At 39.3% G+C, this 144179-nt stretch overlaps 3 protein-coding genes across 4 annotated transcripts; 1 reads left to right on the top strand and 2 right to left on the bottom strand.

Annotated features, from left to right (window-relative positions):
* Positions 1 to 8397: 8397 nt before the first annotated feature.
* Positions 8398 to 35418, top strand: F9 (coagulation factor IX). The gene is made up of 8 exons (XM_057718419.1): positions 8398 to 8485; positions 13458 to 13621; positions 13826 to 13850; positions 18155 to 18268; positions 24035 to 24163; positions 26365 to 26582; positions 33563 to 33677; positions 34415 to 35418. The coding sequence occupies exons 1-8, from the start codon at positions 8398 to 8400 to the stop codon at positions 34960 to 34962; spliced, it is 1401 nt and encodes a 466-aa protein (XP_057574402.1). The 3' UTR covers positions 34963 to 35418.
* Positions 35419 to 60742: 25324 nt separating this feature from the next.
* On the bottom strand, positions 60743 to 135119 carry MCF2 (MCF.2 cell line derived transforming sequence). Of its 2 annotated transcripts, XM_057718020.1 has the most exons (28): positions 135095 to 135119; positions 131450 to 131564; positions 130247 to 130337; positions 115705 to 115824; positions 114789 to 114905; positions 113180 to 113329; positions 101636 to 101769; positions 101215 to 101329; positions 96616 to 96735; positions 94772 to 94963; positions 93287 to 93478; positions 91775 to 91946; positions 90223 to 90270; positions 87327 to 87364; positions 84118 to 84206; positions 82902 to 82968; positions 82106 to 82221; positions 81920 to 81989; positions 80033 to 80125; positions 76222 to 76314; positions 75345 to 75470; positions 74470 to 74691; positions 69264 to 69356; positions 67146 to 67224; positions 66519 to 66582; positions 64546 to 64655; positions 62831 to 62943; positions 60743 to 60775 (listed from the first exon to the last, which is right to left on the bottom strand). In XM_057718020.1, the coding sequence occupies exons 1-28, from the start codon at positions 135117 to 135119 to the stop codon at positions 60743 to 60745; spliced, it is 2997 nt and encodes a 998-aa protein (XP_057574003.1). The 2 variants fall into 2 exon arrangements, with proteins under 2 accessions (XP_057574003.1, XP_057574004.1); XM_057718021.1 differs by lacking the exon at positions 90223 to 90270.
* On the bottom strand, positions 97144 to 98681 carry LOC130841712 (tubulin alpha-1C chain-like). Its single transcript, XM_057718022.1, has one exon. The coding sequence runs from the start codon at positions 98585 to 98587 to the stop codon at positions 97238 to 97240; it is 1350 nt and encodes a 449-aa protein (XP_057574005.1). The 5' UTR covers positions 98588 to 98681; the 3' UTR covers positions 97144 to 97237.
* Positions 135120 to 144179: the final 9060 nt, after the last annotated feature.

Here is a 144179-nt window from a genome sequence, read left to right as displayed (position 1 = left end):
AGAGGGTCCCAGGAGACCCTCTGTCCTTACATCCCCAAGGAAATGAACTTTGACAACCACCTGAGTGAGCTTAGAAGCAGACTGTTCCCCAGTTAAGTCTCCAAATGGCTACACAGTCTGGCTGGAACCTTGACTGTAATCTGGTAAGACCCTAAGCACAGGATTCAGCTTCTGACCCACAAAAACTGCGAGATAATAAATGTGTGTTGTTTTAAGCCATTAAGTCTGTGGTAATTTGTGGTGCAGAAAAAGGTACTCAATATAGAAAGATAGACTTGTTTTAAAATGTGTGCCAAAAGCAGTTCATTTCTTAATTATAAAACAGTTAAATGGTGGGGACCACTTGCCAAAGATAAAACCTTTGGTTTTAGAATAAAATACAGAATATCTTTCTGGCTATAAATAGATAGCAGGGCTAGTTGATGATTCAAGTCTCTCCTGGTTTCTGCCAATACAACCATTTCATCCTCACTGGCTGTGTCCTTGTTGTGTGCAAAGCACTGTTACTTACTGGGCTCTGGGAGAGCAAGAACAGGAAGAAAAGCCAAGATCTTGTGCGGGGCGGGGCGGACAGACGGGGACGGGGACACTCACAAGCTGCTCCAGGACACCAAACATATACAAATGAAACAGCTTGCAAACAAATGCAAAACAACAGGTCACCTGCACTACTGCAAATTAACAAAGATGTAGGAAATTCAGACAAATAATAGGCATTGTTAAATGTATTTCCACTCAGCTTTAGGTGTTTGGGGTTCTTAAATTTGATCAGGGTTATGCCTGCTGTTCTGAGAGTTCAACTAAAAACAAACAGAAGCATCACCACACTTTGCCCTTACTCCCCACTTCTCCCCCTCCCTCCACTCTGGACAAAGAGCAGGCTCATTCTTTCCTATCAATGATGCAAGCTCTGCCTTCCCTCATACTCGTCCTGGAACAGAGGAGACAGATATTCAGGGGAAAGGCTGAAGTTTGATGGACTTTTTGCCTTCCTCAATACCACTGTACCTGAGTACATAAGTGTTAGCAGTTTTCTTAATTTAAGAAAATTACATGCTCATTACCAAAAGAAAAAAGAAAAGAAAGAAATTATAAGCAAGGAAAAAAGGAAAATAAAAATCTGTAACGAAACCCCAGGAAAAAAACACTGAAAATTTGGGGGTAATCTACAGTGACTATAAGTGTGCGTGCATGTGCTAACATCATTTACACACACACGAACACACACATTCAACTACAAGCACACTAACATGCTGCTGTTTCCTCCTCATGTAACAATTGAGAACATCTGTCCATGTCAAACACACTTCCCCATCATTGCTTTTTAAACCCAAGGCTTTGTTTATTTTAAGCTTTGGTGAAAATAAAACAAATATACCAGTCTAAAATCACTGTAAACCATATTTTTTACATCTATTTCACTTATTTTTAGAAGTTGACTGAGACATAATTCACACGGCATACTAGTCACTAATTTAAAGGGTACAATTTAAGTTTTTAGTGTATTCACAGAGTTGTGGAACCATCACTACAATTTTTTTTGAACATTTTTATCACTACAATTTTAAGACATTTTGATCACCTCAAAAAGAAACTCTGTACCTATTAGCAGTAACTCCCCACTTTCCCTTTACCAAAGCCCTCAGCAACCTGGATTTACCTATTCTCATTTCATATAAATAGCATCATATAATATGTGGCCTTTTTTTCCTTTTTGGCCCCACCATACGGCATGTGGAACTTCGCTGACCATGGACTGAACCTGTGCCCCCTGCAGTGGAAGCACAGTTTTAACCACTGGACCACCAGGGAAGTCCTAATATGTGGCCTTTTATGACAGGCTTCTGTCAGCATAATGTTTTCAAGGTTTATCCATATTGCAGCATGTATGGATGCTATATTCATTCCTTTTTATGGCTGAATAATATTCCATCGTATGGATATAACACATTTTGCTTAAGCATTCATCTGCTGATGGCACTTTCTGGCTATTATAAATAATGCTATTAACATTCATATAGTGATATAAGGAAAGGGCTATGAGCCAGAAATTCAGGTAGTATCTAGAAGCTGAAAAAGACAGGGAAATGGACCATTTTCTCTGAACTTCCAGAAATAACCGGCCCTGACAACACCTTGACTTTAGCCCAGTGAGACTGATTTTGAACTTCTGACCTCTTCAGAAGCATAAGATAATTTTATTTTAAGCCACCAAATTTGTAGCAACTTGTTACAGCAGTAATAGGAAATCAATTCAATCTGTCTAACCATGTGCCACTACTACATTTTCTTGATTACTGTAGCTTTGTGGCAATTTTATTTATTATTATTATAGGCATAATGATGTACAGCAGGACTCTAGAACTTATTTTTCATTCATAACTGAAACTTTATACCCACTGAACAACAATTTCCCACTGTTTTGGCTATTCTGCCAAGCTATACCATGTTATAGTTCAATATACCATTATTTAATAGTTACCATAATTCTTATTGTTGGATATTTGGGTTATTTTCAGTATTTCACTATTATAATAACTGCAAAAACTATAGTTTGAGGTAAACTTTTTGTTCATTTATAATTATCAACTTAATTTCCACGTCAAAAGAATGAATTTTTGAGGCTTTTGATAAGACCTAAATGACCTCCAGAACTCTATACACCCACCAACAGTAAATGCAAGTACTCTTTCCCCACACTCTCATCAACCTTGTTATCAAATTTTAGATTAAATATTAGACTATAAATTTAGATGTGAAAGATAAAGCTATAAAGTTAATACAAAAATATAAGAGAATATATTTTTGACCTGGGGTAGGGAAATATTTCTCAGGCAAAACTTTAAAAACACAGATTATAAAAGCAAAAACTGATTAATTTAATAAATTCAAATTGAGGACATCTATTCAACAAAGTATAAGAAAATCACAAAGTTAGTTCACATATGACAGAATGGGAAACATTAATTACTTATAATGCCTAAAACTGATAATGGATTAATATCTAGAATATTCAAGGAAGTCTTCAAATTAACCACCCCAGAAGAAAAATGGGCAATGGTCATAAGCAGGCAATTTACAAAAGGGGAAGTTCAGAAATCTGAAAAGTATACAGAGCCATGTTCTAATTCATGATAACTAGGCAAACATCAATTAAAACAAGATAGCACTTAGGTCTTTTAAATTATCAAAAATTATAAAGGGATAATTCCAAGAACTGGCATGAATGTGCAGTATAGAAATCTTTATGCACTGCTGGTGGGAGTGTAGATTGGTGCAGCCAATCTGGAGAACAGTCTGGCAGTGCTTAGACAAATCAGGAATAGGAATACCGTAAGACCCAGACATTCTGCTCCTGAATATATATCCTAAGTAAATTACCATATTATTCCATTAGGGTACTCAAAAGAAGGTGTCCACTCTGGCAATAGCTGTGGAAGCAGGGCGTTTTATGCAATCTAGATGTCAATCACTGGGAGAAAAGCTAGGAAAAAATGTGGTATATATACATCAGGCAGCAGTTAGAAGCATTAGACTAGATGTGTGCATAGCAATAAAAATGGATCTTAAAATGATGGGTTTGAATTTAAAAATTAAAGAAACAAAATATATAATATACTTCTATTCATATAAATTAAAACATATGCAAACTGAACAGAATAGAGAGTTCAGCAATAAACTCTGAATAAAATGTTCAGAGCCAACTGATTTCTGACAAAGGTAGCAAGGTAATATGAGGGGGAAAGAACAGTCTTATCAATCCATAGTGCTGGAGACATCCATATTCATAAAGAACAAAAAAATTAAACTCAAATATTAACCTCACTTCATATACAAGACTTATTCAAGGTATATCACAGACTAAAACATAAAAGCTAAAACTATAAAGCTTTTATAATCTCAAATTAATGTTCTCAAGATGGTATTTGTTTACCCTCCCAGAGGTACCAACAGTTCAAAAAGAACTTCAGGAAGAAAGCAATATTTAGCACAAACGAAAACACTAACGATGGAGTGTTAGTTTTCTATTATTACATAACAAATTGCCACAAACACACAGCCTAAAACAATACCCATTTATTATGTCACAGTTTGGTAAACAGAAGAGCAAGTGATTTCAAGTGAGATCTCAGCTTAGGGTCTCCCAAGGCTGAAGTCAAGATGTCAGTCAACTAGGCTCCTATCTAGAGGCTCCAGGGAATAACCCATTCTCATATTCATTAAGGTTGTTGACAGAATTAAATTCCATTTGGCTATAGGTCTGAAATTCCTGATTTCTTGCTGGCTCTCAGCTTCCAGAGACCACTCTTTGGTCCTTCCACAAGCCCCACCACCTCCCATGCAACTTCAAAGCCACCAATGCTTCATCAAATCTGTCACGTACTTTGAACATCTCTGACTTCTCCTTTTGCTATAGATTGGAGAAAACTCCCTGTTTTTTAAAGGATATGCCTCCACATAGTCTCCATATCATAATATTAACTGACTTGGAACTTTAATTACCAAAATAATCCCACAAAGGATCTAAAACTTAAATTGGAATTGGAATCACAGCCCAGAAAAATAGGCCAGGACCTGTATGATAGGTCTAACAGAGTGACTGCCTGCTAAATAGGACCCAGAGTCTACTAACATGATAGACAAGATGTCCAGAATACAACTGAAAACCACTCGTCATGCTAAGAACCAGGAAAATCACAATTTGAATGAGAAAATATGGTCAAGTGACACTAATACTGAAATGAATTGGATGTTGGAATTATCTGAGAGGGATACTAAAGCTGGCATCATAAAAATGTTTCAACAATCAATCACAGGTTATCTTAGAAAAAAATTTAAAAAGTACAAAACCTAAGTAAGCAAAACTATAAAGGCTATTTTTTAAAAAAGAAGAAAATGGAAAATATAAAGCTGAAAAAAATAACTTTGAAAAAAAAAACCTCTCTGGAGAGGCTCAATAGTAGAGTGAAGATGACAGAAGATCAACTCAGTAAACTTAAAAGAGAGCTCAACAGAAATCACCAAACAACAGTGAATTCACAGAATGTACTTAATAAGAGAGAAAATATAGACTAATATAAATGAAAAGAGACTCAGAGACCTGTGCGATAACAAAATACATGCAACACTGGTGTCATTAGAATCCCAGATGGAAAGGAAAAAGACAGTGGGGCCAAAGATATAATAGCTGAAAATTTCCCGATTTTGGCAAAAAACACAAATTTAGAGATTCAAGAAGCTGAGTGAACCCCAAAGAGTATAATGCCAAAGGAATCCATGCCAAAGCACATCAGAACTAACTTGTGAAAACTAAAGACAAAGAAAAAAAAAACTTGATAGATACCAGAGAAATATGACACAATACCTGCAGAGAAGGACCAATCTGAATGACAGTAGATTTCTCATCTGAAAACATGGAGGCCAGAAGGAAGTGATACATTTTTCAAGTACTGGGGAAAAAAAAACAGTCCAACACAAATTCTATATCCAGTAAAACTATCCTTCAAGCATGAATGGGAAATAGAGGCATTTTCAGACCTTATTTTATTTTATTTTATTTTTATTTTTATTTTTTTTCAGCTACATTGGGTCTTCACTGCTGCACACAGGCATTCTCTAACTGCTGTGGGTGGGGGCTACTCCTCCTTGCAGTGCGAAGGCTTCTCATTGTGGTGGCTTCTCTTGTTGTGGAGCACAGGCTCTAGGCACATGGGCTTCAGTAGTTCCAGCACATGGGCCCAGTAGTTGTGGCTCACAGGCTCTAGAGCGCAGGCTCAGTAGTTGTGGCACATGGGCTTAGTTGCTCTGTGGCATGTGGGATCTTCCCGGACCACGGATCGAACCTGTGTTCCCTGCATTGGCAGGAAGATTCTTAACCACTGTGCCACCAGGGAAGTCCCCAGACCTATCTTAAAAGAATGGCTAACAGACATTGTTCAACAAGAAGCAAATGATAAAAGGACTGGATAGAAAGATCTAGCAGTGAAAAGAGAAGAGGTATATGGATATATTCATTAGACTGTCCTTCTCCTCATGAGCTTTATAAATGATATTTGATAATTAAAACAAAAAATAGCACTATCTGGTTATCACAACAATGATATTTAAATGTGGAGAAGATTAATGGACCAAAATCAAAGTAAGGCTTCATACTTCACTTGAAATGTTAAAACACTGATACCAGTAGACTGTGACAAGCCACACGTGTATACTGTAAAACCCAGAGCAAAAGCTACGATAATTGTACAATAAGATACACTTTTAAGAAAAACCTATAAATAAATCAAGATGGAATTCTAAGAATTTTTTCCAGTAACCCACCAAAAGGCATGTAAAGAGAATAGAGGAATGAGAACAAGAGGGGGGAAAAGAAACAAATAATAAAAGACTTAACCACTAACATATTAATAGTTATCGTCAATATAAGCAGTCTATCAGAATGCCTAAAACAAAAAACAGTGATAAAACCAAATGCTTGCAAGGATGCAGAGAACTGGATCACTCATCCATCGCAGGTTGGAATATGGTACAGCCATCTTGGAATATAATTTGGCAGTTTATTTAAAAACCAAACATTCAACTCTCACATGACCCAGAAACTGCATTCCTGTGCATTTATCCCAGAGAAATTAAAAAGTTACGTCCACATAGAAACCTGTACATGAAAGTTGAAAGCACATTATTGCAATAGCAAAAAATTGGAAACAAGCAAAATGTCCCTCAGTAAATGAATAGTTAAACAAACTGGCATACCCATACTCCTCAGCAATAAAAAAGCAACTACTAAAACATGCAGCCATCTAGATGGATCTCAAAGACATTGTGCTGAATGAAAAGAGCCAATCTCAAAAGGTCACATATTCTGTGATTCCATTTATACAACATTCTCACTATAGAGACGGAAAACTGATTAGCAGCGCCAGGGGTTAGGAATAATTGGAAGGGGGGGAGGGGTGTGATTATAAAATAGTAGCACGAGGGAGACCTTTGTGGTGGCAGAATTGTTCTGTATATTGATTGCAGTGTTGGTCACATAAATCTACACATGTGATAAAATCACTTAGAATTATACACATACAACAGACCAATCAATGTCCACTACCTGGTTTTGATATTATACTACCATGTTTATATAAGATATAAACATTGGGAAAGGCATATGGGACCTCTCTGTATTGTTTTTGCAACTTCCTATAACTGTAATTATTTTAAAACAAAATTTTGAAAAATAAGGTCCAAGAATTTTCCTAATTTTAATGCCCCAGATCCAAGAATCTCAATGAACCCCAACGGCTGAAAATAAATGATAAGAATATTCACTTCCTTCTCATCAGAAACAGTGCATGCCAGATGGCAATAGGATGACTTCTGTAATGTGCTGAAAGAAAAAAAATTGTCAATCTAGAATTGCATATGCAGCCAAATTACTTATTTTAAATGAAGGTAAAAAAGGAGACATTTTCAAATAAAAGTTAAGAAAATTCATCATAAGATGATCCACGCTATCAAAAATATTAAAGAAAATTCTTCACAATGATGAAAAAATATAACAGACTGAAACTTGGGTCTACACAAAGAAATGAAGAATATCATAATGGTAAATATTGACTAAATATATTTTTCCTCATTTTCAAATTTCTTTGAAAGACTGTTGACTGCTTGAGGCAGAATAAGGTAATATAGAGTTTAGAACATTTAGAAATAAAATGTATCAGAACAACAGCACAAAGAATGGTAGGTAAATGTTGGTATACTATTGTGTTTTTTATATTACATGTGAAGTGGTATATCAATATGAACTATTACATAATAATATTTATACATTTATTTTCTATACCTAAGTATATATGCATATACATACACTCATACATACATGTGTTCTGAGATAGGGCCCATATGTTTCACCATATGGGTACAGAGCACAACAAAGTTTACAAACTCCTCATTATGAGGAGGATCATAAAAGATCCACCAGGTGACTCAAGAGCTATAAGCAGTGGAGATATTTTAAGGTGGGTGACAAAATGACTTCATTCTTTCCATCTCTTTACCTTTCAACTATATGACTCACGTGCTCCCTGACAAGGATAAGATGGATCCTATGATGAATTCTGCTGACACAGCAACTGCAGCCATTACACCTCCTCATATTCTAATGATGGGTCACTTCCTGCTTCAGCCTCAGATCAGCCACAGTGACAGAAGCCCACAGAATCAGAGGTCAAGTTTAACAATGGCCACTGCTTCCTCTCTTCATTTAACCCAAGAGGCCATTGGAAACAGCCCAAAGACCCACTGAGGGAGATGGACATTGTTTCCCAGAAGTAAATACAGCTCAGCTTGTACTTTGGAACAATTGGTCAACCTTGCTACTTGCATAATCTACCAGCAAAGGTTATGCGGTGCCTGAACAGGATCATGGCAGAATCACCGGGCCTCATCACCATCTGCCTTTTAGGATATCTACTCAGCGCTCAATGTACAGGTTTGTTTCCTTTATAAAGATACGTTGAATGTGCTTGTCTTTTAGATACAGAAATATCTGGGGCTGTCTTCTTCATTAAACAATGATTATAGGATTTGACTGCAATGTTTAAGATTCTGGTAGTTAGCATGTGGGTTGATAAGTACTGGTTCTTCCACATTTTTAAAACTAAATAGATTTACAACGTTTACAGTACATTTTTTTAATGGACACTGTTGGGCTTATGATTTGACAATGTAATTCCTTAGAAAACAGTTGTCTCCTTGCTTAAAAAAAAATAAAAGGGGGAAAATGTTTTAACAAGGAAACAGCAGAATATGGAGAAAAAATTAACTGTCATTTTGTGGGGTTTTAACTCACTACTTTGAAATCACAATGGGAAACATTAAAACAAAAACAATGGTTTTATTTACACAAAAAGTTTGATTTTAAGACATATGACGTGATTCAAAATTTTAGAACTACTTAATGAGTCATGCCTCTGATTTTTAAACTACAAAATTATATACCTTTAATTGAAAGTTTTAGTTAGAATACAAACTTTTCATTAGTAAGTTGTTATTTATCACTAAAGTTTTCCATGGGTTAGGAAGAAATTATTTTGTCTGATTCTAAACATCTCGGGAGTTAATACAGGGGGAAATTCAATATTCACTTGAGCTCTTAGAACAGCAAAGCAAGTCCAAGAATTGACATCAAGAGTAGGAACTTAGTTAATGTAATTTACATCACTTGGGTTTTTTCCCACAATTTCAGTGACTTTATGCATTCCCCAAATGCAGGCACACAGGGAAGAAATTACCCCATTTAGACAAACAGCATGTTCTCACAGGAAGCATTTATCACACTTACTTGTCAACCTACTATAATCAAATCTAGTAGTTGACAGTGCCAGGATCAGGTGTGGCAACCCTAAGCGTCCCCAGAAAGCAGACTGGCCCCGTGGTTCCCACTCCAGACATGATGTCACACTGAAATGCAGAAATAATGATACGAGAATGCAGAGGTTAAATCACACCAGCAAACTGGGTAGAGTCAAGCAATAAAAAAATGTAGCTGGAACACTCACAAAGTAGGACAGAAAGCTAGGTCTTTACACACATCTCATCAGTGCGAGACCTAGGAGGACAAAGGATCCGAGCCCTTCCTTCAAGAAAAGTGCTGAAATGATAGAGGTTTTAAGAGGACTGCTGCCCCCTTGAAGACCTCAGATGTAAGAAAAAGGATAGATTCAGAGAAAAAAAAAGGACTAGGATTTCAGATTTTGGGAAATAATAACCAGACGAGATAAGCCCAAAGGGAGGTTAAATATATGACCCTCAGACAATGGTGAGGAGAAAGGCAGTGTGATTCTGGAGTCACGGTAGTCAGAAATAATAGGTCCTTGAGCAGAGCGCCAGGGGGCTTTCCCTAAGGATGGACAGTATTGAGGCAGTGCTCTCCTGTGCTGTTGAACTGTCACTAGCTTCTAAAAGCAGTTTCTATGAATGATTTTCTGAGATGTTGCATTTTCATGGCTCCTGCACTTAGGTATTACTGCATCAATTTAGAACTTTGAAATCAAAACTGTTCCTTGAAACCAATTTCGTTTTGTAAAGTGTATGGACCCAGGCTGTCTTTCATTCAGAATGAATGAATGAAGTAAATGAAAGACAGCTTGGGTCCATACACTTCACAAAACTTTACAAACTAGGTGACAACTATGGTGCCAGGTACTGCGGCAAGGTACCTGGAGATAAACCAGATTCCCTCTTTGACCTAAAGCACCATGAGGCCAGGTAAGAGATTTCAATATAACATGATAAGATGTATACCAGGTGCTAAAGGGGCAGAAAGAAAGGAACACATTAACTGGGGAGACACTAACAGAGAGACAATATTTTGAGCTGGGTCTTAAAAAATAACTAGGTTCACTCTCCTTAAATGCCTGATCTAGGGCATTCTATGCAGAGAGGGTCACTCACGTGCAGAGACCCAGATGCACAAAGAATGTGAGGTCTTTCGGGAACTCAGTATGTTTCCCATATTGAATATGACAGGTGAGGCTGGGGCAGGTCATTAGACAAGGAACTAAGGAGTCTGGACAACAGAACGCAATGTGGAGTCATCAGAAGTGTAAACGTGAATACCACCGATGGCTGACTCAGGCTACTTGGCCTGAGCAACACTCTAATGAACTGTGAGAGGAAGGGGTGGCCAGACGAGGGGAGATCAGTCTTGAGGCCACAGCAATCATCCAGGGAAGGCACGAGGGCCTGGACTTGGACATTAGCTGTACAGACAGAGAAGAGGGAAGGGAACTGAGGTGACATTAAGGAAGCAGAAATGATATGACTTAACCACCTGGGTATGGAAGGGGAACGGGTTTAGAGGAATTGGAAAGAGCACGTCTTGAGCGTTTACGATACAGCTACGTGCCTAAGAGCACAGACTGTGCAATCTGACTGCCAATATCTAAATTCTGGCTCTGACACTTTAATATGTTACCTGGGGCAAATCACTTAACCTTTCTGAACCTACATTTTTTGGATTTACAAAAATGAGACGACAGCACCTCTCTCATGGGACTGCCGTGAGGAGGGAATGAAATAATGGATGCAGAGCGCCAAGCACATTCCAGCACATTAGAAGCATTAAATAAACATCAGCTCTCATCAGCCACATGACGATGCACAGTTACAGAGTGGGAAACACAATCTGGAGTTCCGAAGATATACCTGACTAGAGATGGACATTCGGAACTCACTGTCGTATGAACAGTAGTTATACACCACGTGTGTGTGAGGATCCAGGGAGTCAACGTGGATCTTGTGGCACCTGGTACAGTGCCTGGCAGTAGTGAGCGCTCAGAAAATTGTGTTGAGTCAGGGCTGGACGAGGGTGAGGCAAGCAGGGCATGTAGGGCATAAACATACTTGCATACACTGAGAGAGAGTGCCTCCTTGGACTCTGTGCTCTAGAAGCCTTGTTTACCTCACCCCAGTCCCAGCCCTGGCAAGGATGTATGGAGTGAAGAGGACCAAGGCTGGAGGCTGAAGCCTGCGAGAACATATAAGGGGCGGGCCGAAGAAGGGGAAGAATAGATGCAATTAGTGGATGAATAACAAGAGTCTGAGCAAAGAGAACCAGGAGAGCATGATTTCATGGAAAGGGCACCCTAAAAAGGGAGAGATCAACAACTAGAAATGTTTCAGAGCAGGCAGGAAACACAGAAGCTCAAAATTATCCTTCAGGAGGTCATTGCTGGTCCTGACAGTGTCATTTCATTATATGCATGGGGGTAAAGAAGAGAAAGAGCCACAGACAGAAAAGTGCGTTAAATAAAAAGGGAATTGAGAAAATTAGGAAGGCAGACCAGACAGAGGCATGGAAAGGAAGAGAGAAAACCAACATACACCAGCCTGCACACGTTATCTCACAGATCCTGTGACCAACACTGAAGGTAGACAGTCTGATGATACTACTGTTCTACCCATTTACACTTGACAAAGTTAAACTGCAGAGATTATGTGACTTGTCTGAGGTCTCATTGCCAATAGCTGCTGGACATGTGATTCAAACCCAGGTGTGTCTGCTCTGACTCCAAACCCCTATTTTTCCACTAGACCGCACTGTAAATGGATACAGACACAGATGCTACTGTAGGAGCACCCAGGGCCAAGTACATGAACTGGCGAGCAGAGAAGAGGGCCTGGTGGAGGCTGGGAGGTGTCGAGATGCCACGGCGCCCATCTGCAGCTTGTGGCTTTCTCCCAGGGCACCCGGCTGCCTGGGAAGGGAAGGAAGAAGCAGCTGGTGGCACTCACCTAGTGGTTGGGATGGCGGGTATTGCAGAACTGAAGAAGGGGTGAAGGGAACTGAGAAAGTTGGCAAGGGAAGAGTTGAAGAGAAAAAAATGTAAGCTAAATTCAGGGAAAAAGTAAAGCCCAAGGGGACCTGAAGAGCAAGAGAAAAGTGAGAGGCTGTCAAGGGACTAGAAGGCTCCATAAATGAACAGCTGCAATGGAAATAAGGGACTTTGTTTCTTTTCCTTTCCTTTTTTTTTTTTTTTTTTTTTTGGTGCTAATGAGAAAACCGTCCCAAAATGCCCTGGAAAGTTCATGTTATAAACATCTGGTCCTGTTGAGATGGTATCAGTCTTTTGACAAAAGGAATAACTCCAGGCAACTTTTTGAGTTCCTATTATTAATTATAGATACAGATACTATATCTATATCTCTCTATATCTAGAGAGAGAGACACACACAGAGACGGAGCGTGAAACAGAAAGAAGAGACTGAGACTGGAAAGTGGCGGGGGGCGGGGGTGTGTGGAAGAATTAGGTTAGAGACCGCAATCCTCCAGAGTTCAGGAGTATTCCTACATGCTAGGCAGTCAGAGCTAAAATAAACCACATCCGTGAATTCCAGAGAAAGACTTATGTCACTGGAATTCCTAGAACACGTGCCAACTTAAGGTGCTGTGAGTCTGAAGATTAAAACGAACGTGAATGCAGTGGTTTTTCTTTAATATCCAGTGAGAGACACCAGAGTTGCATTTAGGCTTCTGCTCTTCCAAGGGAAATGTGTTGCAAAGTCATTTGGGCAACTGCATCCTGTAAACACAGCCCAGCCACTGTGATGGATCACCTTGCAAGGACCTGCAATTAGCTATTTTCAAATGATGATAAAGTGTGAAGTTAACTGGTTATTTGAGAACTTTCTTTTTCATCCAGAGTAAATTCAATACGATTGAAAATCTGACCTTTTATTATCAGAGCTCTCTTGACTAAAAGTAAAATTGAATTTTAATTCCTAAATCTCCATGTGTACACACTACCATGAGAACATCATAGATTTTGGCTCCATGCCCCAAAGATAAATTGGCTTTGGGATTACTTGGATTAAAAAGAAAGCCTTTCTTAAGAGATGTATTTAATTTTCATTATGTTTTCTTTTTTCTAAAGCTAAAGAGTAATTCTTTTAAATTTCAGTTTTTCTTGATCGTGAAAATGCCACCAAAATTCTGAATCGGCCAAAGAGGTATAATTCAGGTAAATTGGAAGAGTTTGTTCGAGGGAACCTTGAGAGAGAATGTATAGAAGAAAAGTGTAGTTTTGAAGAGGCACGAGAAGTTTTTGAGAACACTGAGAAAACTGTGAGTATTTCCACGTAACATCCTTCAGATGTGGAGCAAAGGATAGAAAACCTTTTAAAAAAAGGGGGGGGGGGGGACCAAACTTCTCTTTGGAATTTTAAGATAGCTATACATACATGTGTATTATAAATGTTATAACAGAGAAGGAATCAAATTGAAAACATTTTAAATAGTACCATTAACTTGTCCTCTTTTTCTTTATAGACTGAATTTTGGAAGCAATATGTTGGTAAGCAATTCATTTTATCCTCTAACTAGTATATGAGACATTCAAGAATTACGTGTTTTTTTCCTCTGTGTAAACAGATAATATATTAAATTCTGTAAAAGGGCTCAGAAAAATAAGTCCAACTCTTTTTACCCAAAATTGAATGGTGAGAGACTCCAGGTTATGCCAGCGTGGGAGATATCCGCTGGCAGATAAGCTTACCCCTTCCTAGGGCTTCAAAAGGAACATCGCTCCACCCCAGGAATCTGGAAGGAAGAAACCAAAGAGAACTGCATCTGGGACTGAATGAGAGTTTACAGTCCTCAGCAGAGAATCAGAGAATGCTGAGTGACTTAAATGTACACTGCTTAAAAGTCCTCCTCCTTCCGGTGGCCTACATGGCCCTCCTGACTGCCCTGCCCCTCTGACCATCTTTCCTCCTCACTCTCTGGGCTCCAGCCATCCTGGCGCTGCTGCTGCTCCTTGCACACTCCAGGAATGCTTCTACTTTAAAGTCTTGGATCTGACTGTCCCTTCAACGTGGAAGGTTCTTTTGCCAGGTTCCCCTAGGCTCACTCACTCACCTCCTTCTTTACCCAAAGGTCACCCTGTCAATGAAGCCTGCCTTGATCACCTATTAATACTTCAACCTGCCCCCCATAACCCCATCACTTTAGACACGGTATTCTGCTCTATTATTTTTCATAGCACTTTTTCACCATTGAGGTATCATATACTGGTCCTTCTTACACTATTTATTTTTCCCACCTCACTAGAATGCAAGCTTCATTTTGGCAGGGATATTCAACTATTTTGTTTATTGATGTAGTGCTAGTACCTTGAACAGTATCTGGTACAGAAGCAGTGAGTAAATATTTGTTGAATGAATTGACCAAAAGGAGGAAAAGTAAAAACTTTAATGACAACTAAGTTTTAAAACTAATTTAAAACCCAGCAGCAGGATTTTGAGGCAGTGTAAGTTTCCCAGCTTGACTTACCTAAGACCATTTGCATGGACAGCCAATTCGGTGAATTCCATCAGTTCTATTTTCCCAGATTATATTCTATAGACACTAATGGACCTATTCGTACTCTTGTAACTCATAATTTCTCCACTTGGTTTTTAAATCATGAGGGAAGAAGAGGTCCATTCCATTAAATATACTTTATCTGTCTTTTCTTGCTCTTAGTAATGAATGCTACCATGCCAACTCTCTATTGAGGTATTCCCCTACAGTTAGTCCAAACAAATCTTTTTATTCTCTATCGCTAATCTATCTAAAACTTTGAATCTTGTATTTTTTTTAAAGCAAATCAATTTCTACATTTCCTCCCAAAATATTCCAGGCTGCATTTAAACTCTCATGGTCCCTTCACTGCCCACCTGCCCACCCAGTTGGCCCCAGAGTAGGGGTTCATTGATACCTCTTAAACACCATATTTTGAAGTTGGCTCCCTGCCTTCTAGGTCACAGGCTGTGTTATTTACTGTAATTCAGGTAAAGATACCTGGAAAACAGCAAGGGCATGTCGACCTGAAACAAACAGACTCCAGCAAAGATGGGTTTATTCAGGATCAGCAGAAAATTGCAGTTCAGGGTCTACAACCACAGTGAGCCACATGCAAGTCCCTGCATGGCCGGGGGCAGAGAACTCCTGTAGAGAGGGGAAAAGGAAGTGGGGAGGGCTACAGTAAACAAAGAGTCCCTGGCTTTTCATTGGCTGAGTCCTTGCCAAGAAAGAAGAGAAGTCTGTCTTCTTCCTGTTGGGCACTGCTACCGTCACAGGGCGTAAGAGCTCTCCCATCTGGTCTCTTGACTCTATTTAACTGAGGTTTCTGTTTATTAATTTTTTACACTGTCACTACCGCTTTGTCTACTAAAAATAAAACAAAAACAAGAAAAAAGAAAAAGGAAACCCAACTCCATGCTTCTTTTCACTTTGCAGTCGAGATTCCCAACCACCCCAAAACAGCCTATGCTGTTTCTCCCTGTATGGGCTTTCTCACATGGCAGGCGCAGGCCCCTCACTCCTGCCCTATTCTCTACCATCAATTCACCATGTAAAGAGCCTGGCTGAAGAAGAAAAATCGCCCAACCACATTAACCAGCGTCTGCCCAGAACTTTACAGAGTGCCTGTCACGTTTAATCCTCACACCAACTCTGTGAGCAAAGCACTATGAACCTCATTTTACAGAAGAAACTGAGGTTTAGGGAGGTTAACTGACTTGTCAAAGGTCACCAAGTTGGGGTGTCACGGAGCTCAGAAGAGCAGCCAAATTCTCTACTGCCCACCTCCCACTTTCTCTGTTACCCCTCCCGGCCTTCAAATCTAAATGCAGTTATTCATTAAACCACTGCCTAGTAGCGTTAAACAGGAAGCTCTCATTTGGCAAGGTCTTGTCCCTTGTTGTCTTTGACCCCTACTGTCTGTGGCTTTGCCTCAGCCCAAAGTACACACAGACAGGCACCCAAAGGAGGACTAAATGTGGGATAAAATGACACTCATTTTAAAGATATGTCTCAGCAAATGAGTTGCTGTGTAGCTGGCTGCAAGCCCAGAGCCTTTCAGTGAAACATCCTAAATAATTCAGCTCCGTTGGTCTGTAATATAAAGTGCAAATGTGGCTCATTTTTTTAGACCAGTTCTGAACATCAAAAATAATAAACCAGAGATAACGTATTTTGTTTTCACAGAATTGGAACAAACTGAAGTATCTGTGCAAAAGCACATTAGATCAAGGGGCAGAGGGAACAAGCTCTAATTTTCACAACAAGTAGATTTTCCAGAGAGGGACTGTTCCTGAGAAAGGGCTATTAGCCCTCAGCCAGTGGGACCTGGATACATGCTCCTGACAGCAAGCACGACAGACACACTGCTGCTGTCCCTAGAGCAGGCAGGGGTCCACACACCAGATGTCAGGGAGCTTGGCTCTAAAATACGACTGACCATTAGAAATCTCTTGAATTGCCCCTCTCTCACTGTTTTCTTCTTACGTCATCTCTACCGCTTACTCCTTTGTTACTCGTACATTAAGCCTTGCTGATCTTGCTCCCAGTCTTCTTCAGGGCTCTCTCTCTGCTCAGAGTGTGCACCAGCCTCCCTTCTGCTTCTATTCATCCCTTCCTCCTGAAGCTTCCTTAGAAGTACAGATTAAGGCAGAGGTCTAAGAAACCAGACTTAAAGGTTCCTTTCTAATCCTGACCCTTCACCTCTTAGCTATTCCTTCCTCCTGTTTTCTGATGACCAGTGTCTTCAAAGGCTCTCCCAAACTCTGTAAATGTAGAAACTTCAGGAAAGGTAGGAAGGAAACATAGCCAATCTATATATAAATAAAGCACGTTTTTGGAACCTTTTCTTTTTTTTTTTTTTTTTTTGGCTCTTTATTGGAATATAATTGCTTTACACTCTTGTACCAGTTTTTGAGGTACACCAAAGTGAATCAGCTGTATTTATACATATAGCCCCATATTCCCTCCCTCCCGCGACTCCCCCCCACCCTCCCCGTCCCAGCCCTCTAAGGCATCATCTATCATCGAGTTGATTTCCCTTTGTTATACAGCAACTTCCCACTGGCTATCTATTTTACAGTTGGTAGTATATATATGTCTATGCTACTCTCTCACTTCGTCCCAGTTTCCCCTTCACCCCCCGCCCCCCCAACCAGAACCTTTTCTTTTTTAATTCTTTGTATTGAAAGTTGTCTCTCACTTTACCAAACCATCTGGGACCTACTCACAGACAGTAGAATATCTTTCAGGAGTAAAGCATCTTTTGTACTGTTTGGAACCATCACTGCATACTCGACTGAAAAGTGAAGTGATAAGATGAGGAAGTAGATGCATATGCGCCATGCCTAGGCTGCCAGTTCCCTGAGTGGAGTCGCTACCTGTTACCTAGCTCAGCTTGCTCTACAAGACCCACGACAGAGCAAGCGACACACAGATGACTGTTGAAGCAATGTGATTTGATTTAGAATTAACTCCATCATCATTTGATAAGGAAGGAATGAAAATTCTTCTCACCCTCTGCTCATAGAGTACATCTCTGTACTCACGTTCTTCCCCTTCTTCCTCCTCCCTTCAGTTACATAAACAATCTGCATGCCTTCCTGGGGGCCATTTCCTAGGACAGTGTTAACCTAAGCACATTTATGTGAGTTGTTTTTAGAAACTTAGGAAGACAGGAGCATCCCATGAGCAGCTGGTTTCCAGGTCAGCAGTCCTGCTCTGACCCTAAAATCCCCTCTCCATGAGTCTGTGCAGGGAAGACTAAGCATTCTAAGCAATGGATCTGCTAATTCGACTTCTTAATCTATCTCGAAGATGGAGATCAGTGTGAGTCCAATCCATGTTTAAATGGTGGCCTGTGCAAGGATGACATTAATTCCTATGAATGTTGGTGTCAAGTTGGATTTGAAGGAAAGAACTGTGAATTAGGTAAGTAACTATCTTTGAATTACTCGTGGTTCAGAATTTCCCTTTGAAGCCAGGTGCAACTGGAAAATGCAGTATGTATGTATGATAACTTTCTCTTAAATTATGGTAAAAAAAAAAAACCCTTTACATGAGATCAACACAACAAATTTCGAAGTGTACAATACAGTACTGCTAACTGTAGGCACAATGCTGTACAGCAGATGTCTAGAACTCATTCACCTTGCTTAACTGAAACTTGATACCTGCTGAACAGCAACTCCCCACTTTCCCCTGCAACCCACCCCCCAGCCACAAGCACAACTGTATTCTCTGCTTCTATGTGTTGGACTATTTTTAGACACCTCGTAGAAGTGGAATCATGCCGTATTTGTCCTTCTGTGACTGGCTTGTTTCATTTACCATAATGTTTGCTAGGCTTATCCATGTTGTTTCTTATGACAGAATTTCCTTCTTTTTGAAGGCTGAATGATATTCCATCGCATAAAACATACTTTCAAAGCTTATAAACATTCATTTTATCTGTAATCATAGCTTCCAGGATGAGTTCAAGAAACTAGAAGAAGAGCAACAGTAAGATTTGGTAGCTAGTAGGAAGTGGTAATGATGTTCCACTAGCATATTCATCCTCAACACAACCACATGCCGTCAGTACCATTATTAACCCTGTTCTACGCAGACGAGAAAAGTGTAGCTCAGACAGCTCAACAACCACAGAAGCAGTAAACCGTTGAGCCAGGACTTGAACTTCAGTTGGTCTGACCAAAACCCATGCTTCTAACTGATCCACAAAATGCAAAGAAAACTGACCCATAAAAAACTGTTTGAACTCATGACTAAATTGCTATCAACAAAAGCAGTGGAAGTCAACTAAGTATAGAATTGGGGTATGGGAAGGCCAATTCTCCCTTATAGTAGGCACTTCTCCACCCATACAAACCACTTCATATATGAAATCTGTTGACAAAAATAAAACTCATTCCTGAATCTGACTATATTGATCACACTGAGTTACATAGAAAATCTAGGATCACACAGCCTAGAATTTTTTTTTCTGAGATTTTGGCAATTGAAACAGTAAACCCCAAAGTCCTTTACCTACTTGTTTATTACCTCTGGATGAAGGATTACTGGTATTGTGATTGTGAAAAGCACACAGTGCTAATGACGGATTCTCTTTCTAATCTGAAACTCTGGAAGAATAGAGATGCAGTCTTAGGGAAAGAATTTAACAGCAAAGGCTACATGACTAAGGGCAAAGAGCAGAAAATTAGCAGGACTCTATTAAGGCGTTATGGCAATCCACCTGACACACAGATGAAAAGGGCATAAAACTAAATGAAATGCAGCAGCTGCACTTGTCCTATTGAGAAGGGAAAAAGTCATCTCTAATGCTGTTCAGAAATCCTTTCAGTGCTAAAGAGAAATCCATTGATCATCTTCCTTTGAGATCCAAAAGATAAAAAGGAATAGAAGATAGGAAAAAGAAAAGGCGGCAGGGCAAAAATATTTTTAAAAAAAGAAAAAGGGAGATGCAGGTGGATGAACTGCTACACTAGGCTTGGACTCCCACTTCCTCAGGCTTCCCAGTGTGGGGACAAACCGATGCCTGGGTTCCCCTTCCTAAGGGTGTGTTCACTGGTTCAACATCTCTGAAGTGCTACTTTCATCTGAAAGGTTATAATTTCAAACTCAGATTGACCTAGATAAATCTGACCCTGCTATTATGGAAACCTACGGAAACTGATGGAGTAACAGCTTAAATAACTATTGGAGCTGAGTGAATGAATGACTCAATTGGTCTCCGTTAAGAACGAAGGGCATGCTGCAGCAAAGCATAACTGAAAACAATGTTTAGTATTACATATTCCTAAATGTCTTTAGTTTAAATATAAAGACACTTTAATACAGGCAAAGAGCCCTGAGGAATGTAGCTATAAGCACAAAACTGCTATAACAGGCTTTGCTACGTGTGTGAGGCTACAGCCTACACAGCAAAAATGCTAAGTCTACAACAGGCACTGTCTCAGGCCTCCCAGGTTCCCCATGTTTGGGTTTGGTCAGGGCCCTGCAGTGACACTGCAGCCACCACCATACCTGGCCTCTAGGGTGTCTTCTGCTCCCCCAGCCCATCTGATCAAGGTCTAGAGAAATCCTCCCAGTTTGCTTAGTTCAGAAACAAAGGGGCAATTCTCTCAAAAAGCTCTCTATCTCAGACACTAGAGGAAAGCAAAAGCGTATACAAACTCCCATTTAAGCTGTTGTTTCAAACTGAACTAAGGACTAATCTCAAAAGCTGCTAGAAAAATAGCACAGTTTATGGAGTATCTGGGCCCCAAGTCCCTTGCCTCACCCTGTCTCGGAAAGGGAAGGAAATTTCCACTAAGACCTTGTTGTTTTCCTCTTCTCTTGTTCATCAGGCTCCTCTCCAGGGGAGAAAGGTGCAAACATTCAGGGCGCGCTTTCTAGTTAGAACAATGAATTGGCTATTGTGTCCCTTTGGTTGGAATGAAGACCACTGTATGTCTCCAGCTACACATCACATCTGAGTCCTTTTCAGTTAAATCAAACTCTATAAGAACTTGGTCATTTCTGTCCCTTCTAAAGAGTACAAGAGGCATTTCCCCACAGTAAGAGAGGATGGAAAGGAAAACAAGCACATAAACACTTTTTTTTCACTTTGCTAACATGTCACAGACACTACTAATTTACTGCGTATCTCTGTGGAGTAGAAAAAAGAAAATAGCTTGAGTTTAGCTGAATAACAGCATACTCTGTGATACACTTGTTAAATAGAACATCTTTTGTCCAAGCTTTGGTTTTCCCAACCATGACTATATCAGGGAAGATGAAGGCAGAGTAAAATAAAGCAGAACATGATAACTTTTGTAGTAGGCATGAGGGGAATTAGAAAGAGGTGTTTGTGCTAACATGGAGGGAGAAGAACAGATGCTTTGAGATGTCCTTCCACAGATATTCTAGGCACTGAGACCAGCCCCAGGACCAGGGAGAACTCACACCCAACACAGTGCCTGATGTCCAAGTGCTCAAGAAACAACTGATGAATGAGGCCCACAGTGACTGTCCCTGAGGTCCAGGACTACAGATCTCTCCACTGGAACTCCTTGTGCTGTTATTCTCTTTCCAGACTCTTGAGTTCTTTATCTGAGGTCAAAAGACTGCTGGTCAGACAGCAATATTTCCCATTGCGTGCACAAACCAAGCCAGAGGACAGCAGCAGCAGCAACACACTGGGCCACAAAGAGCAATGACAAATGAGGAAAATGATGGAGAGGTCTAGGTACTCAGCCAAAGACGCAGGGTCAGAATCGGGGAAAAGCACCCTGACTTTACCCATTCCCCTTGTGCATGGCCTGGACCAAACTCGTCAGCACCTACCACCTCCCTCTGTGAACTTAGCACAATCTCATATTGACTGAACACTCCCTACAGGTGGTATTTAATTTGGCTGAACACTCTAGTATTGATTTGTAGCAACAAAATGATTGCTAGTAACATGAAAAGAGACAGGGATGTAGTGGCTCCTCACCATTAGTGAGGAGAAAGTTCTTTTAAAAACAAATAAATAAGTAAAAAGGACCAAGTGCCATCTTTTTGGATCATGCACTTAGTGGATTATTGGGTAGCGAAGGTTTAAGCTCAGGCTGGTTTCTTTCTAGTAACAGTCGATTTGCCTCCCCTTATTTCCTAAAGTACCAGTAAGGAACTGGCCTCAGGAGAGTCAGTCTCGGAGGGGAGAAGAGGTGAAAGAATCAGTCCATCAGCATCCATCTCCCTACAGTCCACAGTTCAGCCTGTGGGGCATTAACCACCCCGCATCAATAGGTTGTACACACGGGGGCCAGAGAGGTCACATGGCATCCTAGGCCTCAGCATCAACCCGGGAGCGCCAAGCTAAGAGGCGAGAGGCACACAGTGTAGATCTGAGTCTAGGCCATTCAAGGCTGCACTGGACGAGGCCTGCAGATGTCCATGCAGAGCTAATCACCTGGGTGCTAGTGACGGATGCAGGTGAGGCTGGGGGGACTAAGGTGGTGCACAAGAGGCGGCTAACACAGTCGCTTATGTTCCAACTCTCCATGTTCTAACGGCATTGACAAGTGAGCATTTCTCTTGAAAGCTGTACTGCTGTTGAGCCTGTAGGTAAGGGGGAAGATGTCTTCCATTCATTGAGTTTCTGCACTGCTCTAGAGACAGAAATAGGCCCAAGGGCAGACAGAGCCTGTTTCTCTTAACTCAGCAGGTCTCAGCTAGCGAGCCCTGAACCCTGCTACTTCCTGTTATTGAGATCGCATCGGAGAAGCAAAGGGAAAGTGCAGGAATTAGAAAATACAAAATAAGATGGCAGGAACAAGCCAAATGTATCAGGATTCACAATTAATGTGAACTGGGGTTAATGATAATTTTCAGTCTGGAGTTAAAAATCTAACTGTATGCTGTTGATAAAAGAGATACCTAAAACTATACCAGGAGGCTAAAATAAAGGAATGTAAAAACATTTGCCAGGTAAATGCTAACAAAAAGAAACTGGCAAAGCCATCTTAGTATCAGAATCCCGACAAAAAAGATTACAAGAGACAAAGAAAGATATTTTATGTTAATAAGAGAGATTGTGTGGAGAGGAAAGAAAACATGAGCCACGAGAATGCTTATCATTGCCAACACAGTGTTTTTGACATTTAGCGCCCTTAAAGGACCCTATTTCATTCTCTTGTGTTGATACATACCCACCTCAGCCAGCTTCAAGTTTGCTTTGAAAAACTGGATTATATTAAAACTAGGCACTTCTATTCAGCAAAATATACTATTCAGGGTGAAAAGGTAAGTAACAGAGTGGGAGAAGATATCTACAATACATAGACCCAGTAACTGGACCTCTCATACACTGATAGTGGGAATCCAAATTTGTACAATTATCTTAGAAAACTACTTGGCACGATATACTAAACCCGAACACATGGCCCAATCATTGCACTCACGAGTATATATCCAGTAAATATGCAGGCATATGTTACCAAAAGATACGTACGAGAATGTTCACTACAGCATTATACCTAAGAGCCAAAAACTGGAAATTCATCTGAAATATTTATCCACAGTAAACTGGATGAACGAGGGCAGTGATACCCATACAATGGAATATACTACACAGCATGCAGGTGAACTACAGCTACACAAAACAACATGGATGAGGCTCACAGACAAAATGTTAACTGAAAGACACAGGAGAGTGCACGTTGGGAGCTTCTCCTTATATAAAGTTCATAAAGAGGCAAAACTAATTCCCCATTAGAAGTCAGGGTATTGGTAACCTTGGGAAGACGGAAGTAGTGACCAGAAAGGGGAATCAGGAGAGCTTTTGGGGCGTTGGTAATGTCCTATGTACTGATCTGTTTCCTGTTTAAACAAGTGCAGTCACCTTGTGAAAACTCATACCAAAGTTCTGGGTATATTTCAAAATATGTTACACTTTAATAAACAGCTTTTTCCATTGCAGTCTATGATTTTGTGAAAGTAGTATATCTACACCTTCAGTTTTATGCCAAATCACATATGTTGGTGCCACCATTTTTATGCCTTATTAAGAATTTTATCTTTTTTTCTCCTACTTTTAGCTCAAGGCTCACAAATTTCTCTCCATGAATGCCCCCAGCTTATATCTGACCTGTACAAGAGTCAGTAGTTTCATGTACTTTTTAGAAATGCATGTTAAATGATGCTATTGCTGTTGATTTTGCCTTCTTTCAGATGCGACATGCAGCATTAAGAATGGCAGATGCAAGCAGTTTTGTAAAAAGGGCACTGATAACAAGGTGGTTTGCTCCTGTACTGCCGGATACCGACTTGCAGAAGACCAAAAGTCCTGCGAACCAGCAGGTCAAAATCTAAATAACTTTTTTTTTTAAGTTCAGCAGATGCTTTCTCCAAATCCATATGTGAACTTTTAGCATTCTAACTAATCTACATAATTTTATTCCCTACTTGTTTCTACTTCCTTTTGAAATCACAGAAAAGACTAGTAGCTTGGACAAATTAATTTTCCAAATTGCATCATTCTTTTAAGTAGAAATTCTATTGTTGTCTTCAGCCTGAATTCTTTCCTGTGTCCAGTTTTCTTCTCTGAACTTTATATAATGAAGCAATCGATTTCTGTGATTTCTGTATGCATATTTGTAATTCGTCAAGTCAAATTAATGTAGTAATCCTATAACGTAAAAGATACATACATGATTGACTGACAGGCTTCTAGTACAAGGATGGTAAATTTTAAGCATGATCTATCCGGGTGTGGCTGGTTTACTCTGAGAAAGTTATTTCTATCCTTGGGTCTCAGGCCGAGTTTACACGCTTGGCACCAGAACAGTTCTGACAACCATCTGTTTTAAGTTGTGTCAGGCTGATCAGCACAGTCAATCTATATAGCAGTGGGCAAAGCAATGTTTCCCAGTCATGTCAACCACGCCACCACGTTGACAGCTGACTGGTGTGTTCAGAGCATCTCCACTCCAAACTCATACCGCTCTTCTCTGAAAAAGGCAGTACAAACTTGGATTTTTAAAAAAGTAGGCTCCTCAGGATAAATTATACTTGATAAATGAGGGGCCTTTTTGAAGCAAACTAGATATAATTTCTTTTGCATTTCTAAAGCCTGATATCTTATTAAATTGGTACATTAAATCACGCACCATCCCTCTGTAACTGGGGTTCGATACCTATCTCAGCAATGCACCCAGCAAAGGAAATTAAAGAACCAGAAGCCAAGAGTATACATGCTGCACTAAAATGAAGAGTCTCTAATGCTTCAGGGACCTGCCTGCCTCCCATCCTTCGACCTGGTTCTTAACATACACTGCTTCAAACTAGCCTACCTAAGGAGGAGTGTATATGTCTGTTTGAACCTTCGAAACCTAACGTCCAGTGTAGACAGACAGCATAGTAGCTAAGCCTTTATAAGCCCTTCTCTGTTATGAGAGGAAAAAAAAATGGAGAACCACCTCCAACTATTAAGTGTTATATTTGAATATAGCTTTAGCTTTACCAGAATAAATAGGCCAAACCTAAAATAAGCTTTCCTGCCTTTCAGTAGTAATGGTCCCTTTTCTCTAGCCATTGTTGATGGTTTATATTTATATATAAGTATTTTGAACTAATTTCCTGTTTTCCCAACCACATGCTGTCTTGATGATACTCTTCCGCAGCTGGTTGCTATAGAAATGCCTGTTATAAGGAACGTGGATAGAAGGAAAGTGAGAAATGAAATGTGAGGTGACTTTGCTTGACTACGAATTTCCATTCTGTTTGTACCCAATGTATCAGTAGATGATTTCTTTTCTTTAGGAAATAAACCAACCCAAGGTAAAATGTGGCCAGTGCCCAGGTAGATGTGGCTGTAATAATATTTGGTTAGTACTCGACAGCCAGGTAATTAAATCACAATGCTCCCTCCCCAAAGGATACCTGAAGTCCACTTTGGAATCTAGAAGGCATTCTGGTCTACAAAAGAAATCCTGGGAATTCCCTGGCAGTCCAATGGTTAGGACCCTGTGCTCTCACTGCCAAGGACCCAGGTTCAATCCCTGGTCGGGAAACTAAGATCCCATAAGCTGTGCAGTGCAGCCAAAAAAACAAAAAGAAAAAAAGAAATCCTGTTAACAATAAGTAGCAGACATCCCATTTACCTAATTCTAAAATCAAAGTTACATGGCAGCAATCCCCAGGCTTCCATTCAAGGACATTACTCGGGAGTAAGACTTTTTAGTAAAGAAACTAAACAGAAAGTCATTAGACTTTATAAAAGTCTTGCAAAATTCGATTCTGGAACACCTCTTCTGTTTCCATAAAGATGATGGATTCCTGAGCCAAATGTCCTTTTCATGAAGGGTTTGAAAATTTTCCATAAAAATAATGCAATTAACCTTTTAGTTTGAGACTATATTCATTGATTCGATTTTTTAAAAATATCGATGGGCCTGCTTCTCAGAAGTGACAAGGATGGGCCGCATTCTCGATTTTTGTAATACATATTCTGCTTGCCAGTAAGAAATACCAGAATACTAATTTTTTTTCCATTTGTCTAGTGCCATTTCCCTGTGGAAGAGTTTCTGTCTCAAACACTCGTATGAAGCTCACCCGTGCTGAGACTATTTTTTCCAATATGGACTATGAAAATTCTACTGAAGCTGAAATAACTTTCGATAGCATCACTCAAAACATCACTCAAAGCAACCAACCATTCAATGACGTCACTCGCATTGTTGGTGGAGAAGATGCCGTAAGAGGTCAATTCCCTTGGCAGGTACTCTGTATTCATGGTGTGTCAAAACTGGAGCCCAGTGGGCAAGGGATAGGCCAGGTGGGAGGCTGAGGCTAGGACACCAGACAGACTTATTGGGATGAGGGAAGTATTTAGGCGAGTTTCAGCACTAAGCAGGATGAGGAAGCCCCCCACAGATGAGGAGCTGGTGAGACAGAAGTCCAGGGACAGCTACCATACAAAGTCAAGGAGAGTTTGGCATCAAGGAAATAGCATAGCAGGATTTTAGGCAAGCAATAGGGAGGTCTGGAATCAAGGTCACCGCTACTGGAGTTCTGGGTACTGCTTCAGCCCCTGGGAGAACTGGTGAGAGTCAGAAAGTCTCTAGGTCCAGAGAAACTGGATTATTTCAAAGTCATTTTTCAAAGGACTCAGGAAGGATTAAGGCAAGAACTGGGTTACTGGAACCAGGGCATATGAGACAGGGGCTTGGTCCAAAGTTCTTAAAGTGTGGTAGCATCAGATTCACCTGGGAACTTGTTAGGAATGCAAATTTTCATGCTGTGCCCCAGATCTACTGAATCAGCATCTCTGGGGGTGGAGCCCAGCAAGCTGTGCACTAACAAGCCCTTCAGGTGATTCTGACACACTCTACAATTTGAAACCCACTGGTCCAAAGGAAACAAACTTGCTATAGAAGCTGGGGTCCAAAACACCAAATAGTGGACTCGTGGTACCTAGTGCCACATTTTTCCTGGTGTGATGTGCAGACAACCCACATGAGAATCACCTGTGCACATTTCTGAGGTAACAACCAAGGGATAGATGTGATACCCATCATTTCAAATCTTTTCATGTTCCCCTCGCTGCACACTTAGTTAGTTTACCTGTTGTCTCCTTCCTACGGAGCCTAGCTAAGATCATTTGGAATGTTCACGATCACTCATCCACACGTGTGCACACACACGTTCACTCGCTATTTCACCCATATGAAGTAAGATTACTGACTGTAGAGGTACCAAGCGCTAGGTTTTAGTCTTTTCCAAAAGTGAAGAGCTGTGCTACTTTCTAGGATACTTGAGAAAGACCCTGTCATATTTTCACACCGATTCCTTCCCTCCCAGAGAACTGTCTCTCCACACCCACCTCCAGCCAGTTTCTCACAAAAGGTTACTGGGTTTCAAAATAGGAGATAAAGTGACTATACAGAAGTCACTTTTAGACAAAGACAAAACAGGAAATAAAACCAACCAGAATCTCTCCCCAAGTATGGATGAGCCAGTTCGACCGTATCACGGTTAACCTGCAAGGTGGAAATACTTGATTTGATTGCAGACAAGACTACAACACGCCTGCTGCAGCCCAGGCATCAAGAGAAAGCGAGCAACAGCTGGGGTTTCAATGGCCACACTAGATCTGTGGCTCTGGCACAGGAAATACTGTTTAGCAATGTCACCTAGAAAAGAGTGACTCAAAATGCTGCTGCGCCAATAAAGGGGATGGGGAATAACGCGACCACGTGGTGAAGCAATCCCACAAAGAAGCACATATGGCGTTCATTTTCCTCTGGAGTGACCAACAGTTTGAACGGACTGGAAACGTCTAGTCTGTTCAAGAAAAGGTTTAGGTGAGCTGTTTGCGAGAGCTAAAGGGCCACAAGAGAAAGGGGACGACGACTTTTTCTTTGCAGACTTACGGGTGAAAGTTCCAGGCAGGCAGGTCGATCCTGGCCCCGGTTAAGGCAGCCCTTTCCAACAATTGGTTGGTCATATGGGCTGGGCAGCTTGGGGAGGAGATCTGGTTGAACAGATGTTCGTGGAATTGTTGAGCTGCTCTGTCACGGGGACAGCGGGGGCGGGACAACCCCATCCCAGAGAGCGTCGAGGGCTCGGGCTCACCTAGTGGGAGATGAGACAGGGCAGGCCTAGGGACCGCGGCCATCCCGTCCAGCTCTGAGAGCCTAAGCAGAGAGCTTTACCTTCCGCGCAGCTAGCCCATGGCCGCGTGCATTTCTTACCTTATTCTAGGGCTTTCGGCTCAGCTTCCTTCCATGCTACAGGAAAAGCCGCCACAACCACGCCGGGTCCGCCACAGACGCTTCCCAGAACCCCCTGCGCTTCCCGCCGCCCCTACCCCCGACCCCCAAGGCCAAACGCGCAGGCGGGTTTGCCTGACCTCTGACCCCGCATCACAGTGACAGAAGGCCAGAGAGGAACGGAGGGAGGTGTGGAGCCAGTTTCCTTCATTTTCCCTCCAGATGCCCAGCACTGGCCTCAGAGCCACTGGAGAACTCAGAGACGGGAAGCAGGGACTCTGCAGGGCCACTTAGCGGAGAGAAGCTGGAGGGTTTACTCTTATATAAGAATAGAAAGGTTATTTCCTTAGAGTCGGTATATCCTTAGAGAAGTGGGAAACTAAAACAGAACTCGAATTTCATACAGCTACAAAGGAAGCAATGAAAAACGTGAACGTTAGAGAAAAAAGGGAAATCGCAATGCCTATACCATGAGACCACCTTCGTCAACATCTTAAAAGTGAGAGATTTGAGGAAGCAGCACCCTCTTTTGGCTTTCTAAAGCTTTAATTGGGTTTTGGTCCCATGCGCTTGACCCTGCCAGCCCATAGTTCTGAGCATGCTCAAGCCTGCCTCCAAGCGCTCTGCCCTCCTCTTCTGCTTTGAGTTAGGATTTGTCTGGTCCTGTATGTGAGGTACCTGGACTTTCTCTTTTGTTTTATCATGGGCCTCAGGTTCTGTATTAGCCGTAATTATTGTACATTTAAAAATTTGAAGATCATTCTACGAGATTGAAAATACAATGGAAACCAAATGGTTAAGTTTTCCTTAATCCTTTATGTTAGGTTGTATCATATGTAATTGTCAATGTTTAACCATGTTAACCAACAAAATATATCATGAGAGGCAGTCTGTCTATTCCTTATTCTGTTCTTGGCCTAAACAATCTTTAAAATGTCTCAGCATTTTCCCCAGTCTTGGCTTTCCCCAGTTTTGGCCTGAAGCTATCCTTTAAGGTACCTGAGCTCTTGACCAATCCTTTCCATTTGATTAGGACACACCCCCATGGCAGACAACATGCAGTTACCATCTGTATGAACCAGAAAGTCCTCTTTCTTTGGGAGGGTGGGGAGGGAGCGGATTGGGAGGAATATGTTACACGAAAGTCCTAAGACTATAGGTATATCTTCGCTTGGAAAGGTAATCCTCTATTTTTCCTAGCTGAGATGATACAGCTCCAATTAGCAGAAATGAAAACATGACATATGTAATCTCACCTGGCCCACAAAACTATTTTGGACAGAACATTTAGACAATTATTCTCTAGGATAGTTTGATGAAGTTTATTTCAATGACTAGTCTACTTAACCATTAAAAGCCAAAAGTGAGCATCCCCTCTGTGCCCAGAAAAATGAAGTAGGGCCAAGGGCTGGGTGAATCACACCTGTGGGCATAGTAAGCTGTACATCATGTAGAAATGGTTTTGCTCTTTATGTGAAAGAGAACAAGTGTGCAAAGAAAAAACATTATTGTAAAGCTGGAGGTGGCTAGGTAGGGAGAGTAAGGGTTTACTGAAATCACAGGGAAAGGCCAAGTTTGAGTTAAAAGGTTGGAAGGGAACAACAGGGCAGCAGCTATTACTCTAGGCTGGCATTGTCATTGAAGAACATCAAAACAGATATGTGAATGTGTGTGTGTGTTTGGTTGGTGTGTATCTGTGTGTGTGTGTGTGTGAAAGAGAAAACAGGCTCCTGTTAGGATATGACAAATATGAAAATGTTTGACAGATCAGAACTCTGACACCTTCCTTAGAACATACGCTTTCCCATCATTCTCCAAAGTGATATCATACAAGAACTTGTCCTTGGCCAAGCAGACAGCTCATCCCCAAATAGCTAATATTTAGATAGCTGTGATCCTGAGGTAGCTAAGCAAACATTCCAAAATCAAGTCGCTTGTAATATCTTTAAATGCAAATGTATTTTACAGCTTTTTCTTGGCAAAGATGTTTGCTAAAATTTCTAATACCAATCAGGAATGGGCAAAAAAACATTCTTCAGGCTTAAAAGAACACAAATGTATTTCTCAGCCATCCACCAGAACAGTGCAGAAGCTCTAGGCAGCAAGTCTTTGGCAGGAGTCAGACTAGCTACATCACAGTCTCTGTGCCCAGGGGCTATGGCTATCATTCACTCTGGCCTAACTAGCCCATTCAGCTGAGAGATGTCCAATTCACCTCTCATATAGATGAGAAGCACCATTATATCATTGCATGTGAATGCTTAATTCTGGGTACCTGAGCAAATGTATTCAGTTGTAATCATTAGGCCCAGTAAAGAACAGTGTTGCGAAAATTTGCTTAGTGATGAAACTCACCTGAGGTCTGGGCCAGCTTCATGAGCTGGTGACGAGTGCACTTGCACAGGGCCCTGTCTTCAAAAGGTTCCCGTACTCGTAGTTCAATGCTTTGCATTTGCGTTTTGTAACTCAAGTTCAATGAGACAATGCAGCATGTGTGCGCTGGGGACCTGGAACCTCAAGTCACCGCACTCTCACCCCTCAGCACTGCCCAGGGATGGATTTTTAACCTCCCTCTCCCCTGTCCCCTGGTGCCTTGGCTCACTCTGTCTCCACTTGCCACCACTGCCACCCCCAACCCTTAGCACACTGGCATATGCCCCTTCCTCACCCCCAACACCTACCATTGTCCTCCTCCTCTGGCACAGGCACAAGGGAGGCTTGAGGCTGGGTGCACAGACTCTATGCCATTTGGGGAGGGGGCTTGGCCACATGGCATCTCAGGACCAGAAATGCATCATAACTCATTTGCAGGGTGAATGGCGGGGTAAACCTCTTGCTCACCTTCATTCCAAGACCTGAGCATATCCCGGCAGGGACATTGAAATCCCTTGGGAGTCACTGTTCGCTGTTGATTGCTACAGTGGACCAGTGGGAAAGATTGACTTACCCGTCCCCCTGCCGGGGCACGGGAGGGGAGACCTGGCAGCTGACGGCTGCGTTTGTGCTTGTGTGCTCATTTGCAGGCTGTAGCCCCTAAGCACCTGTGAGTATCTGCACTCACCCAGTGAATATCCCCCACACCTGAGAAAGCACAGCTTTAAATAGTAAATTCAAAACACCATGATAGGTTGTGAGAGACCGCAGAAGAAAAGGTTTTGTGTTTTAGTATCTTCCATGATACTTTTTCCTGGCTTTTGAACAAGGGGCCCTGCATTTTCATTTTGCAACAAGCCCCACAAATTAGGTAGGCAGCTCTGCCTGGAGTGAGCACTTTTAAAACATAAAGGTCATGAAGCCCTGGAAATTTTGAACCAGAATTTCTCAAATTTAATTATGCATGAGGATATTCTGGAGATCTTCATTTTCTCCCATCCCACCCACCAAATATTCTAAGTCTGGGTGGGCTCCCAAAGCTGCATTTTACAAGCATTCCAGATGATTCTACTCCAGTTGGTCCACCAAGCACACTTGGAGAAATACTGGGTGCTTAGAAGCCTAGATTCTGAAGCCAGGCAGACTAGGGTTTGTACCCCAGCCTCAGCACTGACTAACCTTAACTAACTCACTGCATATCTAAACCTCAGTTTGCTCATTTATACATGGATGTGTTACTATCACTCCACAAAGCGCTGTGAGAATTAAATGTACATAAAACACTTAGGACAATGATTAGTCCATAGTTAGCAATCAATACAGGTTCAAAAAAAAAGTTAAGGTTGTTAAGTCTGGGCGGTAGGTACACTGGTGTTTATTATATTGTGTGACGTCTTCCTATATTTTTACCTTTCAGTATAAAAAGCGACAGCTAGAATGAGAGGGCAACCTGAGGATAGAACTGAGGATCAGAGGCTTGCAGTGAGTCAGTCCCATAGGTCTGCAGGTAGGAGGCTAGTGCTTTAGTGTCTAGGATTTAGCAAGTGTTCAGTAAATTGAATTCAGGACAAAAAAAATCTTCACTAGAATATGCCCCCAAGGACCTTCTCAGACTCACTCTTGAAAGGACTGACCACTCCCTTTCCCTAGTTTATTATGAATGGGTTTATGCCTGAGGTTATGTGTGCTTTAGTGAAAGGGCAGCGGTTCACAAGGGCTAGTCAGTGCCCACAAAGGGTTTACCAAATGTTAGTGTGCCCTCTAGTGTTCACACTTCTCAGGTGGATCAAGGCTCTTGCACACACAGGACATGAAATTCTCCTAGCTGATCGACACTGAGGTGCTAAAAATATTCATGGTCCACTCTGGTTATACAATGAATGTACAGATGGAAGAATGGATTGGCTTCTTATCTAATAATTCCCAGGCTCAGAGCAGCACCCAAACACCTTTGTCCACTTTGTCCCCAAATCAGTTTAGTAGACCTTTTAGGACAGAGGCAGCTTCCGGATCCAGTCAGGGGAGGAGAATACTGTGAGGGGAGTCCTGCCTGGAGGGCCATAGCACAGCCCTTAGGGAGGCCGTAGGTCTCATTTCAATGTCATTCTAGTTTAGAAAGGGCTTGAAAAGACCTCCTGGAAGAATTTGTAGTTTTTCTCTTTCAAATGATTTTGTAGCAAGGAGATTCCCTGGTTCAGGGACAGGAGACTCAGTAATAACTATTGATCTCTAGGAGTCAAATCAGTGCCTTTCTGAAAGTACCTGCCATATTCCCATGAAGCAATTTGTGCTATCAGAGAACCTGTCTCACCTGAAAAAGGAATCCAAGGGCCCCAAATCATCAAACGAAGCCATTTCCGCATAGTTGCCTCACCTAGCGCTCCGCCTGCCTATCACTGCTCATTCTCTCCAAGACAGTTTCAGAAATGGCTTTTTTGATTGTGCTCCAGAAACACTAATTCATCTTCAAAGCTGACACTTTCCAGAAACATTCCACTTCTGTCAGCACCTAGAACCCAACTTTTGTCCACTCCTCTAAAGAGCACAAATTGTTGTTGTTGTTGTTCTGGATCAAATATATTACGTAGTAAGATTCATAATTTTGTTTCCACAGGTCCTTTTGAGTGACGGAAGTGAAGGGTTCTGTGGAGGTTCCATCGTTAATGAAAAATGGGTTGTAACTGCAGCCCACTGTATCAAACCTGGTGTTAAAATTATTGTTGTCGCAGGTAAATAAACAGAATGATACTCGTCGGCAACATCCCTAGATCTTCTGTATGACTGCTAGATCATATTTTACTAAGGTCTAATGAGACCAATGCTAAAGAAGTTAAACTAGTGGTAGAGGGGCCATCTTTTCAGAATCCAACGTGTTCCATCCTCCAAGTCCCCCACTGGACTTTTCGCAGACCTTTGCTAGCACTCATCTCAGTACGGTACGATGATCTATTGATGCGTCCGTTTCCCCACCAGACTGAGCCTTCCCGAAAGCCATGTCATATCACTGATCCTTGTATCCTTGCACCTGCCACAAGCTGTAACCTGCCCTCAGTTAACATCTGAATGAATGACCAAATGAATGTATTATCTGTGCTCAAAAAAGGGGTCAAATCTTTGAAATTGGGAACATCTAGGATAACTCATAACAAGCTGATTCATTGTCGCCTGTGAACAATGTCAGGCTTGTAACAGCTTGGGTGAACAGATCCATCTATCTGATGGTCCTGAGTGGCTTTTTGGTCTGAAAAGTATGCATTGGCCCTCATTACATTTTACCCAAATCATAACAATATAAGAATAAGATCTTTGACACGACTGCCAGGTAATTCTGTGATGCCGAGTGGACACTTGGAGAATGTTTATGTGAAAGAAAATTTGTGACTAAGGAAGTGATGCTAGGTGGACACTCAGAAAACATTTCCTTGTGGGAAAGACTGTGACTGAAAAAGAAATTTCCTTTCAATAGGTGAGCATAACACCGAGGAGACAGAACCTACAGAGCAAAAGCGAAATGTGATCCGTGCTATTCCTTACCACGGCTACAACGCATCTATTAATAAGTACAGCCATGACATTGCCCTTCTGGAACTGGATGAACCCTTAACGCTAAATAGCTACGTAACCCCTATTTGCATTGCTGACAAGGAATACACGAACATCTTCCTCAAATTTGGATATGGTTATGTGAGTGGCTGGGGGAGAATCTTCAACAGAGGGAGATCGGCTTCAATTCTTCAGTACCTGAAAGTTCCACTTGTTGACCGAGCTACATGCCTTCGATCCACAAGGTTCACCATCTATAATCACATGTTCTGTGCCGGCTTCCATGAGGGAGGTAAAGATTCATGCCAAGGAGATAGTGGGGGCCCCCATGTTACTGAAGTAGAAGGTACCAATTTCTTAACTGGAATTATTAGCTGGGGCGAAGAGTGTGCGATGAAAGGAAAATATGGAATATATACCAAGGTATCCCGGTATGTCAACTGGATTAAGGAAAAAACAAAGCTCACTTAAAGAAAAATGTATTTCCAAGGCTGACATATTTGGGATTGAATACAGACAAGGTCCTTTACTAACTAATCACTTTCCTGTCTCTTTAGATTTGAATATATACATTCTATAAATATTGCTTTTTCTCTTTACCAGGAGAGGTCTAGCTAGAATTCATATTTTACTAGAATAAGTAGATTAGAAAATGTGACCACTAGAGAAATATACTGTAGCGGGAAATTGTGCCAATCCTCCAGTCCAGTCCTTGACAAAATTGTGAAGCTCTTCATCCAGCCCATCAGGCATTATGTTCCTCCACTGGGGCAACTCCCTGCTTCTCCATCCTTAGCAGCATTCCATGTGCCAGATCTTTCTGACCTCACCCATCAAAATGTTAAAATTTATTAGATCCGTATCCAGGATATTTGGTTTAGTCCATCACAAGGCCAGCACCACACTCATACAGGAAGAGCACAGGAGCAGCCGACAGGTTAAAACTCATGGGAAATACTACTTCTTTTTCAGTACCCTTATTCCTGCATCCTTTCCAACTCCTAATCCCCAAATCAGTTTTTCTCTTTCTCTCTCCCTCTCTCCCCTTTTCCCTACATAGGCATTAAAGGAGGGGAGGGGAGCATCATGCTGTGAACAGTTTATACATCCCTAGCAAACCCAAACTTGCTCTCAGTTTGGTCTTGGACTTGCTCTCAGTTTGGTCTTGGACTTGCTCTCAGTTTGGTCTTGGACTTGCTCTCAGTTTGGTCTTGGACTTGCTTTTCATCGCATAGGGACGAAGTAAGGTGCCTGAACCTGGAGGAAAAGTTCCTCTCAAACAGTCATGTTATTAAAATACATACATAGTGGAAGGAATGACCCATCAGAATTGTTTCCTAAGAGCTTGTAATTGTGTTGTTATGGAGGTTTGACTAGACATGCTTCCATGAAGGCAAACTGGTGTGTCACTGTATCCAAGAACGCTGACACCAACCCAGGTGTGTTGTCTCCTGTCAGAACAGTCAGTTTGCAACTAGAGCTGAGAATTCAAGAACGAATTTATTGGTGTGTCTCCAGTGTTGTCCAGGGCTAAGGAAGAAGTTGCCCAGACCAGAGAACATGGGCATCGTGCTTCCTCAACTGGTATATCACCACAGTGAAGAGGGCTACACTCACACCAATGAGCCAATGAACTCCCTTTTTCTGGTTACATGCTTGCCAAGCCACTTTCTGATTCTAATTAGGCCTTTTATATTGTATTTTCTAGAGGGTTACTGACTAACAATCAATCACATCAATAATTTGATCTGTTAGGCTATTTACCTTTGTGAATTAAACTGGTGTTCTGATTCATACCTTGGCTTTTCATGAATTTGGTTGCTGTGAATCGTTTTTCCTGCATGTGATTACATGTGGAATTACTGACAACATCATGTTTTGGACCACTTTGACCCCACCAAGCTGCTGCTGCTCCTGCCCTCATCTCACCCTCGGCCAGGCCTCACACTTGCTGATTTCTTTCAAGTTACTCTAGTTAATCCCTTTTTCCTTTAGTCTTTCAAACATAAGTATCAATAAATGTAGTTTTCAATTTCTTAAAAAGCGTTTCTTGTTGAATCATTCACAGAGAGGGCTCCCAAACACTACATTTGGCAGGACACTCAGAAGAATGTGTCCAAGTGCTATATGACACAGCAGAGAGTTAATGCTCTGCTGTCACCCAGTTTTCATGGGAGGTGGCATGTGCTGTGTCCCGGTGAGGACAGTGGTCTGGATACACACAGGACAGGATGGAATGTAAACAGCTGTGAATATGGCCTTGGATAAGTCACTCCACATTTTGTGCCATGATTTCTCCATTGTGTAATGAGGGAGTTTGACAGGATGCTCTCCAAAGGCCCTTGTGATAGTCGGTGAGTTCCTGTTCTTCCATTCCTTTATTCAACAAATATTCAAGGAGTGATTACTGTATGCCAACCACCAATAGTGTTCATTACATTTGAGTTCACATTCATATATTTTGTTTTAACTAAAATAACGTATGTGAATTGCCTTGTCGGTGTCTACTACACTACCACGCAGTAGTTGCTCAGTAAACATTAGCTGAAACTGAATCCATGTTTATCCCACAATAGGAATTAGTCCTGTATTGAGTATCAGGAGAAGAGGCCATACTTAAATAAAAATAATGCCTGGGAATGAGGTTTCATGAACAAACAAAAGAAATCAGTCCGGCAATTGTTGGCTAAAGGAGAGAGAGAGGAAACACTGTAATTGTCCGCCTCAGGCTTAAGGAGGACACTGATTCATGTATGAAAACACATTACTTCAAATTTAAATGAGGAAAGGTCTGTAGCCCCAGCGCTCTGCAATTGGTAAAAGGGAGCTGGCCTTGTTGCCATGGAGACCACCCCTTAAAAGGCAGCGGTGAGGGCGTGGCCTTATACCTCTTGTGATTGGTCTTCCCTACGGCTGAGGGAGGAGCTCCTGGGCCCATCAGTCTCAAATCCACAGGCTTCTCCCCCATGACCTCGAAAATGACTGGATTCATTAGGAGCCACGTGCGGCATGTTGCCACCACTAAACACATGGGGCCTTTAAGCCCACCTAACAGCCAGCGGCTTTGGATCCAGGCTGTCGCTAGATTCTACACAGAGCGTTTGCCTTCTCCATATAAGAATCATTAATGCTTTCAAAAGCGCTGCAGCTACTTAACCTAAATGGGCTGAAATATGCTGCTGCAACAATATTGGAAGTGACAGATTAAAACAGAACTCTTGCTGAGTGAAGAGAAGTGTGTTAATATAATGCGGTCATTTCAACTTGCTATTTAAATATGATTGGTTTTGGTTCTTTTGAATATTTGTTGCTAAATGGTGACAGGAACAAAGTGTCCAATTTTCTCTGCCAAGGGAGAAAGAAAGGTTTTCTCCCCTACTTTCCTGAACCATGATAGACCAGTTCGCAAAATTGCTTAATTATAATTTCTAAACCACTTCCGAGGGCTTAGAGTCCAATCTAATAATGTCAGAGCTGCAAAAGCCCTTAGACACCATCCAAACTACTCTGCCCATTGAACAGATGAGGCAACTGAGGCCAAGATAATGCCAGGCCCAAAGTAACACCATGGCAAGAGCCAGGACTGGAACTCAGGTGTCCCATTCCACACCTTGAAAGTACAGTGCCTTCAGTTAGAGCCCTGTCTATATTTTTAGGCAGCTGGGGCGTTCTGTATTGGTGGCAATCCTTTCAGCAAACCTGGGACTGAAAAGTGCCTGAAATTCTTACCAGTGATGCGCTCATTGACAAACAGGTGATGAAATCAAGATCAACAGGGCTTCCCTAGTGGAGCAGTGGTTAAGAATCTGCCTGCCAATGCAAGGGACAGGGGTTCAATCCCTGGGCTGGGAAGATCCCACATGCCACGGAGCAACTAAGCCCAGGAGCCACAACAACTGAACCTGTGCTCTAGAGCCCGGGAGCCACAACTACTGAGTCCATGAGCCGCAACTACTGAAGCCTGTGCACCTAGAGCCTATGCTCCGCAACAAGAGAAGCCACAATGAGAAACCAGCACACTGCAACAAAGAGTAGCCCCCACTCTTCACAACTAGAGAAAGCACGCACGCAGCAACGAAGACCCAACACAGCCAAAAATAAGTAAATTAATCTTAAAAAAAAAAAAGATAACAGGTATCAAGGAAGGCAGAGTAGTGGTCAAATAACAAACTGGAACCACAGTGCTGGCCTCAGAGCAGCACATGTGGAAGGAACCTGTGGTGCTGGTGTCTGGCTTTTAGCCCAGCTGTGAGCACTGGGCCTTCCGGATGTGACATTTGACTTCTAGAGCAAGCTGATCCGTATCATCTGGCACACAGTCATCCCGGCAACATTTTGACTCGATTCATTGCAACTGCACGGGGTAAAACACAGGCAGCACGCGGACCCAGCAGGCTACTGCAGAAGCTGTTGCTTCAAAGGCCCACGGAAGCTGGGGTGCTAGCAATGCTGCGCAGCCCTGGGTGACAGGGAAACAGACTTCAGCCGCTGACAGGCCTGTCTGAGCGAAGCACTCAGGAATCAGGGCCCTTTTTGAATCTGAGGCTGATGCCAATTAGAAAGCTCAGGGTTTTTTTGGTTTTTTTTTAAAGAGAGAATGCTAGGATCAGCGGATTAATACAAAATAAAAACTTGGGGAAAAAAATCTCATGGTTCAAGCCACAAAAATCATGTTCGGGAAATTATGGAGACTGCTGGAGGGGTCACAGCAGGCAAAAGACTGTGGGATCCCTGCCTTTTCCAACCAATCCAGGTACACGGATTACTCATTTTCTCCAAGAATCCTTTCAAGGCTGACCTTTTCTACCCTGTCCGTGGGGTTATGGCTTGCCTTGAGACTTCCAGAGTCGATGTCAACCTTTAGTATGGATAAAGGTATCGGAAGGGCAGAACAGCAGGCAGACACTTTCTTTAGATAAAGAGACAACGACTTCTGGAACAGAGCCAAGAACCCCCTCACAGAATGAAAGTAGTATTTCGAACTCCTGGCCAGATCATTTCACCCTGGTGGGAGACTGACCGCTTTTTCTCCCCCCACCCCCACCCTACATCTTGATTGGAGAAGGATGGAAATTGGACCAGGGATACTTTTTTTTTTTTTTTGAACAGGGATATTCTTGATTCCAAAGACTTCTTTTCAAAAGGTTGCTTCTTTGCAATGTTAAATATGACATCCTAATCTATAAAAACTTGCTGACCTAGTAAATCTCCCAGATGTTGTCACTCTTATACTTTTAGAAATGCTACAGTAGATAGCTTTTCCAGATCAATAACTGTGTAGTGGTTTGGTGCTGACCTCATAAAGCTAAACGGGTCCCCTGATTTACACATGACATGCTTTAGTGAAGATCTAGCTATAAAAATCTATTTTCCTCTTGGAATATATTACAAAAATAAATGTGCATTTTCATGATATTAAAACTCAGCTCTGAAAGTAAGTAGCCAAATTAAGAATGCAATAGGTCTCTGAGAAACTCAGTGCATGCTTGTTAAATGAATGAACCAATGGGTGAGTGAAATGGAAGAAAAACTATTACTGACTACATCAGAGCGAAACAGTTACCTAGGGTAGGAATGAGATATTCACCCTGAACACATAGGGAATATGCCATAGAAACGGAGAAAAATACAGAGAGAATGCCTACATTCATGTCCCTCCAAGAAGTATGAGAAGCGTTATCACTAACTTCTAGCAAATGTAAAAAAGATTAGCCTCTAGGACCACAGTTATAGCCTTTTCCTCTCCTGCTGACATTTATTGCTTTTGTGTTTGTATTCTCCAGAAGTTGTATTTACCTCTCTTATCTGTGCTTTGTATCCTAATTTAGGTAGGTATTTTATTGTTGTACCTTCGTATTATAGTCAGCTCTTGGCTTTCATTTGGATTTCAAAGTTTTATATCTGAATCAAACTGTTGTTCTTCCCCACAGGGATTTAATTTCTCTCATTACGCCTCCCATATTTTTCATTGTTCACACTCTCTTCCATATGTTCTGTTTCTAGTTTTAGATGATTGTGCTGGAAATCACAATCTCTGCTTCTTTAGTTTAGAAAATGTAAATTTGGGTAATAGATACGGCTAAAAGTATAGCTACACATTACCTAATGGTGGGTTATAATACAGAACTCTTAGCACACTCTAATAAGGAATTTTACTGAACACTTACTATGGGCCTAGCACTGTGTCTGTTTCATAAGATAAAATCAGCCATGTGCTAGAACTGGCTTATACCAGCTCACAAGTGTGAATTTTATACATCTCTTTCCAACTGCCCAGCTCAGTGACTTCTTGTCAGTAGCTTGAAATCCACCATGATAGGGGTATTTACACAATAGATACTGACAAATGGTACAAATACATTTTTTTTTAAGAAAGCCAGAGTTCAACAGTCATCAACATACCAACTGACACAATCTAATTATTTGACTAAAAAAATTCATCATTTTTACAGTCCTGCTTCTCAATGATTGCTATGAGTGAGCACTAAATACACTGTGAATTAAAATATAAACATTGTTTAAGGAAACAGAATATTCATGAGCTAGAAATATTAAAAAATCAGACCTTTAAAGTTGTTCTCAGGTGGCAACAGACAGTTATTTCGTTGCAAAATAAAACATAACATTTTTTTTTCTTTTTCAACTTTTTTTTTTTTTTTGGCTGCCGTCACATGGCATGCAGGATCGTAGTTCCCCGACCAAGGATCGAACCCATGCCCCCTGCAGTGGAAGTGCAGTATTAATCACTGGACCGCCAGAGAAGTAACATAACATTTCTTAAGTGCAAATATTTTTCCATTTACAGTCTCACATGGTGAAGTCAATGAAGGTTTATTCTATGGTAGTTTTCTGCTGGTATGTTAGTTCATAGTAATTTTTAAACATATTTATAAAGACTACGGAAAAGAGTTCTTGACTGTTATTTTCAGCTAGTATGTAAGATTTTAGAAAAATCCCACAGGGATGTATGGAAGATAAGTTTGGTGCAGATTTTCACTATATTTCAATCATCAAGGTACAAGACATTTATAATCCACTTTTCCAGTACTGAATTAAAGTAAGCAGAATTTTTTACAGCATGAAATGTTTCAGACATATAAAAATATACAGAGGATAATATTCAATATAACGAACTCCCTCTGTCTCTGTCACTCCCCTTCCCCTTATCCCATCTTCGAGGTAGCTACCATCCTTAATTTAGTTTTCATCACTATCTAGCATATGCATAGTTTACTCTAAATTATCTATTAAAAGTATACAGTTTTGCACATTTTAAAACTTTATACAAGTGCTATCATCTTGCATCTATCTTGCAAGATTCATTGATTCATTATTAACTTCTAAATTGTATTTTATTGTATAATATTCCATAATCTAGTTATCTATTCTTCTGTTCATGGTCATTGATGTCGTCTCCAAATTTTTTACTCTTCCAAACAATGCTGTTACAAACATTCTGGCACATATGTCTCCTTGAGCACGTGTGTGAGTATTTCTCTGGGATAGGCACTTAGGAGTGGAATTGCTGAGCCATACACTATTCAGTATTCACTTCAACTTTATTTCGTATTAGCAAATTGTTCACCAAAGGATTGTACCAATTTATGTGCCAGTAGCATCGTGTAAGAGTTCTTGCTTCACATTCTTTCCAATCCTTGGTATTTTTAGAAATACAGGCAGATTTTAAAGCTACTACTACTCATGTACAATGGCTGTTTTGCATTGAATTCGGGTATTTTGAAGCTAGTTCTAAGCGTATAGGTATAGCTGTGTCTTCGCCAAGGTCAGTAAAGAGACCACTTTAGCTTCTAATATTAGATTCCAAAACGTCCACTAGGATTGCTCCCTTTTAAGTCATTTTTGCTATGGTTGCAAAGTTACAGTTCACTTAGTTACTAACATTCTATTTGTTCTCATGTAAAAGAGCACATTCACTATCTGAGATAAAAAAAAATATTGACTTGGATAATTCTCAGCACATCGAGTTCTTTTCATGCTTCAGATCTTTCTGACTTTCACTTCTGCCTTCCTCCTCTGCTCTATTATGATGTTTTAATTTATTCTCCAGCCTGGTTTTATTTTTTTTGGTTATTTTGGGAGTAATTGAGTTAGTGAGTCTATCTCACAAATACGTAGATGAAAAGTATATTTGAAATAGTTTACATTTTATTTGGGTTTGGGCTTAAGGAAAGTTTCATTTACCTTAAGGAATACATCTTCACAAAGTCCAGCTTCATTGGTTGTTCTCAATACACATTATTAGTCCTATTTGGTGCACATTTGCTGAAACTATCTCTTCAGAACTGAATACGCGAATTCATATATGTGAAAATGAGGTGATCAACAGATATTAGGTAGTCCCTCACCAAGTACAAGGGAAAACTTTAGACTTGAGTATGTCATGAGCTTTAATACAGAGAATACATTTTGAACTAAAAAGGAATTACGTTTGTTTTTTTTTTTAAAAAAGCCTGTTGTCACTTCTGTTAATTTCCTTTTGAACAATATAAAGGGTTTAGGTTTTGTCTGTAACACTGGTTTGTTTGTTTGCTTGCTGTCCTTGGGCAGGGCCCATAAGACCAACTACAAACTGACCATTACAACTCAACATCGGGGAGTGTACTGAAATGTGATGAAAATGACTCGTTTTGACAACTAATTGCTTGAGACTTGATTCACTGAGCAGTCTGGAGTCTATTGCTCCTAAGGGAAGCACGTCCCTGTGTTCTAATATCTACTAATAATAAGCATTTTTCTCAGAGAAAGTCTGTTAAGTGAAACTGGATTGATTTCTGACTAAACCTCAGACAAAATCACTGACCTAATTCCTCTTCAAGTGGAGCACTGTCATACTCCCTTACACTTTCAAAAATATACTCTGAAACTTTCTCTCTTCTTAAGAGAATACCGTAGCCTAGAAGTTGGGGAGGCTTTGATAACAACTACATACTCTATATTGTGAGATTCATACATAGTTTTGGAAATGTCAACAATAATACTCCTCAGCCAACACAGGAATAAAAACTTGAATACACATTTTCATTTTCAAGGCGTTCTTGAAGATGGATTAAATGTTTGATTAAGAAGTTCACCAATGGTGCATCCTCAAAAGAGCTCAAAATAAATTTAAAGGCAAAAAGGAACAGTTGATCCTGTCATGGGATGTTCATTAAGACATCTGAAACAGTCTGAGTTTTTGAGAAATGGAAGATTCAACCAAACCAATTTGATAGGTTTTGATTCCCCCTCTATATTAAGGCATAAGTTCCAGCTCCCTAATGGGCTGTGGAAGAGATTAAGTCTGGCAAACCCAACTAAGAGCCCTTTACAAAACCAAGCAACAGTTCAAACACAACTGCGGGTATCTAGATGCTTTCCAGCTTTCCTTGGGCTCCATCATATGGAGGCAGACTTTTTCAGTGTGTGGAAATATCCACTCATAAACATGGCTATCTAACCCCTGAAATTGCTATCCTACAAATTTGGATAAAAAACTTTTTGAGCAAAATATTTTACCCCACTTCTGGTCAGATCTCTCTGTCTCTCTGTGTCTCTCTGTCTCTCTCAGAGAAGCAAGGGTGAAAGTGAACATTTTTTTAAAATAATTTCCTAGCATCATTTATTAAACAGTCCCTCACTTCCCCACATGCAATGCTGCATCCATCAAAACAGCAAATTACATATATGTAAGACTCTGCGTTTTCTTTGTTCTACTGCATTTTGTCTATCATTGAGCTCATGCTCTTTGTTTAATTTATTACAACTTTATGACAAATCTGAAGGTAAGCATTTAACTCAAAATACTTATGGTGTCTTTAGTGTATCACTAATAAATGAAAGGAAAGGAGTTTTCCATCCTCTGACATAAATCATACCAGTGTTTTCTTAGGTCAGTCTCCCAAGGCAATAGAAATAAAAACAAAATAAACAAATGGGACCTAATCAAACCTACAAACTTTTGCAAAGCAAAGGAAACCATAAACAAAACGAAAAGACAACCTACAGAATGGAAGAAAATATTTGCAAATGATACAACAGACAAAGGCTTAATTCCCAACGTATATAAAGAGCTCATACAACTCAACAACAACAACAACAAAAAAAAACCCAATTCAAAAAAGTGCAGAAGACCTAAATAGACATCTCACCAAAGAAGAAATACAGATGGCCAATAGGCACATGAAAAGATGCTCAACATCGCTAATTATTAGACAAATGCAAATCAGAACTACAATGACAGAGAAAAGATGGCGGCGAAGTAGAGAGACGTGGAGGGCATCCCTCTCCACAGATGCACTGGGAATGCATGAAAGGATGCAGTAATTCCCACAGAGAACCAGCTGAACACCAGCAGACGGCCTCGGACACCAGAAAGGACTGCGGGGAGCCCGACATAGCCGGTAGGGAGGCATCTACACCGGCTCAAAGAGGGTGAAGCGGTGGAGCTGTGGCAGACGGGAGGGAGTGAGAAACATACGGAGGGTCCGCAGCGCAGCTCAGTGTTCCCGGACCGAGACATCGATCCGCGGCTGAACGGAGGGTCCAGGAGCGGGAGCGTGGGAACCGGAGAGCTGGTTCAGGGGGAGAAACATTGTTGCCGGTAGGGTGACGGACCGAGAGGACAGGAGGGAGGAGGTCTGCGGAGAGGAGTGCCCGTCCCTGAGAGCTGCCCGGCCATGATGGCGGCTGGAGGCAGCAGGCTCACGGGCGGGAGGGAGGAGCCACGCGCATAGCCTCTCTCTCTCTCTTTCGGCGCCTCTGCAACAGGCAGTGGAGAGACGCCCTGCGGGCCACCTAAGGCGCTCAGGGATAACAAGCACCCTCAGGCACTCGGGCGGGGCTAGATTAAAACCCCTTGCAACGCCAGCAGCAGGGAGGCTGCCGAGAGAAAAAAAAAAAAAAACAACAGCATCAAAAAGAAAAAAACCCCAAGAGAGGCCCAACTCTAAGACTTTCTGTTTACGCCTGGGCCACCAGCGCCCTCTGCAACAGGCACCTCCAAGCCCGACTGAAACAACAGTGAGCCACTGCTCACTCACTCCCAGGAGAAGGAGCAACTATTGTACCCTCTCCCTCCCCACACACCGACGCTTACAGATGAACAATAAAGGAACCTCTGCTGGTCACAGAATAACGGAAAAAAAAAAAAAAAACCCAAGGCAAGGAGAAGGACACTTACAGCTGAGACGCTAAGAAAACAGAAATAGTAGTATCAATACCTATTGAACTGGTCCATTCTGGGATCAGTTCTGGATTTTTTTTTTTCTTTTTCTTTTTCTCTCTCTCTTTTTTCTTTCTTTCTTTCTTTTTTTTTCTTTATTAAATACGATCTTAGCCCTAAGGGATCTACAAGTTTTATAACATAATTTTTTAATGATATTTTTTATTCTTTTTTTTTTTTTTTTTGCCTTTTTATATACTTCTATATCTAGCTAAGTTTTTGGTAGTATGGACAATATATCGCTCATACTTTCCTTTCATCCCTATCTTTTATACATTTCTATTCCTTTCTTTTCATTTGCATATTTCCAACCACATTACGCTCTTCTGTTCCCCTTTCTTCCAGCCTTTTTAAGTGTATTTTATCTTAACATACTTATAAGCAACACTATCGGCCTGCTCAGACTCCTTGCTCTATTCTCCAGATGATGCACTGCCTTGGTATTTAATATTAGGCTTTTGTCTTTATCTTAGTTCTTAGTACAGTTGTCTAATTACATTCTGAGAATCTCCATTCTCTCTGGTGGTACTCTGGCTCTTTTCTATATTTGATCCTAGCTTACAAAATCTCCCTGGATTAATGTTTGTATGTGTAGGGTGTTATTTCTTTGTTTGTTTGCTTTTGCTTTTGTCTCTGATCTTTTCTGTTTCAATTGTCAATTTCTGTTGGGTTTCTCTTTGAATATCTGAGAGCACACTGGTTCTGTCAGGTCTTTCTAGAGCCTTATGTCCTAATGGATTCAGTAATTGTGTGTCTTATCCATGTATGTGTTTCCTAGACTTAATATTCGTTTAATCCAATACTTGGACATTAGTCTGAGGCTTGGACAGTCTTGTATAAACACCTCTATCGCCAGGACAAGCAACCCCAAAAGTTTGGACAACCATGAGGAAATAAAGAAACACCATGCAGGCAAAGGAGCAGGAAAAAAACCCACAAGACCAAATAAATGAGGAGGAAATAGGAAAAATGCCTGAAAAAGAATTTAGAGTAATGATAGTAAAAATGATACAAAATCTCGATAACAAAATAGAGAAAGTACAAGAAACAGTTCATAAGAACTCAGAAAAACAAACAGCAATGGATAACAAAATAACTGAAATTAAAAATACTCTAGATGCTATAACCAGCAAAATGACTGCGGCAGAAGAACGAATAAGTGAGTTGGAAGATAGAGTGGGGGAAATAAATGCCACAGAGCAGGAAAAAGAAAAAAGAATAAAAAGACTAGAAGACAGTCTCAGAGACCTCAGTGATAACATTAAGCGTACCAACATTCGAATTATAGGCATCCCAGAAGAAGAAAACAAGAAAGGGTCTGAGAAAATATTTGAAGAGGTTATAGTGGAAAACTTCCCCAACATGGGAAAGGAAATAATGAACCAAGTCCAAGAAGCACAGAGAGTCCCATACAGAATAAACCCAAGGAGAAATACACCAAGGCACATATTAATCAAACTAACAACAATTCAACACAAAGAAAAAATATTAAAAGCAGCAAGAGAAAAGCAACAAACAATATATAAGGGAAAATCCATCAGGATAACAGCTGACCTTTCTACAGAAACTCTGCAGGCCAGAAGGGAATGGCAGGATATACTGAAAGTCCTGAAAGAGAGAAACCTACAGCCAAGAATACTCTACCCAGCAAGAATCTCATTCAGATTTGACAGAGAAATCAAAAGCTTTCCAGACAAGCAAAAGTGAAGAGAATTCAGCACCACCAAAACAGCCTTACAACAAGTGCTAAAGGAACTTCTCTAAGTAGGACACACAAGAAAAGGAAAACACCTACAAATACAAACCCAAAACAATTCAGAAAATGGTAATTGGAACACACATGTCAATAATCACTTTAAATGTAAATGGATTAAATGCTCCAACCAAAAGACACAGACTGGCTGAATGGATACAAAAACAAGACCCTTCTATATGCTGCCTACAAGAAACCCACTTCAGACCAAGGGATACATATAGACTGAAAGTCAAGGGATGGAAAAAGATATTCCATGCAAATGGAAGTCAAAAGAAAGCTGGAGTAGCAATACTCATATCAGACAAATTAGACTTGAAAGTAAAGACTATTACAAGAGACAAGGAAGGACACTACATAATGATCAAGGGATCCATTCAAGAAGAACATATCACAATGGTAAATATCTATGCCCCCAATATAGGAGCACCTCAATACATAAGGCAAATGCTAACAGCCATAAAAGGGGACATCGACAGGAACACAATAATAGTGGGAGACTTGAACACCCCACTTACATCAATGGACAGATCATCCAAACAGAAAATAAATAAAGACACACAAGCTTTAAATGACACATTAGACCATCTCGACTTCATTGATATTTATAGGACATTCCATCCAAAAACGACAGACTACACTTTCTTCTCAAGTGCACACGGAACATTTTCCAGGATAGATCACATCTTGGGTCACAAATCAAACCTTGGCAAATTCAAGAATATTGAAATCATATCAAGCATCTTCTCAGACCACAACGCCATGAGACTAGATATCAATTACAGGAAAAAAAACTGCAAAAAATACAAACACATGGAAGCTAAACAATTCACTATTAAACAGCCAAGGAATCACTAAAGAAATCAAAGAGGAAATCAAAAAATATCTAGAAACAAATGACAACGAAAACACAACAACCCAAAACCTAAGGGACGCAGCAAAAGCAGTTCTAAGAGGGAAGTTTATAGCAATACAGTCCTACCTTAAGAAACAAGAAAATGATCGAATAAACAACCTAACCTTACACCTCAAACAACTAGAGAAAGAAGAACAAAGAAACCCCAAAGTGAGCAGAAGGAAAGAAATCATAAAGATCAGAGCAGAAATAAATGAAAAAGAAAGGAAAGAAACCATAAGAAAAATAAATAAAACTAAAAGCTGGTTCTTTGAGAAGATTAACAAAATTGATAAACCATTAGCCAGACTCATCAAGAAAAAAAGGGAGAAGATGCAAATCAACAGAATTAGAAATGAAAAAGGAGAAGTCACAATGGACACCTCAGAAATACAAAACATCATGAGAGACTACTACAAGCAACTATATGCCAATCAATTGGATAACCTGGAAGAAATGGATACATTCTTAGAAAAATACAATCTTCCAAGACTGAACCAGGAAGAAATAGAAACCATGAACAGACCAATCACAAGTACGGAAATTGAGGCAGTGATTAAAAATCTCCCAACACACAAAAGCCCAGGACCAGATGGGTTCACGGGCGAATTCTATCAAACATTTCGAGAAGAGTTAACACCTATCCTTCTCAAACTCTTCCAAAATATTGCAGAAGGTGGAACAATCCCAAAGTCATTCTACGAGGCTACCATCACCCTGATACCAAAACCACGCAAAGATGTCACAAAAAAAAGAAAACTACAGACCAATATCACTGATGAATATAGATGCAAAAATCCTCAACAAAATACTAGCTAACAGACTGCAACAGCGCATTAAAAAAATCATCCACCATGATCAAGTGGGGTTTATCCCTGGGATGCAAGGATTCTTCAATAGACGCAAATCAATCAACGTGATACATCATATCAACAACTTGAAGGATAAAAACCATATGATCATCACAATAGATGCAGAAAAAGCTTTTGACAAAGTTCAACATCCATTTATGATAAAAGCTCTCCAGAAAATGGGCATAGAAGGAAATTACCTCAACATAATAAAAGCCATATATGAAAAACCAAAAGCCAACATCGTTCTCAACGGAGAAAAACTGGAAGAATTCCCTCTAAGAACAGGAACAAGACAAGGGTGTCCACTCTCACCACTATTATTCAACATAGTTTTGGAAGTTTTAGCCACAGCCATCAGAGAAGAAAAAGAAATAAAAGGAATCCAAATTGGAAAAGAAGAAGTAAATTTGTCACTCTTTGCAGATGACATGATATTATATATAGAAAACCCTAAAGACTCTACCAGAAAACTGCTAGCACTAATTGATGAGCTTAGTAAAGTAGCAGGATACAAAATTAACGCACAGAAATCTCTTGCATTCCTATACACTAACAATGGAAGAGCAGAAAGAGAAATTAAGGAAACTCTCCCATTCACCATTGCAACCAAAAGAATAAAATACCTAGGAATAAACCTGCCGAAGGAGGCAAAAGACCTGTATGCAGAAAACTTTAAGACATTGATGAAAGAAATCAAAGACGACACAAACAGATGGAGGGACATACCATGTTCCTGGATTGGAAGAATCAACATCGTGAAAATGTCTGTACTACCCAAAGCAATTTACAGATTCAATGCAATCCCAATCAAATTACCAATGGCATTTTTCACAGAACTAGAGCAAGAAATCTTACGATTTGTATGGAAACGCAAAAGACCCCGAATAGCCAAAGCAATCTTGAGGAGGAAAAATGGAGTTGGTGGAATCAGGCTTCCTGACTTCAACCTATACTACAAGGCCACAGTGATCAAGACAGTATGGTACTGGCACAAAAATAGAAAGGAAGATCAATGGAATAGAATAGAGAACTCAGAAGTAAGCCCAAACACATATGGGCACCTTATCTTTGACAAAGGAGGCATGAATATACAATGGAAAAAAGACTGCCTCTTCAATAAGTGGTGCTGGGAAAATTGGACAGCAACATGTAAAAGAATGACATTAGAACACTTCCTAACACCATACACAAAAATAAACTCAAAATGGATTAAAGACCTACATGTAAGGCCAGACACTATAAAACTCCTAGAGGAAAACACAGGCAGAACACTCTATGACATCCACCAAAGCAAGATCCTTTTGGACCCACCTCCTAGAATCATGGAAATAAAATCAAGAATAAACAAATGGGACCTCATGAAACTTAAAAGCTTTTGCACAGTGAAAGAAACCAGAAACAAGACTAGAAGGCAACCCTCAGAATGGGAAAAAATAATTGCCTATGAAACAATGGACAAAGGATTAACCTCCAAAATATACAAGCAGCTCATGCAGCTTAATACCAAAAAAGCAAATAACCCAATCCACAAATGGGCAGAAGACCTAAATAGACATTTCTCCAAAGAAGACATCCAGATGGCCAACAAACACATGAAAAGATGCTCAACATCACTCATCATCAGAGAAATGCAAGTCAAAGCCACAATGAGGGATCACCTCACACCAATCAGAATGGCCATCATCACAAAATCTGGAAACCACAAATGTTGGAGAGGGTGTGGAGAAAAGGGAACTCTCCTGCACTGTTGGTGGGACTGTATGTTGGTACAGCCACTATGGAAAACAATTTGGAGGTTCCTTAAAAAACTACAAATAGAACTACCATATGATCCAGTAATCCCACTCCTGGGCATATACCCAAAGAAAACCATAATCCCAAAAGAAACTTGTACCATCATGTTTATTGCAGCACTATTTACAATAGCCAGGACTTGGAAGCAACCTAAATGCCCATCAACAAATGAATGGATACAGAAGATGTGGCATATATATACAATGGAATATTACTCAGCTCTAAAAAGGGATGAGATGGAGCTATATGTAATGAGGTGGATAGAACTAAAATCTGTCATACAGAGTGAAGTAAGTCAGAAAGAGAAGGACAAATATTGTATGCTAACTCACATATACAGAATCTAAAAATGGTACTGATGAACTCAGTGACAAGAACAAGGACGCAGATACAGAGAATGGACTGGAGAACTCGAGGTATGGGAGGGGGCGGGGGGTGAAGGGGAAACTGAGACGAAGCGAGAGAGTAGCACAGACATATATATACTACCAACTGTAAAATAGTCAGTGGGAAGTTGTTGTATAACAAAGGGAGTCCAACTCGAGGATGGAAGATGCCTTAGAGGACTGGGGTGGGGAGGGTGGGGGGGACTCGAGGTGGGGGGAATCAAGGAAGGGAGGGAATATGGGGATATGTGTATAAAAACAGATGATTGAACCTGGTGTACCCCCCCCCCAAAAAAAAAAAAAAAAAGAACTACAATGAGGTAACACCTCACACCAATCAGAATGGCCATCACTAAAAAGTCTACAAATAACAAATACAGGAGAGGGTGTGGAGAAAAGTGAAGCCTCCTACACTGTTGGTGGGAATGTAAATTGGTACAGCCACTACGGAGAACAGTGTGGAGGTTCCTTAGAAAACTAAAAATAGAGTTACCATATGACCCAGCAATCCCATTCCTGGACGTATAGCCAGACAAAACTATAATTCAAAAAGATACATGCACCCTTATGTTCATAGCAGCATGGTTCACAGCAGGCAAAACATGGAAACAACCTAAATGCCCATGGACAGATGAATGGATAAAGAAGATGTGGTGTGTATACTATTGAGTCATAAAAAAGAATGAAATAATGCCATTTGCAGCAACATGGATGGACCCAAAGATTATCATACTAAGTGAAGTAAGTCAAAAAGAGAAAGACAATACCATATGATATCACTTATATGTGGAATCTAAAGTAGGACACAAATGAACCTATCTATGAAACAGAAACAGAAACAGAATCGCAGACATAGAAAACAGACTTGTGGTTGCTAGTAGGGAGAGGGGGGTAGGGGAGGGATGGAGTGGGAGGCTGGAGTCAGCAGATGTAAGCTTTTATATATAGAATGGATAGACAGCAAGGTCCTACTGTATAGCACAGAGAACTGTATTCAATATCCTATGATAAACCATAGTGGAAAAGAATATTATATATATAATAAAGAACATATATATATGTATAACTGAATCACTTTGCTGTACAGCAGTAATTAACACAACATTGTAAATCAACTATACTTCAACAAAAAAAAGAAAGGAAAGGAGTTTTCAATGATACTATACTAACCGAAAAAAAAATATATAAGTGAGTTTAAGGTTGGATATTTTTAATGTGGAATTAATGCAAGTACATTTACATTTTAAGTACATTTATAATGTAATTAAAATTTGAAGACTTAAAGGGAAATTGCTGCTATGTTTCATAGTACACACATTTATAAGCCTGATAAAATTAATACAGTGCAGTTACATATACAAATACATGTACAAATATAGCATTCATTGTACAGTGATTAAAACATTAAAAGACTATACTGTATGTTTGAATCTACAGAACTCAGTATTGTCTTAAATGATTAAAACCCCTAGTTTAATACCATGAAAATAAAATGTTTTGTGCAGAGGGACATCATTATTCAAAGATTTTATCTCCTAATTCTGTCTTCTAACCACAGAGTCAGCACACAAAATAAATGTATCTTAATATCATTCTGTTGTTGTTGTTATTGTTGCAGAAGCATTAACTGAAATATCAAACATATGGACATTTTCATGAGTTATAAATCAACCATCATAAATTCCAGCAACTGGACATTAGAAGATTTATAATTCACAGGTAACTTTGAATAAAATACAATTGGTTTGTCATACAAATGGTTACATCAAATGCTATCACTGAAATAAACTATGATTTGACATGATACACAAACTTACTTAAAAGATATTTTATGTATTACATAGTTATTGTGTTGGTTTTTGTAAAACCAATCATCAAAAACCATGCGCCTAATATGCCAACTTGATAGTAAAATTCACGATCCATGATTCAAAAGGCAGCAATTTCAAACCATTGTCTTCAGTGGCCCATAATACAAAATACTCCAAGCCCAAGTTCAACACTGCATGCAACAACTGGGCCTGTGCTTTAAAACAAGTGATCTCACTGTTTACATATTTAAAAGAGGGACATCTATACATATACTATCAAAGAAAAACCACAGGAAGAAATACAATATAACTTAAGAAAACCTGCACTAGAATAGATTTTTCTAGAAAATTCAAAAGCAAGTAAAGACACTGGAAAGCAGAGCTTGCTTATAGGAACACTTCTTGTGCAAATATGAATCTTTAACTCAAAGCTGTGATGTATCTAAATTTCAATGCATAAAGTGTAAACTTCGACACACCCTAACTGCAGGATTTTTAGCTTTGGGTCTTTTTAGAACCATTAAGACAGCTCTGACAACCCTAAATACCAGTCCAAGTGCAAAAGAGGTCCTTCAGAACGTATCCCTTTGGTATATTATAGTCACAGAGATAACAAAATTAAATAATAACATAAACTACCAATTACCAAAGGGGTTTAAAATCTCTGATTATCTCTCTTCTCTCTTTGGATTTTTATTTGGTTTGGTTTAGATGGAATCTGAATGCATGTCATGAAAAACCCTACTTGGAAACAAAATAACACTGCACTTTTCACCTGGGGGGATGGAAGGTGTGAAGATGGCTTCTTGCAAGAATAAGACAAACTGTGAATGACGAAGTCCACCTCAGTCCTGAGGAAATTCTGTGAATGTCATGGGCAGCATAGGATCATCCTGACTCTTGTGCTGTTTATCTGTAACACGTTTAAGAACTATAATCTTATTTTTAAAAGTTTACTCATTCTCCTTTAATTCAAGGGGAACTTAGTTTCCTTGTGTTACTCAGAGCAGCATCTACAAAATAATGAAGAATGATGTTAATACTCAAGTGACTTTTAAGGCCAAAAATGTTGTCTGTGCTGTGACTTCTAACACGAAATGTGAGGATTCAAAAGGTCCATCATAAATTCAAAGGTGATGTCTTTTGGTTGCTTATTTTAATATGAAAGTCGTTATTCTGTTACATAGTGATTTACTAAAGCATCTATTTTATGAATGGCATAACTCCACTAGAAGCAAAATAAACAGAATTCACAGCTCCTACAACCAGATTTCACGAATATTGTATGAATTATGCTGTGTGCATATAGATGAAACATGTTAAGCACATAGTTAACAGAGAGACCTTTCCATTCCATTTGCCAGATTTCAAATAAGATACTCTAATATATATTTTGAAACCTAAGTGCTGTTGACATTTGCATATGTGGTCAATTTTCATTTCCTAATCCATTAATTTACACACTAAATACAATATATTTTCGTAGGCCACATTATACTATTTTGCTCTATGCAGTGTAACATGAGGATACAGCTCAATCAAGACCACTTGATAGGGACTTCCCTGGTGGCACAGTGGTTAAGACTCTGGGCTCCCAATGCAAGGGCCTGGGTTTGATCCCTGGTCAGGGAACTAGATCCCACGTGCGTGCTGCAACTAAGAGTTTGAATGCTATAACTAAGTAGCCTGTGAGCTGCAGCTAAGACCTGGTGCAACCAAATAATTATTTTTTAAAAACTCCACTTGATATTATAGCATTCAACCAAAATCTACCAATAAGTATTAATTTGTCAATTCGACCTGTCATAAATGCATGTTACTTGAAAGTAATGTATATTTTTAAAACATCTGAAGTCAGAACTTTCTAGAGAACAGGGACCTATGGGACCTTGTCACCTTATCCAGTAGCATGTCACACCAAGAGAGTAATACATGCTTTAAATGCTGATGATATATCAATCCATTACATTTAACCCTCCCAATGACATTGCAAAAAAGGATATTGAAAAAGTATGCTGATGGTAGAAAATAAAAATGAAAAGAACAATGTGATTTTTTTCCAAATAAAGTGTATGTATGTTAACAAATGTATAGTAAGCCCTTTACTGCCTGAAAAATAAGCATAGGCCCAAAGTAGATTTAAGTTGTTTTGCCATGCACTTGTCAAAGAGTGGTAATATGCCCTAAATCTGCTGTGATTAGTTACAGTAATGGAATCATTTCAAATTAAAATTAATCCAATATGTAATTTTACATGTCCTGCATTACAGTTAGCTAAAATCGAATGTAATTGACTTTGTCCTGAATTAAGTATGAGGACATCTGGCTCTATATTTAAAATGATGAGGACAAAAGTTATGGAAAGTCTACTGAGTGCTCCTAATGTTGAATACAAATGCTGATATTATATGGAAGTTAGATGAATGTACTTGGTGTTTTCAATTTTGAGTTTTGGAGACCCGAGTACAAGAAAGGCCATTATTTTCCAGTATATACACTGCACTGTTATTTCATGGCTTTATTGGTTTTTAAAATATGCTTCATTAAAAAAATGATTTATATATGTTAATTTACACAGGTCTTCGAGCACGTATTTTAAGTGACGTGTTTCTTTCCTCTCACTGTCTCTCTCTCATTAACCACTTAAATAAGCATAAGGCAGTTGGCAGAAAGCTGGCCATATTTATTTTCAAACTTAACTCTTTAATGTGTAAGATGGAATCAGTTAACTTGGGAGAAAAATATGACTCATTACAACTATTTGGCTTTTGAAAGTGTTCAGTATATCACTATCTTAGATTTTACCTTATTCGAACACATATACATTTTTAAAGTGTAAAGTGCTCAATTCAGCATGTGCAATGTTTCTTTGTGTTTGTCTGATACTCTTCTTTTATGGTTAGTACTTTTTCTGCCCTGTATAATACAAGAAAGAAATGGTTAACTGCTCAAAGGCATGAAGATATTGTCCTGTGCTTTTAGAAGCTTTATGATTCTAGCTTTTATCTTTATGTCTATGATGCAACTCAAATTAATTTTTGTATATGGAGTGAGGTGTAGGGATGGAGGTTTTTTGTTTTTGCTTTTGTTTTTAATGTTGATATCCAGCTGCTCCTGCACCGTTTGCTAAAACAACCTGTCTTTCCCCATTCAGTTGACTTGACCCCTTGATTAAACATTAATCAGTTATATATGTGTGGGTCTATTTCTGAACTCTATGTTTCTATTCTTAAACCAACACCACACTGTATTCACTACTGTAGACTTTTAGTAGGTCGTGAAATCAGGTATGTAAATCCTCAAGATTTCTGAGATTCCTCTGTTCTAGGTGGCTTTTTTTTTTTTTTTTGCTTTCCATATACATTTTAGAATAAACTTGTCTTTATTTTTTTCTTTCCAAAAGGGCATGCTGAGATTTTGACTGCATTAACTGTCAATTTGGGGACAATGGATTTCTTAACAATGAGATTTCCAATCTTCGAACATTGTATATCTCTCCTTTTAGTAGGTCATCTTAAATATATCCCAGCAATTATTTGTGGTTGTCAGTATAGAAGCTTTAGACATCTGTTGTCAGATTTATTCCTGTTTATTTTATGTTTTATGTTACTAATGTAAATGACATTTTTTATTTCATTTTTTTCAATTCTTTGTTGCTAGGATATAGAATTATAATTTATTTTTGTATAATGATTTCATATACCATGGCCTTATAAAATTCACTTATTACTTCTAGTAGGGTCTTTTCGTGTGTAGATTCCCAATGGTTTTGTACATACACATGATCTGCTAAGCATGATAGCATTGTCTCTTTCTAATCTTTTTATTTCTTATCTCTCTATCTTGAATTATGGCGCGGCTAGGACTTTCAATATAATCTTCAATAGAAATGGTGAGAATGAATATCCTTGGCTTATTCCCAATCTTAAGGGGGAAAGCTTTCAATATTTCATCACTACGTATGAGGTTAACTGTGGTTTTTCACAGGCACACATTATTCCCTTTATTCCCAGCGTAGTGAGAGTTGTTATCATGAATGCGTATGGAGTTGTGTTAAGCGCCTTTCTGTATCTACTGAAATGATTACATAATTTTCCCCTTCATTATGTTAATATGGCAAATTACACTGACTTTTTAAGTGTGTAATACAAGTACTTAACTTAAAGCTATACAATTCCCTACATTTCCTTCCCTCTTAAGCTGCATCCCCAAATTTTGATGTTGCATTTCGTTTTCATCCAATTTTAAATAATTGTAATTGGTCTCATGATTTCCTCTTTGTCCCACATGTGTTTTAGATGTATATCATTTAATATTTATTAATATTTAGGGATTATCTATTTCTAATATAATATCTTTTGAGATTTTATATGGTTCCTATCTTCTGAAATTTATTGAATTTTCTTTTGTGATCCAACGTATGATCTATCTTGGTGAATGTTCCATTCATACTTAAAAATGATGGTGTATTCTGCAGTTGTTGGGTGTAGATTTTGAGTAAATGCCTATTGGGTCAGGCTGTTGGTCTATCAGACTCTTCTGATGACTAATTATCAATATCTAAATAATTCAGTAATTCAATAATTATCAACAAACCTTTGAAAGGTGGCCCAGGTTTAGAGAATCAAAAAACCCAAACAAGAAGTGATTCTATTTTGGGGAGTCCCATGTGACCCAGTATTTATATGGAGCCCTATCACCCTTAGATTTTGTTTCATGTCATAAATGAAATTTGGAAACAAATAAGTTACTCCTGGCCTATTAGATTCATTTAAACACAAGGTAACATCACCTAGAATTCAAATACAAGTCCAAAACTAGGGATTCCAAGAAAACGTGTACATATAATAATAATAATCTTGTTCACAAACAAATCTGATTTTTTTGTGCTGCCTTTTTACAGATAGCTCAGTATCAGGTGAAAAATTTATAAGAATACTGGTTTGTATACAGATATTTCATGTACTAATGGTTGGGTTAATAGAAAGGAACATTCTCATTACTTCATAATATCTTCACACATTAAGTCTTGGGCACAGACACAGGGTGTGTTTATGTGTGTGTGTGTGTGTGCACGCACGTGTGTGTGTGCACACGCGCACATGTGCACACACACACACACACGTGTAGCAGAATCCTACCATAAGGAAATAGCATGCTCTTAGAAATGAGTGAAAGCACACTGGTGAAGCACTCTGAGATGGTAAGGCTGGTTCCTTAAAACCATATCATCAGTATTTAGTTCTGAAGGATCTCTTACAAGACAGCACTGTATATGAAACTTTCTTTCAAACCTATCAACCTTGTAGAGAAAAGTTTAACATTTTAAAACATCTTTATTCATTCATTTAAAACTACTAAGGGAAAAAAAATAAATCTTAGCTAACATAATATGCTTGCAGCTTTATTTCTAAGTGCAGAGAGGTTCTTACCCTATGCCAATTACATACTTGGTGGAGCTTTAAAATTTTTAGTCTTTAAACAAAGAGCATACAGTCAAGTTCATATTATACCTGTAACTCTGGCATTCCGAAACCTATAGTCACCGATTAAAATCTGCAAACTGTTCCCTGGAATCAGACCTTCTTTTCTTCTGTTTAGATTTTTCACCAACCTAAATAATAAATGAATTAGTAGCCAATAGTGGTAATATAAGGCAATAAAATTAGCATATACATTGCATTGAAGCTCAAATTTTCACAAAACTATTGCAAGTATTGAAAGACCTTCATGACACTGTGCTTGAGTCCTTTGAGTAACCTACAAAGGACTCAGATCACTATCAAAAATGGTTATTACATTAATGATCCATCATTAATTTCGCCCTCATGTGTACACTCTTCCCCCTTTAGGGTCAGAGTACACAGTCAATGTAGCACTTCAGTTAAAGCTATTGACACAATGAAGGCAGAATTATTTCATATAAAATTTCCAAAAGCTTTATGCAAGTTTCATTCAGTCCTCTTCCAAACAATATTTCCTTCCTGCTTTGGGTTCTCTATAATTAAACAGTATATTTGGCAGAAGCATCTTTGCAATCAGTGCTGTATAAAGTCAAATGCATGAGGACAGAATGATAAGACTAAAAAGTCAGTATTTGAACTGTTAAAGCAAAGTCTGGCTACGTTCTAAAGTAGCGATCATGGTACCTGGCACATAGTGGGCATTCATTAAACATGTGATGAATTAATGAATGACTCAAAAGACCTAATGTAATGTGATCTGTAGCCATTACAAAGCCCGATGTATCAGCTGAAACATCTGAGCCAAAGGTAAACCACAAAAGAGCATGCAGACTCATAGCATCTCATTCTTTCAAAGCATTTTTCACTCACCAAAGGTTAACATTCCTTTCAGTGAGCTATATAGGCATGGCTGAAGCAATGAAAATGAAACACTGATAAGAAATGTGTTATTTCTGCTTCTTGAGACTGTATAACAAAGATACAAGTAAAGCAGAACTTTTGATTAGATATCCGTGTGCCCCAGGCGGAGGTCAACAGTCATGGAGAACGCACCTACCATTGACCCTCAGCATCCTCATGGAGAAGCTGAATGACATCTCCATTTCTAATCAGGAGGTCTTCTGAGCCTCTCTTCCTGCAATCTGCTAGGGCTTTATATCTGCCTGGAGACTGTAAGGTTGTTTTGGAAAATGACATTACAAATTTGAATGCAAAACGGCTTGCATAACTGCATGTTCTGTGACACAGACTTCACTCTTTACTTCAATGGTAAATGTGGTTAGCTGCAGCAGCTTTGCAGAAACAAACAAACATAGAGCAGTTTGTGATGGCGAAAAAAAAAAGCAGAACGTGTTTAACCTGAAGGATTCATTTTTATTTGGAAAAAGAGAATTACAGCATGAACTACACAGAAAATAACAGAGCACAACTGATTTAAGTTACATGAATAATAAACATAAATCCAGAAAAAAACAAAGCATGAAAATAATTTTTAAATACTGTTATTTGTAAACTACTCTCATAAAAAAAATTATCTCGCCACATAAAAAAGGCAATGGCCCTGAACAAAGATTTACGAACGTCCCCAAAAGGATTTCTGTGCTTTGTATTGTTTTGCACGGGGAAAAATATTGGGCCTAGTCCAATAAAAGCATATTAAGCCATAATGTTGTGCTTTACTTGGCCTTAATCTTTTTGCAGCTATAATTTTAACTGGATTCATTAATAAGCTAAATAACCCAAAGCACGCTGATTACATTTGGTTACAAGGTAAACAGAGAAGAAATAGTAATCTTCAAATCCAAACGTATTCTGGGATGAGAATTTTTCCAGCACAGTATCTTACACATTGAATGTATGATTTTAAAGAGTAAGAATACCATAATTAAAACTTTTTTTTAATAAAAGGAAAGAAAGAATTCTATGGTGTTGATTCTTTGCACGTCAAAAGGGATTAACCTGAAAACATTATCCGCGTCACTTGGGCTGAACATCTTTTGAGCAGTATTTTTAGCAAATGGGCCGAGGAGCAGGCAGGAAAGAGCTACTTGCCATTTTACAGAGTAGCTTCATTAAAATAGGACAGCCATCTCCGACACCGGCCTCTACAAGGGAAGCAGCACTCATTATTTCTTGGTTGTTGTTTTTTTTTTTTTTTAATTTTATTGAATTTCTTACAATATTGCTTCTGTTTTATGGTTTGGTTTTTGGGCACAAGGCATGTGGGATCGGAGCTCCCCGACCAGGGATCAAACCCGCACCCCTGCATTGGAAGGTAAAGTCTTAACCACTGCACTGCCAGGGAAGTTCCTATTTCTTGTTTTTGACTTGATAAAGCAAAGCTAAAAGATCAGCTCTTTCCAACCTGTTTTGCTTTTTAGGTTGGGGGTTATTTTATTGGCGGGGGTGGAATGCACTGTGTTGTCTTTTGAATGTTTTCCTTAGTAGTACAAGTCAGGGAATTCTTAGAAAGGAGAGCTAGTAGATTTTTCTACATTCCCATCCCCTATGATTAAAGCATTAATCAACTTTGCATATTTGCTTTATTTTCTGACACCATAGCTGAAAAAAAGCTTACTGAAGGCTTTCTTGGTTCTTGACAATCCCTTCATAGAGCATCATTTACAGCAAACACTGAAACCCCAACTGGCTTCCCCTGACTTATTGCTCATGTCTGAACAACGACCCCTCCCATCCTCAGATAATGTTACTTCAGGAAATGAAAGTTCTTTTTATTTATTTGTCTAAAGCAGCAATTCTCAAAGTTTGGGAGGCTGACCATTGGGGGTTCCAAGGGTCTGCAAGGGTCAAAGCTTTATCATTTGCCTTTTTCACTCTCATTCTCACACGAGTCTACAGAGGCCACTGAATGTATGATAGCACAACAGATTGAATGCAAATGTAGATATGAGAATCCAGTTGTCTTTTCTGAAGCCAGATGTTAGAGATTTGCAAAAATATTTCATTTATTATTATTATTTTTTTGGCCACACCACAGAGCTTGAGGGATCTTAGTTCCCCAACCAGGGATTAAATCTGTGCCCCCTGCATTGGGAGCATGGAGTCTTAACCACTGGACCACCAGGGAAGTCCCTTATTTTTTTATTTTTTATTTTTTTGGCTGCAAAAATATTTCAAATGCCACTCTTCTTACTAAATTCTTTTTGGTTTGAAAAATGTAAATTCATTAAAAAGTTTGAGCACTGCCAGTCTAGACAACGAACTCTGGACAAATCTCTCATCAGCTCTGAGCCTCGGTCTCCTCCTGTCAATTGGAGGGAATAAAGCCTCCCCTTTCTCTCTGTAAGACTATGAATATTCAATGTGAAGTCATTTTGCAAACGACCATACAGATATGAATTATGGTCACTTTATTATTAGTGGAAAGAATATTCCGTTGCTTTTTTAAAGAAAGCATTCCAGTGTCGATGCTATGCAGCTTTGGGATTATCCATACCCTTACTCCCTTACCCCAACGTTAGAACTGCCAAACTGAGTTTCTTCCTCTGAAAAGCACCAAGGAACAGTCCACCACAAAGCATCAATCCCACCCCCCACGCTGGTGACTTGAGAAAATTGGAGATTTATCCTGAACAGTCCTAACTGCCCTGTAATAATCCACTAGGATCCTAACAACACTGCACACTAGTTCTTCTATAAAACACTTACTTTTACCCTAAAGCCACCTTTACTATTATGGGGTGCCCTCTTGCTCTGATACGCTGAGATCTGTAGCATTAGCATGTTTTTTCACAGCCCACTAAAATATATTCCCCAGATGGTATTAAATAGTTTTTCATGTGTAACTGATTTCTAGGTATATCTGAACCTCCTTTGTGCTCTGATTTTTATCTCACATACCCACATTGAAAACAGAGTGGTGAAGCTCAAAGATAAAATTGGTCACGATATAGGACTTGGAATGATTGACTATCTCATCAGCTTCAGTAGGAGCTCCATGTATAGCTCAAACAAGTTCTTACAGAGACAAGTGCTTACTGAATATTCACAGAAAGACTTGTTTCAAATCTTTTGGCCAGGGAAATGACCTAATGACCTCAAGGATACTCACAAAAGATTGCCCCTACGTGCCTCACCTATTTCATCAATAAAACTGCTTGAAGAGTTTTTATTTATTATCTTAATATGTCATTACTAACCATTAGAGGCCTTTCTTCTTCTTCATTGTCACCATAAGAAGAGTAGAAATAGTTACTGAACCATTCCGCAGGCTTATCAGAGATTTCTGCAGGTGATGACATCTCGGTCCAAACTATAAGAAAAACATGGAGGGTGGCAGTTACTAGTCCACCACAAGGAGAGAAGTAAAACGAACTGTAATAATCAAGGCTATACCCTTCAATGGTCCAAGAATAATATCTTTTGTAATAAAACCTCCAATTAGGTTGTACTAGTTTAGAATTTCTGATATTTCAGAAAGGGCCTAGAATATCTACACTACTTTTACTTTTTAGGATGGTTTCATGTTGGGGTTGGTGGGAGTTATTGCAAATAATAATAAGTTAAATAACATTCTAGAGAATATTTACCCCTTTTTATAGAAAACCATCTCTTTCAAAAATTCTTTCTATAGTATTCTTTTTGGTCCCACTTAAATAGCATTTATAACATCCTACCTGGTAATAATGTTATTTATGACTTGTCTTATCTCTTTTATTAGGCGGGGACCATGTATTATACATTGTCACATAAGAACTTGCCTGTGAGAGATGCTTAATTAATAAAATGCATTAAACTAATATGGATGAAGCAATCTGACATAGGCAGAGAAGTAACAGAATTTCATCTTGGCCACACTAAACTATTCATGTAACCTTGGAAAAGTCATGTCAACTTTCTCTGACTTGGTTTCCTCATCTGTCAAATGAAGGCAGTGGTACTAGGCTCTCTCCTGACGGCGCAGGGGGCCACAGTATAGATGACCTGACGGAAGTGACCTGTAAGTGGAGAACTGAAGCTGAGAAAGGTTGTTGTTCCTTGTTTCTCTTCAGCTAGTAGAGAAGTCTTCCAGATTAAGGACCATCTTATTTAAGCACTGAGTATCAGGCACTCCGTTAGGCATTTCTTCAGGGAAGTCTAGGCTGTTGATCCCAGAGTTGTTGAGGTGACCCTAGCAGGTGTTTCTAAAGTGCCTTGTACTTCCCTGTTATCACACTATCAAATTGAATCTTCATTGCTTGTGGCATTATCTTTCTACTCTCCTAGCTTTGTGGGGACGGCAGCTGAGTGTATCTCAATTAGACTGTATGCCCAGAGTACTGCACAGTTCATGGCACACAGGCTGTTATGTTCATTGAATTAAGCAAATTGTTTTAAATCCCTTTAAATGACCTAATTTGCAAAAGAAAAAGAAATATTCCTGAGCTGAAAAAAAAAATATTCCTGAGCTATAAATGACTCTTCTCTATTCATTAAACCTATGGTGAGTCAAGTGTGCATCCCTTGAGGCAGGATGCGTTTTATTCACCTCTGTATCCTGTGTAGGAGGGGCTCCCAAACTTGAGCAGGGGCCAGAAAGAATCACATGGAGAACATGTTACATTACAGCTGGCTGGGTCTCACTTCCAGAGTTTCTAATTCAGAAGGTCCGGGATGGAGGCAGAGCATTTGCCTTCTTGACAAGCTCCCAGGTGATGCTGATGCTACTGGTCCAAGGACCACACTTTGACAACCTCTGCTCAGCAGTGTCCCCCAGAGTATCTTGCATATACACAAGACAGAAGAGCCTCCTAAAATGGTTTAACTTTGTTTTCTTCATATAAAGTGAATAGATGGGTAGATTTCCCAAATTAACAATGGGAGAAAACAATGTGCACAGCCACGAATCTTCCCTTCGTATGATCATTACACATACCTGTATTTGCCTCTGCCCGAACTGATGCGATGGCCTCACCGACTTCCACCATAGCGCTGGTGTGTTCCAAGTCAGTTTCCTCAGCACCTATGAAAGCTCTCAGGCGTCTTCTGAAATAGTAAATATGTAAAAACCGGTGAGCTTTTTTACAGTTAAGAGTAATAAAAAATTTTAAATGGTATTTCTTCCACTGATACCACATGTTAAGAACATAGTCTAAGAATCCATTCAAACAGAGCTGATTCTCCCCCTTATTGAAGTCTGTGTGATAATAGCTCATAATACACAGAAGCTTAAATCCTAGGATCCAAGCCAGCGTGGAAAAAACAACTCCCTTCTGGATCCAAGGCAAGTATATTGTTTAAAATCCCTGTTGCATATTATATTGTATACCCAAAATTTGCTAAGAGGGAAATCCTAAATATTCTTACCACAGACATAAAAAAGGATAACTATGTGAGGTGATGGATATATTAATTAGCTTGATCATGGTGATTATTTCACAGTATATGTATATCACATCATCAAATTGTACTCTTTACATGTATATAATTTTAATTGTCAACTATAACTCAATAAGTTGGAAAAAATATAAACAAAAAAAAATCCCTATCGTTCTATGAACTTTTAACTTCAATGAATTAGGTAAAGTGTACCTGAATGACGATGAAACCTTAATCTGATTAATACTGTTGAGTTGTATCAGTTACTACAGAGTGAAATACTGCATGAAATCTAAAGCCTTTACTTGAAGAATATGTGACAAAATATTGAGTATTGTGAACCCTGGAAAATAAAGACTTTCACTGTGATTTTTTAAGAACTTTTATTGAAATATAATTTCAACATACTTTGCACCTGATCTTAGCTACATGCGAAGGATGATGTGCAACAAAGAGTATAGTTGCTTTATAATGTTGTGTTCGTTTCTGCTGTACAGCACAGTGAATCGGTCATACATATACGTATATCCACTCTTTTTTAGACTCTTTTCCCATATAGGTTTTGCTAGCAGCCAACATGCATTACACAGTATTGAGTAGAGTTCCCTGTGCTATACAGTAGGTCCTTATTAGTTATCTATTTTATATATAGTAGTGTGTATATGTCAACCCCAATCTCCCAATTTATCCCTCCCCTGTTTCCTCGCCTGGTAAACATAAGATTGCTTTCTACATCTCTACCTCTATTTCTGTTTTGCAAATAAGTTCATTTGTACCATTGAAAAAGAGTACTTTTAATAAGTCTTTCAATGATCCCTACATCATGCAGATGCTGCATGGTGAATTTCTGTGCCAAGGCTTTGGAATCAGCGTGGGGATTCTTTCTGCATATATGCAAATGTTCTATGGAAACTTCACCTTTTAGGATTCCTAGAGGCAGAATACAAAGGCCACATCTCTAAACCAGCAGCAAAGCTATCATTTAGCACTGATACCTTCCTCAAAGACTTTGTGGTTGTGTCCAGGCACAGTCCCCGCCCGCCCCCCCCACCAGGATCCATACCTCCTCTCTAACTACACAGAGAGTCAAGTCACCAGCAAGCGGTATCTGTCAAGGGACCACAAAGCTGTGGGCCAGGATTAGCTGCCAGTACTTCATCATTCTTATACTTCTCTTTCTCCAATCAGATTGAAGGTGCCCAGAAATTTTTTGAAGAGAAAGGTTTTGCTAGCAGCCAACATGCAACTCCCCCCAGGGTGTACTGAGAACAAAGCATTTATAATCCCGTTTAAAAATTAGCTCAAACTATTGTATTCTTTTTAGTATCAGGGGAACAATGGGATAACTATTAAGGACTATCAGGCTCCAACTCCAAGGACAGAACTGAGAAAATGATGTGTTAATAGAATTTGATGACATTGCTAAAAGGGCGGGTAATTTTTGTCTGATAGTTTAATTACATCATTTCATGTTATATACAGAAAACAGAAGATTGGAGGAGTGATATCTCTTAAAGAACAATCACTTACTCAACATTCCGCTGAGAAGAAAGATTCTGTTCTGTTAACTGATTATGTTGTTCTCGTTTTTTAACTGTGAAATAAAACAAAGCTTATATAAGCATCGTTTGGAAGCCACACTTCTTACTTCCTTGACGATCAATGACCTTCGCATATGCACACACATACCCCCCAATCTCATTCGAGTTCACCTTCACAGACTTGAAACAGCCAGAGGGAAGGCCAGTCTGAACTTGGAATATATAAAAGGATCGAACCATGTAATATTTTATTAAAGAAATTCAAATTTATAACTAGCACCACCCCTAGGCCAACATGACCAAGCACTTATTACTGAGGTCCTAAGCAGAGTTGCCTCGTGGGACGGACTCAGAATTAACACATTCAGATTGCTCTATCACCTGCACTGCTGCTTCTCAGGTGCTAGAGCTCATCTTCTAGTGTAAAATTCATTCTCTGAAGTAGTTTAAACAGCCCCCTGCATCTTGATCTCCTACTAATGAGTTTAACAAAGCCTTTCATTATAAATAGCAGAAAGTAAATATCAGCCCCATTCCCTGTAAAAATTATCACAAAATCTGAGTCATTGAGCTGTTCTTGTACTTCTTGTTCTGGAAAATGAATGCCTGAATTTACCTGTCATAAGTTCCTGTTGCTTCAACAAAATATTTCTGATTTCTTTTAACCACATCATCTTCACATCTACATTCGAAGCCTAAAGATTGAAAAAGCAGGGGAGGAGAGGATGTGTTTCCCTTTTAAAATGATGCTTTACAATAAAACAAATGTCATTAAATATATCAAACACAATCTATATCCTAAACCACCATATTCCAACTGTAACATTTTGATTCTTAAAACTTCTAAGAAGCAAATAAGTAGCCAACAGATTAGATGAAATAGGGAGGGAAGGAATACGGGGATATGTGTAAAAAAACAGATGATTGAACTTGGTGTACCCCCCCAAAAATAATTAATAAATAAATAAAATTTAAAAAAAAGATTAGATGAAATAATAGCCAAAACCATTTGGAAATTACCCTTCAATAATAACGCTCAGAGAAATGCGAAATACAAATCTCATTTATTTTTTCTGTGTAGAAGGGTTCTTTTAAATATACAAGTGTTTTTCTGTTTAATTTTGGTAAAACAAAACAAGTTCTACTGTTTCTGAAACAACAATCTATTGCAGGGACTTCCCTGGCAGTCCAGTGGTTAGGACTCTGCGTTTTCACTGCTGAGGGCCTGGGTTCGATCCCTGGTTGGGGAACTAAGATCTCACAAACAGCACAGCACAGCCAAAAAATTTATCAAAAAAAAAAAAAAAGTACCCCAAAACTAGGGAATTCCCTAGCCGTCCAGTGTGGTTAAGCCTCAGCGCTTTCACTGCTGTGGGCCTGGGTTCAATCTCTGGTTGGGGAACTAAGATCCCACATGCCGTGCAGTGTGGCCAAAAAGAAAAAAAAAAAAAAAAAGAAAGACAATCTACTGCAGAGTTAGCTTGATAACTGATGATGGCATGAAACCTTCCTTAAATATCCTCCCATCACTTACAAGACAGGTTTGTTAATAGACAGCAAGAAGCCTTACATCTAAGTCAAGCCAAGAACACATATTTTTATGAACTGTAATCAGAATTAAAACAAAGAAAAAACACCAAGCACTTTCAACAGGTAACAGCACATTCCCCTGTCACAAGTCATGACACAAATATTTTTTGAAATGACAATATCCTCTTGAAATATTCTAATTCCTCTCTTCTTCCCTGAAACAGGTTGAACTTACAGTGTGTCTAGCCAGGGCTTTAACCACATTCTTTAGAAAAAATGATCCAATCTGAATCATCACATCGCCCTGTCTTATAATCAGGTCCTCTCTGAATGCTGGGCACAAAAGGAATTGAGAACTGTTATAAATCTGTAACTCTAGAAACTTGATGGGGACAGAGAACCACTGGCCAAGCTCTTGGCTATCAGCTCTTGTTGTTAAGTCTCCCGGTGTAGTGGTGAAAACTTAAAGCCATAGAAAGCATGACAGACATATCTCAAGTTAAAGAAAACTTTTCCCAAGATATGGAAGCAACCTAAGTGTCCATCAACAGATGAATGGATTTAGAAGATGTGGTACATATATACAACGGAATACTACTCAGCCATAAAAAAGAATGAAATAATGCCACTTGCAGCAACATGGATGGACCTAGAGATTATCATACTAACTGAAGTGCGTCACACAGACAAAGACAAATACTGTATGACATCACATATGTGGAATCTAAAAAATAAACAAACTAGTGACTATAACAAAAAAGAAGCAGACTCATAGATACAGACAACAAACTAGTGGTTACCAGTGGGGAGAGGGAAGGAGGAGGGGCAATATGGGGGTAGGAGATTAAGAGGCACAAGCTATTAGGTATAAAATAAGGTACAGGGATATATTGTACAGCACATGGAATACAGCCAATAGTTTATAATAATTATAAATGGAGTATAACCTTTAAAAATTGTGAATCACTATGTTGTAACATATATTGTACAGCGACTATACTTCAATAAAAGAAAAAAGAAAACTCAGGAACTGAAAAAATGTTTAATTGCATCACGAAGAATAATAATCAAACAATATTTAGGGAACCTACAGGAAAGGACTGAGAACTTCTGTAATGTAACCAAAATCATTTTTGTTTGCAAATTCAGACTTTTGTATCTTAAGGCAGGTTATGGTTTCTAGAATAACTCTTAAATGACCAACCTGGACAATATAAACTTCTTCCTTCCCAGCATACCAGATTTCAAACTTGCGGTTATCTCCTTTTACATATTCGGTGATTCCAACTTCATCCATCTACAATACATAAGCCACCATTCTCATGAGCATTTTATTCTGAAAATGAAATTACATTAAATCTACCCCCATCATATCCTAAATGAAACAGAATTTCTCACTTGTGCAAAATATGTTTTATAATCAAAGAATACAGAATGATAGGTACAAACACAGGCCTGAGTACTGATATGCTTTCACTGAACTATGCACTTAGAGCACAGACTACATCCTCCATTCCAGCGACTGAAACAAATGTTTTAAATCTGAACATCCAAGTAGTCCACGTAAGGTTGAATTCTGTTATAAATTAACTGTACGCTATAAAAACAAATTATTGCGTCAAACACAGAAGTAAAAGTAAGCAAACATCAGCGGAAAAGGTCATCCAAAATTAATGTAAATGGTTATTTTTAATAATCATATGCCAAATAAGTTAATCTCACAAATTACTACGTATGTCTATAGAAGCCCTACAAGTTATAGACGTCCAATTAATGGGTCAGGGGAAAACCAACCAGGTACACAAAAATCCCCTCGATTTCCACCAATCTCTCGGCCTCTCTAGAAAACAATCTGTCAGGAGACAGTGATGTCTTCTTGTAGCCAGTTAAAGTTTTATATGCGATATCCCTTCCTTACCATAGTTTTTCTTCTCTTTCATATGCCTGTGCAAAGTACAAACTCTTCCATTTTCTTTCATCCTGTGCTGCTAACAGTTTGGTTAATTTCATTTTGCGCAACTTCACTCCCTTGTACACACATTCTCTTTTAGTTTCCTTCTGCCTTCTCTTTTCTTTCAATCCTTGCCTAATTAACTAAAGGAATATCTCACTCTCTGTTCCATTTACATGCCTCCCAAATGACCCTAATTAAAGCTGATAAGCATTAATAGTAGTGCTAAGTGAGATTCCCCATATCAAGGAAAATAAAAGAGATTATACTTAGAAATGAAAGAGCCCATGTGTGACATCTATCCTGAATGTACTCAGAAGCTACTTTCAGACTGTCCAAAAATATCTCTATATTCCTATTCAACCACTCCAACTAACCTACTTTTCCTCAAACATCAGGTTTTAAGATCAATAATAATCTCATACTCAATCTCTATTTAAATTGATTACATGCTTTTGTCTTAATAGCATGATAAAATGGAAAGCCCATGTGCTAGCTATGTGTCTTGGTACAAGTTGCTCAACTTTTCTGAACTTCAATTTCCTCAACTATAAAGTATAAAGAGTACCTATTTCATCGAGTTGATATAAGGATTAAATAGCATGCTTAAACGATTAGATAACATATGAGCTTTTTTAAAGTCTGAATTTGCTTTCTCAACTTTCCCTTATTTGAATAGCAATAGTTTTGCTATTTTTCATTGAATACTTAGAGCACAGCATTATAGATGAAATGAGCTTTTTCTGAGTTACTCTGGAAATCTAAACATTATATCTATCAAACAATGTTGTTCTTAATTCTAAACAATTCACGACAAATGATCCACTGTAAAACAGTCTATTTGTAATTCATGGATTGTAGATATTTTCTCAAATAAAATATGAAGATTTGATTAAAAGATTTTTATTTTACTTATTAAATGTTTACTATACCATGAAAACTTAGCTTTAGAATCTAGAGCCAGAGTTAATGCTCTAACTATATGAGTATAGTTACATGATACATTATATAATAAATAATATATATATAATAAATGAACGAGGTTGATTCTACAGTTATACCCTGACTGTGGTCTCTGCCTCATCCTTCACATTTTCACTGATGATTTCTGGTAGCTATGAATATATTTTTTTAATTTTAAAGCATTTTATCTGAAGACATCTTGCAGTATCAAGTGCTCAGGGCCCAACTTTTAACCTAATTTTCTGTCTTCAGGGTAGTATGAAGATGTCAACTACCTTGTTAAAAGTCACCCAGTGGGTCAAGAACTCTGGGATTATAACCAATAACTACTTATCTTAAGACTTTTATTTATGTATCTGGGATACATAATAGTTACTTCTTGGGTCAGTATTATTAAAAACTTGATCTTGGACTTCCCTGGCAGTCCAGTGGTTAAGACTCTGCACTTCCAATGCAGGGGACACGGGTTCAATCCCTGGTTGGGGAACTAGGATTCCACATGCCCGCGTGGTGTGGCCAGAAAAAACAAAAGTTGATCTTGATTCACATTAACCAAAAAAAAAAAGGTAGCTAGGCTGAAGTGCCATGAAGCAGTTAGAAACGAGATATTGGGTACAAAACAGTAAAGTAACTGTATCTTGAAAATAGTTTCTGGGATCAAAAAAAGAAAGAAAATGAGAATTATAACAGAATACAATTTATATAAATTAAATCTAAATGGGCACAGAACATTAGTATATATTTAAAAAGAACACAAACTGAAAGATGTACATCAAATAAATTAGAATGGTTGCAACAGGGGTAGAGAAGAGAGCAAGTGCGGGGAATGGAGATAAAAAGGAATGAATGAAGGAGTGAAAGAATAAACCAGCAAGAACAAGGCCTGCCAGCACGGTGCAGCGGTTCCGACCATGGAGACTGAAGCCATCTGCCTGGGTTTGAATCTGTGCTGCACCACTTACTAGCCGTGCTCGTGGATCAATTATTCACCTCCCTGGAACTTGGCTTTCTCATCCTCCAAATGGGGTTAATACTAGTTCCCACTTCATATAAAGTTGCTGTGTGGATTGAATGAAACAACATGGATATTCATAAACACTCAGAACAGCAGCCAACTTAAAATATAGCACACAATCATCGTACAGCTGTCAGGCCATGAAATTCCAGCTTCATATAATGAAGTGAAGCAACAGTCCCTTGAAAGTGTTTCCACATCAATCCTCTCTACCAAGGAGAAGATTTTGAAACCAGGAACCCAAACTCTTATGTAACATACAGACTAGTCCTGCTAGCAATTATTTAATCCTGGAATCTCCTGGGAGCAAGAGGAAGTAAGCATAGTGAGGCTTCTAAGAAACAGCCTAATTCCCATCTTTCTCTGTCAGCGACATCACCATTTTCCTAGTAATCCTGGTCTAAATCCTTGCAGGCATCACTGACTAATCTCTTTTATTAAGGACACCAGGCATTATTGGGGAATCAAAGAAAAACCAGACTGATTTTTTTCCTTCAAATGTCAGGTATTATTTATTTTCTGTATCTAGTAAGTCAATAAGCCTGCCTATTTACCTGCCATGGAAATGTTTCTTGCATCTATCCCACCCTCTGTTTCCATAGTAACTGCTATATTTTGAATTCTCATGAATTGGTTACCTTATACCAGTCCATCCTTATTCTGATGTACTTTAGAAATACTCTGTTGGTGTGCCCACCATTGTGACAAATTAAAGGTAAAAAAAGAAAAATCAGTACAAGCCAGAAACAGTACATTAGGTAGTAACTAGGTCACACTACAAATAAAAAGTGAACCAAATGGATTTGGGTCCAACATGTCTATGAAGATAAAGTACCTTCCCCGGGAATAAATATACAGATAGCAAGAGATCTGAACTCTGTTTGAGGTCAATTACAAATTCTTGGTTCTCGACCAATGTTTATCAGAGACATAAAAGACCCTTGGAGATGTGGGGGGCTTAGAGGTGGGTGGCAAATATCAAAGGATCAACTGGGCATTTGTTATGAAAACAGTGCAGGTTTTGAACAGCCACTGCTGTGGGTTCAGAAGTGAAGCAGGGAAAGTAGTCTGTAGGAAGAAGTCAGAGACCTAACCCTGGGCAGGAACCCTGCTAGGAACAGCGTGGGATTGTTGAACTCTAGGAAGAATCAAAAGCAAGGCCTGCTTCTCGGGTGGCCTCCTGACACAAAGCCCTCAGGCGTGGCTCAGGACACATGACCTGTCCTCTTCATGGCCGCTGCTGGACCGCTCATCAATTCTCAACTTGCTAACAACCAAGAAACAACAGGCTCATGAGAAATGACCAAAATGATAATGGTTGGGGAGTTGAGGGTGATAATTTTCTCCATTTTCCAAATTTTCTTTAACAAATGCTATATTGCTTTTACAATGTAGAACTGGAAAGATAAAATTAATTAGGTGTGAAAAAAAATCAAATGTGCCAATTACAGACTCGTGTGGATTGGAAGTTCCTCTTGTCCAATGTCAAAACTAGCTGGGAGTGTCACTGGATTGCCAGTAACTTCCTCAAACGATACTGCTCACGTTTTAAAATCCAACGAACAGTAGGACACAATGGCAGTCATGGGAGAGAAGAAAGTACTTTCTAAGGATAGGACAAAACAGGTGTGGGCAGGATTCAGCTGTAGGTGGCTTTGCACAGCCAGGAAGGGAGGGGGTGGAGGAGGGATACAATGGAATGTGCTAAATATATAAGTGACCCATTTTTAAATTACACTGAGAAAAAGGAAGAAACTCTTTCCTCCTTGACTCTCCTGTATGAGAAAAGCTCCTTGCTACCAAGACCAAGAACTCCGCCCGGTGCCATTGCTAAGAGAGTGTTAATGGGGGAGCCTGGGTCACTTCCCACAATTGCAAATTATGCCCTGCAGGACTCTATGGCACCCCCTTGGGGACCGCTGAACTGAGAGAGGAAAGGAAGGAGGCCACGCTCTGCACTCCGTGGCTCTCATTTCAGGCAGACAAGTTCCGCTTCGCCTGACTTCTAAGATTTCTACTTAACATCTCATGGGTGGGAGTGTGCAAAATGGGTGGTGAAGGGGGTCAAAGGGTACAAACTTCCAGTTATAAAATAAATAAGTCCCGGGGACATAATGTGAAGCATGGTGACTATGGTTACCACGGTTAATAATATTGTACTTCATATTTGAAACTTGCTAACAGAGTAGATCTTAAAAGTTCTCATTACAAGAAAAAAAAACTGTAACTATGTGTGGTGATGTCACTTGTGGTGATCATTTCACACCATATACAAATATTGACTCATTACACTGTACACCTGAAACCAATGTAATGTATGTCAGTTATACCTCAATTTAAAAAAAAAAAAGATTTTGTTTAAAAAAAGATGTGCAAGTAAGGTATAAAACCCAGTCATCTGAACTGAAAAAGTATACAAATTGGAATACAGTATATGTATATATGAAAGACAATCACATCACACAATTCAAATGGTCTTACTTTCAAACAGTGCTTAAAACTGTATGATGGGTATCGATCAGAGCCTTCTCCACTTTCAACACGCCTTTTACAAAAAATGATGGCTTTTTCATATAAGAAAAGGTGCCGCTGCATTGGCTTGAATCTAGCAAAATCCTTCATCTTTGTAGCACCTTTCTTGTGTCCAATCCAAACGCTGAATGCACCCTGTGTTATCATCTTGCCCAGCTCGTTTAAGTTTCCCTGGAATGGAAAACCCAAACTCATTAGTACAAGGCAGAGCGACATTCAGATCTCTGACATCAATATTACAGTGTTTAGCTTGAGCTACTAAAAGCCTGAAGCATAATTTATAGTTTTTAAAGTTTCATTCATCATAACTTTTCACAGGAAAACATGCCATGTGTCACCCAGTTACAAAATGACTGTGGGACCGGGAGATGGGAGAAACCTCCTTTTCCCTGGCTTCATGTCTCCATTGCTTCCTCAGTCCTGATAGTCAAATGACCTCTCCCAGTCCAAGTTTTCCCAAGGGGGTGGAGCTAACTCTAAAGATTTGATCTCTTTCTTCCATCTGTATCCTGGACTGAGGCAAAGACCAATTCTGGGACCATACTTCTCCTTAGAAAAGACCCAAACATGCCGTCAAGCGGGATCTCCCAAGGTCTGCACTTGGGGGTAGGCCTTGTTAGGGGCAAGGGGAATGTCATAAATCCTTTTGGGCAGCTGATCTGAGGCCAATTTTCCATTTAGCATCATAAGTAATAACACTGACATTCGGATCCTTCATTTGTCTGCCTCTTACCTCTTCTTTCTCAATTGGTTCCCAGAGAGGAAGAAAGAGATGGTAAAACACTTACCCTGTAAAACTGCAACAATCATGAAGATCTACTTACGATATAGCCATTTATTGCGATCTGATGCATTGAGTCATTAACTGACTTCAGTAAATCCAGCATCGTGTCAAGTGCCTCCTTTAATTGTACAGATCCTTCGCAGTCTTTGCTATATTTTAATAGCTCCTGTAATTAGAAGTCAAGAATTAAACTTAATGTTAGGCAGATATTAATAGTTGGAGAAGATGAATACATTTTTGGCTAACGTGCTTTCAAGGAGGAATCCAAAGATAATGGCACTTTTTCGAGTAATTTCTTTCATACGCTATTTGTCACATTAATACTATATTTAATAACAATGTCAAAACTGGGGAAGAAATGGAATAGTGACTAAACAGTAGAAAACAAAGGGCATTCAATGCTTCTGGAGCTGGAGAACAACAGGTATTAGAACACACTAGAGATTCATTTTTAAAGCACTTACACATCTTTTTGGTTCTCCATGTGCAGCAATTCGTCTTATTCATCATGCATATACCACAGAACGTTGTGAAAAGACATTTTAAAATAAGTTATGTTGTATTTATACTTAACATGACATTTTAGGAATCCTTTCACATTACTCAGGGATGTACCATCTTTATTTTTCATTGAGAAGGCCCATAGGAAATATAGTCGCAAAACTATAAGAAATATTTATTTAGTTCTGCTTAACGAAAGTAAAAGTTCTGCAGTCAGTGTTATCCATATATCAATGTAACTTGTATGGACAGCTAAATAGCTAAGAGCATTGATTCTACTGCTAAATCCAGCTGTCCCAGTCAGGAAGCCTACCGATTTCTACTGCTCACTAGTCAGCTGCTTCCGTTCTAATGGCTTTGCCACATCTGACCCAAAAAAGTAAGTCAAGAAAGAAAGAAATGCTTCACATAATTACCTTCAACAGTAACTGATATTTAGTGATCCGTTGCACTGGTTTCAGTAAATAGGAATCTAGACCCAGTCTGTGTTTTAATTTTCTTTGACATTCCTGTCATTAAAATAGAATTATCAGTAAATTTAAATTAAGACGTTTATCTATGAAAATGGCAAATATTCGTTGATTAGACCCAATGCATGCACGCTTTCTACATCTCAAGGAAAATTTATCTGAAAAATTGCTGTTATATATGGTATGGAAATTGTAAGAGGCAGTATATCTGAAAAACTACAGTGAACGTTATTTCAAGGATTGGAGATGTAGAAAATCCTCAAATTTCAAAGACTAAAAAGTTTTTATGTATAAATTCACAAAGACGTGGAATGCTTAAAAAGTAAGAAAGCAATGAATGACCATAGGTTAACATGACCAAAAAGTTCTTCAAAGTATCCAAGAAAATTACAAAAGGCTCAGGTCTGCAGGCCAAGACCTAGAAAAGAAATAGGTTGTGCTGAATATAAATCAGACTGGGTATGAGAAGAGTTTTTTAAATGTCACAAGAAAAATATAGCCCTTATCAACTGGTGCTACATTTCATCTGATTATTGGCTTGCTGCCACTATAAATATAAGAGTCATGACTTTGGGTCCTGGGAACATTGTAGGGTCCATAATTAGGGCAAGATGGAGCTGTTTAGGATGAAATGTGTGTATAGGAAGTGCAGAACACAAAGGGAATGGAAGAGGAGATACCTATGGAAAATCCAGGACCCTCTTTTGTATATGGATAAAATCCAACACATAATCTAATTCAGTTATCAACTTTTCGTTAAGAATGGTGGACTGACACATGTATTTAGCTCTCTTCACTCATGAAATCCAACTGAAATGATGGAAAAGTTATTTTTACAAGGCAAAACCTAAAGTTACAAAGACGAGAGAGGGGAAAACATCAACAAAATTCAGAAACTGACAGAGGGAAAAGCCAAGGAACAACTCGATTTATGTTAAAGAACACCTTTCCCTCTCCTCCACAAAGACTCCAGAATTGAGTACCTCTCTGGAAGTTGGAGGTGAAGGTGGGGTTTTAAAAAAGATGGTTGTTTAAGAAGTAATTTTAAAAGTTTGTTTAAGAAGTAATCAGATACTAACAAGTGTTGGTGGGGATGTGGAGCAATCAGGCCCCTCACACACTGCTGGTAAGAATGTAAAGTGTGCAGCAACTTTGGAAAACAATCCAACAGTTCCTCGAAAAGTCAAACACAATTGCCCTATGACCTAGCAATTTCACGCCCAGGTCTGTGGCCAAGAGAAATGAAAACAATGTCCACACAAAACCTTGTACACAAAAGGTGGAGACAACCCAAATGTCCATCAACTGATGAATGGTCGAATAGCCATAAAATGGAATGATGAACTGGGAAAACATGATGCTGAGTGAAAGGAGCCAGACACAGAAGGTCACATATTTTAAGATTCCATTTATATGAAATGCTCAGAACAGGCAAATCTATAGTGACAGTGATTGCAGAGAGCTGTTCGGCTTGGGGGGAAATGGGAGGTGACTGTTAAAAGGTCTTTTTTTTTTTTTTTGAGTGATGAAAATATTCTTAAGTGGATAGTGGTGATGGTTGCACAACGTTGTGAACATAGTAAAACTACTGAATTGTACATTTTAAAAGGGTGAACACTGTGTTGTTTTAATTACATCTCAATAAAGCTGTTACCAAAAAAAAGTAAATGAGCATTAAAATCTAAAAACGCAGCACCAGCAGCAGTAGCAACAGTAAGCATCTCAGACAGCCATGCCACGGTGCACAACTGGGTCGCTGTCTCACTGTCCCCATAGCAGAAGAATAGATGTATATCTGAAAAGAATAAAACAGAGGGCCTTTGGACTAGGGAATACTAGATCCTGTTGGGGGAAGAGTATTGTATTGAAAGCAAAGACATTACTTGTATATTTATATACCAATTCAGAGACTCTCAGCCTTTCCCCCTACTTGGCTACCAAGAATACTGGCAGCCAGATTCTTATTCTCCAGGTAGCAGACTGGAGCATCTGACCAGCCTGACAAAAGGACCGAAAGATACAGGTCTTGGGGATATTCCAAAGACCCAACAGACCATGGTCAATAAACCCATATAAGCATAGGAAACTTCCAGTGAGATTTTTCAAGCTCATTCCTAATGCAAATGGACAACCAAATATCACCAGACATTTGAGGAAAGTGATGAAACAAAAGGGAAAAAAAAAGAAAAAACAAAAGCAATGTGAAGACAACAGAAATTCTGCAGGGAGGAGAAAATCACCTTTTAAAAGAAAACCTATTATTATTACCCTCATATAGATAAGTAAAGATACTGAATTCATGAAACAAAAGCAGGGTTCTATTGAAAGGAACATTCAGAGAACAAAAAAGGGTAGAGGCTCTTCAAAATTAAAAACATGATGGCAGAAACAAAACCCTCAACAGAAGGACTGGAAGATAAATTCCAGAAGATAGAGCAAGAAGACAAAGAGCCAGAACGTAGTAAGAAAAGATAATTAGAGGACTGGTCCAGAATCTCCAACATCTGTGTAACAGAAATTCCAGAAAGAGAAAATTGTGTAGAGAAAATCAAAGGAAAAATAATCCAAGTAAATTTGGACAAGGGGTTCCAAATTCAGAGGGATCACCATAAGACTAGGATAATGGCACAGCACTGTGATATTTCAGAATTCTGAGGATAAAAGAAGCTCCCATAAGCTTTTAGAGAGAAGACAAAACTAGGTCACGTGCAAAGGAACAAAAATCAAAATGGCATCAGATTTCTCAACAGCAACCCGGGAAACTAGAAAACAATGGAGAAAATACCTTTAAAATTCTGAGGAAAATTATTTCTTACACAGAATTCTATACCCAGCCAAACTAGCAATGAAGCATTAGGGTAGAATAAAGACATTCGCAGACATGCAAGCTCTCAAAAACATTTACCTATCATGCACACTTTCTCAGTAAAGCTACTGGAGGATGTATTCCACTGAACAAGTTAAGAAAACAAGAAAGCGAAAGATATGGCACCTAGGAAACGGGAGAACCTAGGCAAGAGACGTGTGAACAGACTCTCCAAAATGATATTCACCAACATCCCAAGATGGCAGCTGCACAACAGGCCTAGTGAGTCTAAATGAGCAAGTCAGAAGAAAGATGAAATTCAGAGAAAATATAATGTTTAAATGTATTAAGAAGAGATTGATGTAACTCTCACAACTGGGAGAGTTTGGGTTAGAATAGGGATAAATACCTAGAAAATTAAGTGAGTAAAAAAAGACACTTGTAAGAAAAACAAAAAGGAAGGAAAAGCAACCATCTTATTCCACATTATTCATTTGAGCACAGAAATTACAGTCTTAATAATTTAACACTGTATATCAATCTACCCAAAGTTATACAATATAACTAGATTGGAGTATTTGGAGGAAAAGGAGTGTGTGTGTGTGTGCGCATGCACGCGCACACGCGTGCATGTGCACACATGCACTGGGGCGCAAGAACAATGAAAGAAAGCTGAATCCTCATCTTCCATCATGTGAAGTAGCAATACAAGTATGATATTTGGAGATATGGAGGCAAATACCGAAAGAAGTAGCTAAAAGAGCAGAAAGTAGTTGCCTCTGGGGAGCAGCATATATGTTTGTGTGCATGTATGTATATTTTGGGGAGGGTCGAACCACTCTTTTATATATGTATAGAAAACTTACTTAAAGAAGAAAATGAATTTATAAATAAGAAATATCCCAGTATCTTCCACAGAGAATATATCTTATACCTGAACAATTACTATACCTTGAAAAAGGCGCATTCTGAATACTTCTTCCAAATTGCCTCTGACCTAGGCTTGTTCTGACAATATTTTGCATAGATTTGAAAATCATCTTTCTGTGATAAAAAGAAAATTTAAAGGTATTAGCAATTTGTGAATATGTATTTATCTTATCAAGAAAGGCTAAGCAAGAGTGAGTATGGCCAAGCATCACAGGGAATGTGGCCTAAAGGGCCTGTCACACTGGCAGCTGGTCAGGAGCCCTCTTTATATTCCAAGAGCAGCATGCCCATCAGACTGGATATGGCACACATAATTATTCAAAGAATTTCATAAGTTCCACTAACCAAGTTTAAGAGTTAGAGGGAGAAAAAAAAAAAGAGAGGGAGAAAAGCCTTCTTTGAATGAACTACGAAAACAGACTACTTTTTCGTTACTATGAGTTAATAGGGTACCAAGAAATACGCTCTATGTTCTCAGTCTCTAGACTCCCTAGTGAATGAACTTATAGTAACTCCCAAGGTCCTTGGTTCCTCGTTGGAGCATCATCACGGTACCATAACGCTGCGAGGCATCTGCCTATGCTAGTCTCGCTTCCTGGAATCCTCTTTATTCGACCCTCATCTAATGGGCTACCTCCTACTCACTCATTAACATTCATATCACAAGTCATCTCTTCTATATAGCCATCATTTATAACTCTAGCCAATATCAGATGTACCTCTTCTTGGCTCCTATAGGACCCTTTGTATATCTCTAATATAGCACAACTCACACTGTACACAATGGATTCCCTGCTCATCTATGCGATTGGTCTTGGTATTCTGCATGCCTAGTACAGTGCTTGGCACAGAGTAGGTATTCAGTAGATGGCTGTTGAATGAATGAACAGATCAACAGGCACTTATTAAACCCCTACTGCTGAGCTTATTAGAGATACAAATTATATAGGATATGAACCCTGCCTCAATGAGTTTTCTATCTACTTGGAGAAGAATTCATGAATATGTATAAAGATGTGTAATAAATGTAAAATTTCCAATAAGTAGCACAGACATTAAGTACTACAGGAGTTCAAAGGAAGGAGGGTTGCTGTTGCTTAGGGAAGTCAGGGAAGAATTTGGCCATGGTTTAAATACGTTTAAAGTTAGGATATGTTAAGAAAGGTTCTGCCTTATCCTTATTATCTTCACATGCCATAAACGCTTTCTGAGATAAGATAACTCCTTGGAAGTTTTCAATGATCACCTCTATCCAACTGACTCTCAAATCAAGACAAAATTGATCTTTCAGGAAGAGGAGGAACTAGATGAGCAGAGAACATTGTGAGAAAAAAACTCTAATGGAGGAGAGTATGATTACAAAGCCTGGGAAGTCAATTGTACTAAGTACACTCTTGGGATGCAGAAATGAGCTTCCCGGAATGATCCTGTAGAATAAAAAGAACACACAGCTCCCTGTTTTGCAAAGTTCCTGGGATAGATGCCTTGGTGTCTGAGAGCCAGATACATTTGATTCGAAGACTTCGCATGTCTAAGAGGGGAAAAGCAAGGCATCTCTTAGGCTAAAAATTAACCAAACCAAGAATGGCTGTGCTAAGATGATCCCAACTCTCCCATCTTCACAGTCAGTATGGTCCTTGGACTCCTGGGATCACCCAGGGGTCAGTGGACACAAGCTGAGCCATTGTAGCATTTGATACCACAGAATACAATGGCCATCTGCACGCTTGAATACCCCATTCCTGTAAGAAAACTTGGTTTAGCATTAAATACTTGCTGCAGAGCTGGGTCTCCTCCAACAACATAAAGACATAAAAAATAATGCCTACCTTGTCTCTAAATCTGTAAAATGACCTGTTATTTTGGTGGCCTATATTTATATATTTTGCAACAATCATTTGAACTAACCCTTTCCAGGAAACAAGGTCCCACTCTTTCTGGAGCCTCAATGCAATTTTCCAGACTGCTCATGAAAATGCTGTAAAAATTTCAAAGAAAAAAAATGATATGATTTTATGTGAAATATGCTAAATTGGTCAATAACCTTTTAAATAATAATCATGAAAAAGAAAATTCAATTCAGCGATTACATACTTGTTATGGAATTCGTATATTTCTGCCATATTTCCAAAGAGAACATCCTTTTTATTTCTCAGAAGAGGTGGCATAAGATCAAACATCTCTGGATTATCCATCTCTGCTCTATAGCCCTACCCAGAACAAATACAGTTATTCATTTAAAAAATACTCACATCAACATTTGATTGGGCCACCAAAGGTATAGGTACAGCAGAATGTATATGGGATTAATGGTAAAGTTGTTTGTTTTTAACATCCAAATCTTCTAGTTCCCAAGTTATCTTCTTCTTCTTCTACTACTACTACTACTACTATTATTATTATTATTATTTTAGATAGCAGGACGAGGAAGTCAAGGTTTTCCACTCAATAGGTAGACTAAAGTGACAGCTCTTTGGCCTTCAGGGTAGCTTATAGGGAAAGAAAATAGAAACAAAATAGGAAATAAAATAGAAACCAGGTATGAAAAATAATATTACAGGTCATTAACTTCTCCTTAAACAGTCAGTAAGTGTTTGGATTTTTTCAGACCAAATTAATATTATGACATTTGTATCAAGTGCATGTTTTTCTCCCATACTTAGGGCTTTACATCACAATCTCTAAATAGTACCCTGGGAATAATTATAACAATCGGCTGTATTCCTAAGAGAACAGCTTATCTCTTCTGTAATAAATTCTGAACCCACAATCCTCACTGAACATGCACATTTAACAAACAATCAAGGAAGGAGACAAAAAGAGAAATCTGCCTGCAGCACTTCCTAATGACTGCGGGAAAAGACAAGAAAATACAATCTGAGTCACTCACCAACAAAACAGTAAACAGTTCCTGAACATACACCCTCTCTGTCTGTACCAGCTCATTTAGGACGTGGCTAAAATGAAAGGACCGTATTTGTCAGTTGTTTTATGGCTTTAGAATTGTAATGCAACATTTCACTTATGATCATTATAAACTGTCTAAGATGAAAGTTAATAATGCAGGGGAACTACCAATGGTTTGGTTTTATCATCAAAATATAAAATTAATTCTATGGTTTCTAGAATAAGTACTACCCACAGGACTCTTAAAAATGTATTTTAAAAAAAAGAGGAATGGGGCTCAGGAGTTATTTTTAAATTAAAAAAAACCCATCTTATTTCTAATTCACTAAGCTTAAGAATCATTTACTAACAATTCATAAAATCTATCCCTAAAAATCTGGGGGATACTTTTTTGGACAGCACAGTTTCTGTGCTACAGTTCCCTCCCTCTCAGAAAAAAATATCAGCATTTTAGGCACAATTTTTCCTTTTTTTCCCAGTAACGTTCCGCAATTTTCCAAGACATGATGTGAATTTATTATACTGGTTTTCCCAAATATAGATCATACTTCAGTCTCTGTAGTAATTTTGTTTAAAGTCACTTTAAAATAAAATACATTTTCCTTCGAACGTGATTTCCAATTGACGTCATATTGAAAATTTATTTCCTCACTCCCCAATATGTTACCCATTTAATTATCTTCTATCCTTGGCCTCTTTTAAATGTTTATACTTTTAAGAAACAACATCTAACAATCTTTGAATATATATATAACTTGGCTCCAAAATACTGATTCCTTACTCAAAAGTCTGTGATATAAAATTTAAAAGGTGAATATTCATATGTGTGGAATATTAACATAAGAATATAAAAGTGAATGAAACAATGTTTTTTATTAGCACCTATAAAATCACATTGTATATCTACATAATCCTTTGTAGCTTTTGAAACACTGACCCATTCACTCTCACCTGTTTCATAAAAGAGGAGACTAAGATTATGAAAAAATCTAGTTAATTTTCAAGTCCCATAAACAGAGTATAAGTTGGCTGGGCCGAAATCCAGGACTTCTAACACCTTCTCTAGTGTACTTTTCATCACACCCAGTAGAACCCCATTCTGTGAACTCAAAATTCTAAGCACATTTGCCTTGAACACTGAATCACAGCCTCCTACTGGTACATGTGTATATGGGTGTATGTTAATAAATAAAAGATACTTCTTTAAAACGTCCAAGCTATTGTCATTGTCCAAATTGGAGGACTGAGCAGAACTTCTCTTCTCCTGACAATCATGCACCACTTCACTCTGAAATGAAAATAAAAGTGAAATTAGCATCTATGTAGATATAGCTCTTCTTCATGGAAATCTAGCTCCAATTAAGTTTTCTTCTTTCTATATTCTAATAGTATAGATAAACTGAAAAGTAACAATGAGTATGATTTTTTCAGAAATAATTTTGATACGTACTAGTTAAAAAAATGATTTTAGTTGCCTAAGAGGACAGATTTAAGATACTCATTACAATTTACTTTATATGTTAAATAATGTTTCATTTCTTTGGCACTTCGGGGAAATGAGGTTAATTCATAAAAAGCCGATTGTCCTGGGACTTTCCTGGTGGTCCAGTGGTTAGGACTCTGCACTTCCACTGCAGGGATCAAGGTTTGATTGGGGGGAACTAAGATCCCAAATGTCGTGGGGCATGGCCCCCCCAAAAAAAGTTGATTGTCCAGATAACTAAAGTTTATTCACTGAAGAACCAACATGGCTTTTTAACCTTACTGATTTTTGATGGAAACTTGGATAGCAAATAATACATGAATCCTTGCATTCTTTAACCAAGGACATACAATATCACTGACCCTTTTCCCAATCATTCAGTGGCATCATCTTGAACATAAATGATATGATAAAATCTAATGACACACTTCAGGGCCAACAAGATGTGCAGAACTGTCTACTGTGTCCTGAAAATGGCTGTGACCTGTTCATCTTTCTCTGCTCTCTGCCACATGTCAGTGACCTCCCTGACCCTAAACCACTGCCTTATTTTGCAGACTCCACAGGACTTGGACTGCCCTATGGAGTCAACTGCATGAGATCTGTGACGGTTATTTGCTCTTCGGAAGCATGTTCCAGGTATCCCGGCTGTACCAGACAGCTGAGCTTGTAAAAAGCCTAACCTCCAAGTAAATGTAGCGTTACTTCATAACAACTACAATTGAAAATGAAGTACAGGATCTATCAGCTGAGAAGTATCTCCACACAATATGACCTACTTATTACCGATACACGTGGAAAGGAACAAACATTCATTGACTGCTTTCTATATGTTGAGCAAGCACTGTCCTAGGTGCTTAACACACATCATCATATCTAATCTGCCCAGCAATTTAGCAAGCGATGGCACACTGATCCCCATCCCCATCTCACAGGTGGCAAAAGTGAGGCTCAGAGAGGTTTAGCAAGAGGGCCAAGGTCACCTAGTAAGTGATGAAAGACAGTCAAGCCCATGGTCAGCCACCATTAGTATGCTCCCTCTCTAAAAGTGTGCTTTGATTTCTGTCTGCTCAATGTACCAAGTGTTATCATCATTTCAAATACTATAATTAAGACTGAAAATACTGCATGTTCCACTTCTCAGATAGGTGTATGCCATTACTCCTAACAGGTTTCTGAAATACAAGGCTGGAAAGTTTCGAACCATCAATTTTTTTGTTTGTTTTTATTTTTTAATTTTTTATAAAGAGCTGTTTTCTTTTCTTTAAATTTTAACTAATTAATTTATTTTTTAGCAGCATTGGGTGTTTGTTGCTGTGCACAGGCTTTCTCTAGTTGCGGTTAGCGGGGGCTACTCTGCGTTGCCGTGCTCGGAATTCTCATTGTGGTGGCTTCTCTTGTTGCGTAGCACAGGCTCTAGGTGCATGGGCTTTCCGCAGTTGTGGCACGGGGACTCAGTAGTTGCAGCACACGGGCTCTAGAGCTCAAGCTCAGTGGTTGTGGTGCATGGGCTTAGTTGCTCCACGGCATGTGGGATCTTCCTGGACCAGGGATCGAACCCGTGTCCCCTGTATTGGCAGGTGGATTCTTAACCACTGTGCCACCAGGGAAGTCCCTGTTTGTTTAAGACTTTGTTTTTTGGTTGTGCCAGGTCTTAGTTGCGGCAGGTGGGCTCCTTAGTTGTGGCATGCTCACTCTTAGTTGCGGCATGCGTGTAGGATCTAGTTCCCTGACCAGGGATTGAACTGGGGCCCCCTGCATTGGGAGCACGGAGTCCTAACCACTGAACCACCAGGGAAGTCCCAAACCATCAACTTTTAAATGCCTAAGGATTGTGCAAATTGACTTGAATTGGAAGAATATATGCATTTTGGAACTGGGTTGACCAGCTAGAAATCTCACCAAGGAAATGTACAGAGCCACAGTCTATTTTTTCTCCTGGGGATACGCAAAGGAATAAATTACACATAGCGAAACATTAAGGTGGCCACGACTTGAAACTAGAACTAAAAGACATGGAAGGCTATGGAATTTGGCATTCAGCCTGTTTCCTTCTTGAAACCAGAAGTTGTGGTTGTAGAACATAATAACTAGGCATGGCATGTCAATATAGGCTATTCACTAGCCACTCATAATTGTATAAAACACTTAGGACATTGCCATATACCACACAATATTCAAAGTACTTTACAAATACTACAGTATTTTATCTTTATACTAACTCCCTAATGAGAGTGTTCTATTATTATCCCCATTTTATAGATAAAGAAACTGGGTTACAGAGAACTTATCCAAGGTTATACAACCAGTAAGTGATGGAGCTGGGATTAAAAGCCAGGCAGTCTAGCTTGACAATCTATATAAACATGTATCCTGCCTCTTGGAGATATGTTCTTGTCCTTATTTACCATCAAGAACACACAAAGAGAACATAGGGTGCTGCAGTTACGAGGAGGCTACTCTCTGCAGCTACCAGAATATCATGGATAACTGAGAAGGAATTTTGAATCTATCAAAAAATGATTAGATGTCTTTTTTGAGCCCAGTGGATGGTCCATTAGAACCTGTCCTTTGTCCATGCTTCATACTTGCAGAACTGGAATCACTTATGAAAGAAATCTCCTTTTGTAAAAAGGTGCAACACTTATTTAGGTGAATTGAGGTGGGGGTGGAAATAAGCTGGAACTTAGATGTTCTACAGCAATTATTCTGAATTTGAGCCAAGACTTGAGAAACTGCTCATATATCCGGGGCTCTGCCAGTACTGCAATTAGACACAATGCAGCAGCAGCTTTTTCTTTTAGAGGAAATAGGCTTTCAGATGCACAATATTGGTTTAGTGAATGAAAAATATGGTTTTAGCTCCTATTCCGATTCTGCAACTACAGCAATAAGGCCAATTTTAAATGAATTACTGATATTTACTTTTATGTTGCTCTGATTTTGTCTCCAAGTCTTCTTCCCTGGTAGAGAAATATGAAAGAAGAATTTCAAATGAGAATTAAAATCAACACTTTTCATAAAAACACGTGCATGTATGTTAGAGAGATATTTATGCTCCAACATGTTCATATAAATATTAGTATTTTAAAATCACAGTATACCTAACAGACAACTGGTTACACTTATCTATATGATTTCAACTTCTTATAGAGCGTGATTTTGCTATATATTCACCCAGTCTCCCATTCCTTGAGCATTCTCTGGGTTGCCAAGCAAGCACGAAGCTTGGTGTTAGTACCCATGATTATTTGCAGATTTAGTGTTCATTCTGACACATAAGCATTTATTTAGATCATAGCTCCCTGATAAATCAAAAAGAGTTTTAGAAAACAATCTCAATTTAACTAATAATTATAGCAGCTAACATTCATTTGGCACTTACTACATGCCGGGCACTATTCCAAGCCCTACACGACATTTTGTTTTTTAACTCTCAAATTGACCCTAAGAGATAAATACTACTTCTATCCCCATTTTATAGGTAAGTAACTAAGCTTAATATCTTGTCCAAGAAGCAGAAGTGGTACCCAAATCTGTGTTTCTAACCACTATATAAAACAACATTTCTGGACTTCTCTGGCGGTCCAGTGGTTAAGACTGCGCTTCCACTGCAGGGGGCGCGGGTTCCATCCCTAGTAGGGGAAATTCCTCATGCCATGAGGTGTGGCCAAAAAACAAAATTTCTGAAGCACATTAAAATGCTAAAAGAAAACCAAAATAAAATGAAAAACAACTTTATCAAAATTCCAAGCTTTCATCTTTCTGTTCTTCCTGTGTAATTTTTTTTTCTTTCTGCTTAATATTTCTGTTCTGTTCACAAAGAGTGAGTCCCTATATTATTAAGCAAGGAGTCCAGATAGTCCTCCACAGCCCAGAGTGTGGTCCAGTCAAAGACTAGGCCGTTTAAGCTCCTAATTCTCAGTGCTGCTGAAAAAGGTGCCACCCACACAAGCATCTCTTCTCGCCACGGAAGGAGCAGACTTTTTGTCCTTTCCTCCTCAGCAGGAAACATTGCAAGGCCCACTCAAGGGAAAGACTCTACTGTTAAGTTCTCTAAATCCTATCCTTCACTTTCATTTACTTAAAAATATATTCTACATAGGAATTTTTACCTTTACATAATATATATGGAAATGGATAAACACAAATTAGACTTAGTTGCAATTAACATATAAAATCAATTTCTAAATAAATACTGATGTCCATTACTTTAAAGAAACTTGGTATACAGAAATCCAAAGTTCCTTATAAAGGAAACTTAGGGAGGTTTACTTATTAGCTTTAGTAATTAATTCTTTGCAAATACATTAAGAGATGAAAAAGGAATATATACACAACTTATGAGGAATGCATCTTTTTCTGAAAAGCAAGGTAGATGTATTCATTCTTTTAACAATGTGGCTATATATATACATAGATATAAAATTCTTGAGCACCTATACTCTCTGTTAAGCTCCGTGTCTGGTGCTGGGTATACAAACATGAACTGCACACAATCCCTGCTCTTACAGAGCTTACAGTCTAGCAAGAGAGACAGGAAACAGGCAAGAAATGAAGAGGGGCTTGTTATTCCATAGCATGAACACCTGACTGAACTGGGTGCAGGGGAGGAGGAGAGGCAGGAAGGAAACGCTTACCTGAAGGAAGCGGCCTAGAGATAGGAAATCTGATGGCAGAGTAGGAGAGAACAGTAGGTGTAAAGTCCAAAAGGCAAGACAACTAGGGGCATTTAAGAAGGGAAAGTGGGAAACAGGGAGACTGATGTAGTTGCCAAGGCAACAGATGGTTGTTAGCTTGGATTCCGGAAGTGGCAGTGAGGGCTAGCAGGGTGGATGGAAAGAAGTGGATTTTTTGGACTGATTAAAGGTGGCACATGAGTGAGAAAGGGGAGCAGAAGAAATGGCATCTTTTGGGGTACGCTGAAACTTGAGTTGCGGATAGGAAATTCAAGGACGCAAATTGGAAACGCAGACTCTGAAGCTTAGGAAAAAGATCTAGACTAGAGCTACAGATTTAGGAGCTCAAAACCACATTTTACCGCTCGAACACAATGGTCTTCCATAACTTCCCTCTGTACTGAAATGTAAATTCAGGGAATGTTTATTACATCTTGCTAGGTGCCAGGCACTGTGCTAGATACAAGATTCAATTTGATACAAATTAATAGAAATAAACAAACAAAAACAACAAAAAAACAGTTTGACTTATGAAAAATTAACACATGTTTTTATTTGACCAAATCTTATATATTTGGCTTAGCAATTAAAAGCCTTAAAGAATTATTTGGAACTGATTGCTAGAATCCCCACTACTCACAGACCGATTAGGTAAAATGAACAGTGTTTGTAGCATAAATAATGCTCAGATTTAATTTGGAAACCATGATGGATAACAGATAAAGTCATTTATCCATCCATGTCATTTATTCAGTAAGCTGCCTTCTTCCTCATAAATATATTAGGCAGTTCTAAACCGAGGCAAATCCAAGCTACTCCCCAAAAATAGTTTCATTGTGGGTGACACAGAGTGTCTAAAATGAAAGCAAGCTTGATCTATTTTAACATGGCCAATTGTTTTCCTTGTTTTCTTCTTATGAGTGGTCATTTGATGAAAGAGAATAATCTACTTTTTATATAGTAATTTTCCAAGGTAAGTTTAATACTGAGAGAATAGTGGATGGTTATTACAAAAACAAGGAGAAAGTTAATCTTAGGCAAAATGCAAGAATGAATTGCTGCTGGTTTTAGATGCCAAACTGGTTTTTCACATGTACACAAACTCAGAAAATGCACTGACGAAAAGTAATAAAGATGGGTACCTTTTGAAAAAAGTTTACATGCTTGAAAGAAAGAGTATCCAACTCCCACTGCAGAAAGAAAGTGTAATGCCATTAAATAAGAATATCGGAAAGAAAAAAGAATGAAACAACACAAAACAAAATGTACTTTTAGTGACTAAGGCTTTGTGGGGGTCTTGGGCAGTCTTTTTTCAGAGTCCTGTTCCTCAACCCCAGGCATCCTGCTTTCGCAACTCCTTCAGAGGAGTTGAGCTTTTAGAGTACCATAATGCAAGAGGCCTTAATCATGAGGGAAGGAACAGTCTAGTTAACTGAGGTTTTTTTTAATATTCTAGAATTTTTTTTCACTATGTCTTCACAGCAACACTTTAAAATCAGTAGGTATTATTGCTCCTATTTTACAGACAAGGAAACCAAGGCAAAACCAACAAAAGAGGTTAAGCGGACTGCCCAAGGTCACAGAACCCATGAATGGAGCCAGAAATGTAACTGAGCTCTGTCTTCTGCTTAAGAATATCAACCTATTCTGCTTTTATTCTCATAGCTGTTGGTTTTCACCCCCTATTGTTTTTTTGTTCTTTTTCTTCTTTTTTCCCAGTATCTTCTCAGCATTATTTACTTATGGCATTGTCTATGGTTTTACTAGTGAGTGTATTTTTATATTTAATAACTATTAACTATATAACTTTTATCATCTTAGCCTAGTTACTTGCTTTCATCACCTTGTTTTAATCTGATCCATGCTGGGGTTGAGCTGGATTTTTATATTCATTATGCCTGGCTCAGGCTTTCCCTGATTTTCAAAGCAGTTCCCAAACGTTAATGAAGTCTCTGATTCTCTCACATCAGAGACTGAATTTAGTCCCATGCTCACCCACTTAACTAACTTAGGAGCCCAAAGGCCAAATTTCTTTCCCCTAAGAGGCCCCACAGGCAGCTCAAGAAAAACCTTGGGGTAATAGTCATCTTATTTCCAGAGTAGCTCAACACCACAGTGAGGATAATTATCCTATCCCATAGAACGGAGAAAATAGAAATGGATATTACATGTTTAAAACTAGTCTACAAAGATTAAAACGAGTAATTGAACTTTGCAACAGTTAATTACCACTGATATTATTCGATTTACCTGTACCTATTTAGCAAAGGCAATTCATTTGATTATCTAAGCCATTCACTTACCAGAAGCTTATAAGAACCAAGTAATAGTTTATCCCAATAAGTGGTGAATGCATGCGTGTATATACCAGTTTCATATGCTTTCCTCCACCTGCTGAAGAAAAGGGTGAGTTTGATGCTAGTATAATGTTCATATTCATTGGAAGACTGGGCAATTCAGTCCAGCTTTTCATCATCCTGTACTAACTATATTACTACTATGTTTCATTATTGTACCATAATCTCTGTCATGACTCCTGCCTTGTGCAATATAATTTGCACATGACCAACGATGCTTAAATACAATTTCAGTTTCTCGGGATTGAAGAATGAGTTCAGTATTTACAGCAAGAGTAACAAAGTACACAATAGCAGCAAAAGAAGAGATAGAAAAGGGGAACGTGAGATACTCTACCTTGTTTAGATGAAAAAAATGGTGCTCTAGGTCTGATCAAACCGTCAGAAGGAGGTACTACAAATGGAATTGGCCTCACGCGCTTATCTGTCTGGTTTCTGAAACCGGCTTGTTGGTTCTCAAATATACTTCGGATGTTTTCAAGCTTGAGTTGTATGGTCTGCATTTGAACCTGCAGGTTGTGTAAGAATTCTGTGAAATATTTTCTGAAATGGGGGTCACTACAAATCCTATTACATTTCTCAGACTCAGATGAAAAATTAATTTAGAGTCTTAGAAGAAATTTAAGAAGGTAATGGGAAACAGATTAATGTATTATTTCACCTGGTTATAAAACCAGAAGGTCTCAACCAAAACAACTTGAAGAAGAAATGTATCAAGCAGTCATGCATAAAGTCACTGCATAAGGTGATTTACCCTTCATTGGCTGAAAGGGGATAAACTCCTGAAAAGAAGGCGTGTTTAGCATGACAAAGCCACCAAGTTAAGCGCTGACACAGTAGTTTGTTATATTTTAGCCTGTAGGACATTCTACAGTTCACCATGTTGTAAAAGGCTCCTCAGAGCCACTGATGGATAATATACCCTTCTGGTCCTCCCATATGATTTGAGGCAGCTACAGTTAGGCTTCGCTGCTTCTAGAGAGTCACTTGGCTATCGCCACGGCCATGTTGCTGATCTTCTGGGGCATTCCCCTAAGATCTGCAGCTAAGCATGGATTTAAGTATTGCTCCAAACTTAAGAGTCAATGAGACATTTTAGCAGCAAATAGCATCACAAATGCTCTTATCTACAATGTGGAGGGAGGGCTTCGTGGCAGCTGCCACGGTGTGGTGCTGAACTAACCTGCAGCTCTCTACCCTGCCCACACCAGCCTCTACTACTCCCCCTTCCCCAAGAAGACCCAGATCCTTCCTTTATCACTTCATCCTCAAACTGAGTAGGAAAGCCAGATCTGTGTCCACAGAGCATCTGCTGGTGGTCACTGCAGCACAAAGGAAGGACATTTGGGATAGAGTGCTCTTGATATGGGCCTAATATTCTAGTACAGCTTTGGGCCTTTCTCCAAGTACACACAAGAAAATGTATGTGAGAACTGCTAGTATGTGAAAAGAGATTAAAAATAATGCAGTCATGGGACTTCCCTGGCAGTCCACTGGTTAAGACTCCATGCTTCCAATGCAGGGGGCACGGGTTCGATCCCTGATCAGGGAACTAAGATCCCGCGTGCCCCACGGTGCAGTCCCAATAAACAAACAAACAAACAAACAAACAAAATTTAAAATAATGCAGTCAGAGCTCAAAAAGGAAATCAGTCTTCATTATAAGGCAAATATAAGCCTTTGGATTCTCTGATGCCTAACAGTGGCTCTGATATAGACCCTCATCCTTAACAGAACTGTGTAATTGCAATGTGATATAAAGTTACCCATGAAGCAATAAAACTCTTATCAACACCACTGTAATTACAGTTTTTAAAAATTTGTTTATTTGCCCAAAAAAGCCTCTTACCTTGAGCTCAGGAGATAAAATCACATCAAATTCATACTGTAGGCTTTCAGGATCGTAATTTATAAAGGGTACAGCCATTTCAAGAAAATTTTCGATGTCTTGGAGGGCTTTCTGAGCATCTTCTTTAGACTGAAACTTATCTACTTCTTGATTAGCCAGAAGGCACTCTCCTTCATCACAGCACTGGCGAGCCTGGTGAGCAAATCACACACATGTACAAACCATGAATGAATAAAGAAGAAATATGTTTGTCCCTTAGGAGAGTGCATATCAGCCCTGGCTTCTGTGAATCAGAGTTGTTTTCAGAGCTGTTTGAAAAAATAAGATATCTGCGTTCTACCCCCAGAAATTCTGATTCAGTAGCTCTGGGCTGTAAGCCAGGCATTTATATTTTTACAGCACTCCACAGATATTTCTCTTTTTTTTGTTGTTATTGAAGTATAGTTGATTTACAATGTTGTGTTAGTTTCTGGTGTACAGCAAAGTGACTCAGTTATATACATAAATATATATATACACACACATTCTTTTTTATATTCTTTTCCATGATGGTTTGTCACAGGATAGTGAATAGAGTTCCCTGTGCTCTATAGCAGGACCTTGTTGTTTATCCATCCCATATATACTAGTTTGCCTCTGCTAATCCCAAACTCTCTATCCATCCCTCCCCTACCCCCTCCACCCCCTTGGCAACCACAAGTCTCTTCTCTATGTCTCCGCAGGTATTTCTGAGACACAGTCAAGGCTGGGAAGCACTGCACTCATTTCCTAATGAGGAATTCATTCTGCAGCAGGAGTCTGACCATTCTCTCAACACCAGCACTTCAGCTACACGCTATTTTCCCCAAATCAATAACTGAAATATGAAACTCCTCGTAAAATATCAAGTGTAATATAAATGCGTAATGATTGCCGAGGACAAGGATAAAAGTTTCCTTACCAGAGAAGGAGATGTACAGATTAGAATGCTCATGTTCAGATCCGATGCCTATAAGTGATATCCCTATTTTACATTCCACTGCCACGATCACAACTTCTCTTCACCAGCTAATCATCAAACGGCTCACACCCACAAGACATGGAGGAATAATTTCCAATCACTGTTTAATTTGTTATTGCTATAACTATGAAATGTGGAATGAGTGTCAGGCTTTAGCAAAATGCCCCCAGAGCTTTTTAAAGTGCTGTTATTGCAAACTATCGCCAGAGCAGAAGCTTCAGAGATGGACCCAAAATAGAGAGGAAGCCACTGCCACCGCCATGTCAATATTCAGAACAGAGGCCAAAGTTCGGACAATACTGGACCTGCTCGGAATACCGCAAAGTAGATGGATTAAATAAGCATAATCAAACTCAGTCCTTCAGACTTCTTACAAATTTAATTGCAAAGCTATACCAGACCCTCACCCTGTGGCCTCTGAAAAGGACCCAAGGAGAAAAAATGTATCTTCTCTTTCAGAAAGGCACCGTGTCCCATGACGCTACCTGCTGTAGGAGTTTATGCATTTTAAAGGTCCTGCTGAGCTGTATCCGTTTGGTTTTGATCTCGTTCACCAAAATGTCAGAAAGGTAGCGGAGTTCACTGCACCTCTGGCAGATCAAATCCAGGGCGTAATGGTGACTTGCTGCGAGCCTATGTCCATGTATTATCACGAACCGGGCCTTTGCTAACAGGTCCTGATTTTAAGAAAGAGGGGAAACAAGAACTGCATGATCTCTGTCCGAATAGAGGAGGGGAAAAGAACGTACTTAAGAAGCAAATTGGTTGAGCCAGAGACAGATATTGCCAAATATACAGTTTGATGTCATACTTCTGCCGGCTGCAAAAAAACCCTCGTTACAGTCATTAGGTATGGAGGTCATGTCATCAGAAGCTCACGCACTTCTGGTCACAGAAACAGAAAATTACCCAGCCCACTCAGAATGCGGATGAGATTTGTTTCTCCTGGTATGTACAGATTTAGAACAGAACCGCATATATCAAATGAGGTACCCACCAGCCAAGTGAAAGCTAAGGGATTTCGTATCACCTCAGTCTTGGAAATCCTGTTAGATCTAGTCAGCATCTACTTGAGTACTTTACGCACCTGAAGTGACCATCACAGGGTTTCCCTGTCAAAAGGGATCTCAGCTGCCTGGTCCCCACTCTTATCAACTACTGACCGCCCCCACCCACCGCCCGGTATAGTGACCGAAACAGGAAACTTACCATCCTGACCATTTTGAAGTGTACAGTTCAGTAGTATGAAGTGTACTCACAGTGTTTTGCAAGATGAAAAAGTTCTGGAGATCTGTTACACAACAACATGAATACCCTCAATACTACTGAACTGTACACTTCAAAATGATTAAGATGGTAAATTCTATGTTGTGTGTCTTTGACCACAATTAAAACTAAAAATTATTCAAAACAAAACAAAATGAAAACAAACCAAACCAAACCAAACAAAAAGTTCAAAGCTCCCTCGTTTGCAAGCCAGTCTGCCTTCTCTTTCTCCTACACCATAAAGATTTATGAGTTGCCCCATGATCACAAAGATCTACAAGCACAATTTCCGAACTGGGCAGCACAACTGCTGCCCCTCCATTTTGGTTTTTAGATGCTTGTGGCACACCCATAAATCTATTTGTTTGCTGAGAACACACCTTAAAAACAACAGCCTTGCTCTCACATACAAGACAGGAGCGCAAAGCTAGAATGTGTTCAGTATTAAAGCCATGAGTTCAAGCTTGAAGACCAGCAGAATAAATGACAGCTGGCTCTTGTGGGTACTTACTATACATCCATGTATCCCAGGTACTGTGCCTAGTGTTTTATCTACAGCATCTAAATAAGTCCTCACAATCACTTTGCAAAGTAGGTCATTACACCCCCAATGTATAGATGAGGACACTGAGGCTTACAAAATTAGAAAACTTAATTTACCAAGGCCACACGGCTGGTAAGGCTAAGTAGATCTATCTGTATGAATCCATGTTTGGTTCAATAGCATATATCAAATGATGGTTTTTTTAAGGAATTATGTTCTTATATGTTTCCATCATTTTCAAATACCAAATAGCATTCTTGACAGACATTTTTCTAGCCTCTTCAAACTGATTTATGCTCTATTGGTGGGCCTGAAACAGTTACAACTACATAACATATCTGCAGGGTTGACTCAGGCCCACATTGAACAGAATAGAGCATAGACCAATATTATTGAACCAATTATACAGATTGTTGCTATGAGAGATTAATCATAATATGGGTTTATATTACTTAAAAAGCATCAAAATGTAACTATTATACTCCACAAATATAGAGAACATCTAGAATGTAATCTTACCTGAGAATTTTCATCTAAGTTTTCCAATTTTTTAATTTTTTGTTTTACTTGAGCTATATTCCCTGTTACATCTGCCAACTCTGCTTGTTGGTTTAATAGAAGTTCAACTTCACTCACAAGCTAAAAATAGGGGGGAGAAAAAGTCTTAAAAGCATATAAATTATTAAGCATTTTCCCTTAATAATCAAGTTTTGTAGTAAATGCTATTAATTAAGAACATCAATATGGAAAAATCGCACATATGGAAAATGTCTTCAGTTATTTTATTCACAGAAATCAATATAATCTGTTAAAATTTAACCTGCTAGACATTAGTGTGTACTGATGATTTATAAAAGATTACTATGTACATGTAAGGGCATGTGTAGGTGGACAGGTATGGAAGTATATATACGTGTATATACATGCATCTATATTCCCTAGCTCTATGGTGAATGGATCTAGAAACAAAGACCCTTCAGTAGCAATGAGCACACCTAGCAGCCAGATCTTGGTCTTTTTTTTTTTTTTCATTGAAAATAGGAATGTCACTTTTATTGACAAGATAGGGCCACAATGGGCAGCTTCAGAGAACACAAATAAGACAGCCCTAAGACAAGAGTGTAAAATTGCAGTAGTCAGGTTAGTACTCTTCACCCTCATCCTCTCCCTCAGCACTATCGGCTCCAACCTCCTCATAATCCTTCTCAAGGGCAGCCATGTCCTCACGGGCCTCAGAAAACTCTCCTTCCTCCATGCCCTCACCCACGTACCAGTGAACAAAGGCCTGCTTGGCGTACATCAGGTCAAACTTGTGGTCCAGGCGAGCCCAGGCCTCAGCGATGGCTGTGGTGTTGCTCAGCGTGCACACAGCTCGCTGTACTTTGGCCAGGTCTCCACCAGGGACCACGGTGGGAGGCTGGTAGTTGATGTCAACTTTGAAGCCAGTGGGGCACCAGTCCACAAACTGGATGCTGCGCTTGGTCTTGATGGTGGCAATGGCAGCACTGACATCTTTGGGAACCACGTCACCACGGTACAACAGGCAGCAGGCCATGTATTTACCGTGGCGAGGGTCGCATTTCACCATCTGGTTGGCTGGCTCAAAGCAAGCATTGGTGATCTCTGCTACAGTAAGCTGTTCATGGTAGGCTTTCTCAGCAGAGATGACAGGGGCATATGTGGCCAGAGGGAAGTGGATGCGGGGATAGGGCACCAGGTTGGTCTGGAATTCTGTCAGATCGACATTCAGGGCTCCATCAAATCTCAGGGAAGCAGTGATGGAGGACACAGTCTGGCTCATGAGGCAGTTAAGATTCATGTAGGTTGGGCGCTCAATATCGAGGTTTCTACAACAGATGTCATAGATGGCCTCATTGTCTACCATGAAGGCACAATCAGAGTGCTCCAGGGTGGTGTGGGTGGTGAGGATGGAGTTGTAGGGCTCAACGACAGCTGTGGAAACCTGAGGGGCTGGGTAAATGGAGAACTCCAGCTTGGACTTCTTGCCATAATCGACAGAGAGACGTTTCATCAGCAGGGAGGTGAACCCAGAACCAGTTCCCCCACCAAAGCTGTGGAAAACCAGGAAGCCCTGAAGACCTGTGCACTGGTCAGCCAGTTTCCGAATTCGGTCCAAGACGAGGTCAATGATCTCCTTGCCAATGGTGTAGTGACCTCGGGCATAGTTATTGGCAGCATCTTCCTTGCCTGTGATGAGCTGCTCAGGGTGGAAGAGCTGGCGGTAGGTGCCAGTGCGAACTTCATCAATGACCGTGGGTTCCAGGTCTACAAACACTGCCCTGGGCACATGCTTGCCAGCGCCTGTCTCACTGAAGAAGGTGTTGAAGGAGTCATCTCCTCCCCCAATGGTCTTGTCACTTGGCATCTGGCCATTGGGCTGGATGCCGTGTTCTAGGCAGTAGAGCTCCCAGCAGGCATTGCCAATCTGGACACCAGCCTGGCCAACGTGGATGGAGATGCACTCGCGCATGACTGAGACGTGTAGGGTTCCGTGGGGCTGGAGGAGGCGAGGGGATGGCCACGAAGACCTCCCACTGACAGACTACCAAGGAGTCCGGAGGAGTAGTAGTCCAGATCTTGGTCTTTAATATCATTTCCCAGAAAAAGAAACCGAGGCTTCACAGGAAATTGGCTGGTTTCAGGGCTGAGGCAGAGCAGGAATAAGATGAACTTGCAGGACTTCCCTGGTGGTGCAGTGGTTAAGAATCCGCCTCCAATGTAGGGAACATGGGTTCGAACCCTGGTCCACAAAGATTCCACGTTCCTCGGAGCTACTAAACCCATATGCCACAACTACTGAGCCCACGTGCTGCAACTACTGAAGCCCGTGCACCTAGAGCCCATGCTCCGAACAAGAGAAGCCACCAGAGTGAGGAGCCCCCACACCACAATGAAGAGTAGCCCCCGCTTGCCACAACTAGAGAACGCCTGCACACAGCAACAAAGACCCAATGCCACAAAAAAAAAAAAGAGAGAGAGAGATGAGCTTGGAACATCTCTTTATGTCAGAAAGTAAAGAAGTGATCAAAATGTTTGGACATGTCACAAGGACACAGCAACCAGGTGGAAACAACAAAACAGTTACGAACAGTAATGAATTAAAAACTAGGAAGCCATGAGCCCAATAAGTAGATAAATACCAAACAGCATTCTTGATAGACATTTTTATAGCTTCTTCAAAATGATTTGTACTCTTGTTCTTATTGCTGGGCCTGGAACAGTTACAACTCTGTGACATATCTACATGGAAAAATCAGCACTTCACAACCATCACAGCAAAGACTGGTTGAAGCAAGAATCATCAATTGATGCTAAACCAATGGGGAATTTCTGGTGAAGAGCAAGACATTTGCACGGCCTTAAATTTTCTCCCCACATACTGCCTACTAGTTGCAAGAGGGAAGAAAGTAACTAAAATGTGGAGAAATTCAACAACACCCTGACAGGGTGATCAAAACCCCTACCAACAATGGAGGCAGATGAACCTCATCTACCTGCAGATGTGATACCCTCTGAAGGACACATCACCTATGCAGTATCCTCGCTGGTCATATGCAGATTAATCTAATCATGAAACAATGTCAGACAACCCTAAAATGGTGAATATTTTATTTTAAGAACGACTGTATTTTTCCAAAATGTCAGTGTCATAAAAGACAAAGAAAGGCTATGGAAATGTTATCGATTAAAGGAGACTGAAGACACATGACAACTTAATGCAATACCCAACCTGCTAGACTGGATCCTGAGCTGAGGGGGGCGAAATGCTATAAAGGACATAATTGAGTCAATTGACAAAATTGCAATACTGATGGCAGAAAAGTATTGCATGACTCTTAAATGTACAAAATTTGATCACTGTACTGTGATGGTGCAGGAAAATGTTCCTATTCTGTATGCTCAAGAGTATCTCAAGGTTGAGAATATTCCATTTTTTCTTATAAGTTTGAATTGCCAAATAAACTTTTATTTAAATTCCTAAATATCCAGAACCTATCTGCATATCACCATGAGAGACAGATTGTGTCAGTGAGATTACAATCCAAGACAAACAGCAGCAATACTGATCAGAGGCAACAATGACTTCACGAAACAGAGTATAACCGCAGGGCAAGAATGTAACCTGGAGGCAACTTAACATGCAAGTAAAGGCACAATGGGTCTGTTCAGGAAAAGTGTTCTTTTTGCCTGTGTTTGGTTGGGGAGGAGGGACAGACACAAATATCTGGAAGGCCCAAGAGCAATGTGACCTATTCTTTCTTTAAGAAATGTTTCACAGAGAACATGGCACTTCAAAATCTGAATCACCGGAAGGAAAAGGCTGGTAGTAACTGAGCCCTGGGTCCAGAATGCAGTGCCCCTCCCCCAACTGACTCCGCTAGAACAAATGGAATACCAGGCAAGTCAGCCAGTCATGGGTAGAAAGAAGCTCACCACGTGCAAGAGAGAGAAGTGAGTTTTCCTTGGATCCCTGGGAAAATACTATAACAGAGACCAGGAGAAGCTTTGATGTTGATTATAAAAGAAAAGAAGAAGATAAATCTATGTCTCTTGACCACACAGGATGGATTTTTCAGAAGGATGGAACTAGAATATATTTATAACCTTTTAAATGACGTATCATTAAAAACAATTTAATTTCATCCTTCAGGCTTTTCATAGAAAATAAATTGCGGGATCAGAAAAAAATGTTTTGTTAGATCATATTAAATATGGTCAGCATGGATATATGGTATTTTAAAAATCGTGAAGGAAGTTGGTATGATTTCCTTGGAAAGTTATCCCATTGTCTGGACGCATTTTATATCTAAAATAAATTTGAATATCAAACATCAGTGTAGATAGCCGCTATAGCCACTATGTCCCTGTCATCTATGTTAGCACTTAAGTGCTTTCTCATAAGAAATGAGGTTAAGCCCGAGAAGTAGAAGTCTTGGCATTTTTGTAGCTGTTTTCTTCATTCTAAGTCAAGGTTGACTCACACTTGCCTCCTTTTCACCTGTCTGTGGGTATAAACGGGCATGTGTTTCTGAAGATAAGGGTGTAAGAACCTCCAGCATAATGAAAACAACTGTATCAAGGAAAGTTTTAACTGACCTCTTGAAAATCCTGCTCAAATTTCCAGAGTTGCAGATACTGCTCCATTTTTAGCTGGTGTTTTTCCCAAAATCCATCAAAAGCTATTTCCATATCATGGACTTGAGTCAGCAATCTTAACAAAGAAAAGGCATAATTAAAACAAGGATTTGTGTTGCAAGTACGTAGATAAACCTGGTCTTGACGTTAAGAATTACAGGCAAAGTCACAGACCATGATATTTGTTGCAGGTAGAGACCATCAATGTCCACAGAACCTCCTCTACGAGCAACCTAATCTCCGTGAGACACTCAGGAAGGAATTCTCACATCCCCAGAGGTCCAGGAATACTTTCACACTTAACAGGTAGCAGCGAAAATGTATTAATTCCTCTTAAGAAGTATAAAATAAGTAACTCCAAACCCAAAAGAGTATTACTCACTTATTAATAGTTTGCCAGTCACCACTAATTTGCTGATGATGTTCAAACCTCGAACTCACAGCATCCTCAGCATTAGGCACTTCCAGATTTGTTAGCAGAAGTTTTCCTTCTTTGGTTACAGCTGTAATATCCTTCTGTACAAAGGCAAAATAGGATGCATCAGCCTGCTAGGAACCTATTCTGAACGACCTGGGGAAAAGGAAGCATACAGCAACAGCATGCAGAATAGAAACAGCAGTTCTAGAATGGCCTTTGCTTTCATAACTGAAAAATCAAAGAATACCTCAGTACCACAGAATCCAAAAGCTGTGAGGATCTCCAAGAAGCCCTGCCTACTGAGATGGATTTGCAACCACTAATTTTATAAGATCTTTACAGGCAGAAGTACGCTATGCTTGGTGTGTAGCTTCCTCTCACTTGTAGAAAGTTCTAATTTAATATGGAAACAACCTCGGTGTCCAACAACAGATGAACAGATAAAGAGGATATGGTACACACACACACACACACACACACACACACACAGTGGAATACTACTCGGCCGTTAAAAAAGAATGAAATTTTGTCATTTGCAACAACATGGATGGACTTGGAGGGTATTATTCTAAGTGAAATAAGTCAGACAGAGAAAAACAAACACTGCATGACATCACTTACATGTGGAATCTAAAAAATAAAACAAGTGAATATAACAAAAAGAAACAGACTCACAGGTATAGACAACAAACTAGTGGTTACTAGCGGGGAGAGGGAGGGGAGTAGGGGTAACAGAGGGTAGAAGATGAAGAGGTACAAACTACTCTGTATAAATGAGCTACAAGGATATACTGTACAGCACATACACAGGAATATAGCCAATATTCTATAATAACTATAAATGGAGCATAACCTTTAAAAGTTGTGAATCACTATATTGCACACCTGTAGCTTATATATCAATAATATTGTACATCAACTATACCTCAATAAAAGAGAAAGTTCTAATCTATTCTATTCTATTCTGATAATATTTTAATGTACTCCCATAAAGCAGTAGTAGTGTAATAAAGACTACCACCCTAGAAAGCATACAGTTACAAGTAATATTTAATGCCTATTCAGATATAGCTAAATGTCTTTCCTACTAATCCTTAATTGTTACCAATCACTGCCAGCCATAAGTATTATGTTATTTCATGTTTGGATTAATGAATTCATCATGAAGCATGTACTTCTATTCAGAAGGTCTTAACCTTAGAAGGATCTTGATCCTTCAGGAATCTGAGAGTGATCTATGACTCCCTTCAGGAGATGCAAAGGCCCTCTGAAATTTTAAGTAAAAAATGGGGTGTACATGTATTTTTCTGTTCCATGATACACCACCAATATGAAATAAGAACATAAACATTAAGAGCTAATGTTTATGAAGTGCCAACTATGGGTCAAACACTGTTTGACAAACATCAGGTACTTACTTCATTTCATTGTCATGACATCCCTACAAGGTATGCATGTATCGTAACCACCGTGATCCACCCCATGGTACATATAAGGAAACGGAGACTCAGAGAGGGTAAGCAAATGACCTAGTCGCACAGCTTGTGAGGGACAGAGCTTTTGTTCCTTGAATAGAGTTTTGCTTTTATATGGTGATTCAAATTTTCCATTTCTCTCCTCTTCTTAATGTAAAAATGTCACCTCCACATACAGCTTGTCAGTGCCCCCAGCCTGCCTGTTACCATATGAAAGAAATGAGTTACACAGGGATGCCTGGTGCTTGTTCAGATCATGTTTAAACGTTTGGGGGAAAGTGAATCTAAAAGTACTTGGTGATTGTCTGAAATGTGACTTGGAATCCTTCACAGCACGACACTCCAGACAACCGAGGGGGAGAGTAAGATCAACTTGGCACCTATGGTCTATTGTAGAAGACATCAAGAACTAGTACTCTGGGGAAAAGGGAGCTCGTAATCAATTTAGCAATGTTTGGCTTGGTCGCAGTGCTAGTATATGGCAGAGCTGGGGCGAGAAACCAGGTCTCCTGGCTCCTCATCAAGCTCTCCTCCATTTCACATTGTACCTGTGCTGGATGTTGAAACAGAACACCTGTCTACCTCTTGATCCTCACTCTAGCTTTCCAAATGAGAGGGCCTTTGTATACGATACAGGATGCATGGGAACAAAAATGACTATCAACAGTTTGGAGGTTCCTTAACAAACTAAAAATTGAACTACCATATGATACAGTAATCCCACTACTGGGCATATACCCAGAGAAAACCATAATCCAAAAAGCAACATGTACCATAATGTTCACTGCAGTGCTATTTACAATAGCCAGGACATGGAAGCAACCTAATGCCCATCAATAGATGAATGGATAAAGAAGATGTGGCATATATATACAATGGAATATTACTCAGTCATAAAAAGGAATGAAAGTGAGTTATTTGTAGTGAGGTGGATGGACCTAGAGTAAGTCATATAAAGCCAAGTAAGCCAGAAAGAGGAAAAACAAATACTGCATGCTAACTCATAGATATGGAATCTAAAAAAATGGTACTGATGAACCCAGTGATAGGGCAAGAATAAAGATGTAGATGCAGAGAACGGACTGGAGGACATGGGGTGTGGGTGGGGGAGCGAAGGGGAAGCTGGGACGAAGTGAGAGAGTAGCATAGACATATATACACTACCAACTGTAAAATAGATAGCTAGCGGGAAGTTGCTGTATAACAAAGGGAGATCAACTCGATGATGGGTGATGCCTTAGAGGGCCAGGACAGGGAGGGTGGGAGGGAGTCGCGGGAGGGAGGGGATATGGGGATATATGTATAAATACAGCTGATTCACTTTGGTGTACCTCAAAAGCTGGTACAAGAGTGTAAAGCAATTATATTCCAATAAAGAGCTTAAAAAAAAATGACTGTCATCTCCTATTCTGGAGCATCTACAAACTATTATATTTACAAATAAATAAAATTCTCTTGCTGCTCAAGAGAATGCACCATTTAAAAAAGGGACACTTCGGGGAGAAAAAAAGATGGCGGCGAAGTAGAGGGACGTGGAATGCATCCCTCCCCACAGATGCATTGGGAATGCACCGAAGCACGCAATAATTCCCACAGAGAACCAGCTGAACACCAGCAGACGACCTCAGACACCAGAAAGGACCGCAAGGATCCGGACATAACTGGTAGGGAGATATCTACGACGGCTCAAAGAGGGTGAAGTGGCGGAGCTGTGGCAGACGGGAGGGAGTGAGAAACACACGGAGGGTCCGCATCACAGTTCAGCATTCCCGGACCAAGACGTCAATTCACAGCTGAACAGAGGGTCTGGGAGCGGGAGCGTGGGAACCGGAGGGCTGGTTCAGGGTGAGAAAAATTGTTGCCAGTAAGGTGACGGACCGAGAGGCCAGGAGGGAAGAGGTCAGCAGCGAGGAGTGCCTGCACCTGAGAGCTGCCCAGCCATGATGACGGCTGGAGGCTGCAGGCTCACGGGCGGGGGGGAGGAACCGTGGGCATAGCCTCTCTCTCTCTTTGGGCGCCTGCAACAGGCAGTGGAGAGATGCCCTGTGGGCCATCTAAGGCGCTCAGGGATAACATGTACCCTCAGGCACTCGGGCAGGGCTAGATTAAAACCCCTTGGAGCACTGGCAGCAGGGAGGCTGCCGAGAAGAAGAAAAAAAAAAAAACCCCCGAGAGAGGCCCAACTTTGAGACTTTCTGTTTACACCTGAGCTGCGGGCATCCCTCTGCAACAGGCACCTCCAAGCCCTACTGAAACAACAGTGTGCCACTGCTCACTCACTCCCAGGGGAAGGAGCCACTATTGTACCCTCTCCCTCCCCACACACCAACGCTTACAGACGAACAATAAAGGAAGCTCTGCTGGTCACAGAATAATACAAAAAAACCCAAGGCAAGTAGAAGGACACTTACAGCTGAGACTCTAAGGAAACAGAAATATTAGTATCAATTCTATTGAACTAGTCCATTCTGAGATCAGTTCTGGATTTTTTCTTTTCCCTTTGTCTTTTTTTTTTCCTTTATTAATTACAATCTTAGTCCTAAGGGAGCTACAAGTTTTATAATTTTTTTTAAATTATATTTTTTATTCTATTTTTATTTTTATTGCCTTTCTATATACTTCTATTTCTAGCTAAGTTTTTGGTAGTACTGACAATATATCTCTCATACCTTCCTTTCATCCCTATCTTTTATACATTTCTATTCCTTTCTTTTTATTTGCATATTTCCAATCACACTACGCTCTTCTGTTCCCCTGTCTTCCATCCATTTTTAGTTTCTTTTATCTTAATATACTTATAAGCAACAATATCAATCTGCTCAGACTCCTCGCTCTATTCTCCAGATCACGCACCACCTTGGTATTTAATATTAGGTTTCTGTCTTTATCTTAGTTCTTAGTACAATTGTCTAATTTCATTCTGAGAATCTCCATTCTCTCTGGTGGTACCCTAGCTCTTTTTTATATTTGATCCTAGCTTACAAAATCTCCCTGGATTAGTGTTTGTACGTGTAAGGTGTTATTTGTTTGTTTGTTTTTGCTTTTGTTTCTGTTTTGTTCTGTTTTGGTTGTCAATTTCTGTTGGGTTTCTCTTTGAATATCTGATAGCATACTGGTGTTCTTCTGTCAGGTCTTCCCAGAGCCTTATGTCCTAATGGATTCAGTAATTGTGCATCTTATATATGTATGTGTTTCCTAGACTTAGTATTTGTTTAACCCAACACTTGGACATTAGTCTGAGGCTTGGACAGTCTTCTATAAACCCTCTATCACTGGGACAAGCAACCCCAGAAGTTTGGACTACCATGAGGAAACAAAGAAACACCATGCAGGCAAAGGAGCAGGAAAAAAACCCACAAGACCAAATAAATGAGGAGGAAATAGGAAAAATGCCTGAAAAAGATTTCAGAGTAATGATAGTAAAAATGATACAAAATCTCAATAACAAAATAGAGAAAGTACAAGAAACAGTTCATAAGAACTCAGAAAAACAAACAGCAATGGATAACAAAATAACTGAAATTAAAAATACTCTAGATGCTATAACCAGCAGAATGACTGAGGCAGAAGAACGAATAAGTGAGTTGGAAGATAGAGTGGGGGAAATAGCTGCCACAGAGCAGGAAAAAGAAAAGAGAAAAAAAAGAATAGAAGACAGTCTCAGAGACCTCAGTGATAACATTAAGCATACCAACATTCGAATTATAGGCATCCCAGAAGAAGAAGAAAACAAGAAAGGGTCTGAGAAAATATTTGAAGAGGTTATAGTGGAAAACTTCCCCAACATGGGAAAGGAAATAATGAACCAAGTCCAAGAAGCACAGAGAGTCCCATACAGAATAAACCCAAGGAGAAATACACCAAGACACATATTAATCAAACTAACGACAATTCAACACAAAGAAAAAATATTAAAAGCAGCAAGAGAAAAGCAACAAACAATATATAAGGGAAAACCCATAAGGATAACAGCTGACCTTTCTACAGAAACTCTGCAGGCCAGAAGGGAATGGCAGGATATACTGAAAGTCCTGAAAGAGAGAAACCTACAGCCAAGAATACTCTACCCAGCAAGAATCTCATTCAGATTTGACGGAGAAATCAAAAGCTTTCCAGACAAGCAAAAGTGAAGAGAATTCAGCACCACCAAAACAGCCTTATAACAAGTGCTAAAGGAACTTCTCTAAGTAGGACACACAAGAAAAGGAAAACACCTACAAATACAAACCCAAAACAATTAAGAAAATGGTAATAGAAACACACATGTCAATAATCACCTTAAATGTAAATGGATTAAATGCTCCAACCAAAAGACACAGACTGGCTGAATGGATACAAAAACAAGACCCATCTATATGCTGCCTACAAGAAACCCACTTCAGACCAAGGGGTACACATAGACTGAAAGTAAAGAGATGGAAAAAGATATTCCATGCAAATGGAAGTCAAAAGAAAGCTGAAGTAGTAATACTCATATCAGACACATTAGACTTGAAAGTAAAGACTATTACAAGAGACAAGGAAGGACACTACATAATGATCAAGGGATCCATTCAAGAAGAACATATCACAATGGTAAATATCTATGCTCCCAACATAGGAGCACCTCAATACATAAGGCAAATGCTAACAGCCATAAAAGGGGACATCGACAGTAACACAATAATAGTGGGAGACTTGAACACCCCACTTACATCAATGGACAGATCATCCAAACAGAAAATAAATAAAGACACACAAGCTTTCAATGACACATTAGACCATCTCGACTTCATTGATATTTATAGGACATTCCATCCAAAAACGACAGAATACACTTTCTTCTCAAGTGCACACGGAACATTTTCCAGGATAGATCACATCTTGGGTCACAAATCAAACCTCGGCAAATTCAAGAAAATTGAAATCATATCAAGCATCTTCTCTGACCACAATGCCATGAGACTAGATATCAATTACAGGAAAAAAACTGCAAAAAATACAAACACATGGAGGCTAAACAATTCACTATTAAACAACCAAGAAATCATTAAATAAATCAAAGAGGAAATCAAAAAATATCTAGAAACAAATGACAATGAAAACACAACAACCCAAAACCTATGGGACGCAGCAAAAGCAGTTCTAAGAGGGAAGTTTATAGCAACACAGTCCTACCTTAAGAAACAAGAAAATGATCGAATAAACAACCTAACCTTACACCTAAAACAAGTAGAAAAAGAAGAACAAAGAAATCCCAAAGTGAGCAGAAAGAAAGAAATCATAAAGATCAGAGCAGAAATAAATGAAAAAGAAAGGAAGGAAGTAATAGCAAAATAAATAAAACTAAAAGCTGGTTCTTCGAGAAGATTAACATAATTGATAAACCATTAGCCAGACTCATCAAGAAAAAAAGGAAGATGCAAATCAACAGAATTAGAAATGACAAAGGAGAAGTAACAACGGACACCTCAGCAATACAAAAGATCATGAGAGACTACTACAAGCAACTATATGCCAATAAATTGGATAACCTGGAAGAAATGGATAAATTCTTAGAAAAATACAATCTTCCAAGACTGAACTAGGAAGAAATAGAAACTATGAACAGACCAATCACAAGTACAGAAATTGAGGCAGTGATTAAAAATCTCCCAACACACAAAAGCCCAGGGCCAGATGGATTCACGGGCGAATTCTATCAAACATTTCGAGAAGAGCTAACACCTATCCTTCTCAAACTCTTCCAAAATATTGCAGAAGGCGGAACACTCCCAAAGTCATTCTACGAGGCCACCATCACCCTGATACCAAAACCAGGCAAAGATGTCACAAAAAATGAAAATTACAGACCAATATCACGGATGAATATAGATGCAAAAATCCTCAACAAAATACTAGCTAACAGAATCCCACAGCACATTAAAAAAATCATACACCATGATCAAGTGGGGTTTATCCCTGGGATGCAAGGATTCTTCAATATACGCAAATCAATCAATGTGATACATCATATCAACAAATTGAAGGATAAAAACCATATGATCATCTCAATAGATGCAGAAAAAGCTTTTGACAAAGTTCAACATCCATTTATGATAAAAGCTCTCCAGAAAATGGGCACAGAAGGAAATTACCTCAACATAATAAAAGCCATATATGAGAAACCAAAAGCCAACATCATTCTAAATGGGGAAAAACTGAAAGAATTCCCTCTAAGAATAGGAACAAGACAAGGTTGTCCACTCTCACCATTATTATTCAACATAGTTTTGGAAGTTTTAGCCACAGCAATCAGAGAAGAAAAAGAAATAAAAGGAATCCAAATTGGAAAAGAAGAAGTGAAATTGTCACTCTTTGCAGATGACATATTATACATAGAAAACCCTAAAGACTCTACCAGAAAACTGCTAACACTAATTGATGAGTTTAGTAAAGTAGCAGGATACAAAATTAATGCACAGAAATCTCTTGCATTCCTATACACTAACAACGGAAGAGCAGAAAGAGAAATTAAGGAAACTCTCCCATTCACCATTGCAACCAAAAGAATAAAATACCTAGGAATAAACCTGCCTAAGGAGGCAAAAGACTTGTATGCAGAAAACTTTAAGACACTAACGAAAGAAATCAAAGACGACACAAACAGATGGAGAGATATACCATGTTCTTGGATTGGAAGAATCAACATTGTGAAAATGACTGTACTACCCAAAGCAATTTACAAATTCAGTGCAATCTCGATCAAATTACCAATGGCATTTTTCACAGAACTAGGGCAAGAAATCTTACGATTTGTATGGAAACGCAAAAGACCCCGAATAGCCAAAGCAATCTTGAGAAGGAAAAATGGAGTTGGTGGAATCAGCCTTCCTGACTTCAAACTATACTACAAGGCCACAGTGATCAAGAGAGTATGGTACTGGCACAAAAATAGAAAGGAAGATCAATGGAATAGAATAGAGAACTCAGAAGTAAGCCCAAACACATATGGGCACCTTATCTTTGACAAAGGAGGCACGAGTATACAATGGAAAAAAGACAGCCTCTTCAATAAGTGGTGCTGGGAAAATTGGACAGCAACATGTAAAAGAATGATATTAGAACACTTCCTAACACCATACACAAAAATAAACTCCAAATGGATTAAAGACCTACATGTAAGGCCAGACACTATAAAACTCCTAGAGGAAAACATAGGCAGAACACTCTATGACATACATCAAAGCAACATCCTTTTGGACCCACCTCCTAGAATCATGGAAATAAAATCAAGAATAAACAAATGGGACCTCATGAAACTTAAAAGCTTTTGCACAGTGAAAGAAACCATAAACAAGACTAAAAGGCAACCCTCAGAATGGGAAAAAATAATTGCCTATGAAACAACGGACAAAGGATTAACCTCCAAAATATACAAGCAGCTCATGCAGCTTAATACCAAAAACGCAAATAACCCAATCCACAAATGGGCAGAAGACCTAAATAGACATTTCTCCAAAGAAGACATCCAGATGGCCAACACACATATGAAAAGATGCTCAACATCACTCATCATCAGAGAAATGCAAGTCAAAGCCACAATGAGGGATCACCTCACACCAATCAGAATGGCCATCATCACAAAGTCTGGAAACCACAAAAGTTGGAGAGGGTGTGGAGAAAAGGGAACTCTCCTGCACTGTTGGTGGGACTGTAAGTTGGTACAGCCACTATGGAAAACAATTTGGAGGTTCCTTAAAAAACTACAAATAGAACTACCATATGATCCAGTAATCCCACTCCTGGGCATATACCCAAAGAAAACCATCATCCCAAAAGAAACTTGTACCATAATGTTTATTGCAGCACTATTTACAATAGCCAGGACATGAAAGCAACCTAAATGCCCATCAACAAATGAATGGATACAGAAGATGTGGCATATATATACAATGGAATATTATTCAGCTATAAAAAGGGATGAGATGGAGCTATATGTAATGAGGTGGATAGAACTACAATCTGTCATACAGAGTGAAGTAAGTCAGAAAGAGAAGGACAAATATTGTATGCTAACTCACATATACGGAATCTAAAAATGGTACTGATGAACTCAGTGACAAGAACAAGGACGCAGATACAGAGAATGGACTGGAGAACTCGAGGTATGGGAGGGGGCGGGGGGTGAAGGGGAAACTGAGACGAAGCTAGAGAGTAGCACAGACATATATATACTACCAACTGTAAAATAGTCAGTGGGAAGTTGTTGTATAACAAAGGGAGTCCAACTCGAGGATGGAAGATGCCTTAGAGGACTGGGGTGGGGAGGGTGGGGGGGACTCGAGGTGGGGGGAGTCAAGGAAGGGAGGGAATATGGGGATATGTGTATAAAAACAGATGATTGAACCTGGTGTACCCCCCCAAAAAAATAATAAAAAAAAAAGAATACACAATGGAAAAAAGACAGCCTCTTCAATAAGTGGTGCTGGGAAAATTGGACAGCTACATGTAAAAGAATGACATTAGAACACTTCCTAACACCATACACAAAAATAAACTCCAAATGGATTAAAGACCTACATGTAAGGCCAGACACTATAAAACTCCTAGAGGAAAACATAGGCAGAACACTCTATGACATACATCAAAGCAACATCCTTTTTGACCCACCTTCTACAATAATGGAAATAAAATCAAGAATAAACAAATGGGACCTCATGAAACTTAAAAGCTTTTGCACAGCAAAAGAAACCATAAACAAGACTAGAAGGCAACCCTCAGAATGGGAAAAAATAGCTGCCTACGAAACAATGGACAAAGGGTTAACCTCCAAAATATACAAGCAGCTCATGCAGCTTAATACCAAAAACGCAAATAACCCAATCCACAAATTGGCGGAAGATCTTAATAGACATTTCTCCAAAGAAGACATCCAGATGGCCAACAAATACATGAAAAGATGTTCAACATCACTAATCATCAGAGAAATGCAAGTCAAAGCCACAATGAGGGATCACCTCACACCAATCAGAATGGCCATCATCACAAAGTCTGGAAACAACAAATGTTGGAGAGGGTGTGGAGAAAAGGGAACTCTCCTGCACTGTTGGTGGGACTGTAAGTTGGTACAGCCACTATGGAAAACAGTTTGGAGGTTCCTTAAAAAACTGCAAATAGAACTACCATATGATCCAGTAATCCCACTCCTGGGCATATACCCAAAGAAAACCATAATCCCAAAAGAAACTTGTACCATCATGTTTATTGCAGCACTATTTACAATAGCCAGGACATGAAAGCAACCTAAATGCCCATCAACAAATGAATGGATAAAGAAGATGTGGCATATATATACAATGGAATATTACTCAGCTATAAAAAGGAATGAGATGGAGCTATACGTAATGAGGTGGATAGACCTAGAGTCTGTCATATAGAGTGAAGTAAGTCAGAAAGAAAAAGACAAATATTGTATGCTAACTTACATATACGGAATCTAAAAATGGTACTGATCAACTCAGTGACAAGATAAGAACAAGAACGCAGATGCAGAGAATGGACTGGAGAACTCGAGGTTTGGGGGGGCAGGGGGTGAAGGGGAAGCTGAGACGAAGTGAGAGAGTAGCACAGACATATATATACTACCAACTGTAAAATAGATAGCCAATGGAAAGTTGTTGTATAACAAAGGGAGTTCAACTTGAGGATGGATGATGCTTTAGAGGACTGGGACGGGGAGGTTGGGGGGGAGTCGAGGGAGGGAGGGAATACGGGGATATGTGTATAAAAACAGATGATTGAACTTGGTGTACCCCCAAAAAAATAATAAAGAAATAAATACAATGAAAAGAAAAAAAATAAATAAAAATAAAAAATGGACACTTCGATTCAACACATCCAGGATATCCTCCTCTTGTTAAGTATTCTTCTTCATTAATAGTGTGTTTTATAATATACAAATATCTCCTTAGTCTCCCTACCCAGCAATCTGTGTGAAATAGACACACTAAACACCTATCTATCAGAAGAAAGACCATAGGAAATTTTGGTTTGTCCCTTCTATCAGACATACCTTTAACAGGTGGTACCTTTCAGCACGAACTGCAAGAATTTCTTCTATTGCAGGGATGTCATCTGGTAGTTCTGTCTCAGCCAGTTCAGTTCCAAAGGACTGTAACATCTGAGCCATGTCTTTCACTGTGAGGGCAAAATTTTCTATCGCCTGCAAAGAGCCCATGCATGATTCTTTTAATTCCATGGAAACTGCCAGCATATCAAAACCTAGATCAGCAATTGTATTTACTTTCATTTAGGTATGACAGCAAATACATATGCTACGAACTCTCCTCCGCTAAGGAAAGTTGGCGATGCCCTTGACAATCAACTCTAACTTTGCAATCTAAGCCCCTAAGAAACTAAAGTGAGGTGAAGAGTCTTCTCAAATGTCTTTTACCTAAACTCCTCTACTTATTTCTCAAACACCAATGAAAACTCTTTATTAAAGATGCCATGTACCGAGGAATTTATTCTCTTGCAAAACTCAGCATTTTCCTTATTCCATTAAATTCTGAAACTGCAAAATTGCTTTATAATAACTTTACTTCTGAAGAGACATGAGAACATCAAAGCCACTTTATTACCATTTATGAGCAAGTATTCGCATTTCAAACAAGGCAATAGACTAAGGTGACAGAGGGACATTAGTCACAACAAGTTATTTCAGGTACTGGAGAAGATTTGAAATTGTGACCCTAAAGGCTCTGTTGCCCTAAAATGTCAAGTAAGGTTGGGTTGTTTATTCTGTTTCCAAAATCAATGACTCAGAGAAAGAAGGACAACATGTAGAGACCATACAAACCCTTTGTTTACCATGCAACTCAAGGTGTCTGCTCTTTTATTTATAGCTTTATAGGTCATTAAAGGCAAGACACTGCTTATTTTGACAATGCACTTTCATACAAATGAACAGGACTGCTGAATGAAAATAAGGATGAGGGAAATAGAACCCTGATTGAATTAAATATCATTATTTCCTTCAGAAGGGTTCCCATATCTCTGGGGTTCGGAGTAAAGATTCTTATAGGACAAATTCACACCTGTGAGGCACAGAGCCCTTGCCTATCCGTACGTTTCTAGAACAGAAGGCATCTTTGCTACAAATCTAACTGCCCCGGGGGAATCACTAGGCTGATGAGATTAATAGGATTAGTTGCATTTTTTGAGGGCGGGCCATAGGCCAGGCACAGTGCCAAACATCTGACATCCGTAATCTCATTTAATCTTCCCGATATCCCTATGAGGTAAACCCTTATTCTTCCCATTTTACAACTGGTAAACTGAGGCTGAGAGAGCTTTTATGATTTGCGCAAAGTTTTGTCACTAAATATCAGCAGTGCTAGGATTTGAACCCAAACCCTTGGTTTCTTCAAGTTACTACACGGCCGCAGGAGGGGGTGGGTAGAGTAGCATCTCCTTACTCCCTAGGCCTCTCATTCAAAGCCATCCTCAGTGACTCTGCAGCATTTCCTAGCAAAGAAAATCAAGATGTTGAAATATATGTGTTTTTGAAAAATAGCAGCCCCAGAAACCTGTTTTTCCCAAGGAGGAAAAAAAACCTCTAGAACTAGATTTCAGAGCTAACACAAACTATAGGCTCTACAGTAAGGGCAAAAGAAACATACATTTCTGAAGATGATCCATTCCCTGTGGCAGTACTGCAAGGTGCCGCCTAACTCGGGGGTTAACTGCTTGTCATCAATGTATGTCAGCAAATCACTAACTGAGCTCAGCATAACAACCTATATAAATAAGCAAGAAAGATACCGTTAACTGCCCTCCGCGGCATCCCTCCACGCAGCCATACAATGAACTTCAGCATTCATTTAGCAGAGCATTAGCTTTTATAAATGGTTCTAACAATTCTCTTCTGTACATCCCCCCACACACGAATACACTACCTCCCCTCAGGGAATAACAGTTGTCATTTACCAAACATTTCTCTGTAAAGTGAAAGTAATCTCCATAGACACCTGATTCTCTCCTATCTAAAATTTTGCACTGTCAATGGTCGACCTTCTGAAAGAATGTTAAGCCCATAACAAAGCAAAAGGGCTTTCTGCAATAAATTATAATTTATCAGGAGGGACTGATCTTTGCAAAAGTACCAAAATTTATGAGCACCCTATTCCTAACCCTAAAAAACATATAAAAATATCTTTTGGGAAAAAAAAAAAATGTTACTCTGAACTAGCTCAGGATGTAAGTTCATGGGAGTTCAAATACATAAAACACACACTTATTTTTTTTTCTAAAAATAAAATGTCCTGATTTTATACACACACACACATACATATATACACATATATAACATATGTGACATACACCGTTTTTGAAAGGAACTGCTTTGTTACAAGTTGAGTAATCTATTCCTTTATTTTAACAGTAGGAGCAGAAGACTTTTAGCCATTTTGATTTTACATTTTTGGAAGACAAATTCTATTTTTTTTTCTTTTACATGTTCTGCGACCACATGTAAAACATCAACAACGTGGTACAAAGTCTTCATAAGAAAGGGACAAAACATTTAAATACTCTTACCGGTAACTTGAGCATGAAATCTTCCTGACTAAATCGAAATCCAATGTCTGTGAAAGTTCGTTGGAGAAAACTGGTTGGACGAAGGACCAAAACCAAGTGCAAGTTCCCAGGGAAGGAAGCCTATAGAAACAAAAAGCACAGGAAAGAAAGAAAAAATTGTCAAAACATGCATTCAAGTCAGCACATGGCAGAAAATATATATTGATAATCAGAGAAAACAAATTCGAAAGTCATAAAAGCCACTAAAAAGGATAAAACAAAAAATGGATATTGATAAAATCTAAAAACACAAAAATAGAAATAAAACAAATGTAAGGTCATCAGGTCAGATCCTTGCAGTGGTCGTGGTCTGGAATTTTCTCACACTAAAGTCAGTCCCAAGTTATGAAGAATTATACTCTTAAGCTTCATTTTAAACTTAGTTGTTTGTACTCAAATTGCATTTAATCCCTGTGAAACAGAATTAAGAGGCAGGTTTCTAGGATAGCCCTAAATGCCAAAGGGAGCTGAAATACTGAATATCGGCAGTAAACAATGGAAGAAAACTATTTTATGGACTCATATTTTTATTTCATCCAAGCAACGATCACAGAATATCTTCTACGTGTCTACTCCACGTATTGAAGTGAATGATTATCAGGCACCGTTAACATTCAGTGTACACAAATTACTAAAATATCGTCCCTACCCAGCTCGCAAGAAAATGACAGTTTAATAGTAGAGTGCATTAGTATCATTTACTCGATAGGAGGATAAGTTGATCAATGAAACAAGGGAATTAGAATAACATACAACAGAAAGTGGTAGCACAGAGCATCCTAGACCTAGGAATGTCGAAAAGGCCTCCCATAAAGAGGAATAATTGGATTAGAATGTTGTTCCGGTGCACCCATGTTTCCCAGCTTCTTAGAATACTGCCACATAGTAGGTAGTCAAGAAATAATTGTTAAGTGAAAGAATGCAAAAGACAAGGAGGGCATAATGCAAAATCTGCAAGGGATGGAACAGTATGGCCTGATGTAAATGATAAAGGACCACATATCAAATGCTTACTGTATGCCAAGTATCTTGCCAACATTATCACAGTTCCTCTTCATAATCATCCTGTGAAGTAGCTAGGCTATCCTTTTTGACAAATTAAAAAAAAAGTGAGGCTCAGAGAGCTTAAGTATAACTTGACCCAGCTGGTAAAGTCTGAATTGGCACCTGAGTCTGTCCCACATCAAGAGGTCTCAGTCGGGAAAGCTAGAGGAAAATGCTGCTGGGGTGGAGGGATGTGGCAATGGGAGATGGTGCCAGAAAGATGAGCAGGGGCTAGATCAGGAAAGACCTTGGCTTTTTTCCTGGAGGCAAGGGGAGACTCAAGAGTTTTTAAGCAGCAGAGCAATGCGATCAGATCTGCATTTTAGAAGGATCACTTTGGCTTTGGGAAAGGACTGGATTTGGATAACAGTGGAAGCAAACAGATGAGCTTGAAAGCTGGAACAGTCATCCAAGCCAAGGATGATGAGTTTCTGAACTGGAGCAACAATAGCAGGGATAAGGGTAGAATTTAGGAGGTAATACCTGCAAGGCATGATGACTGGCTGTGTCTGATGAGAAAGGAAACACTAGGAAAATCAATTTCCAGATTTCTGGCTTGAGTAACTAGGTGAATGGTACAACCCTCACTGACATGGGAACACAAGAGAAGCAGGTTTTCAGGAGGGGAATTACATGCTAATTCCCATTCCTGGACCTGCTGGGTTGGAAGGGTCAGCAGGACAACCTGATGATGTCCATCAGACAAATGGATGTACAAGTAAGGAGGGAAAGAAGCCTAGACTGGGAATGTAGAGTTGGGAGTCATCAGTCTCAGAACAGTGAATTAAAGCATAATAAAGCAAAATATGTCCAAAATGCTTAAATTACAGTCACCTTTTAGGAATGCTTGAAATATGAATAACTGAACAAAACTATAAAACAAAAATTAATAAGATACTGTGGAGGCAGGGGTATAAGGGAACTCTGTACTTTTTGTTCAATTTGCTGTGAACCTAATCCTGCTCTAAAAAATAAAGTCTATTTTAAAAAGAGTAACTTTCGGGCTTCCCAGGTGGCTCAGTGGTTAAGAATCCACCTGCCAATGCAGGGGACACGGGTTCAATCCCTGCTCCAGGAAGATCCCACATGCCGCGGAGCAACTAAGCCCATGCGCCACAACTATTGAGCCTGCGCTTTAGAGCCTATGAGCCACAACTATTGAGCCCATGTGCTGCAACTACTGAAGCCCACGCCCCTAGAGCCCATGCTCCACAACAAGAGAAGCCACAGCAATGAGGAGCCCACGCACCACAATGAAGAGTAGCCCCCAATCACCACAACTAAAAGAAAGCCTGCACACAGCAAAAAAAAAAAAAAAAAAGACCCAACACAGCCAATAAAGTAAATTAATTAATTAATTTAAAAAAAGAGTAACTTTCATAGAGGGATAAGACCTAGACACAGAAATGACATTCAAAACTGGAGATTTTTAAAATTCAACTTGAGATGGTGATAAAAACATAAACAAGTGGTAATGAGAACTAGAGTGAGGGAACTAGGGTGAGTGTGATACAAATAGGTAAAAGAAACACAAAATTAAATCAATAAATTAAACAATGGTTACAAATAGACACAAATTGGGATGGCTATCCAACTAACTCCCCTAGGTGGCCTTGTCTGTACTACCCTCTCCCTTCATGAGAAACTACTTCCTCTCACCCCAAAATTCATATGTTAATACTTAACCCACAATGTGAAGGTATCTGGTGGTGGGGCCCTCAGGAGATGATTAGGGCATGAGGGTGGAGCCCTCATGAATGGGATTAGTGCCCTTACAAAAGAGATCCCAGAGAGTTCCCTCACACCTTATGCCATGTGAGGACACAGAGAGAAGATAGCCATCTATGAACCAGGAAGCAGGCTCTCACCAGACACCGAATCTGCTGGCACCTTGATCTTGGACTTCAGACTCTAGAACTGTGAGAAGTAAAACTCTGTTGTTTATAAGCCACACAGTCTATGGTAGTCTGTTATAGCAACCGATGAGGACTAAGACAACCTCTTATTATTCTTAATATCGGTTCCTAATGAGAACTGTTCTCTTTCTACATGACCTTGCCCTTCTAACACACAATGATTTGTAGTGGGATGAAAATTTGATGTAAAAGTCCCACACTAAAGTTTTTCAAACAAGCTCTGAGGGAAGGAAACTCTGAGGGTGCAGTTCCAGAGCTACTGGTAGCCATGACCCCTGCTGCTAGAGGAAGCTTATTCCAAAGAACAAAGCCATCATGTACAGAGAACTGGCAGTAGAGACAGAGAGTCCCAATGATAATGTATATCCTACCGTCTATTATGTGCATAATGTCTATTACATTTTATGCTAAGAATGGTACATACATCCCATAGTTATTATAAGAATTAAAAGAAATAATGAATATAAAGCTACTTTGTCAAGTCTAAAAAAATTAATAAGACAGTATTTTAAATTTACCTTGGGTTCTTGGACCTGAGGAAGGACAAGCAGACTTAGGTAGAAAACTTTCTCAGGATGTGGATAAAGTCTTGCTTAACGGGAAACTCTGACAGGGACTTGCGAGAATTCTGGCCCTATTTCTAGATCGAGAGCACTAATTCTATTTCTATCCCATTCATTTTAGGAGTTAAGCCTTTCCTTCTCCTTCACATGGGCAAATTGCCAGTATTATTATTATTATTATTATACTTACCTGCCTTGACCCAGCTTATTTTTTCACTTTTAAATGAAATCAAAAGCATTCTACTTTTGCCAACACTTAAAGCAAAATTACTTTTATTCTTTCATGGATTCTTAGGTTGATCTGCTCTCATTGTCTTTTTCTCTCCAACTTTCCTTAATGTCATATTCTCTGGTATGGTGTTGGAAATCTCTAGGTGTGAGACTTTAGGGATGACCAACTTAAAGCCTGGAATACTCACCCAGCTCCAAAATTGGGGGGGGTGAGGGGGGTGGGGGAGGATACTATGGCGGCAGATAAGGCCATGTGGCAACTCTCTGCCTGAGGTCAGGCCCTAGTCTCTACCCTGCCACTCCTAGGAGAACAAGGTTGTCCCAGCAGCTAGGCCTATGGACAGCTGATCACACAGCAGGGAGCAAAGTTCTATAGAAAGACAGAAGCAGAATCACTGCCCACAGAATCCTTGGGGAAAAGAGTTCAGGCAGGGCTTGAGGGTATTCAGCTGCTCCTAAGTCAGGGACTTTACGTTGGCTCATTAAATCATTTATTCTGTCTATTTGGTAAAGTGGTTTAACCCAAACATTAACAGCTGAATAAAATATTTCTTAAGATATTTCTACATTCCTATCAGATCATTCTTAAGTAAAACTTCCTGATTATTTTATCATACCTTCTCCTCCCTTAATTCCTTCAAAACGTTTAGTGATTTGCTTATCACAAAAAGCCTATAAAAATGTGCATTTCTAAAGAAAATGCACTATCAAGGATGAACACTTCATTTATTGCCTGTATAATTACATTTGCAATGTTGTTCATTATAGGATAATTCTAGGATCTGTATTGAGCTACCATGCAAATCTTCCTAGAATACACAGATTCTGTTAGTCCAATAGCTACTCTCACATCTAATAGCCATTTGAAGGAATAAATAACTTGTAGGCAATAGTTATTATTTAGTAGGCAAAACTACTGAGCAGTTGGGTAGCACTTAAACAGTTCATTTGATTTGTCAGAGTTATTTTTTTTAGAAAACGAAATTATACAGTTCAGACCAGGTATATTATTTCTGTCCCTCACATTCATTAGATCCCATGTAGGAATCCCATATACTTGATTTTCCCAGGCCCACTCATTTATCCCACATTTAAATAGGTGCTTGCCATACTAATTATAGTAAATCCACAACCTCACATGAGTGACTTTTCCTAGGTTCTCTCCAGAAAAAAAAAATATATATATATGTATATATTTTACATATATGTACATTTGTTTATGTGTAGTCGGGACCTCTCAAAACCTTACAGTAAACACAGGAGATTGGCTAGCTGGCCATGCGTGGGAATGCTGCTCTTGACTGAATGACTATTACGAGAATTATCCTCGTCATAAGCATTATTATGACACTATACTAAGTATTTTACACGCAATAGGTTCTGTTTTTATCCTCATTTCACCACTAGAGGACTTGAGTGTGGCAGGCAGATTCCCCAAAGATGTCCACATCCTAATCCCTGGAACCTGTGAATATGTTACATTACAAGGCAAAGGGATGTTTGTAAATGTGATTAAGTTAAGGATCTTCAGCTGGGGAGATGATCCTGGCTTCTCAGGGTGGGAACAATGTGATCACAAGGATAGTTATTAGACAGAGAGAGGCAGGAGAGTCAGAAAAGATGTGACCACAGAAGCAGAGGTCAGAGCGATGCAGGGCCATGAGCCAAGGAATGTGGGCCACCTCTAGAAGCTGAAAAGTCAAGGAAACGGATTCTCCTCTAAAGCCTCAGAAGCCCTGTTGATATCTTGCTTTTAGCCCAATGAGACTCACTTTGGACTTCTGACCTCCAGAACAGTGACAATATATTTTGTGTTGTTTTGAGCTACTAAGTTTGCAGTAATTTGTTACAGCAGCAATAGGGAACTCATATGCTAAGGTTTTGTGAGCTTAAGTAATTTTTCAAGAAATTCTAGCTTATACGTGGCAGAATTACAACCCAGATTCACCTGGCTGCAGAGCCAGACTCCTAAGCAAGCTATAATTGAAGAATTAAAAGAATTTATGTTTTTTCATTTCAGCTTTCCTTCCTCTGGAGAAACTCCTGATGGATAGAAAAAGGATCAGCAGGAGGAATTTGGAGAAGCAGAGCAAAGATGGTATAAGGATCAGGTTCAAGGGCACTGGTATAAACCTGAAATCTAAAGTGAAGGCAACAAACTTGAATGCCTACCATGTGTTAGGGGGATTTTTTAATGAGGTAGGCAGGGTTTAATGAAACCTAGCCTGAATGAGGTTGAAAATGGCAACTCACACTCTTCCTGTTGGGTGAAGAGTGATAGGAAATGGTGGGGATGATGGCGAAGTGGAAAACTGGTGGCACGGGACTCACTAGTCTGTTCTAGCTCAATGCTGTCCTGTGCGAAGGTGAGCCCAGCTCTGCCAAATCTGTGATTTCTAAAAAGAAGCCAGAAATCCAGACTTCTGTGGGAAACATGATTTTTAAAGACGGGAAACAAGCTAAAAGTTTGTTAAAACACTGGATGGTCTCAACAAAGCACATCCATGGACTACCAGTTTGCAATCTTGGAAGTAAAGCTTCATATATCTGAACCTGAGCCAGTATCAATACTCTGTCCACTTCTCTGGCTGTGATCACCGGCTATGAGAATCTGGAGTGGACAGGGCACTCTTGAGAAATTCTAACCTGAAAGGCCATTTGGATTTAAGGTCAGTCTGCATGTTTGCATGTGGGCATACATATAGCTATAGAGACAGATTCTATTCTTTATATATAGATATTTGCATAACTAAAAAATTCAAGATAATCTATTTTAAAGCTAGTATTGAAATGAACAAACAGCATATCACATATCATAAATAGGATCAGATGCACGTATCCTACAGCAAATATAGCTCAAGACCCTTGAGCTTTTCCATTCCGTTTGCGGAAACTACGTTTCTACATTCTCCGGTATGCTGCCTTAAAGATCTCTAATCTGGATGGTTATATAAACATGAAAAGGCACAGTTTCCATTTTCTCCAAAATCAAACCCTAGATATTCAAACTATAAATTGTTTTTGAGAGCTTGTCAAAAAAGCAAAAGGATGTGAGCAAGGGTCAGCCTTGTTTCCTTTTATTGCTTTTTTCTTTCCAGAAAAAAAAAAAAGCATGCATCTTGAGAGAGGAAACAGCATTGGTTTTAGGCATTGGTTGCAGGCATTTTTTTTTTTTTTTGGGAGTTCCAACATGTGACTGCTTAAAGGCGCCTCAGTAAAAATGAACACGCTGCCCGTCGTCGTGGGGCTCAGAGCCTTTTCTCCAGTCTCTGAGCGCAGCCCTACCCCCGCCATCGGCAGCAGCTCCTATCGGTTCTCCAAGCAAAGGGGCACAGGATTTGCTTTCTCTCCCCTTCCCCTCCTAGAGAAGACATTTACTCCCTTCTCCTCGTGCCTACCTTCAGATCACCCAATTACATGGCCTAACAGCAGTTAGGACAGCAATAACAGCTACAAAAGGCATCACTTGATACATTTCACTACTAAAGCCTGGAAATAATTCACTACCAAAGCCTTGTTTAATATTCTTTTGTGCTGCATCTTAGATACGCAATTCATATACCCTCTGCACACTTTTCAGTTATCCTAGCTATTTCTTTAAAAATGCTTAAGGTGGCTGATACCACATAAAAGTTTGATTATTTTACTATAAAAACAATTTATATTCCTAGAGCTTTTTCTTTCAATCTTTAGGGCAAAGAAATACAGACACAGTTAAGAGGGAACCCTTTATTGAAAGCCTAGGACCTATGTGCCAGGCTTGTTACATATATTATCCTATGTGGTCTTTGTAACATTGCAGCGAAGTAGGTATCATGGCCTTTTTACAGATGAGCAAGCTGAAGCACAGCGTGGTACAGCAACTGCTTGCTCCAGCTAGCAGCTAGAGAGCAGGGGCACCTAGGCCAGTGAATCCTAAGGGCAAGCTCTTTTCAGGACACTTAACCCTTTCCAGGACACGTACTTAACAATGCACAGTCTGAATGCACGCTCAGACTTGCTGCCTTGCATTTAGGATACCCTGACCTTGACATCTACAAATTGGGACAAATACTAACAGTCAAAACAAATGTTTGAAACAATGTAGCGTCATGGAGCCTACTGAACAAAACTATTATAATTTTATATCATTACAGAATATAATACTGAGTTGTTGGCGTGAGACTGACCTCAATAAGGTCCAAACTATCACATTAGAATATGCTGAGAAAAATCTCATGACCTCAAGCTACAGAGAAGAGTTTCCAAGGCCGTGAGCTACTGCTGCACTCTTCCCACATAGCCCGCTCTTAAAGAGTATAGAAAGGAAGAGCTACTCCTCGGATCGCCAAATAACTTGCCAAGTGACCTCAGGAGCGGGACAGTCCCAGTCCCAGGCAATACTCTTTCCTTGTGAGTCACCCTTTTTGTCCCATATCCATTCTCACCCCTGCCCTTACTTGTTCACAGTCATTGCAATTTCCACCAAGTAGCCAGTTTAAGCCTCTCTTTGGACTTTAAATCCACTGCTACCATCCTTCCGGGTGCTACCTATCGCAGCCTCCAGAATCAGCCCAACTCCAGAGATCTTTCCAAGTCAAACTATGGTGTCATCAGCTGAGTTGCAAATTTTTCACTCTGGTCAAGCCCTATCCACGCAAGCAGAACAAATTTGTCTTCCACTATAGTTCTGGGCTTCAGACTTAATCCAATCAGTTTCATTTCAAGCTAGCTGTTCCTGGGGACCACTTAAAGTAATTCATTTGAGAGAAAAAGAAAGGAAAGAAACCAAGAAAGGTAACGGGCACATATGCTCTTCCTTAGGGTCCAAACAAATGTCATCTCCTTTGTGAGGCCTTCCCTACCAACTAGAAGTTCTTTCATGATAGTTATTTAACAGTTATTTATGAACATGTCCTACCTTCTCTACTAGATTGAGAGCTCCTTCAGCTCTGTAGCCATTCCATGTTTACCTTTGTAACCCGTGTTGTGTGTAGCACAGTACTAGACATATCTATTCACCGAGTACTTGTGTGCTGTACTGATTTGTGTGTATATTAAGGTACATGTATCTGCAAGAAATGAAGTTCAGAACTAAGAAAACATCTATGTATACAAAGAAATTAGGAATTTTCTGAAAGCTTAAGTCAATTACTTTTGATAACAAAAGTATTAATGTCAGTTGCACCCAGTATTGCAAAGCACATACACAGGCATCTCCTGTGCACCATAAATCGTCTGTTAAAAGTCTGAAGCTAATGATTGAACTTGGTGTACCCCCCCAAAAAAAAAAAAAAAGTCTGAAGCTATTATTCCCATAATACAAAGTCATGTATAGAGCTGGAGATATCATTTTGTCAAAATAAAAAGATTCATATCCTAAACGGTAATTTTTAAAACACCATTTTGTGCTAAAAGCTTTATTAGAATATAAACCATTTACTCACCCATTGATGTTCACTGTCATTCAACAACAATAAAATTCTTACTGGTTTATTTCCCTGATCTTACTTTTGATGCCAAGTGTCATTTTTTTCTATAACTGATTTTCACTTTCTTATTTTTTGTGTGTTGTCTTCATTATTTAAATAAGCAAGTATTATATTTTAAATCATAACATCAATAATGTTACCTTACGTTTTGAAAGAAAAAGAGTAGCACTGAAAACCTTGCTGATGACCAGTTAGTTTTTAAATTAGCTAGTGTTATTTCACATCTCTCCAAAACACATCTAAATATCCCTTCAGAAATTTGCTGGGAATTTAGTATACAAGTGAACCAAAGATGGGAAAATTTGAAAATGTATCTGAAAGGAGAGATTTCTAAATTCTAGCTTATAAAGAACAAGTCACTTTTTTTTCCTTTTAAAAAAAAAGGTGTCAACAGGCTAGAATTCTACACCTTTAAAGTTTGAATTTGGGGAAGAATTGAAATCAGAAAGATTTCAGATCATCAGGCTTTAACATTTTTTCACTTGTCCAGTAACACCCAGGAAGGGCTGCCTTTTTAAATGCTGATGAAGTCGTCTCCAGATCTGTCCATGATATCATACTCTACTTGACCATGGTGAAAGGAATGATGAATCCTTTTGTTAGATATTATTTTAACCAGTGACTTAAAGCTACTCTGCCAAACAATTCACAATTGTTCATACAGTCTTAAACAAATACCATGACAAATGGTGCTTCCCCATAAACTTGGTCACATTTAGGTTTTGAAATTACATTCTACCTCCTTGACGCCTTAACGTTCCCCTATGTCCATATCACAGTAATCACATAGATGCAATCCATGCAAATACAAGTCTCCATTCTCGCCCTCTGTCCTTAAAAGCACCATTCAGCAGTTTGTGCTATAGCACCATGCTGCAGCATCCCTGCACTTGAACTTGGGAATAGGCTTTCCAGGACTGCAGGCAGAGCCCTTACCGCATTCCTTCTGAACCTCATCTTGCCTCTCGGGGGAGTTGCTTCTGCCATCTCGCCTATACACAATAACACTCTTCTTTTCCAATTTTCAATGCAACATTGATGAAATATGAGCTGCTTCTTAGGTAGTATTTAAAAGCGGCAGCCAAAAATCTCTATCAAACAAAGCTACCATAGCTGCTTCCATTACCACCGTGGCAGCGCTGCAAAAAAACCACTATCCCTGATTAGTCAGCTGACAGATCCTTCCCTGCTGCTCATTGTAATTCAGAGTCGACACATTCCCCCAATTACTTAGCCTGATTGAACCTCATGGATTAGCTGGTGCTGGACTGCTCAAGAAGATCAGGCTCGTCCTAAGAGTGGAGAAAGGAAAAAAAAATGACTCTTCTCCTAGGGGCTAGATGGGACTGGCTTTCTCGTCTGCGCAATTTGATTTTTAAGGTGGAATGCTAAGAATCTTTGTGAAGGTAGTATTAACTGATATCTTTATTCTTGTCCTACTCTGGTCTGTAACTTGAAATTCAATTCTGTTTTTTTTCTAATTTAAATTCTATTCTGGGTTTAAGCCTGGTGAAAGGTGAATAGTTCGTGAAATTTTGTCCTGATGATAATCTAGAAAGAACAGAATGTGCAAACTTTCTAAGATGGATAGGATTCTCTCCCAAATAAACATTTCCCCAAAATGTATAACTAAAAAAAAAAATCTTGTCTCCTATCATTATGAAGTACAGCCTAACTGCATACATTCCTTTAGAATCTAGAAATTAAGGTCTTCAAATTGAATTATATAATTACTTCATAGACACTAGTTTAAAATAATATACCATTTGCACAGCGAAAGAAACCATAAACAAGACTAGAAGGCAACCCTCACAATGGGAGAAAATACTTGCCAACGAAGCAACGGACAAAGGATTAATCTCCAAAATATACAGGCATCTTAATACCGAAAAAGCAAATAACCCAATCCACAAATGGGCGGAAGACCTAAATAGACATTTCTCCAAAGAGGACAAACAGATGGCCAACAAACACATGAAAAGATGTTCAACATCACTAATCATCAGAGAAATGCACGTCAAAGCCACAATGAGGGATCACCTCACACCGGTCAGAATGGCCATCAACAAAAAATCTAGAAACAACAAATGTGGGAGAGGGTGTGGAGAAAAGAGAACTCTCCTGCACTGTTGGTGGGAATGTAAGCTGGTACAGCCACTATGGAAAACAGTCTGGAGGTTCCTTAAAATACTAAAAATAGAACTACAGTATGATCCAGGAATCCCACTCCTGGGCATATACCCAGAGAAAACCACAACCCAAAAAGAAACATGTACCATAATGTTTATTGCAGCACTATTTACAATAGCCAGGACATGGAAGCCACCTAAATGCCCATCAACAAATGAATGGATAAAGAAGATCTGGCACATATATAAATGGAATATTCCTCGGCCATAAAAAGGAATGACATGGAGCTATCTGTAATGAGGTGGATAGACCTAGAGTCTGTCATACAGAGTGAAGTAAGGCAGAAAGAGAAAACAAATATTGTATGCTAACTCATATATACGGAATCTAAAAAAAAAAAAATGGTACCGATGAACCCAGTGACAAGACAAGAATAAGGATGAGGATGCAGAGAATGGACTGGAGGACACGAGGTTGGGGGGGCGGGGGGCGTAGGGGAAGCTGGGACGAAGTGAGAGAGTAGCATAGACATAAATATACTACCAACTGTAAAAGAGATAGCCAGTGGGAAGTTGCTGTATAACAAAGGGAGATCAACTCGATGATGGGTGATGTCTTAGAGGGCCGGGACGGGGAGGGTGGGGGGGAGTCGCGGGAGGGAGGGAATATGGGGATATGTGTATAAATACAGCTGATTGACTTTGGTGTACCTCAACAACTGGTACAAGAGTGTAAAGCAATTATATTCCAATAAAGAGCTTTAAAAAAATGTTAAACTCCGAAGTACAAATAAAATATGACAAGAAAAAAAAAAAAAAAGACGGAGCATAAAAAATAAATAAATAAATAAATAAAATAAAATAATATACCAAAGACAGTTAGATCTATCTATACCATAGCCATTTTCACCAGAAATTCTTTCTGAATGTCAACTTTTGTTCTTGAAATTGACTTGTATTCAGTATTTACCACTATTGCAAACAGCGTCCAGTGGCTATTAATGGTCGAGATATAATCATTGTGCTTTTGAGTGTGGGTATAGAAACTCTGCCATAAGCAGAAACATTTAAAATGTTAAAAAGAAACACCTCTTAAACTAATCTATAGCCAGTTACAGGTCATCATCACCTGCCCCGGCCCTGGGCCTGGTCGTTATGCAAATAAAGGGACCTTGGGCTCAGACCTCTTTGCTGGGCATACTTCACACTTCCCCACTGAGAAAGCATCCCTAGGGAAACAGAAAGGGGAGCATCACCTCCCAAGAAACAAGTCATTATTCCTTTGTTGACCCCCAAATCATTAGTATCAAGACCCAATTTTGTATTTCTCTTTTAGGAAAAATGAGACCTCTGTTGTAAGCAACCTATCCGATTAATAAAAATAAAACTTTACCAAAAAATTGATGCCAGGTGCCAACCAGTCACTCAATGAAAATTAATTTCATCAAGCAGGTAGTTTTGGCCAAAAGAAAACAAAGCTGGGCTGGGTGATTTAAAAAAAAAGGTTTTATTGTAACAAGTGCTATACTTAGCATTAAATAACTGATTGTTGTCATAAACTAAAGTCTGCTCAACAAGTCCAGGGACCAATCCTAAAGGCCAGGGCACGAAAAATACCTTTTACATCATTCAACCCCATTGATAGGGCTCAATAGTACATGGAGGGCAGATGTACACTCTCCAAAGGAATTTTACCTTTTTCTAGAAAAAAATTAATGTGTTTGTCTATCCACAAGTCATTTGGAAAATGATAGAAAGCAGCAGGTATAAAGGTCACCAACTGGAACTCATGAAAATTCAATTCTTGCTCCCGCTCTTTTTGTTACTTAGCTGTTTGACCTTGGATTCATCACATAATCTTTCCAAAATGCATATAGCAATGTAATTCCCTCACCTATAGGAGAATTATAATGCTACCTGCCCACAGGCTTAATCAGGAAACAAAGAGAATCAACATTACTTAATAAACGTGAAAACTTTTGAAAAAGCAAAAATGTATTATATAAAGTTGAAGTTTTACTATTTTATTTTGGTAACTTTTATGAATCTGGTATTAACTCTTCTCTCCATTGCTTACTATTAAACACCTCTGTTACAAGAAATAAACAAAAAACCACCTTGCTGACTTGCCCAAGGTGAGGAATAATTCATATTAGGTATGAGGACAGTAATGATCTCATTCATTTTACCACGTGAGTGCCACTGTATTTCTTACACTCGTCACCAAGTTAGTAGAGCACAAAGAACACTGGCTCAGAAGTCCAACAACCTAGATTTTTGTCTTGCCTTCACAACTAAAGCCACTGCCAATGGTGGGTGTGGCCTCCCTTGTTGGTCGGGAGACAAAGGAAGAATTTCAGATGGTTGATGATATTGGACTCTCAAAGAAAAACATATACTGATTCCCAGCTACTCTGGTCTGATAGAGGAAGTTGACTGCATGGCACTTCCGCAGACAGCCCCACTCTTGCCAGCTCAGGAGGAGTCTATGCATTCCTCACCTCCCTCTTCTTCTATGGAAGAGAAGTGTCAGACAACACCCAGATGAGCCTAATAATGTAAAAGATCATCCTGGCTGTGGGTAGGATTGCATCTCTCATATTATCTCCTTTAGGGAAACTGTTTTCTCTCTTTGGGTCTTTGGGAGCTGGGAACTAGGTTCCAATAGGGGATATATGTCATGTTGCAGGTGACTCCCTTCCCTCTCTATCTCAGGGAAAAGAAAAGTCCAGAGAGATACACACCGAAATGTTAAAAAGCGCTGATTTCTGGATAGTTTGATTATTGTTGACTATTGTTTTAAACCTTGTTCTTTATACATTTCCATATATAATGAGTATACAATGACACAACTATTTCCATTTTTTAAAATGGGAAAAAACTGCCTTGCTTTGAAAGGCATAGGGGACCATGAATCTCTTCTCACTCAACTTGAACCATTAACTACTCTTTTTTTCCTATTAGGCTTTATCTTGGGTAGAGTTGTTTAGCTCAACCTCCTCTACCAATTCGTCTCTCTAGTTTCCCACCTCCCCATTCCATCTGTTTTTATTGTCTCCATCAGTATCAAAATAATCTGTACCCCCACAAACAGAAAGTAGAATGCAAAACAAAGATAAGAAGTTACTGTAGAATAAATTGGTACTTGCTGAGATTTTTTGGAGAGAGATTTTGAGAGAAGACCAGGTATCCAATCTTCGATCAAGAATAATGGTAAATCGGGAGTCAGATCCATTTTGCCTACAAAAGAGGAAATACTGTGTTTTTCTTAGTAATAACCCAACTTTGCTAGATATGTCTTTACTTCTGATTATTTCATTTACATGTGATGTCTTGCCTGAAGACAGATTTGGAAAGCTACCACAAAGTGCTACAATGGAAAGCCAATTTAATTCCATATTCCACTACTCACTATTTAAAATTTCTTTTTTGTCACTAATGTCAATCTTTTAAATAGGCAAGGAATAGTGTAATACAGGTAGGCCACTAAAATGGATTTGGAATACTACGATTTGGGGCATGGGAAAACCTTATAGACAGCTGTCCTTCATGACGTCAGCTTTAACTTCATGGCAATCCACCACGAGTCAATGATTCATTCATTCATTCATTCATTCAGAAAAACACTGTTAAATACATCCTATCTCGTCTGCTCCTTGAGGGAAGGCAGTGTAACGGATAATAAAATTTTTATTTGCCCTACAAAGACCACTTTCAAGCTTTAAGCGGTGCAGTGTAAATTTAGTTTTCTGGGATTTGATTTTTGTTCATAAGACTCTTCACAATACTATCATTCGTGCCTTCTTAGTCTTCAGGACTAATATCCTGAAAATGTTTCCTTTAAAAAATCTGTTTTCAACTTTTAAATAAAATCTTTAAGGAAGCTTTTGAAACCTTCCCCTTAAAGCATTCTCATCTCAAATGATTGCTAGTATCAAGAAGTTACTCCTAATCCATTCCAATGTCACTTTTGAGTCTATTTAACTTTCAGTCTGCTTATTTTATCCTTGGAAGAAATGAAGAACAGCTGTCTAGTTATTGGCTACTGAGAGTCCCTTCCAGGCAAATTAAAGGCTTCATGTATGATCACCATTTTCAACCTATGTTGTTCTGCATGTGGACAAATACTTCTAGGCCCCCAGTTTGTTTTCATAGATCCTCAGTGTAATTTTTATAGCAATTTAGGTAGCTGTCAGCTTCCCCTTGTAAGTTATTTCTTATCTACTCTAAAGGTGAGTCTTATGATCATTTACAATAAAAAGAGCCACACTAAAACACCATTTTTCTGTTATTACATTCAAATGGGTATCTGATAGAAACCAAATTTAAAAAAATGTAATAAAATGCTATACCTCGCAACAGACGTCAAGTAAGTCAGCACTTTTGCTATCACTTCTTCTGGTATGCATCTGAAATTACAATTTTCTGGAAATGTAATGATCCAAGCATTGTCCTTTCCCCGGCCACCTAAAACAGTATAAAAAACCAAATTAACATTTATGTGTCAACAATGTAAGAGAGAGGATTTTAGACTTGAGAGCAGTGGTTAGAAGACAGTTTGGGGCCAACGCAACTTTTATAAGAATGATAATCTCCACAGAAACCAAAATTGCACCAACTCCTGCTGAAGTCTAAAAAGTGGCAGGGTGGTTTTGAAATGAAAAAGGAGAAAGAGAGGGAGGGAGGGAGGAAAGAAGGAAGGAAAGAGGAAAGAAGAAAGAAAAAGGGGAGGGAGGGAGGAGAGAAGGCAAAGTGAGAAAAAATTTCACGGAACGTGTATAATAAATGTAGTTGAAAGTATAGCTGATCCCTCATATTGGACAACCATGGGTACTGGGGAAGTAACTTTCTATACAAATTCTATGAGCCTAAATTCAAAGCGAGTCACTGAGAGCTTGATAGCAAGTGGAAACCTTGATAAAATTGACCACTTCGAGTCATGGTGAGCATGAAAGAATATAGGATACAAACTATAGGAAATAAGTGATGTTCGAACAGATTGGTGGAAGAAACAACATATGCAATAACCGCAACAATGGAATAGGAATCTTGCTAATGCAAAGAAAGAAAGACCACAAATTCTCCAAGGGTTAAAATTCAGTATGCACCCCGCTCCACAGCCCTCTACGCAGCCTGGAGGACTGAGAATGAAAGCCACCTAAGTGCAGGGAGGAGCTTTACATGTGCCTAAGGTCCTACTGTGTAGTCAGCCTAACACCTGAGCACAGAGTGAGTGCTCAATACATATTTAGTGCTAAATGGAAGTTGAAAGATTATTTTAGGAGGAAAGTTGTAGGGTGGCCTTTGAATTTAGCTCGCCGAAAGAAATTTCTTGAGAGGTTTAATTGTTGTTCTTATTTGGCTAAATTTAAGTGAATAAAGATGTAGGATATAAGAAACTTCAACACGCAATATAACTATGACAAAGGCAAAGGAGATAAAGTAGAATGATAAAACAACTAATTCCAAAAGAAAGCAAAAATGGAGGGGGAAAAAGACAAAGAATAAGAAAATAGAAAACAAATAGTAAATGATAGATTTAAACCGAGCCATGTGAATAATCACATTAAATGGAAATGATTTTGACACCCCAAATAAAAGTTAGAGGATCGTCAAACTGGATAAAACAATCAAGATCCAGCTATATACTGTCTACAAGACACACACTTTAAATATAAAGGCACAATGCATTAAAAGCAAAAAGATGGAAAAAGATATATCATGCTAATTAGTCAAAAGGAAAGTGTCTAACTTTAGACAAAGTAGATTTCAGAGTCAAGGTTAAGAAGATCATTTGATAAACAGCAGTAAATTCATCAAGAGGACATAACAATCCTAAGCGCGTATGTATCTGATAACAGAGCTTCAAAATATATGAAACAAAAACGGATACAGCTGCAAGGAGAAACACACAAATCCAGAATTTTAGCCAGAAATTTCACCACCCCTCTCAATTATGGAAAACACAAGTAGGCAGGAAACTCACTAGGAAACAGTACACTTGCATAACAATCTCACCACTGTGACTTAACTGACATTTCTAGAACACTCCATCCAACAAAAGCAGAACACATATTCTTCACTAGTGCACTTGGGAAAGATTAAATTCATTCCACGCCTTAATCTTTACCAAAGGAAACTTAAGGGAGGTCCGCATTCCCATAGTATCTGTTGAATCAAACTGGAGCAAAGTAATAAATCAAATGATGATAAATCTTTATAACATTCTAGACTTAAAGAGCAGGATGAAGAAAGATAATCATGGAAAATGCTGGCATCCATCCAAGAATTTTAAAGGGACTCAAAGGAGAAACTGTACAACTCTGAACCAAGAGATTTAGCCAATCATGAAACAAAGGGCCTCTATAGGTACGGTATGGTGTAGAACTGGGAATATAAATAATATAAAACGTATAATGCAACATATATGTATATATTATATATAATATAACTTAACTTGCCAAGCAACACTTAGCCAAACTACATCTATCAAAGGAAAGAATATTGGTTCTTATAAGGGTAGATTGTCATCAACTAATCTATAAACTGTTATTACCACTGAGTACCTACAAGTGCCGTACTAGGTAGTAAACGTGAGAAAAGAATAAAGGCGATATTTATATTCTAAATTGGGAGGTTTTCATTATTTTTCCCATTAGGAACCCTTTCTTCAAATGAAACGATAAACAGAAGCATTTTTGAAAACAACTACAAAAATCAGGTAAGGAGGGAAATTGTGGCACTGTATCTAGGTCAGGGAACAGGTCCTGAGGGCGGTTCTATTTGGAACACAGTTTGAAAAACACTGAGAAGCTTCAGTAAAATCCCTGAATCTCACCAGTGAAAGCATATCACACATTTATACCACTTATAAAATAAAACATAAAACCACATTAATTAAGTCACCACTAATACACAATTACCGCTAATTATAATCATTAAAGCAGAGGCCAGATTGAAGTGTCCAATTAGGATCATCTATAAAGTAAACACTTGCTTAGTAAACCGAGCATGTAGGTGTCATTTCAGGAGAAATAAGCAAACTACTTAAAAGGAATAAGATGGATGAAGGGGTAAACAAATGTGGTCCATCCATACAACGGAATATTATTCAGCCTTAAAAAGGAAGGAAATTCTGACAAGTGCTTACAACATAGACAGATCTTGAGGACATTATGTGAAGTGAAATAAGCAAGTCACAAAAAGACAAATACAGCATGATTCCACTCATATGAGGCACCTAGAATAGTCAGATACCTAGGGACAGAAAGTAGAATGGTAGTAGCCAGGGGCTAGAGGGAGGAGAGAATGAGAGTAATTTTTTAAGAGGTACAGAGTTTCAGTTTTTACAAGACAAAAAGAGTTCTGGAGATGGATGGTGGTGATGGCTCCACAACAATGTGAATGTATTTAATGCCACTGGACTATACACTTAAAAATAGCTAAGATGATAAATTTTACGTTATGTGTATTTCATCACAATTTTTAGAAATTATATACAAATGCGTATACATATAGAAATACATATACTTATTTTTTAAAAGTAAACGTTTTTATCATGTGTAAATGAAGTCCTTAAATAAAAACTTACCACATGCTGCTTAATTAGGGTGACTTGCAGCATTTGTAATGAACATTTAAGTCATCAGAGCTATGGTGGAGGGAAAAACCTCAAAGAAGCCACCTGAGTGGCCACCCTCTCACTCAGCCTGCACCCACCTAGGAGATGTATTCCACTTTCACTCAGAGATTGCTAAAGACTTGCCCAAACGTCCAATGTACAAGGCTGGTAAGATTGGTTTTAATCACATATCTGAACATATTTAAAACCTTTAGTTATGTTCTAAATGTCCATTCTTTAGCAACTACATGCACAATGTGTAAATGTTTATTAAAACATAAAAATTATGTAGCCACTTATATAAGAAGGACCAAACAAAGTTTGCTAATAGATTCAAACATTTATCTGGTCTAAATATATGAAAACATCTGCTTACCAGACAGGAAGGCGATGTTTTGCATTAAGAAACGGCTGATGTCCTTTACATGCAGGAGCACCTCGGTTTCTATGACAAACGAGAAAGGGAGAGAAACAGCGGGCACGTTAGAGAACAGCCGGAAATGCACACGTGATTTCTCATCGTGCTGAAAAGAACTCTGGGGGTCCCGCAGATCTGTGTCCCTAGATGCACTGCTGACCTTCTCTTTATTCCTCTCAGCCACATAAGAAGGGAATCACACTCTGGACAATATCACTGGGTAAGTAGGACCAGTGTCCTCATTCTCAGAATCTACGCTTGGGACATAAACTCCTCTCACTCAGCAGAAAGTCGGGGGCAAAGATTCAGACTCCAGGACATCCGCATTTATCTAAAGGGTAGAGAGTCACGTAGAGACACTATAGCGTAGTGTCTTCTACTTCTGATAATGCCTTTCGCTCTGAGAAGCTTTATTAGCAATTACAAAGCACTTTTTGGACCGTTTATTGCACTGGATCCTCAAAATAACCTGGGGAAAGGCATCATTATCCCATCTTACAGGTCAGGAAACGTGTCAGAGAGTGAGTACAAAGTAGTGGTTAAATATGACTTCTGAGTCTGAGAGACTTGGATTCCAATCCCAGCTTGTTGCATTTACTGGCTGTATAAACATGTACAAGTTACTTAGCCTCTCAGAGCCTCAAGTTTCCTTACCTGTAAGCTGGGTATAATAATATCTACCTCACGGGGTACCGTGCCAACCAAATGCAAAATAACTGGCATGAGTCAGTGTTCCCTGAACGGCAGCCTATTAATTCATCTCTGACCATTAGAGGTGGGACACAGCCATGTGATGTCCAATATGTTTTAGTTTCCCAGATTTGAAGTGCTAATTTGTCATGTTCAATTCTAGTGAACTCTACAGGGGCCCCAGATCAAAGTCCACTACCTGCCTCTGGTCCATGAGCAAGGATAACTTTTTTAAAAGAAAATAGCTCATCAAACTCGGCTATTTTGGATCACTGGTTTTAATGCCTGTGGTTCCACATCTCTCAGAGAAGCCATATTTTCCCCTTGCCCTCTGATTCACAGGGCCTTCAAACACCTGGTCTCTGGTGGTGTCAGACTGATGACACGTGACCCTTCTTAGTGCTTTTCAGATCATACCATACAGACGTGGTGGATCAGGGCCCATCCTGCTCAAGGGCGCTGCACAGACAAGTTCTCAGTGACCCACACCAGACAGTGTTACAGAGCCACACACAAACTCTCTCTCTCTCTCTCTCTCTCTCTCACACACACACACACACACACACACACACACAGGATATGAAACATAAATTCATTGACAAATTTATTTTCATAAGATACATGCCATTAAAAATCCGCCATTTGTCAGAACATAAAAATCAATTCCTAAAAATGTCTTGTAATTTTAAAAAATTAGGCTCCTGGTATGTCCCAGTCTTTACAACCAGACGGCCAAATGCAGTTATTTTTACGATGCTACGTTTCCTCCGATAAAAGAATGTGTTTATGACAGTCACAAACCTGTGTCATATATTGACATTTTTAGGCCTGGAGACCTGAAGCAAGGATGAGATGGGGATAGTGCAAAGAGGACTAGAACTTTCTCTGCTCTTAGAGGGCTACACAAGTGGCAATGCCCCAAATGTGTTCTACTGTTTAGATGAGAACATTAAGTATTAAAATATTCCTACATAAGACCCAATTTTCTCCCCTGCTTTGATCAGTAGAAATAGCTATCAAGATAAATGGATAAATTTTATGTCAGGTGGCAGATCTGGAAGCACTAATATCTGCAACCTGATTCCTCCCACACTATTCAGGCTCTTGCACAGTTACAGAAACTATGTCGACTTACTCTACGATTTTTTTAATCCATTCACATAATAAGAGAGGCATCAGGGCATAGAATAAAAGGCTGAGGGCTGTGAGTGGGAGGACCTGGGTCCAGTGCTGGCTCGGCCACTGAGCAGCTCTGGGATCTGGGGCAAGTCACTCCCCACCCCTCACTCATTACCTGCCCCGCCCCGCCCGCGGGCAATACAAGAAATGCTTTCCCAGGCCCCTTACGTTCTCTGAGATACAACAACAGGTAAAATCCACAGATATCAGGAAAACACACTATCATAAAATATCTCCCACAATTGTGCCAACAAAATCACATTTCCACACTAATGAAAAAGGATAAAATAATGGTTAAAAGAAACAGACTCACAGGTGTAGGGAACAAACTAGTTGTTACCAGTGAGGAGAGCGAAGGTGGGAGGGGCAACAAAGGAATAGGGGATTAAGAGGTACAAACTAGTACATATAAAATAAATAAGCTGCAAGGATGTATCGTCCAGCACAGGGAATACAGCCAATATTTTAGGATAACAAAAACTGGAGTATAACCTTTAAAACTTGTGAATCACTATGTTGTACGCCTGAAACATTTAGTATTGGAAATCAACTACACCTCTATTAAAAGTAATGGTTAAAAGAGAAGATGTGACTACTTTAAGAAATGATCAAGTTCTGGATTGGAAACAGACTGAAGGCAGAGGAGAGAACAGGAAAGGGAAACAGAAGCCATGGGGTTATCACTGAGCAGCCACAAAAGACAAGGTGGGCTTGTTGCTGAGAACAAAGAAATAGAGTATGGACTTCAGAGAAAGCCGACACTGAGTTAAACCCAGCTGTGCATCTAATCCTCTCGAATTTCCATATAGATTTCCTCCAGAAATGTAAAAGTGAGAACAAATATGGTTTAGAACGTTCTTCCTGATGACCCTTTAAACTCTTTTACTCCAGAGCATGAGAAATAAAAAGTCTGGGTCACCGAAGCGGGGTCAGGTCCACATTACAGCATGTTCCTTGTTGACCAGATTCACATTTGATAGGAGGCTCGCGGAGCTGCCCCATGTGGAAAGTTCAATCACTCAAAAATGAGAGGCGTGCATTCTCCTTACTTTGGACTAGTTGTGAAAAAGGGCTGGTTGGGAAGCCAAAAAAGGGGAACTAACCCAATAAGTAATCTGACAAACACCCTCAAAAACACCCTGATGATGGAGGGAGGGTGGGGGTGGAGTCGAGGGAGGGAGGGAATACGGGGATATGTGTAAAACAGATGACTGAACTTGTTATACCCCCCAAAAAATAATAAATAAATAAATAAAATAAAATAAAACAATAAAACAAAAATAAATAAATAAAAAATTAAAAAAATAAAAAACACCCTGATGGAGTAGCTTTTCATTGAAAAGCTCTGCTGAAGAACCATGTGATTGCACGATCAAACACAATCAGGCACCAACTGAAAACAAAAGACGAGGAGAGCGCTTGTCAACTCATTCACTCCATACATTTGATCAGGAAGAGCTTTTATTGCCTTGGCCATAAATTGCAAACTCAATCACTAATATTTCTAATATAAAAGGTAATTGTGCAAATGAGGATACGAGCTCAGAATACAAATACAAAGAATGTGTAAAGTCTTAAAGGCATGGAAATTAATATTTTTTGGATGGTTCGCAGAGGAGGAAGGTAAATTCAACCAATTAGTTGATCCATTTTGGTTGTGTCACTTGCAGAAATAAAAAACACTCATCAGGGACTTTCCTGGTGGTCCAGTGGCTAAAGCTCTGTGCTCCCAATGCAGGGGGCCCGGGTTCAATCCCTTGTCAGGGAACTAGATCCCACATGCATGCTGCAACTAAAAGATCCCGCATGCTGCAACGAAGACACGGCACAGCCAAATTAAATAAATAAATAAATAAATAAATAAATATTTTAAAGAAAAACACTTTTCACCTTGATACAGAGTGCCCTTTATAGTTTTTAAAGATTTATTTTGCATGCATTCACTTTTTTAAAACAAATATTTATTGAGCTCCTATCATGTGCCAGATACTATTCTAAGCTGTGGATAGATGTTCTGGGTAAAAGTAAAGATTCACAATCAAAAAAGTTTTGTGATATTGGGGGTTAAGCATATTGCAACATTCCCCAGCAAATACACACACACACACACACACACACACACACACATTGCAACTCCTTAGGTATGAGCTATGCATGCAGGTTTTCCCAAACCTATTTGATCAGGTACTTCTTTATTTGTGTGGTGGTTGGCTGGTTGGCTGGTTGGTTGGGTAGCTGTTTAGTTGGCTGGTTGGTTGGTTGGTTTTTTTCCCTTCAGAGAGAGAGAGAAGACAAACAGAGAGAGCAACACAGACTCCATATAAAGAAGCACTTGTTTTAAAAGTCAGAACTCTGTAGATGAAATGACTGTGTGGTAGGTAGAGAAGCCTTTCCCTATCGCTAATAGCGTTGGAATGAAGGCCAAGCAGCTCTGTGGCAAGGAGGCTAGAGAGGACAATGGAGCATGTAGGTGCATTGGAGTAAATGATCTTTCGTGTCCTACTTCTCCAAGTCTATGCCTCCATGAATTGAGTATGTATTACCATTCCAAGACATTTAAATTCTACCGAGTTTATTAATGATTCCTATAGGGAAAATGATAGTTTATGAAGTTAAGTAATTGGTATCGACAAACATTCTCATTTTCTAGAAAGCATTTTTACTCCATATCCTGGTGTATAACAGCAATAATTCCAACCCTTGAGCTTTATTTCACAGTGACATGCTCTTATGTACATTTATCCCTTCCGTGGGGTTTCTGCTCATACCCCCATAGAAGAATAAGAGTTCCAAACCATGCTGCACGCACACACCATTCTGTCCAAGCACCAGAGAGCCAGGGCAAATATTAACTGCTTGAAAGAGCAAATACTTCTATTCTCACGTTTTCCTAAAAATAAGAGGCAAAAATGGAGCACAAATTAAAATAGAAAGGGAAATAAAGGAAATATCAACCAGAAAGATACAATCTCTTTCAAGGCAATCGGCCCACTGTCACAGCCAATATGAAAACAGGGCGGGGGGTGAAGGGGAAGCTGAGACGAAGCGAGAGAGTAGCACAGACATATGTATACTACCAACTGTAAAATAGATAGCCAGTGGGAAGTTGTTGTATAACAAAGGGAGTTCAACTCGAGGATGGAAGATGCCTTAGAGGACTGGGACGGGGAGGGTGGGGGGGGACTCGAGGGAGGGTGGGGGGGAGTCGAGGGAGGGAGAGAATACAGGGATATGTGTATAAAAACAGATGATTGAACTTGGTGTACCCCCCAAAAAATAATAAATAAGTAAAATTTAAAAAAAAAAAGGAAAGAAAACAGGGGGGAAAAGTGCAGTGAACGATTACAGATATTTGCTGAGCACCTAGTACTTGCCAGGTATGCATAAAATACTTTGCATGCATTTTCTCTGATCGTAACAACAATCCTCCAAGATGCATATTAAAAGCCTCACCTTACTCAATGCTCTGTGGTGACCTAAAGGGGAAGGAAATCTAAAAAAGAGGGGATATATGTATATGTATAGCTGGTTCACTTTGCTGTACTGTATAAACTAACACAACATTGTCAAGCAACTATACTCCAATAAAAATTAATAAAAAAATAAATAAACCCCTCACCTTACAGATGGGGAGACAGGCTCAGAGAGGCTCCCGTTCATGTACTTATTCACTTAACAAATTCACTCTGAACAATTGCTAGGCACAGGCACTGTTCAGACCGAACGTAGAACCTAGTAGAAGATTTAGAAGAAGCTTTCACAGTGTCATCCATTTGGTTCCCTAACCTTCAGACAGGCAGAAGAATACACTCAATCAGCTCTAATGCAAATTACTAACTCGATATGGTTTACTAACCTCCAATTTCTTCTAGGAAGAATTTCATCCCAAACCATATCAAGAATGTTTATAAACAATCTTTTGCCAGAAATTCCATTATTTTTACAGCCTGAAATTCTTAACAAGGGTGCTTACTTTTAGCAATCATCTTTTTGAAGGTTCACTACTGCTGATGTGCAGGACTCAAAATTAGGTTTCGTTTTGAGTCCTAAATGCTGTTGGGAGGCAGATGGGATTCTATAAGCGTAATTTTTCCCTTTCAATATGAACATCAGATACACTGTCCCATCTGTAAATAGTAATGACTTAGCACATGCAACAAATTCAAGTGCTGTCTTGACAAGTGTTGTGCTTTAAAAGGTGTCACAGGGACTTCCCTGGCGGTCCAGTGGTTAAGACTCCGCGCTCCCACTGGAGGGGGTACAGGTTTGATGCCTGGTCTGGGAACTAAGATCTTGCATGCTACACAGTGCAGCCAAAAAAAAGAAAAAGAAAAAAAAAGTGGAACAAATAAAAGGGCAATTCTGAAACCATCACAAATTGAATTCCCATTAGACTACAGTAGAACAAACTACGCAGTACATTGTTCTGCCATAAAGGTACAGTATAGGGACTTCCCTGGTGGTCCAGTGGTTAAGACTCCGAGCTCCCAATGTAGGGGGCCCAGGTTCCATCCCTGGTCAGGGAACTAGATCCCACATGCTGCAACTAAAGAGCCCGCATGCCACCACGAATATCCCGCTTGCGGCAATGAGGATCCCGCATACGCAACTACCTAGCGCAGCCAGATAAATAAATAAAAATTTTTCTAAAAAAGGTACGTATAAAAGACTCGCAAAATTCTGTACTAACAAAAGAAAACCAAGATTCTTGCTAACCGCTTCTGCTAACAACCTCCTTCAAATCTATTGTAATTCAAATCACCAAACGTCTAGTGGGTTTCTATTTGCTCCTCTCTGCTAGGTGCTGTGGCCCATTGGAATATGAAAGTTTCTCACCTTAAGCTTAAAAATTAACAGAACATATGATATATAAACAACTGGCCATAATATATCATACAGTATGTGCTATAATAAAAATATACAATATAGGGTATAGGGAGGGGAGAAATAATTGCATCAAAATTGAGAGAGTAAGAAAAAGGAAGGTTTCATAGATGATGTGACATTTGAGCTGAGCCTTGAAAATTGAGTGGGATTCAAATACGTAGACAGGGGGATAAAGAAGGACATTCTAGGTAAAAGAAACAAGGCATGAATGCAGGAGGAGGTGAAGGCATCTGGGACTGTATATGGCCTGATACGGTTTGAGTTCAAAGCATGGGATAGTCTAGCTAAAGCCAGACAGCAAGACTGGAAGCAAAAAGTGGAGAACTTTGCATGCCTCCAGAGGAGAGCAGGCTTCTGGAATGCCTATGATCCAGGATCACTGCCTTAGCAGAAAGGTATTTTCCAAGCAGGCAACTCCTGCAACACAATGGCAGGGATGGTGAAACTGGCAGAATCTCGAGTCAACTACCAACTTCTGGTATAACCTCAGGCAATTCACTGAAGATGCCCCAGGACTCAGGTTGTTTATAAGCACCTATACAACAAAATCTGTGGGAAGGAAAAGGGAAAGGGAAGTGAAAGTCCCTCTTTCATGTGTTATAAACTCCAAATAAAACTTAGCCTGAGTACTAAGATGCCCATTTTTTTTTGAAAGTTAACAGTTCTGAAGTCTGGAGGTATAGTAGATTCACCATCATGGTTTTTTTTTGTTAATTAATTAATTTATTTTATTTATTGGCTGTGTTGTGTCTTCGTTGCTGCACACGGGCTTTCTCTAGCTGCTGCGAGCGGGGGCTACTCTTCATTGTGGTGCGCAGGCTCTTCATTGTAGTGGCTTCTCTTGTTGTGGAGCACAGGCCCTAGGCACGTGGGCTTCAGTAATTGCAGCACATGGGCTCAGTAGTTGTGGCTCACGGGCTCTAGAGCACAGGCTCAATAGTTGTGGCGCACGGGCTTAGTTGCTCCGCAGCATGTGGAATCTTCCCAGGGCAGGGATCGAACCCGTGTCCCCTGCAGGCAGATTCTTTACCACTGCGCCACCTAGGAAGTCCTCACCATCATGTTTGATTCTGTTTTTCATTTTTCCATCCAAAACCCTATATTGAGTACCTTAGAACAAATCAATTACAGTCATAAAAAGGAGAAACAGGAAATTTTAAAAATTAATTTCCAACCTCTTTTCAGTTGAGATATATGTGTATATACATACACACACACACACAAAGACATATATATACACATATGTGCATATATATATATCAATATATATAATTAGATTTCACAATTGTCATTTTAGATGTCATATAGTACAAGATAATGTGGCATGAAAACAGTAGAATACAAAACTGTCTATTCAGAGACAAGACATGGAAACAACCTAAATGTCCATCGACAGATGAATGGGTAAAGAAGATGGGGTACATATATACAATGGAATATTACTCAACCATAAAAAAGAATGAAAATAATGCCATTTGCAGCAATGTGGATGGACCTAGACCATCATACTAAGTGAAATAAGTCAGACAGAGAAAGACAAATATCATATGATATCACTTACATGTGGAATCTTTAAAAAAAGATCCAAATGAACTTATTTACAAAAACAGAAACAGACTCACAAAGAAAACAAACTTTTGGTTACCAAAGGAGAAGGAGGCTGGGAGGGATCAATTAGGAGTTTGGGGTTAGCAGATGCAAATTATGATATATAGAATGGATAAATAACAAGGTCTTACTGTATAGCACAGGGAACTAGATTCAATATCCTGTAATAAGCCATAATAGAAAAAATATGAAAAAGAATATATATCTATATGTATAACCGAGTCACTCTGCTGTACACCAGAAACTAACACAACATTGTAAATCAACTATACTTCAATTAAAAAAAAAAACTGTCTATTCAGTATGACATCAACTACATAATATAATATCTATTTAACCAAAAATCTGTAAAAAAAAATACATACTTCAACAATCACAGGGCTTTTCCTCTGGGCCATTACATTCTTTCTTTGGTATATTTTCCACTTTTTTTGGTAATGATCATGTTAACTCTTCTTAAGGCTACTTTTTTAAGAGCAGTTTTAGGTTGAAGGCAAAATTGAGGGGAAAGTACAGAGATCTCCCATATACTGCCTGCCCTACATATGCATAGCCTTCATTATCAACATCAACCATCAGAGAGGTACATTTGAACCTACAATGACACATCATCATCACCCAAAGCACATAGTTTACATTAGGGTTCACTCTTGGTGTTGTACATTCTAAGGGTCTGGAC

This window comes from Hippopotamus amphibius, chromosome X (assembly GCF_030028045.1).
Source record: "Hippopotamus amphibius kiboko isolate mHipAmp2 chromosome X, mHipAmp2.hap2, whole genome shotgun sequence".
NCBI classification, from domain to species: domain Eukaryota; kingdom Metazoa; phylum Chordata; class Mammalia; order Artiodactyla; family Hippopotamidae; genus Hippopotamus; species Hippopotamus amphibius.
Note: the sequence above shows the minus strand (reverse complement) of the source record. Positions and strands in the feature narration are given on the sequence as shown.

Coding starts and splice junctions, on each gene's coding strand:
- F9 (XM_057718419.1), top strand. CDS start 8,398: ATGCGGTGCCTGAACAGGATCATGGCAGAATCACCGGGCCTCATCACC. Junction 26,583..33,562: donor GAGGTCAATTCCCTTGGCAG/GTACTCTGTATT, acceptor TTGTTTCCACAG/GTCCTTTTGAGTGACGGAAG. Junction 33,678..34,414: donor TAAAATTATTGTTGTCGCAG/GTAAATAAACAG, acceptor TCCTTTCAATAG/GTGAGCATAACACCGAGGAG.
- LOC130841712 (XM_057718022.1), bottom strand. CDS start 98,587: ATGCGCGAGTGCATCTCCATCCACGTTGGCCAGGCTGGTGTCCAGATT.
- MCF2 (XM_057718020.1), bottom strand. CDS start 135,119: ATGCAAAACATCGCCTTCCTGTCTG. Junction 115,825..130,246: donor TCTCTCTCCAAAAAATCTCA/GCAAGTACCAAT, acceptor TTGTTTCTATAG/GCTTCCTTCCCTGGGAACTT. Junction 84,207..87,326: donor AAAATCAGAGCAACATAAAA/GTAAATATCAGT, acceptor TTTTCATTTCAG/AGTGAAGTGGTGCATGATTG.